Genomic DNA, 103649 nt, shown 5'->3' with positions numbered 1-103649 from the left:
GATGCATAAGGATGATCAGCACGAATCCACTTTCCCTGCTTTCCTCTTGACTCCCTGTGGCGTGAAGGGAAAATTCCTCTCCATCTCCACCCAGAGGGAATTCCTCCCTCTTCCTGAGCAACAAGGGACCTTGTTTGCAAAGACAGTCTCCTCTTCCCCACGGAATGACTCCCTCCCGGTGAGGAGCAAAGGGGCCTGTCGGGAAGGGTTTATATACAGAACATCCCTAACCTCCCAATCATTGCGCCTCTGAGGAATTGAGAAAAAGACAGCAGAAAACAAGCATGCCCCCATCCCAAGGAGCCGTTTCTTAACTCTTTTTGACAAGCTTCTGATTAAATATGGGATATTGCACATAAAAAAGCAGACTGGGCAGTCGAAGAAAACGAAGTTATTTTATGTTAACTGTCGTCTTCCCTTGCGCTGTTAAAGCCAGGGGCTTGCTCTTGCAATTGCCTCTTGCTAAACGCCAACATTACAAGGACTAGGCTGGTTACTGTGGTGGGTTACCTCGTAGTTTGTTCTTATTCCCTTTTCTTCCAAATCCTGGGGGCATCATCAGAGAGAATGTAAAGTGCCACTGAAAGGCATAGCAACTCTCTGCTTTAAGGCTGAATCAGCTTTCTGAAAAGCAAACAAATTGGGGGGGGGGGGGGAGGGTTTCAGAAAGGAAGTGGCCATGCCTGTCCAAGTGGAGGCAGGCGTGGATTAAGGACGGGAAAGGAAGTTGCTGGGGCTTTGGATACAAGATTTGCCTTCCAAAATCATAATGTAATGGAAAAGGTATTCTAGTCAGTATGTCTGCATGTCAAAGGAGAATCAGTCACTGAAATCAGACTTGTTTTACTGCAAATAGAGTAAAGAGAAATGTACAGTCAAACAGGAATCTCTGCCAGTTTGGCAAATCTGACGATATAGAGTAGGACTAAGGGCATGATAGATCCCATTTGAATGCACAAGAAAAGGCAGGGACCTGCAGCACTGTAAAGAAATTTCTAATATTTTATTTAAAAATGGTTAATTTAACAGAGGTTAAAATCGGTAAGTTGAGGAAGGGAGGGGGGAAACTTGCTCTGCAAATCACTTTGAAAATGTCTGGCTTTTCTCGTAAACTGCATTTCCTGTGCTTTAACCTATTTTGCAGCAGGAGATCCAATCTGAGGAAGTAGCAGCAAAATTTCACCTCCCACCAAGAGATGCACCATGGGGACATAAACAGTGACAGGGATCTCTAAAAACTATTTTGAAAGTTCTTTTCTAAAAAGAGACTTCTGTAGTACTTATGTTTCTCAAGGCATCCACATTATTGGAACTAATGACCACAGTTTAGTGACACTTGGAGTTAATATTCAGTTATATAAGTAAACTTCATTTGAAAAGTTAAAATCAGCAAGAGAGAATTGTATCAATAAGCAGGCCAACTCCAGCAGGATCCAATAACCTCTCTATAAAGCTATTTAGTTATACCAGCAGCCTTGAGTCATGTAGTGGGATGGATGTGGTCACTTCAGTATGGTTTTGCTCGTTCCTTTGATGAAATTTAGGATATTGCTCTTCTTCCACGTGCTGCTTTTCCTCAGTTGTGGAGCCTCTTAGGGTTCAGTGTCTTCATATTGCTTGTTCAACATGTGGAGCCCCTGGGGGAAGAGTGAGGGATGCGACAAGCTGCACTTTCATTCTATACTAAGAGTACTTAGCTCTATGGGTGTGATCCACAAAGGTACTTAGTTCCATTAGGCACCACTGTGATCCACAAAACTCCTGCTTGGCTGTTGTCCTAAACCTGTAGGCGCCTCAACTCACTCAGCCCCTAAGTTTTTGCAGTAAAAGGAACCTAGGCGCTCATGTTTCTGGCTCTGGGCATGTGCACTCCTGCTTCATGCTAGTTGCCCAGACGGCTATCTCCTGCTTAAGCCCCAGTGCAATTCACAAAGCAGGGAAGATAGGCATTTTGCCATCTAAGTCATATGCAGGGACCCAATGTGGTAGGTGTGCCCAGAAGCTACCTCAGGTGAGCTCACACAAAACAAGAGGAAGGAGCTCCTTTCTAACCTTTAGCCTAGTGTACTCACCTTGTAGGTGGGAGACCCCTGGTTCAAGTCCTCGCTCCTCCTGAGAGGGAGAAGGAATTTGAACAGTCTGCAGACCCTCTCAGGTGAGTGCTCCAACTGCTACACTGTAGAGTCATTCTAACTATTTCTCAGCCCCAATTAATATTTAATTATTCAATTTTTCATTAAACGGGAACAATTTCAATAGGAGGAGGGATTGAGGAAGCCTCACATCAGCATATCTCATTGCCTGGCAGTTAGGGCATTCATCTGAGAAGTGTCAAAGCCCCGTTCAATTTCCTTCTCCACCTCAAAAGAAAGGGGGGTACCCTAGCCACAGGCTAAGGGTTATAAGGCAAGGACTCCCTCCTAGTTTTGTATCTACCTCATGGCTTAGCACATCCCCTTCTGGTCAGCATCTCCCATTGGCTAGCTTAGGTATCTCCCTGTATAACATGCTGGCTTGTGGCTCACAGTCTAAGGGTATGTCTACACTACAAAATTAGGTCAATCTTGCAGAAGTCAATTTTTAGAAATCTATTTTATACAGTCAATTGCATATGTCCACACTAAGTGCATTAAGTCAGCACAGTGTGTCCATAGTACTGTGGCTACCGTCGACTTTTGGAGCGTTGCACTGTGGGTAGCTATCCCACAGTTACACTGCAGTCTCTGCTGCCCATTTGAATTCTGGGTAGAAATCCCAATGCCTGATGGAGCAAAAACATTGTCGCGGGTGGTTTTGGGTACATGTTGTCAGTTGCCCCTCCCTCCGTGAAAGCAACGGCAAACAATCGTTTCGCACCTTTTTTCTATGCAGATGCCATACTGCTGTCAGCAGAGAGTGCAGTAGGACTGCTAACCGTCGTCATCATTCACCGCTTCCGCTGCAACTCTGCTCTGCTGCTCGTCTCAATAGCGAATTTCTCCATGTTTTCTGTCATGTGTTCCCGGGTACTTGTGTTCTTCCTCAGGAAATGTGCGCGGTGCTAACCATTGTCCTCCACCGCTTCTGCTGCAACTCTGCTCTCCTGGTGCCATGAATCCACCTCACAGGTCCTCTCGTTGTTCTATATAAATATCTATTCTCGTGGCATCCATCGTCATCTACCGCTTCCACTGCAACTCTGCTCTCCTGCAAATGCCATACCACGGCAAGCGTGTAGCCCGCTCAGCTCACTGCTGCTGTTGTGAGCACTGCAAACACCTCACACATTATCTTGCAGTATGTGCAGAACCTGCAAAAGCAGGCAAGGAGGTGACGACAGTGCGATCACGATACTGATGAGGACATGGACACAGACTTCTCTCAAAGCATGGACCCTGGCAATTTGGACATCATAGTGGTAATTGGGCAGGTTCATGCCGTGGAACGCCGATTCTGGGCCTGGGAAACAAGCACAGACTGGTGGGACCACATAGTGTTGCAGGTCTGGGATGATTCCCAGTGGCTGCAAAACTTTCACATGTGTAAGGGCACTTTCATGGAACTTTGTGACTTGCTTTCCCCTGCCCTGAAGCACGAGAATACCAAGATGACAGCAGCCCTCACAGTTGATAAGCGAGTGGCGATAGCCCTCTGGAAGCTTGCAACGCCAGACAGCTACCAGTCAGTCGGGAATCAATTTGGAATGGGCAAATCTACTGTGGGGGCTGCTGTGATCTAAGTAGCCAACGCAATCACTGAGCTGCTGCTATCAAGGGTAGTGACTCTGGGAAATGTGCAGGTCATAGTGGATGGCTTTGCTTCAATGGAGTTCCCTAACTGTGGTGGGGCAATAGACGGAATGCATATCCCTCTCCTGGGACCAGACCACCTTGGCAGCCAGTACGTAAAGTGCAAGGGGTACTTTTCAATGGTGCTGCAAGCACTGGTGGATCACAAGGGACGTTTCACCGACATCAACGTGGGATGGCCGGGAAAGGTGCATGACGCTCACATCTTCAGGAACTCTGGTCTGTTTGAACAGCTGCAGGGAGGGACTTACTTCCCAGACCAGAAAATTACCATTGGGGATGTTGAAAAGCCTATAGTTATCCTTGGGGACCCAGCCTACCCCTTCATGCCATGGCTCATGAAGCTATACACAGGTACCCTGGACAGTAGTAAGGAGAAGTTCAACTATAGGCTGAGCAAGTGCAGAATGGTGGTAGAATGTGCATTTGGACGTTTAAAAGCTCGCTTGCACAGTTTACTGACCAGGTTAGACCTCAGTGAAACCAATATTCCCATTGTTATTGCTGCTTGCTGTGCACTCCACAATATCTGTGAGAGTAAGGGGGAGATGTTTATGGTGGGGTGGGAGGTTGAGGCAAATTGCCTGGCGGCCGATTACGCACAGCCAGACACCAGGGCAATTAGAAGAGCACAGCTGGGTGCCCTCCGCATCAGAGAACCTTTGAAAACCAGTTTCATGACAGGCCAGGCTACGGTATGACAGTTCTCTTTGTTTCTCCTTGATGAAAACCCGCCCCCTTGGTTGACTCTACTTCCCTGTAAGCCAACCGACCTCTCCCCTTTGATCACCACTTTCAGAGGCAATAATGTCATTATTGTTTCAAAATCATGCATTCTTTATTAATTCATCACACAAATAGGGGGAAAACTCGCAAGGTAACCCGGGAGAGATGGGAGAGGAGGGAAGCACCGGAGGGAAGTGGGGTGGTGGATGAGGGGAGGAGGGAAGGACAAGGTCACACTACAGTTCAAAACTTACTGAATGCCAGCCTTCTGCTGCTTGGGCAATCCTCTGGGGTGGAGTGGCGGGGTGGCCCTAGCCTCCCCGCCCCGTGTTGTCGGTTGTCTGGGTGAGGAGGACATGGAACTTAGGGAGGAGGGCAGGCAGTTATACAGGGGCTGCAGCGGCAGTCTGTACTCTTGCTGCCTTTTCTGCAGCTCCACCAGATGACTGAGCATGTCAGTTTGCTCCCCCATTAGACTCAGCATTGCATCCGCTTTGCAGATCTGGGCCCAACTCTCTGTTTCATGGAGGCCAGCAACTGCCCTGCTCTTCTAGCAGGGTTCAGAACCAGCTTACCAAGGAACGTGGTCCATACTCCATCCGTTGGATTCTTTAAACCCAGTCTGGATATTTTTCTAAAAGATTATGCTGTAGATCAACCACAAGTTACTGGGCTCAGAGCAGGCACCGAGTGAAATTCTGTGGCCTGTGTTATGCACAAGGCCAGACAAGATGAATAGGTGGTGAGCTGTGATTACCACCCAATTGACTAAGAATTGCACACATCCTATTCTTGTGATTGTATGTCCCCACACTCCCTATCCCCACTTACCTGTTCATCTCATCTGCTAATGTCTTGTCTGTTAGACTGGAGCAAGATGAAACTCTTTGGGAAAAGGGATTGTCCTTTTCTGTGTGTTTGTACAGCACCTGGCACAATTGGGCCACAACCATCCTTTCCTGGCCACAAGATTTCATCTTTTCCTTCTCTGATGCAGATGAAACCATGGCTATCCATGTCTTCGCCAACTCCAGACTAGTCCATAGCAGCACACTCTAGTTGGGGGCTTCTCTTGCAGGACACACAGAAGCTTTAGCTAGTGCAGAATGAAAAGGAGTACTTGTGGCACCTTAGAGACTAAAATTTAAAATTGGTTAGTCTCTAAGGTGCCACAAGTACTCCTTTTCTTTTTGCGAATACAGACTAACACGGCTGCTACTCTGAAACTAGTGCAGAATAAGGCATGACACATTTTAGATAGGGTGGATGGATAAATGCATACGACACCCATGGTTCTTGCTCTGCACTGACTCCGAAACACTTACAAGTGTAATTCAGGCTGTTGATTACTATCTGTAAAACCCTCAGTGCTCTGACACTAAGGAATTTTACATCAGAATTCCCACCCATACAGCTGAAGTAGGTAGCTCAGATGGGAATTTTTTGAATACAATTATCTAATGTGGACACAGCCTACATCTCAGTTATATCAGACACCCTCTCTCTACACTTCATCACAGCACTTGCCTTCAGTATAATGCTTCATCAGTGCTACTCATCCCAGTGGTCATTTGCTTGTATGTGATAACCCCACCCTCCATCCTTGCTCTGTTTAGGTGTTAGAGTTTCTGCCTTAGAAAGCTTACAACTTCACTCTGTATCTTAGTACATCACTCTGCCCACCCATCCTGTTTGGGCCTTTCAGGTGCTACTGTAAAATAAACATTTAATAAGACTGTGGGTCCTAGGGTAAGACCTTGTGGTAGCAGGTGCCTGAACATTCTCACTGATGGGCAATCCGCAATGGCATTTGCTGCTGCTGGAAAACTGCCAGCTCTGGACTGAGCGTAGAGCTGGTGGGGAATTTTTTAACAAAACTTTTTTTTTTTTTTTTTTTTTTTTTAAATCAGAAATCCAATTAATCAACACCAAACTTTTTTTGGGGAAAGGGCTGGTTTCAACAGATTTCTTAAACTAAAAATTTTATTTTGGAAAAATCTGTCAAAATTGTTGCCTTTTGACTTTTTTAAATGAAAATTTTCAGTTTTCTGGTTCTAAAGGACTTTTTGTTTAGAATTAAGCTAAAATTAGTAGAAAGTAAAAAAAAATGGTAAAAACGGTTGAAATCGAAATGAAATGTTTCAAAATGATCAAAACAAAAATATTCTGATGGACCCAAACTGATTTTTTTTTCCAGATTTTCAGCTGGCAACAAGTTTTGAGATTTCAGCTTTTCATCTGGATTTGGGATGGGAAAATGTTTTGAGATCTCAAACGGTTTTACAGGACAGGAAAACTGTTTCCCATCCAGCTCCTAACTGCATGTGAGGCAAAACTCAACTTTTTGTTTTTAACGAACTGTAGAGGTTGGCTAGTCCCCCAGTTCTGGTCTTTATAAAGAAGCTGGTTTTGATGGTTTGGGGGAAGGTGGACAAGAACTGAGTTGTGAGAGAGAGACAGAATATATACTCCTTAATTTGGATAAATGTATTTTCTTGATGATGTAAAGGCTGGATAGTATAGCAATAGGAAATTTATCAATGTGTGTAATAACTACATGTCCTCACTCAAGAGGGTAAGTAAACCCTTCTACACCATCTTTTTCTCTGCCAGAATCCTCTCTTTTGCAGCATCCATCTCTCCAGATGATCTCTTCCAAATATTGCTCTTGCCTCCTTTTGATCTTCCCCAATGGCAATCACTGTATTCTTCGATGAGCCTTCTGTGACATCAGTACTATTCTTTATATATGGCACTTGTTACATGTTTCAGAAGAACCGTCCATCTGTCTGCTCGCTTTGATGGTCCATCCTTCAGAGCCATATCCCTCTCCTTGAGTTTGGCTTAGTAGGCACTCATGGAGTCCTCCCCAAATACTTTTCCATTCATGCATTTTGAACATGAAGCAATAGGATTAGCCATAGGGTAGATTTCAGAGTAGCAGCCGTGTTAGTCTGTGTCTGCAAAAAGAACAGGAGTACTTGTGGCACCTTAGAGACTAACAAATTTATTTGAGCATAAGCTTTCATGGGCTACAGCCCACTTCATCCGATGCATGCAGTGGAAAATACAGTCGGATGATTTTATATACACAGGGAACATGAAACAATGGGTGTTACCATACACACTGTAACGAGAGTGATCAGGTAAGGTGAGCTATTACCAAAAAGGAGAGGAAAAAAAAACCTTTTGTAGTGATAATCAAGGTGGGCCATTTCCAGCAGTTGACAAGAACGTGTGAGGAACAGTAGGGGGGAAAAATAAACATGGGGAAATAGTTTTACTTTGTGTAATGACACATCCACTCCCAGTCTTTATTCAAGCCTAATTTAATGACGTCCGGTTTGCAAATTAATTCCAATTCAGCAGTCTCTCGTTGGAGACTTTTTACCTCAAGGTCACAGCTTTGAATCCAACCTAGGTTAATGGCAACCAAAATTTGTTAAAACGTGATGGCTGTGCGGAGGTCCATGTGAAATGCGTTTGTTGGCTCACATCATACTGCCAACTGAAAGTGGTCAAAAATCATGAGTCAGGCTGTCAGAAATCATGAGATTAAATAATAAAATAATAATAATACATTTTGAATTCTTTTTCTTCTGTTTATGAGCTTTTCAGAGGCACTCACTTCATTTTTTTCAATCCTTTCTCCACAACCATGAGGTCTAGAAACTTACTTTTTTAACAAAAAACACAGATTTTTCCAGTAATAATATGATTCCAGCAGCTGGGCTTTTGAGTATTGCAAAACTCATGATTAAATTGTGAGATTTGGCAACACTGCTCTCAGTGTAGAGCCTAGTGGGAAAATGGCCAAATCACAAAAAAACAAAGAAAAAATCCCAGTACCACAATTGGCACTAAGTAGCACTCTTTCAGGGTGTCTCAGGAGACTAGATAGGTTACAGAAACTAAATTCACCTGACTCCCCTACGAGGGATTCCCCAGTTCAGAACCAAGGCCCATCAGTGGGACAGTGTAGGAGACATTTTTATGCTGCTACCCATATTATGCCTGGCCTGTGGATAAAGAGAAGACTTCTGCCTCTGGACTATGAGTCCAGCACATGATTCACAAAAAAATAATATGCCACCACCTGACTTCCTCCAGAGGCCACTGAGAGAGCGTCTACCCTCATACACAATGGAGATTCTTAATTATGTTGTTCCCTCCCCTTCACCTGTTTACACAGACACGGACATACAGCTCCAGTTACCCAATGTACAGTCACTAAACTTTTCTCTGATCCAAGCAAGCACTTGTTCTACCAGGATGGCAGAGACAAGGGATATGAACATAACATGGTGACTGCATCTTCTTTCCATTTACTCATCTGCACAGACATTTAAAGTGATCTAATTGCCCTTTATGTGAAAGAAAGCCTCTCATTCAATATTAGGTTCCCAGACCACCCAAGAGGATATTATTCTCTCCAGAGCCAGTGTGTGACCTTGGGCAAATCACTTAACATCTCTGTGCCTAAATTCCCTCATCTGTGAAACGGGTATAATACCCTACTACGTTACAGGGTGTGGGAAGGCTAAAATAAACAAACTGCTTTTTATGTTCTTAGACCTTTGGGCAGAAGCTACTGTGTATGTGGGAAGTTAAATCATCATATTGTAAAGCTGGGGTTCCTGCATGTGTGGGTGGATGTGTTTATAAAGACTTATTTAGGTAGCAAAGAAGTCAAGTACTCAAAAGCTAGGAATTACCAGATCTACAGTTGCCCATGCAACCTTAATCTACCCCTTTGTGCATCCATCCTATGCACTGAATGAGGCAGGGGTTCTGTGGAAAAATAGCAAGTGATCATGTAATTAAAGACTGTATCATGATGCACACACCCATGTGCTGCCCCTCGAGAGAGAGGGAGAGAGAGAGAGAGGGGCCTGGCTGCTGTTGTCTTGTGCTGGATCCATGGGCTGTTGGGAGAGTCTGGCCCAGTTCTTTCTCCCTCTGTCCAAGAATTGGGGGAGTTCCAGCCCCATATGATGCCCCTGGGGGCAGGTTAAAGGGCCAATGGGGCCTTGTGGTGGATCTGGACATTTACAGGGGGAAGCCTGCCTCCTCCCCCTTTTCCACTACAGCTGCTCCAACAGCTCCCTGGTGTTCCCCATGCAGCCTGTGCTGCTACTTCAGTGGAGGCATGAGCCCAGACTCGGAATGCTCCATGATTTTGGTAGGCTGCCAGAGTTTTCCAAAGGCCCACAAGTGAGAGACTGGAAATGATGGTTTTGAACATTTTAGATCTTGGCCAAAGCTGAGGTGGAATTTCATGGGCCAAAGAAAAGGCATGCCCATGGCTTAAGGGCACCTCCTACTGAATATCAAAGACCTGCTGTGGGATCCCTTCTCAAAGAAAAGGTTGCAAGAATCCGTTGTAGTGGAAAGTTAAGCAGCCTAAATATAGGGAAGTCACTACCAGCTCCCCTCTCCCCCGGTACTGGATGAAATCAGAACTGCTCAGTTGTATGGCACATGCCCTATATTGATATTAGTTAGCGGAGATTCTCCTTTAGGTTATGTAGTAGTGGAGCTCTGGGTTTGGAGCAGGCGGATGTGAGTTTTTTCTCTCCTTTTCACCAGGGTGGGTGTAATATGCACCATAGTGAGTCTTGCTGTTCCAAGCAGATGTGTTGGAATAGGCCTTCATTTCCAGGCAATGGTAGCACTCTCTGCAATCAGGACGTCTTTTCAACCACACCCACTTTGAGTTGGTCCATTTGTTGTCAAGGACCAGTAAGCGTCACCTATTAGTTTTGCAGACTATAAAACGTCATTGAAATGATACATTCAATTTTACAATGTAGCTTCTGGGGTGGAGGTAAAAGGGGAAGACAGGCATGGGCTACGTGGCCCAGTACACTGAGTTTCTCTCCATCTCTCCAACCAAGGGGCTTCAGAACCAACATGTTTAGAATGTTTTTAAGCTAACATGATGCTGCTAACCACCTACCCAACCTAGCTTTTAATTCCCTAAGACAGTGGTTCTCAACCAGGGGCCTGGGGCCCCCTGGGGGGCCACGGGCAGGTTTCAGGTGGTCCGCCAAGCAGGGCCAGTGTTAGACTCACTGGGGCTCAGGGCAGAAAGCTGAAGCCCCACCACATGGGGCTGAAGCCCAGGTCCCTGGGCCCTGCCACCCGCGGCTCAAGCCGAAGCCTGAGCAATTTAGCTTCATGGGGGCCCCTGTGCTGTGGGGCCCCAGGCAACTGCCCTGCTTGCTACCCCTTAACACCAGCCCTGGCTTTTATATGCAGAAAACCAGTTGTTGTGGCACAGATGGGCCGTGGAATTTTTATAGCATGTGTGTGTGTGTGGGGGGGGGGGGGGGGGCTCAGAAAGAGAAAGGTTGAGAATCCCTGCTCTAAGACATTAGTGACAGTAAGTTTAATGATCTTATCTCTATACATCATAAAACCATCATGGAATTCAGTCTGATCAGCGTTCTCTGCTCTGTAGGGCCTGGACTGGAACAGCCTAAGAACTACACACAATAACCTGTTTCAGAGTAACAGCCGTGTTAGTCTGTATTCGCAAAAAGAAAAGGAGGACTTGTGGCACCTTAGAGACTAACCAATTTATTAGAGCATAAGCTTTCGTGAGCTACAGCTCACTTCCTCAGATGCATATCGTGGAAACTGCAGCAGGCTTTATATATACACAGAGAATATGAAACAATACCTATTCCCACCCCACTGTCCTGCTGGTAATAGCTTATCTAAAGTGATTTCCAGCACAAATCCAGGTTTTCTCACCCTCCACCCCCCCACACAAATTCACTCTCCTGCTGGTGATAGCCCATCCAAAGTGACAACTCTTTACACAATGTGCATGACAATCAAGCTGGGCTATTTCCTGCATAAATCCAGGTTCTCACATCCCCCTCACCCCCATACACACACAAACTCACTCTCCTTTTTGGGTCAGGACCCCTACGATTACAACTCTGTGAAATCTCAGATTTAAATAGCTGAAATCATGAAATTTACTATTCTAAAAATCCTATGACCATGAAATTGACCAAAACAGACTGTGAATTTGGTAGGGCCCTATCCATTGGTCTGTAGTAGACCTGGTTCAAATAAAGGCCATTAAGCCTGTTGCTTTCAAGAACATGACAGCCGCCATACTGGGTCAGACCAAACATCCATCTAGCCCAATATCCTGTCTTCTGACAGTGGCCAATTGCCAAGTGCCCCAGAGGGAACGAACGGAACAGGTAATCATCAAGTGATCCATCCCATCACTCATTCCCAGCTTCTGGCAAACAGAGGCTAGGGACATCATCCCTGCCCATCCTGGCTAATAGCCATTGATGGACCAATAACATCTAAAACAAAATCATGTTTAACCAGTACTTTTTTATTCCAAGTTCCTGTTTAAATGCTAAAACAGAACAAACAAGATTAAAAAAAATACAGCTACATTCATGGCTGCATGCTTACATGGTTGCAAGTTTTTGCATGAAGCTTGAGTTAAAACCAGACAGATGTGGTAAGAGCCTTTTAGCTAGTAGAATAATCATAAGAAACTTCATTTTATATCTTTTAAAAGAGTGTGAACTGTTTTTATGGGATCCATCAGCTTTAAATGAATAATTTATAACGAAAGAAATAGCCTTCCTTATGTTACAACAAACCCTTGGGTGATTAATAAGGAATTTTTCTAATTACTTTAATTTCCCCCAATTATACTGTTTGTTTACTTCAGTAAATAACTCTCCTTCAAGGGAGATAAAACTATCCCTAGACGAACAGCTCCCTCTGGGGATTGGGGGGAAGGGACTGCAGGAAACTGGCTCAGGTGCCAGTAGGCTCTGGAAAGGTGACATTTAAGCAAAGGCAGGGTTGGTTAGACGAGAGGCAGAGGGATGTCATGCTGGAGAATTACAGGATTCTTCTTTCCTAAACCTAACTTGATCTCCTGGATGAGATGAGGGAAAGAGACAAGCATCACCAGGACTCAGAGGAAAAGGAGCTCCTGTGAGCAATGATGCAATTGTTACCTTAAAAGCAGACATTTATACTTCCAGTCTCAGTTGCAAGCAGACACTTTTGTCTAGGTATTGTCCATTCCCCTGTAAGCTCCTCAGGGCAGAGACCTGTCTTATTCAATGACTGTAAAGCACTAACTCTATAAATATTAAAACCTCTTCCAAGTCCAGTAGCCAATTTTTTTTAAAGGCTAATACTGAGGAAATACTGAGAGATTGAAGTGTTCTCCTACCTATATGCCATCATGTGTCAGCAATGCCCCTCTGCCATGTACATTGGCCAAACCGGAGAGTCTCTACATAAAAGAATAAAAGGGACACAAATCTGACATCAGGAATCATAACATTCCAAAACTGGTAAGAGAACACTTCAACCTCTCTGGCCACTCAGTAAAAGATTTAAGGGTGGCAATTCTGCAACAGAAAAGCTTCAAAAACAGACTCCAAGGAGAAACTTCTGAGCTTGAATTAATATGCAAACTAGATACCATTAACTTGGGTTTGAAGAGAGACTGGGAGTGGCTGGGTCATTACACATATTGAATCTATTTCCTTAAGTATCCTCACACCTTCTTGTCAACTGTCTAAATGGGCCACCTTGATTATCACTACAAAAGTTTTTTTCTCCTGCTGATCATAGCTCATCTTAACTAATCAGCCTCTCACAGTTTGTATGGTAACTTCCAACTTATCTGTATGTGTATATATATCTTACTATATGTTCCATTCTATGCATCCGATGAAGTGGGCTGTAGCCTATGAAAGCTTATGCTTTAATAAATTTGTTAGTCTCTAAGGTGCCACAAGTACTCCTGTTCTTTTTGCTGATACAGACTAACATGGCTTCTACTCTGAAACACTGAGGAGTTCTCTCGGGGCTATAGCTTAGCAATGCGGCCATCCCATGGCAAGGGGCAATCCCTCCGCTTTAAAGGGGATCTGTAAAGGAAAGGGACAATTGGATTTGTGCTTTTTTCTGCTACTTAGAACATCTGTAGGCTTGGAAGGATTAGATCTTTATCAGTAAACACTGGCAAATGATTTCACTGTACACACACACAGACAAAAAAATATTTCCATCAATAATAACTGAAATTTAGAGATAGACAAAGAAAAATGCTGCTTGAGAACTTAAGAGTTTGACTTAAGGGTTTTTACTTGGTATATTTTGATATGCGAGGTGGACAATTTGTGTTTTAACAGTTATAAAGCTTTAGCTTTTTGAATCTCAACACCTGTGGTCATTAAATTGCTATAGTCTTACCCCCTATAGTTTCCCACAACTGTGAAAACTGATAAAAATGCATAAAATTCAATATCAATATCCATCTAAATCATAAACTTTCAAAATTGAATTCTGCCAAGCCTAAATATCTGTGAAGGAAAGATGCCTTCTCCATAGGTTTTTTGCCTTAGAAATAGGCATTTTTAGTCTGGTCTTCTCCTCCTCCATCCATGTGGTTTGAAAGTTCTCTCAACCCTGAACAGAAGGAGCAGGATTGTAGCACCTTTAACAAGAGATTTTCTTCCAGCTGTTCTCTCAAGCATTAACCAGGTATTTCCAAAGAACTGTTTTGGAGTCTGACTTTAAAACACAAAAATAGCATCAGCTTGCACAGCAGTCAAAGGGAGGCTCCAAGGGACTTGTTGGGTCACCTTTGCACCTGTAGTCAGCCTTGGAACACATCACCCGACGGAGTTAGGAATGACAATTGCAGAGGGACAGGCTGGCTGTGTGGTGGCAGTGTCACGAATCAACAGGGCCGGCTCCTAAACATGACGATGGTGGCAGGAGATGTCATCACGATGCCTGTAGGCTCTCCCAGCACCAGTCAAGCCAATGGACCCAGTCCTGTCTCAATGACAAAGCTCCCATTGACTTCTAAGGGACCAGGAGCAAATTCTTCTCTTTCTACTTCCTCTTTCACCCTTCCAGGCATAGGTTCTTGTTATGTCTTTGTCAGTGAGATGAAACAGCCCCTAACGAGCTGACATCTCCTTCCTGTGTAGGTACTCTTAGCCCATGATCATCTCACCATCAAAATATATGCACTGTGAGCGGAATGGCGTGTGAGGTGCACCAGATTGCATAGGCACAGCCCTGGCTCCTCTCCCCGCAGCAATGTCAGCCAAAACTAGTCATTAGGAAGGTGTCAGGCTGGATTCTCTCCAACAGAGATCCTGAGAGGGGTAGGCACTAGGGGAAGGTAGATGGAGAGGAGGAGGGTCACAAGCCAGCAGCTACTTGGAAGCATCCCAAATCCCCTCTAGTCCCTCCCCTCGCCAATGCCATTTCCCCCCCCCTCAAACCTGGTCATCTTCGTCCGATTCTGATAATTAAACATAGGCTTGATGGAATTTCCCCCACTTTCTCCACTCTATACACGTGAAAATCCACAATCAGAAATGATTGTCTGTTCTGGTCTATACTTTGACACCTATCACAGCATGCTATTTCTGCCCCGTGCTTGACTGAATTGAACCTGGATATCTTCATAGAATAGAATATCAGGGTTGGAAAGGCCCCTCAGGATGTCATCTAGTCCACCCCCGCTCAAAGCAGGATCAATCCCAAATTTTGTCCTAGATTCCTAAATGGCCCCCTCAAGGATTGAACTCACAACCCTGGGTTTAGCAAGCCAATGCTCAAACCACTGAGCTATCCCTCCCCCTGCAGATCAGCGCAGATCAGCTGCAGTACAGCACACGAGCTTGCTTGGAAAGGCTTAAGTAGTGGTGTAAACCATGGCTGGAAAAGTTTACTGTAAATCAGTTCTTTATAACTGTAACATAGGCTGTAACCTCGCACTCTATTTAAATCAGATTCCACAGAGTAAAAATAAACTAGCTCCCAAAGGCGTGGAACACAAGGACAGCTTTTGAACCCTGTGATAGGCTTCCACTAAGTTAACTACTAGACACCGTCCACCACATCGAGTCAGTTGATTACCTTACGTAGGATGGAAGGTGATCCTCTCTATGTGAGCCTGCATGAGTAGCACAGGGCTGGAATGGATCTGCACTCACTAGCCAGCCTGACTTTTAAAACTGTTAGGGCAACCCATGTGACTTTGATTTTCAACATCTAGAGCAGCGAGTGACAAAAAGGTGATGGGGCAAGAGGATCTGGGTGGATAGAGTAGATGGTTGAAATGAACCCCACTGTGCTGCAAACTGCAAAACCTGAAGATAAGGTCCAAACTCCTGTTCCTTTTCATGTAGACACTCGGAAGACAGAGAACTCGTTACTCATTTTGCTCGGGCTCAACAAGAGATAGTGAGTGTCCATTTCTTAGGTAAATTGTTAGTCACCATTAATTTAAAAAACAAAGACTAGTAACTAGATATTGTTGTGGAGTTGTCCTGAGCCTAGCTCCACCTTGCACACAAAGCATGTGAACTTACGACTAGTCTGGTCATTTCAGAAGGCGCCAGAATTCAGCATGATATGGCAGGTCTGCTCAGTGCCACATGCTTCACAGGAGGAGAGTCCCAGCAAGTCCAAATACAGCACATGTGATAGACACACCTTGCTAATGAACGCGCCCATTCTCCTTATGTCCTGCAGGGAAGGGCTTGCGGTATTTACACTGGATCCACACTCGATGCATCGTCACTTGCTTCCCTCGATTCACCTGTAGGCGCCGATCGACCAGATTCTGGACTTTTTCCAACCCAGCCGTGGTGAAAAGAGCATCCAGTTCATCTAGGAGGAATGGGGAGGAGGCGGTTAAGACAGCAGAAGCATTAATTTGATCAACGCTTGCTTGTAGGTTAAACTGCTCTAAGTGGGAGCCAAAAGATTCCTTTGAATGTTCAAGGAAGTTCTGGAAAAATCCAGTGCTTTTGATTCCACAGTCAAATGGAAGGACCATATGATAGCCGGCTTTGAATGTGTCGTGACCTCTACCTTGTCTGCCAACCCTTGTGGTCATCTCATGGCAAGAGTTAACAGCGATCTTGGGGTACATGTTCTGCTCTGCTTTACTGAGGGGGAAGAGAAGTGCTTGGATGATCGGCATCACAGAGAGCAAAGGGGAGGAGGAAGGGAAGACAGCAGCAACCCTAGAATGAAGAGGTGGGCATTGTCCATGCATGAATGCCTGAGGGGATGAACTTTCCAAGATTAGGGATAGTTGAGACAGGAATGTGTTTTTCAAGGGGCTTGATCAAGATGCTAAGCACCCTCAAATCCTGAAGTCTCTGGGAATGGAGGACACACAGTACCCTACAGGATCAGGCCTACGCTGTAAAGCTCTAGGGTTAAGCTTACAGTCCTGTATGTCTGATATATAGGATCCTACCAAATTCACGGTCCATTTTGGTCAATTTCATGGTCATAAGATTTTTTACATAGTAAATGTCATGATTTCAGCTATTTAAATCTGAAATTTTATAGTGTTGTAATTGTAGGGGTCCTGACCCAAAAAGGAGTTGTGGGAGGGTCGGAAGGTTAGTGTGTGTGTGTGGGGGGGGAGGTGGGAGGGGGGGCGTGGCGGCGGCATGTTGGTACTTCTACCCTTACTTCTGTGCTGCGGCTGGTCACAGCTGCCCTCAGAGCTGGCCAGCTGGAGAGCGCGGCTGCTGGCCGGGAGCCCAGCTCTGAAGGCAGAGTCGCCGCCAGCAGCAGCACACAAGTCAGGATGGGGTGTGGTGTTGCCACCCTTACTTCTGCGCTGCTGCCTGAAGAGCTGGGCCCGCAGTCAGCAGACACCACCACTCCCAAGCTCTGAAGGCAGCAGCGCAGACCGCAAGGTTGGCATGGTCTGGCATTGCCAACCTTACTTCTACTCTGCTGTGGGCAGGGCACTGCCTTCAGAGCTCTCTCTTCAGAGCTGCCACCGCTCTCCGGCCACCCAGTTCTGAAGGCAGTGCAGAAGTAAGGGTGGCAATACCGTGACCTCCCCACAAAATAACCTTGCGACTCCCCTGTAACTCCCTTTTGGGTCAGGACCCCTGTCTGCCCTATGAAATCAGTACAGTACAGTACAGGGTAAAAGCACCCAAAAGACCAGATTTCACAGGGAGAGACCAAATTTCATGGCCCGTGACATGTATTTCATGGCTGTGAATTTGGCAGGGCCCTACTGATATGGGTTGTGGTCATTAATCCAAAAACATCCCAGAAAAGCCACATCAAGAGTGGATGATCAAGACACCACATGCCCTCCAGGTCAGAACAATGCTATAGCCAAGTAGTCCAAACACAAGCGATAGGCTGCATGATGCATTTTGTACCAGGGTGCCCCGACGCACTGGCTGCATGTAAAGCCAGAGACCTAGTCGTGCTGGGGAGAGATCCAGTGTAACTGCAGCTCTGGGAGCATGTGATTTTACAGTGTTTCTGTAGCAAAGGGCTAACAAGTCCCAGCTTGTGCTTTTTTATCCCATACCTGCCATGCTGCAACCTTTGCCAGACAGCCATTTTCTTCCTTTTGAAACATCCATTTTAGAATTATTTAGCTGTAACCGATATGCCCTGTGCAGTGAACTGAACAGCTCGTTGCAGTAGTATCACTGTCCTACATCCACTGATCATTTTAGACCTGACTAAGGATTACCAGCAGTAGGATAGAGGTGCCCGATATCACTAACTTGACTGGGGGTTTGGAGGGCAGGGGTGACTGGTGGAGAAGAGTACAAGCCCCATGATGCAGCAACGAGTTGTTCTGCTGAGGCTACCCCAGCCCAGCAGCCAGAGTAGTCTTTAGTGCCCCCACATTGGGGGAGGCAGAAGGCAAGATCTTCAGAGTGCTGGCCCCTCTGGCTCCACCCCTATGTAACCTCTCCCGTGCAACAGTATCCAGGGAACGCCCCTCCCCACACCTCCTCAAATTCTGCTCCCTGCCCCTCTTCCCCCCCACCCCTCAGTGCAGCAAGCACACTAGTTCCATTGCAAGAGGGCCCCCTGCATGTGAGGCAGCTGGGGAAGGATTCTCTGCTACATGAAGGAATGCACTAAGCCATATTTCACAATGATCTACAGGCCCAGTTCTCCATGCAACTGATAAACCTCTATCGTTTCAGCCCGGTCCAGGGAGGGTACGTCTGAGTCAGCTGTTCGCCTCTGGGGGTTTGCAGAAATTCCCCGCACAAAGGAATGAGGAAGGTGAGAAGGTCAGGAATACAATATCTAATCTTCTACCTTGCGTAAAGAAGTAAACTCTGGTCCCATCGCCCCTCACGTAGAAGTTATCGGACAGACATCGACCTGGGGGCAAGAGTTGTTCGGACAGTATTATCCACTTAACTTATTTTAAATCAGCCAATCAGCTGCACAAGAAGGCAAATGGCAATCCCCACCCCCTACTGCACACTGTGCTGAAGGGGAAGTTATCAGCCTGTCTCCTAGACATGGCAGCCTCCCCTGCAGACACTCTCACATACCTGATGTGTCAAGGGTTTGAGCACGGGAAGGAGGAAATACCTTTCTTAAATCGAAGCTGCGCCAGGTCATAACGACCATAATCTCGTAACAGAATCATTCCTCCTGGTTTCAGAAGCCGGCTCAGTCCGTTAATGACGCACTGCATCCTGGGAAAAGGGCAAATTAGGAAAATTCAACAGCCGTCAAAATTATGCTTGCTTCCTTCATCCCTCAGAACATTAGAATGAGTTGAGCTTACCAAAGAGACAGAGTTCCTTTATGTTTAGGCTTTTATTTACAAAATATGACTTGAGTGAAAAATTCTCATTCTAAACAGCTCAGTTGATTTAAGGTTTTTAAAAGGGCGGGTTTATAGTGGAGAATATGAAGATTGCTGTGGTTTTGTCAGGAGTTGTGCTGATAAACTGGATTGTGTCTATACACGTGGACTTTAGGCTATAACTTTGTTTATCTGAAAAGGTTTTTGTAAGATGGCATCACATGAGAAGAAGTGGTCACGTGGTTTAGCACAGAATCCTCAAGTGCTATCCATGGTTCTGCATGGATTCCCTGTGAGAGTTTGGGCGGGAATCCTAGACGCTAGACAAAATCAGACTAGAACATTTCTAACAGTGAGGGCAGTTAACCACTGGAACAATGGACGTAGAGATGTAGTGGATCCTCCATCACTTGAAGTCTTAAAGGTCAAGGCTGGATGACTTTCTAAAGGATATGCTAAACAGCTCAACCACATGTCATGGGCTTGATACAGCAATTATTGGGCGAGGTGCTCTGGCCGGTGTTTTACAGGAAGTCAGATAATAATGCCCCTTCTGGCCTTAGAATCTATGAACGTACCCACAAAATTTCTGTGAGTGTCTAACCTGTGGCACCTTGGGCCGAATTTTCAGAAGTGCTAGCACCTGCAGCCACCATGGACTTCAACTGACACTGTTGGTACTTAGCAGCTTTGAAACATGGGCCTAAGCGATCCCAAAACATAAGATACCCTGGTTCAGCTTTCCCAGGAACCCATTCCCAGGCTTGGCTGATCATATCTCCATATGCTCTGGCATGGGCTCAGCTCTATAAGATCTGGCCCAACAACCTCTCCAAGAGAGCCTGAACCATTCAAAGCAGCTTTGCCATGCTAGGTGTCAGCCATCCCCGAAGAATGTTATCCCATGGGTGCCCAATTACGAATGCACTCATTTTTGTTTGTTGTATTATCATGGTGTCTCGGAGCCCCTGTCACGGACCAGGACTCTGTTGTAGAAACACAGAACTCAAAGACAGTCCATGAGTGCCACAGAGCAGTGCCCACTAATCATAATGTGTTTATTAACCACAAGCAGCTTCTCTGTTACATATAGACAATGTAGCCACACAGTTGTCCTCATCTTCTTCTGTGTGGCGACAGCGAAACAGTGAAAGCAAAGGGATGACTACAGTTGGGTCTCTTATTCAGCCCAGAGCAGAGGGAGGGGGGTGGCCCTGGGAATGGCTGCAACACCTCCAGGATAAACTTGGATTGGCCAGTCATCCATGATGTTTCCGACAGTTTGCACCATACCACAGTTGCATTTCAGCAATTCCTTACTTTCCATCTATGGAATAATTATGCACATCTTCCACGTCAGGTGTGGATACGGTTTATAGCTGTCCATATGCACCGTAGGGAGGAGAAAAACGGCACTTGCACAGTTGGTTTGTCGATTAGATTTTTGTTTGGTACATCTGCAGCCACCCCGGCTTCAGACCATCGTCTGCCAGGAGGTTATGGCATGAGACTAGAAGGATTTTCTTAATTTTAGTCGGTGGCAAGGCGGGTGTTCTAGGTCAGGGTAGAGTGGTAGTGGGGTATTTGCCATGATCTTTATGTACTCTATAACTGTCGCAGCGCCTCATTGGATATTTGCTCGCTCAATGTTAGCTAGTCCCGATAGCCATGGATGTGGTGTTGATGTGAGGGTGCCACTAATTATGCGAAGAACGGCGTTAATTTCAGTGTCCACTAAAATGGTGTGTGGGATTCCGCTCCAAACTGGGGCATAGTATTCCACTGCAGAATGGACCAGGGCTAGTGTCAACATTTGGAGCATGCAGGCGTCGCTTTCCACAGATGGTCCTGCAAGCTTCTGTATGATGTGGACTCTGGCCTTCGTTTTCCTTTTGGTTTGTTCAAGGTGGCAATGGAAGCTGGGCGCGCAGTCCAGGGTTATCCCCAAGTACCATGGATGATGATTGTGCATCAATGGTAATCCACAGAAATTGATGTTTAATGTCTTCTTGGCCTGGACATGGTTCAGATGGGAAGAAGAGACCACTGTTTTTGAGGCATTTGGCATTATGACATCGCGTTGGCTACTCAGGCGTCCAGATTTGTCACCTCAGACAAGGTTCTTGAACACTAACCACACAATGAACAGTAGGTAATTATTTAAGTACATACTGGTTTGTAAATTGCATTTACCTTCACACATGTTACTATCTGGTAAGTATTCCCATTTTAAAAAGCATTACTATAATCTGTACTATGTCGTGGAGTCAGCAGTCCCTTCCATGATTGTACTTTCCAGGCCAAACTATGGGAAGCCCTGCGTGGGGACATTCAGCAGCACATGCTGTGCTAGTCACACCCATAGAAAGAAAGCCAAAAGAGTCACAGGGTTGGTATGTGACCAGAGATCAGAATAAGAAATCCTCTTTGTGCTCCTACTGTTACCAGGAGTCTCTCTGTCCTGCCATGAGATGCACTACATACAACTGATGTATTCTGAATATAGGTAAGATATCTTGCTCTCCACCTCCTGTGAGGTAGGTAAATATTATACTACACCTATTTTTATAGATGAGCAAAGTGAGCACAGAGTTAATGGGGACACTGCCCGTAAATTCTGTGGTCACTTTGCTCATCTGTAAAAATGACACTGCCCGGTGAGTTTAGGACCAAAATGCAGGCATGTAAATAAAATGAAGTTTCATGTAGCGTACTATTAATAGAAGCCATTTCAGGAGCAAAAAAAAGAAGCCCATGGGAATAGTTTACTTGGATTCAGACATTCCCTGGTAGCATTTGCAGCTCAGACTTTGGGGCACTGCTCTAAGGTGGCAAATCCATAAAGTGAAATTGACCCTACTGCTTGTTCATTGTCCAAGTGGAATGAAATGCACAAAGTATATAAAGAACACAGGGTGATGAGTACATTAGGTTAAATTTAGAGTTTCAGTAACACAGGTAAGGATTATTTCACTACAGAAGTTTTAACCTGACAATATCACTTTAATATCCCCCATGAAGGACCTTTGACTGCATTTGTCATGTGCAGCCTTTTCTCCTTTCATTACAGTGAATTGCTGGTGCTTTAGTAGAGGCTGACTTACTTCTCTGGGAGAATAGCTGATAGGACAAAGATGAGAATAATGATGTCAAGACTCTTCTCTGGCATTGGGTATGGGCTTTGGTCCTTGCACAGGTCATGAACGAAGGCAAAACAGCGGGAAGAGTCATACTCTGAATTGGTCTGCAATTAAAAGAGGAGCAACACAAGAAGATACAGACACTGTCAGACACAAATACCAATGCTACCTGGCTGCACAATCTCCATTTCACTTTCACATGGAAAAGCTGGAAGAGCCAGGGTATGTCTACACTGCAGTTGGATTAGTGCCTCCTAGCCCAGGATAGACTCACACTAGCTCTGCTCAAGGTAGAGTGCTAAAAATAGCTGTGTGGACACTGCGGCACAGGCGATGGCTCGGGGTAGCCATACATAGTCCAAGCCTGCCTGACTGGCTGGCCTGAATCATCGCCCACACCGCAATGTCCACATGTTATTTTTAAGCGCACGAGTTAGAACGGAGTCTGCGTATCCAGGCTGGGAGGTATGCCCTTTGCTGCAGTGTCGACATATCCCCAGAGGCCTTGAGTCCATTTCAGAATAACCCCTGTGTGTACAGCTATTATAATTAGAATATTCGAGGGATGTCAGAAAGGGAAGTGGAGGGGAACTATGGAAAATTATTAAGTAGATACGGCAGAGTTATAAGAGAGTTCCGGACTCACTCTATTCAGTCCTTCACTACTACCAAAAAAAGCAGTGCCAGACTGTGGGACCAGCAACAGCTTTAAGGTCAAACCTCTCACAAACGATCAAGGCCAGAAATGGGTGATTTATACCATCAAGCTGGAATTCTCCCCTTTATAGCTGCACAGAGGGTCAAGGCCTAAATCTGCTCCACTGAAATCAATGGTAAAACTTGTACTGATTTCAGTAGGATAGCACTGGGCCCTTAGGTTAAACATTTCAAACCAGGATATCTAATGCCAGGCTCTCAAAACCATATTTAGATTCCTAAGCAGAAGGGGACTGTTCTACAGAGATGTGGAGCAACCCCACTCCCAGTGACATGCAGACTCTGGTCAGTTTCACTCTGTGGCTACTTGGGAAGGTGGGGAGCACCAACAGTCAGGCTGGAGCAGCTGCCCCTTGCTGCCTTCCTTCGCCCCCTCACAATCTCTCCTATCAAACTGGCTGGTCAATTTAACACTCTAGCGAAGTTTCCCAAACTCCATTCTAAACCGATTTGTTTGTTAATACCTGCTATTCCATAGCCAAAGTCAACCCTTGCCCCAAACAACAAAGTCAACATCCACCATGACATCAAGCCAGCTGCCTGTGCAGCAGCAATTAAATGCTGCTTCCAGACCTGTGGTTACATCAATGATACAAGTGAATCAAGAATAACATTAATTGATTGAGGCTGTAAGAAATAGTTTGAAAGACGTCAAAACTTCAGCAGTTACCCCATTAAACAGCATCTGGTCTGGAAAAACGATGCTGGTAACAGGAGAAGGGAAAGCAGACTTATTCTTCCAGCACCATTGTTAAACTGCCCCCCCACCTTTTTTTAAAATTTAATCCTGTTCCCTTCCTTCCTGCAGCCTCCAATGGCCAGATCCCCTAATCTGCTTGCACTGAGAGGCAGCATCCAGTTCTAGCTAAATATCAAGCTACCAGCAGAACTGAACTAACAAAGGCAGTGCTAATTGTAGTTCTTTGCAAATGCTGCACAGGATCAGCTGCTTCCACCTAGCTGTGACTTCATCTAGAACTTGTGCAATATTTAGTTTACCTGGACAAGATCCACAGCTGTGTTGGAAAAATCACAGCAATAAACAAAGAGCCCTGGATCACTGAAATGAATGCAAAAGAAACAAGAAACAGTCACGTGCCTCATATGGTTCTCAGGGTGGATAAAAACTGAACATAAAAAAACCTGGATTGTTAATTTAAATATGTTTTTATTTTTAAAAATAAGCCTATTTAAAATTAAATTTGAAATTATGACAACCTACATTAATACCTACACTTGCTATAATCTATTAAAATCATTTAAGTAAAAAATATTCAACCAGTATATGTTTGCTGCCAAAGTTTTAAAGAAAATCAAAGCACTGAAGTGGTGGTAGTCACTGGCTAAGCACCTATAACTAAATTTTGTCGAAGTGCTAAACTATCTTTTGACAACAGCAGTTTCTTATGCAGGTGCAGAGTGAATATTTTCTTCATTTAAATTTATTCAACTATTTCAATTCAATGACTAGTTCATTCAAAGTTGAGAAATTGATTGGAAAAATAAAAAACAAAATTTTCCTGCTTTTTCAACTCCCAATCTATGAATAAAAACGAGGTGTAAGAGGATGAAAACTACTAGTTTTAAATTCCTGAAAGAAATGGTGACCAGAAACAATCAGTTCAATTCTCTACCTACACGCAATACTTCATTTGTTTAATAAATCAGTTAGTTTTAAATACTAAACATGTGTTAAGAATTTTAAGAACATAAGAATGGCCATACTGGGTCAGACCAAAAGTCCATCCAGCCCAGTATCCTGTCTATCGACAGTGGCCAATGCCAGGTGCCCCAGGGGGAGTGAACCTAGCAGGTAATCTCTCTCCTGCCATCCATCTCCACCCTCTGGCAAACAAAGGCTAGGGACACCATTCCTTACCCATCCTGGCTAATAGCCATTAATGGACTTAACCTCCATGAATTTATCTAGTTCTCTTTTAAACCCTGTTATAATCCTAGCCTTCATAACCTCCTCAGGCAAGGAGTTCCACAGGTTGACTGTGTGCTGTGTGAAGAAGAACTTCCTTTTATTTGTTTTAAACCTGCTGCCCATTAATTTAATTTGGTGGCCTCTAGTTCTTATATTATGGGAACAAGTAAATAACTTTTCTTTATTCACTTTCTCCACACCACTCGTGATTTTATATTCCACTATCATATCCCCCCCTTTAGTCTCCTCTTTTCCAAGCTGAAAAGTCCTAGCCTCTTTAATCTCTCCTCATATGGGACCCGTTCCAAACCCCTAATCATTTTAGTTGCTCTTCTCTGAACCTTTTCTAATGCCAGTATATCTTTTTTGAGATGAGGAGACCACATCTTTATGCAGTATTCAAGATGTGGGCGTACCACGGATTTATATAAGGGCAATAAGATATTCTCCGTCTTATTCTCTATCCCTTTTTTAATGATTCCTAACATCCTGTTTGCTTTTTTTGACTGCTGCTGCACATTGCGTGGATGTCTTCAGGGAACTATCCACGATGACTCCAAGATCTTTTTCCTGATTATTTGTAGCTAAATTAGCCCCCATCATATTGTATATATAGTTGGGGTTATTTTTTCCAATGTGCATTACTTTATATTTATCCACATTAAATTTCATTTGCCATTTTGTTGCCCAGTCACTGAGTTTTGTGAGATCTTTTTGAAGTTCTTCACAGTCTGTTTTGGTCTTAACTATCTTGAGTGGTTTAGTATCATCTGCAAACTTTGCCAACTCGCTGTTCACCCCTTTCTTTTTTCTTATGTATCTTATGTAATTTTGCCACCTCACTATTTACCTCTTTCTTTTTTCTTTTGTATCCACCATATATAAGGTAGTTGTATTTAAGCAATAAAAAAAAATTTTAAATGCTGGATTTGTGCATTTTAATTGAATTCCAATTCCCATCTAAATTAATCTTCATCTAGTCAAAAAGAAATTCACCATTTTCCAACACAATAAAAAAATTAAAAATTATGAATCTGAATAATGTAAATTAAGCTATATAATTTCTTAAATAAATGTGTATTGAGATAGTGTATCCTCCTGGTTAGCAACAAGCAGTACCAAATTTAGTGTAAAGGCTATATTTAGTTTAGTAAATCAACGTTTTAATGGTTACTAGCCAATGAGAAGCAATCTTTCTTTAGGAAAAGAACTAAGTAGTACAAATGCAAAACAAGATTAAAATTGTTGACTTAAATCAAGGTTTCCTGCTTGCTGATTTAAATTAGGATTAAAACTGTTGATTTAAAATCAATTCAACTTGCAGAGTAAGTTTTAGGGAAGAAGTGGGTCTAATGGTTAGAGCATGCAGCTGGGAGTTAGGAGCACTGGGCTTTATCCGCATCTCTACCAATGACTTGCTGTGTGGTCTTGGTTGAGTTACTTAGCGCCTCTGTGCTTCCGTTATCCCCATCTGTACAATGATGCTTAAAGTCTTGGGGGAAAGGAGGGAAAACAGAGATTGGGAAGCTTGTCTGTAGAGTGCTTTGAAAGCCACAGATGAGTGGATGTGCAGAATTTCATGACCACCAAACGCATCCTAAGGAGTCTCAGCAACCTTTTAACCTCAATTCAATCATTCAAACGTGTGTGGACAGAATTGACAAGTGGGTGTGTTTGTGTTTAGCCTCTTTTATATGCAATGGGTCTATGCATTTAAAAAAAAAAGGAGTGGAACACAACATTTCCAGTTACTAATTTTTTCTCTACAAGTAATAAATAATCAAAGCTGCTTACTTGTTGGTTTGCAAAATTGGGAAGACTGTATTTCCAGCACCACAGCCAACCTGCAGAAAAAGAGCAGCCAGTTACACACCTGTACTGTTTTCCTCACTGACTCCTGCTTTCTAGTCTGAACTTAGCAGCTGTTACAAAGCATCACCCTCGAGCCACAAAATGATGTTCCAGCAACCTACTGGGGACCAATCCCAAACAGCAACGAACACCTGCAACTCCCATTAATAAGAGATGAAGATGCTCAGCACCTTTCAGGATCAGGCCCTGCAGCCGAGCATCCACAGGAAGCCACCAAGCTAGCTACCTAATTCTACCAATAGTCTGACAGATTGTGTGGATCACTGATATTCTTGAAAGTTGTTATAGCTGGAATTGCAAGCATAACAACCAGTATGAGTCACTCAGGCAGTCTCAAAGGCCAGGAGTTAGTCAGTTTCATTTCCATACAGAGACAATGAGGAAGGGTGGGGGAGGAGAAGGAAATTTGCTTTGCTCTCTTTTTCTTTCTGTTATAGTTGCACCCTATTATTTCAGTCTCCCTTTCTAGATGGCTCTCCTACTATCCCTAGTTATAACTGGGCCTGCGGTGCTACTGCCCCTTGCCCCTCACCTTCATTTGAAGAGAAGAGAAGCCATACAATTTAGTTCAGCAGCTTTTGTTCCTGAATGTTTAGGGACTTCTGTGGAAGGACTGAAGTAAGCAGAATGGAATGTACTATTGGATGTTTGAAATGACGGCGGGTGCAGAACGCATACCGGTGGGATATGAGAGCAGAGATGGTATAATAGCATGGAAAGTTGCCTCTAACACGGTTTTAGGTGCTAGGATCCTGCAGAGAGCTGCAAAGCTATTTATGCTGACTCACCTCTGGGAGAACAGGGCTCCAACAGAACAGGTGGCGGGCCACTGCTGTTAACGCAACTCTTAAACTGAACCAGCCACAGATATATGATGACTGATCATCCACAGTGACAGATTGTGTGGGCAAACTCAGCACAAATATTTCAGCTTTAATAGTTTATTAGCCCGATGTTCTAGGAATGCTGTTGATACCCCTTATGCATCACCATTTTGAGACCTCACAACTACCTGAGAATTCCTTAGCTGTACTGCAAAGATTTGTTTTGTCTGCAATATAGTTTTCAGAGTTTTATATCACTCAAGTCAGACAGACTCAGGAGCAGAACCCAGAAGTCAGGGACAGAGGAAAGCTTCCTGAACACGGTTAACAAACCAGCTCTTTACACAACGAGAATTCATGCTGAGACCTCAGCCGTTACTTTAACATCAGATAGTAATAACTTGCATTTTGAATCTCAGAAGGCCTCAGTGTGGGACACAGTCAGATACGGATCCCTTTGAAAACTAGTTGGTCACAAAGACCAATCTGAACCAAAACCCAACAGGTTTAATTCAGTTCAAAGTTTTCCTCTTTGTTTTTAACACCCTCCACTGAGCTGCTCCAGTCCATCTCACATCTGTGGTCCTCTCTCTATCCTCCCACACCCCACTTGTTATGGGGGTTTTTTGCTTTCCTCTGCAGCATGTGGGTACAAATCACTTGTCAGGATTATCTGGGCATATCTCATTTAATCATTTCTCTGCCATTACAGGGGTCTTGGACAATCCTATTCTCTGCCTGTGGCACATAACAGTTTAGTCTCCTGTGGGCTGTAATACTTTGGTCTAATTTTGGTTGTTGGGTTTATTGTACAGGTGCTGGGTAATGCTAGTGGTCTGTGGAATATGGGGACGGGAATCAAATGAGATGATCTGGTGGTCCCTTCTGGCCTCAAACTCTGTGACTATGTCTATTCCTTTGCTTAGTCTCATTACTGCTGGTACAAGAGCCTTCTCCTCTGCAGCAACCTTCCTGAATCTTTCCCTCATATCAAATTTCAGCTGAAAATTAAGCTCTCTCCTTGCCTATGTTACAGCTTCTCTCCTATTATTCATTTCTGTAAAGAGCTTTGGGATAGATATGTAAGAAAGACGGTCGGTTCTGTATGTAAAGTTGTGTTGGCTGCAGGATTTGGTGAGGCTGTACACGACGACATGTTAGTTTGAAGTCTGTCACCTTCGTGAACAAAGATTCTGACGGCAAGTTTGATTCACTTGGGAAAGATGCTGTTTCTCTCACTCACTGACGTTACCTCTAGTATACGGTAAGTGGCAGAGGATCCTGGGAAGTCACCATCACTTAGTTTCAGGTCACCCAACTTCAGTATTCCTTCTCCATCTGTGTCAAGTCTGTTGATGATATTACTACTGTCTTTCATCAAGTCCAATTGATGATGCTCTTGTGTTCTGGTTTCCAATGAACAAAGACCATTTTCACAGCTCCCCCGCCCGGTGTTTCTGGGTTTTCTGGTGCAACCATCTTTGTATGCAGAAGCTTCAGGTTGACTTAGGTTCTGGTTTGGTGCCAGTTCAGGAAATTCAGTGAATAGCCAGTGTCTGTCCTTGAAGAAGCCATTTTCATGGATTTTATAGAAATCATTCCAGTATTCATTAGCATTGAGCTCATATTCATCTGTAAACAAAGACACAGAAGAAAGGTCAACAGAAGACAAGTCAAAGTTCTTAGCTTGCAATCAGTTTAATCAAACAGGGGTCACAAGCTCCATGCTGTATTTAGCAACTTATTTAAGAATTAGGCTTATTCATCAAGGAGCATCCTGATTTGAGTCTAATTGCCTTGCATGAGGAGCGATCAGCCCTCTCCCCAGCTATGACATCACACTACCTCATTAGGAATAAAAAAGGAAGGTGTTTGTGAAAGAAGTTGTTTGTCTTTCTAGCTGGATTTTCTCTGCACTGAAATAGAAAAGGCCTATTTGTCGAGAACTGATAAAGAACCTCTGGGTCCTATTCCCTGTCACTTCCACGGACTCTCTCTGGGACCTGAAGAAAGTCATTTAGGGCCTCACCCCTGAGAAGTACTAAGCACCTACTACTGCCAGTGAAATCAATGCGAGATGAAGGTGCTTAGTATATTTTGGGATCAGGCCTTTTAGCTTCCCATCTGAAAAATGGGGTAGTACTCAGCTACCTCATAGAGGTTGTGCAAGGCTTGGGTAGTATTTGTAGCATGCTTTGAAATTGTGTGAAATTACAAACATTATTATAACTTAGTCTTACGGCCAGCACAGGACTGCTCCCAGTATTTTATTTTCCAGTGTTTTGTGCAATTTAGAGCATCAGACATTTCTGAGATTACAGACAGGAAAAGAAGACTAAGGGAAATGTCTGCTCCCCCATGCAGCCAAGAAACCTTAGTGGGGAGTGTTATCACTTGCAGATTCTAATCTCTCAGACCTCCTGGATCAATTTAATAAAATGAGTAACACAATACTGAGCAAGAGCAGGAAGAACTCCTCTCTATTGCGGATGTGAAGTGGAGGTGATTGAGTTAGTTTCTAATGGGATCAGAAATGGCCTGAAAATTTCCATGACATGACTGCACAGATTTCAGATACCTAATACCGTTCTTGGAGCTGCTTCCTCTCTTGGGAAATGAACTCAGCATGAGGAACTGATTAGCATCTTCCAAATGTGGTGAGCCTCTCTCTCAAGTGAGGTTTTGGCATGAGAAGTCCTGGCCTATTGTGCTGGGAAGAGATAACTAATTTCAGTGCCCTTATGCTGCTGATCAACTTGTAAGTGTTATGGCTGAGGGCCACAGACTCCAACTGCATTTCAACAACATGCAAGCCCTTAAACAACTTTGGACAGTGACTTGTTATTTACTGAACTCAGAAAATTCACCTACGATTATGATTACTCACCCTCTTCTACAGTTCTCACTCTATTTCTCTACCACCCACCAAGGATAGAAGGCTTAAGCAGGGGCATCCATTAAAATTGGAGTTACTCTTGAGCCAGCCTGCGACACAGAAAATTAAGCTGGAATCTCCCTAACTGTATAAGAGGGGTCTGAAGGAGGATAAAGAAAAGAAGGCTGGAAATGTCTGGGGAGAAATGCAGTCTCAGTCTAAAAGAAGGCTTCGGCAATGGAAAAAAAAATTGTTTTGGCAAAGAATTGAAAAGTCAGTTCTGGGTGTATTTTTAGCAGGATTTATCTTGAAGCACAAACTACTAAATATAAAAATAATCCCTCTAACTTTATCTTAGTTATAAGGGCCTCAAAGAGCCATGTCCTCAGATCCAAGTCAAGAGAGATTTTAACATCTGACAGGTTTAACCAAAACCTCATGCTGTGATCCAATCAGATCTCAAACGAAGCAGATTCAAGCCTATTCAGTGTTAACACGGGAGACAAAGACCACTAAAGTTCCAGAGGAAGTGGTATTGTTGATTCAGTAGCTGGTGGTTTTTCCTGAGCTCCATGGAACCAATGCCTTAATGTGGAGGCAAGGAAGTACAGTGCTAGTGGTGCCATCTTTCAGATGAGAAAACATGAGGTACTGATAAAATTCCACATGTTCATACACGTAGGGGAAGATAACCTTGGTATCTTGGCAAGGTTGCAACTTGGCGATCTACATTCTAATTACCTACATCAGTGGCTCTCAACCTTTCCAGACTACTGTACCCCTTTCAGGAGTCTGATTTGTCCTGCGTATCCCCAAGCTCCACCTCACTTAAAAACTACTTGCTTACAAAATCAGCCATAAAAATACAAAAGTGTCACAGCATGCTATCACTGAAAAATTGCTGACTTTCTCATTTTTACCATATAATTATAAAATCAATTGGAATATAAATATTGTACTTACATTTCAGTATATAGTATATAGAGCCATATAAATGAGTCACTGTCTGTACGAAATTTTAGTCTGTACTGACTTCGCTGGTGCTTTTTGTGTAGCCTGTTGTAAAACTAGGCAAATATATAGATGAGTTGGTGTAACCCCTAGAAGACGTCTGAATACCCCAAGGGGTACTTGTACGCCTGGTTGAGAACCTCTCACCTAAATGCCTCCCGTGATAGCCACTGCATGAGATACTATGCATTTCCTGTCCTGAAGAATAACGCAGTAGTGCTGTGCATTACTGGACAGAGGTTATTTTCTATCCCAGAGGTGTGGTGGTCCTTCTAGCAGTCCTGTATAAAGCCTTACCTACCTCAGAGATGTTGTGGCACTTACTGTTTGTAAAACAACAAAGACCTCATATCAGTGCAGACTATTAGTAGAAGCGTAAGAACAAGAAATCAAGGACCAGCTGATAAGTATCACTCACAAAATAGATTTTACGTCCAGAAAGATCCATTATAATCATCTAATTTGACGTTTTCCCAGCATGGCCCAATGAACTTCACCCATAATTCCTGCTTCAAGATCAGGAATATTAAAAATATTCCCTTTAGTCAGAACTCTAGTATGAGACGACGTCCATGTGTGAGCTGGATTCCTGCAGATCTCTTTCCTTGGTTGGAAGTCCTGATCTCTCTGCTCTTCCTTGTGAGGACAACCCCCAAAGTCCAGCCCATACTCACCCTTTCACACGATAGGAATCGCCTGGATGAAATGTGTCCCCAAACAAAAATTAATGGCCACAGAAGATGAGGAGAGAATCAGAGACTCCATGGACACAATGAATTATTGTCTCCAAAGGGAAAGAGTGGAAGTCACACTGCTTTTTCCATGCCCCAGCTAGTTAATACCCTTTCCCAGACACCCTCCCCTCTCCTTCAAAATAAATTCTGAAGGCCCACCTTCGACAAGATACTGCAGCTGTAACGACTAATATCCAGCTTTGCATTGTACTGCTCTGTAGTGTAGCTACCCATGCTTTAGATCACAAGAGCTTCAGCAGGGATTCCATTCTGTCTAGAATACCACTACGGAGTACCATACACTGAATTATAGCAGTATATTAAGTCCCACAGAGGTGCCAGAGTTACCATCTCTCCTCTACTCTAGGAGTAAGCAAAGCTAGTGGATAGTTTTCTCGTATTCTCTAATGGCCTGATTTCCAAATGAACTCAGCATGTTGGATATCACAATTGCTGCTGCTGGGTACTGAGCACTTTTGAGAATCTAGACCCAAGCGTTTAGGAGGGTCAATCTTAGCCATAGTAAAAAGCCTGCTACTGTGAACACAATGGAATGCTACATGGAAAGGGCCTGAATAGCCCCATCCGAAATCGCATTTTTGCCTTACAGATGTAATAGACTCATGCTCCTTTAATTTTAATTAAAGAAGAAAGTCCAGCTCGATACCCAGGAGCAGCCTTCTGTAGAAATACCAACATAGACTATTCCTATTTAGCTACATCCAAGTGTGAGGTGGGATATAACAAGTAACATCAACCAAATCCCTAGTCTTGCTCTTGAGAGAAAGATATAGCAGAGGACAGCAGAGAGTAGGAGTAGGAGAGGAAAGGAGAGGAGTAGGAAAGGAAAGGTGCTGGGTGAACTTTAGAGCAGCTTTAACCAAAACATTAGCTGCAGAGCTATGCTTCTCCAGCTTGATTCAGATTTTATAACTACTGTGAGTTTAAGTGATGGATACGCCAATATCTCCTGCACCAAGGTCTGAGCAAGTGAAGGGAATTTGAAAGAACCAGCTTGGAACTTTAGTACCACACTGATTAGGCCTCAACTAGACTATTGTGTCCAGTTCGGGGTGCCACATTTCAGGAAAGATTTGGAGAAAGTCCAGAGAAGAGCAACAAAAATGATTAAAGGTCTACAAAGCATGATCTATGAGGGAAGATTGAATAAACCGGGTTTGTTTAGGCTGGAGAAGAGAAGACTGAGGGGGGACATAACAGTCTTCAAGTATGTAAAAGATTCTTACAAGGAGAAGGGAGAAAAATTGTTCTTGTTAATCTTTGAGGATAGGACAAGAGGCAATGGGCTTAAATTGAAATAAGTGCAGTTTAGATGGGACATTAGGAAAAATGTCCTAACAGGGTAATTAAGCACTGGAATAAATTGCCTAGGGAGGCTGTGGAATCTCTGTCATTAGAGATTTTTAAGAGTAGGTTGGACAGACACCTGTTAGGGATGGTCTAGATCAGAGGTGGGCAAACTACGGCCCGCAGGCCACATCCGGCCCGCAGGACCGTCCTGCCCGGTCCTTGAGCTCCTGGCTGGGGAGGCTAGTCCCCGGCCCCTCCCCTGCTGTTCCCTCTCCCCCACAGCCACACCACCACTGCTCTGGCCCAAGTGGGCAGAGGTCCCAGGGAGTGGTTGGATGGGGTGGAGGTGGGGGGCGGTCAGGGGACGGGGAACAGGGAGGGTTGGGAGTGGAGTCCTGGGGGGCCTGTCAGAGGGCAGGGATGTGGATAGGGGTTGGGGCAGTCAGGGGACAAGGAGCAGAGGGGTTGGATGGGTTCGGGGTTCTGAGGGGGGCAGTCAGGGGGTGGGAAGTGGGAGGTGGCGGATAGGAGGAGGGGCCAGGCTGTTTGGGGAGGCACAACCTTCCCTACCCGGCCCTCTGTACAGTTTCACAACCGCGATGTGGCCCTCGGTCCAAAAAGTTTGCCCACCCCTAGTCTAGATAGTGCTTGGTCCTGCCTTGAGTGCAGGGGACTGGACTAGAAGACCTCATGAGATCCCTTCCAATCCTATGATTTGATGCCAATCATTCAATGCATGATCTTGGATAAACTAACATTTTTCTTAGTCTCTGTTTCAACTATTACCATTAACTTAATGCAGATAAATATGGGTACCTCTAATACTGCCTATAGCTTAACAGGAGAAAAACTGAGTTTATTTCACAAGCAACATATCATGATGCAAGGAACTTGAAGATTAAATGTTAGAAGTCATTAAGCTGCTAGACAGATAGACAGCCATGAAGGCAGAACAGAATCAGAACAGAAGTCTAGAACAGAATCAGCCCCTTGCCCTTCTCCCAGTGGAGAAGTTTGTTTATATGATCTATGGCATTTCCTATTAATACATAAAACATCAACAAGGGAGTTCAAGGCCAAAGTGATCCTCCCAGCCAAGATCACTTAAAGTCACATCTTCTTGTCAACCGTCTAAATGGGCCATCTTGATTATCACTACAAAAGCTTTTTTCTCCTGCTGATAATAGCTCATCTTAACTAATTAGCCTCTCACAGTTTGTATAGCAACTTCCAACTTATCTGTATGTATATATCTTCTTACTATAGGTTCCTTTCTATGCATCCGATGAAGTGGGCTATAGCCCACAAAAGCTTATGCTCTAATAAATTTGTTAGTCTCTAAGGTGCCACAAGTACTCCTGTTCTTTTTGCAGATACAGACTAACACGGCTGCTACTCTGAAACCTATCATTAAAGTCTAATGGGATGAGTTATGGGAAAAGTTCTAAAGGCATCTAGTGGCACATACTAAACAGACCCTGAGTCTTTAAAATCAGCAGTTTTGAAAAATTTTGGGGGGGAATAAATGAAGATGAATCTTTGTTTTTGGCTAGAATAGTCAGCTATTGTATTGATACGTCAAGATTTGTAAGAAATAGAGTGACATCTAGAAGTACCTTGTTTGTCTTGTGGAACAAGCTGCCTGCTGTTCTCTTGAACTTTGTTCCTTGCACTGGCTTCCTGCTCTTCAGACCATTCTACATTATCCCTGTTAGGAAAAATAAAATAAGCTACTTAGCTAGGAAGGTATCAGAAGAGTAGCCGTGTTAGTCTGGATCTGTAAAAGCGGCAAAGAGTCTTGTGGCACCTTATAGACTAACAGACATTATTGCCACAGGACTCTTTGCCGCTTTAGCTAGGAAGGTTAAGATGGCGGGGGAGAGGGGAGCTGCTGGCAGTGCAACAGCATTTCAATATCTGGTAAATTAAGAACCAAAACCACTCTTAATAAGCAAACAAAGGGAGGGAATTAGACGGCTCACTGAACTGGTAATAATAGGATTTTCATCTGTAGGTCTCCAATTCAACTCTGGGCCAGTTAGGTAGTGATCTAAAGCTGATCACATAACATGTGATGGCTGTTCAGAGGTGTATGTGAATGGTTTTGGATGCCCATCCAGTTTCAATGGACACAAATCCACACCACAAAATCACTATCACATTTGATACAAATAGGCACCCTTTATTGACAAAGCAGACAATACTCCTGTCATGTACTAAATTGCTTTAATTCATACACAGATTTAATATTGAACAATATGCATGAATACCCTAGAGATAGCACTGGATACAGGGAAACTTTCAGATGTTAAAAACATGTTGACAGTTTCAATGTGCATACACAGCTGCGCAGGCATTAAAGTAAGTGATAATTTAAAAAGAGCGAAGCAAGATGATGCAAAGGAGACAGGACAAAGAAATGTAGGGGCCTAGCAGAATTATTCAGGACCTAAAATGGGTTATTCTTTCAATACTATTTGATAGAGACAAAAGACTTAAAGAAACAGAACAGTAGATCCCTAAGAATGCCTCATTTCTGGAAACAGGAAATTGAGGATTTACATTTATGAAGCGCTTTTGAGTCACATAATCCAAAACTGGATCACCAAGTAGGGTAATCAGACAGCAAATGTAAAAAAATTGGGACGGGGGTCGAGGGTAATAGGCGCTTATATAAGAAAAAGACCCCAAAATCAGGACTGTCCCTATAAAATCAGGACATCTGGTCACCCTACCATCAAGTGAGGAGGGAGACGGGTTGTGCAGTTGGAGAGAAGGAACAGTTCCCATCAGGGGTGCTTGGTTCCCCTGGGGCAGGATGGTCTGCACGGAAAGGCGGGTGGGGGCTTGGTTCCCCTGGGGCCGAGGGGGGAGAACTGTGCGCACGTGGAAAGGGGGGCAGTTCTCCCAGTTTCGCAGGATGCCCCTCGAGGCTGGGGGGAGGGGTCAGGCTGCGCATGGGGGGTGTCAGTGCCCACCAGGCTGGGGGAGGTTGCGTGTGTGTGGGGGGGTGTTTGTGCCGCCCCCCCGGGGCTGCGTGAGTACACAGAGGAGTGGATCATTGCCCCTCAGGGCTGGGGGTTGTCAGTGCCCCTGGGGCTGGAGATCTGGTTGCGTGTGGTGAGGGGTCGGTGCCCCCCAGGCTGGGGGAGTCTGCGCAAGTGCACAGAGGGGGGATCGGTACCCCTCGGGGCTGGGGGTCGGGCTGCACGTGGGGGGTGTCAGTGCCCACTGGGCCGGGGGAGGTTGTGCGTGGGGGGAGGCTGTGTGAGCGCACAGAGGAGTGGATCATTGTCTCTCTGGACTGGGGGTCGTTTGGTGTCTCCAGGGCTGGGGGGTGCTGTGTGCAGGGGATGTCAGTGACCCCCAAGGGCTGGGGGAGTCTGCGCAAGTGCACAGACGGGGGGAATCAGTACCCCTCGGGGCTGGGGGGGCGCTGCCGGCAGGAGGGTGTCTGCGCCCCCCGGGGCTGGGGGTCGGGCTGCGCGTGGTGGGGGGTGGGTGCCCCCCGGGCAGGGGGAAGCTGCTCGCAGAAAGGGGGGGTCTTTCCCCCCAGGGCGGCTGTCTCGGCTCGGCCCACCCCGAGGGCGGCTCTCGGGGCGGCGGGGGTCCCCTCACCAGGCGTTGTGCTGGAAGAGCCGGCTCGGGTCGGTCAGAAAGCGGCTCCCGAACGGCTGCCTCCTCCCAGGGGCCGCCGCCGCCGCCTCTTCCTCCGGCCCGCTGGGCGCCGCCATGACAGGCTCCGCGACCCGGAACCGGAACCCGCCGCCTGACCCGCGCCGTCCGACCGGAGAGAGAACTACCTTGGCCAGCAGGCGGCCTGGGAAGGGCGGGAACAGCGGGCCCCGCCCGCCCTCGCGCCAGTTCCCGCCCGCCGCCTGCGCGCGCACGTGCCGGGCCCCGGGCGGGGGCTCAGCCCCGCGAGCAGTGAGGTCACCGCCCACCCGTGTCATGTGTCCCACGTGGGGCAAGGGGTGCTAGGGGCCCGTCCCACCCAGAGCAGTGGGGTCACCCAGCCCGCGTCGCACAGCCTTTGGTTTCAGGGAGCAGGGGCCCGGCTGCTCCTTTTCCCCCCATGTGACAGCTGCACTGACAGAGCAGGCGACATACCGTTCTCCCCCAGGCGGGCAGGCACACATTTAATTAACGCTTTGTTTTTTAACGAGCACCATCAGCCTGGACACACGTGTCCTCTGGAAGGGTGGCTGAAGCATGAAGGGACATGTGAATCTTCAGTGCATCTGGAACGTAAACAGCTTGCAACCTTGGCTACAACAGTGTCATGCAAATGCCTGTGCTCGCTGTCAGGGGCCATTGTAAACAAGAAGCAAGCAGCATTGTCTCCTGCAGCTGTAACCAAACTTCTTTGTCTGAGCGATTGGCTGAACAAGAAGTAGGACTGAGTGGACTTGTACGCGCTAACGTTTTACATTGTTTTGTTTTTGAGTCCGTGTTATGTAACAAAAAAATCTACATTTGTAAGTTTCACTTTCATGATAAAGAGATTGCACTACAGTACTTGGAGGTTTCAGAGTAGCAGCCGTGTTAGTCTGTATTCGCAAAAAGAAAAGGAGGACTTGTGGCACCTTAGAGACTAACCAGTTTATTTGAGCACGAGCTTTCGTGAGCTACAGCTCACTTCATCGGATGCTCATGCTCAAATAAACTGGTTAGTCTCTAAGGTGCCACAAGTACTCCTTTTCTTTTTGCGAGTACTTGGAGGTGAACTGAAAAATACTGTTTCTTTTGTTTATCATTTTTACACTGCAAATATTAGTAATAAAAATAATAGAAAGTGAGCACTGTATGCTTTATTCTGCGTTGTAATTGAAATTGATATATTCAAAAATGTAGAAAAACTATTTAATAAATTTCAATTGGTATTCTATTAACAGTGAAATTGATTGCAATTAATTTTTTTAAATTGCAGTTAATTTTTTGAGTTAATCACGATTAATTGACAGCCCTGGTCATCAGTCATTGAATCCCCTACAGCTTCCCTCCCTCTGAGGTAGGTGTGAGCCCCACTTCAGAGATGGGAAAACCAAGGAACAGAAAGTCAGTGGCAGAGCTAGGAATAGAATAGAGGAATCTTGACACCCTACCCCCAAATCTATCCTCTTGTGTAACCCCTATAGTGATATTCCTGAATTCAGTGATTGTTACAGAGAAAGAGCTGAGACCGATAGAAGAAAAACATGTTTCTCTTTTAATTCTCATTGTATTAGCCAGTATGCAAAGGGGAAACGGTTCTCTTTCCTAACCTCGGACAGTCTGACCTATGTAAGAGCCTGAGACTGTTATAGGGGAAAAGAATGGGGTGGGGAGGATGATAGTAGTCAACAGTGATATTAAGAAAATGGAGCAGCATGGCTCTTTCTTCTCATTTCCTTTCTTTTCCTTTCCTTATCCCACCCTTTACTTCGCTGTCATCAGAGCAGGCTGAGGAATGTTCTCTGCGGTACAGTTTGTTATCGTAGAGCTGAAGTTCGTTAGGTGTCACCAGCTCCTGGTGAGTGTTCCACGACCAGGAGTAGGTGGAGAAAGTGTGGTAGAAACTGTGGTTCCCTGACTCCAGCCCAATCTGGCCACCATGCAACCTCCGCCACAGTCTTAGCATCCTGTTCCTCTCCTTGAGTGCCATCCCCTGCTTGTACATTTCAGTTACCCTCTTCACCTATGGAGAAGAGATGGAGGTTGAAATAGGCTGCAGAATAGCATGGAGCCAGATCTTTACCCAAATGGAAACCGGCTACTGCAGAAGTCTCACAGATGGGAAGTGTGAGGTTGTCAAAAAAAGATCCTGGATGCCCTTTATCAAGCACTGACGGCAATTAGATGCCAGTAAATATCACCAATTTATGTAACTGAAAGATTAACTGACTTATTTATTATTATCCCTTTGGTTTCACACTTCATGCAATTCTTTGAAATTACTAAGAAGTAATACAGATCTTTAGTTAAAATCCTTTCACCAGAAAGTTAATTGTATGGGTTACACCTTGTAACTACACTGGAACTTCAGTGTAACTACAGTCACTGTATTATAAAGGGTTGTGCATATACCCCAGTTCTTACAATATTTCTAAGGTCCCCATCCCCTTGCTTCTGTATCTAAGTGGTAATATCCAAATGTAGTTGTACTTGCTGCTCCTAACTCTTGCATATGCCTCTGGGAGAGGAGGAATTGTTGCCAGGAGACAATCAGGGTGGAACAGGGGTATGGAGAACCAGCAACCCAGTAATTTGTACTATCTGAGTTACTGACAATCATTCATTTCTGTAGCACCTTTTGTCTCAAAGGGCTTCAAAGCACCACTGAAATGCAGCCACCTTTGTGGGTAGAGGGCAGCAATCAGTCTGATAAGTTGCGAACAATTTGAGGGGAGGGAAGTCAAATAGACTGAGTCAGCTCCTCTAACTGTTACAGAAAATAGCAGATGGAATCTTTAATGTCCATGCAGAGCAGTGAGGACCTCAGGGCCAGAGTTTCCAATCTGAGTACTTAAAATTAAGTCCCTATAAAAGTGGTCTGATTTTCAGAGATGCTGAGCACCTCGCATGTCCAGCAATTTCAGTGGCAGAGGATTTGCTTACATCAGGTCTGAATTTGTTCCATATACTAAGCAGCTTTATATTTCAACAAGCAAAACTCCAGAGAGACATTGCTTATTCTCTGTCTGGAAGGAGTCAGATTGACGGCACTGGGAGCTGAAGTCCTTTCTCTATAGCTTGGGCAGTATGGCAATGCAAACATCCGTATGCTGCCCCTCACTCGTGTCTCAGCCCTACCTTGACGGGATGGCTGCTAGGTGAAAGGGTAGTATTAGGTGGCCACAGCCATCTCCTTTGACCTCCGAAAAGGAGAACAATGAGGCCAGCTGGGATGGATGCTGGTTCATGTGATGTGGCCCCACTTCACCAGCACTGAACTCTTTTTATAAAGGCCACAAAATAGCCATCTTTTCATCGCTAGCAACCCAGTCGGCATCCAAACTAGTGCCCTGGTGATGAAAGGGACCCCATAGGCCCTTCCTAATGCCTTGTGTTTGATTGGCGAGGATCTGATGGAGTGTAAAACTGGTTATCTCCTAAAATACCAGAGACAAAGGAGGGAGGAATTCTTTGGAAGGGGTGGTAGACTTCATACTCACATCTAGTCGTATCTCACGCAGGTCTTCTATAGTCAAACGGTGTTGCCTCTCCATCAAGTGAGGGCTGAGACTAAGGGCATTTTTCCGGTCTCTGAAGGAAGCAGGAAGTTTGAACGCAGTTCCCTGATTGAAAAAGACAGAAAGAGAGGCTTTACCAATGGTCCATCAAGACAGGCCTCTTGCTTCAGGCAGTGGCTGTGACCTACTGCTTTCAGGGACAACAAAACCCTCTCTACTGCACCTGGCCAATTGTTTAGTGTATCACATTTGGGGAAATCCCTTCCTGCAGCAGCCAGGCTGAAGTATGAGATCTGATTAGCTCTAGCTCAGCAATGCAAGGGTACCAGAGCATATGTACAAGGCAAAATTCTCCTCTCAGTTACACTGGTATAAATCCAGACTAAATCCATTGACGTCAATGGGGTTACTAGTCTAGATTTACACTGCAATATACAAGAGCAGGGTTTGGCCCTATCTACTTCCAGTACTGCTATGCTCCAGTACTGTCCCCAAGAGGAGGGAGCACAGCCTGCTGCTTGGAAAAGATCTTTCAGTGTTGTCATGCACAGCCATGATTTCCCATCAGCTGTCCACATGTCTCAGGGTGTGTGTTGCAGAGGATAACAGAGAAAGTAGACATCCTCAGTAAGTGTCTTGTGTGGTCTGGGTCACTTGATCATATCTTGAGATTGGGAAGTGAGAAACCAAGGCTGTTTTGTGGGACGGACAGCCGGCTGTTCTCTTCTGCATTCGTGGCAGGGTTCATTCCTTTAATCATCCCATCAAGACAACCCATCAGGTTATCATGTTATCATATATTCTTTATATCTGTGGCAGATGGGAACATGGGGGAATTCAGACAGACTCTCCTGCCTCAAATCTTTTAGGACAGGAATCGAACCCACACCCTTTTCAGCCAGCCTAATATGTTTAAGAGAAATCAAGGGTATTTGCTTCCCTGTAAAAGTGTATCCTGTCTTACCTGGAATAGTCACCCAGAGGTATCAGGCTTTCTGGGCTGCAAAGGGGAGAGCTATTCTATCCATTATATCTCTGGTGCCAGATATACAATGCCAGATTTACAAACCACCAGAATTCCCCACTTTATCTAATCTCGAACATATATATAGCCACAGTATGCCAGCTGCACCAACTGCAGGGTAAACTACACAGTACTCATAGATTAATTTCAAGAACATTTCTGGGAACAATTTTCTGTTGGCCGTATTCAGTGATGACTCTAAAAAGGTCTAAAAGGAAGTTAAGTTTGTGTAATTTACACTTCCTTCCGTCACCCTCAATGTGTATATTACATCACCTTAGACAACTCCAGGCTTACGCAGAGTCATGCCCCATTGACATCATTGAATTTGACCCACTTAGTCCAAGGGAATGTAAGTGTTGAAAGGATGTGTGCTAACCCCACACATTTCAATGGGGAAGAGTCTACAGCACAACAACTCAGACTTGACTTGCCCTTGTGCGTCATCTGTTATTACATAGATTAACTGCTTCCTTATCTTACCTCGCGCAGCCAGTTTCTTTTACGGAAAAAGTGGTTTTCAAACGATGATATAGGCTCTTTCCTTCTCTGCATCTCCAGCTTCTGTAAGTCTTTTTTTGGCTTCGGTACTGTCATTCCATCCCGGTTGGGAAGCAATGGGAAGATGGGTACCTGAGCATAAGGACTGTCGGAGGGGACAGTGCTTGCTAGCAAAGGGGCAAAGAAAACAACGGATATCACTTATTGGACACAGTACCCACCATCTGTTTTCTAGCCTTTGGCTCTTCCCATTCTATGACCAATCCAACCAAGGTAGGACTACACACATTCTGAGATCTCCCCTATTCACTTTTTCTCCTTTTTTTGTACCTTACTTTCCGTAAAACACATTGAAAATATGAGTCAGTAGCCTCTGATTTTGGGTGCCCAACTTTACAGATCTAGTACCTAATTTTCAGAAATGTTGAGCCCCCACTATTCCAGCTGTAGGCAAAGAGTTGTGGGTGCTCAGGACCTCTGAATAATCAACCCACAAGCATCTAAAGTTGGGAAACCATAAATGGAGACATCCAAATTAGAGGCCACCTCTGAAAGTCTTAGCCATAGGTCCTAAGAACTGGAGATGGACTCCTTGGTAGCCCATGAGCTATTATACACTGAGCAGCCACCAAGAAGAACTAAGCAGTTATTTAAGGTTCCTTTGGGCTAAGTGGTGTGTTGGAATTATTGTTTACGCAGGATATTATCATGAATTCCTTTATTAAATCCAGAGGCTGAAAGGTATTTATACAACTGCTCTAAACATGCCTACAAAGCCTGAATAATAAGCAATTTACTACATCCAAACAGTAACAAAACATTTATAAGCATTTGATCAAGATACTTACAAATGGGCTAAACACCCAAGGGTGCTTAGATGCATATTGGTTCGCTCCGATGTGGGCAGGTAGTATTAGCAACGAACCCTTGAAGAGTTTACTTTTTTGTACCCTTTAACAAACGAGTGATGTCATTGCCAATTACTGACTTCAGGTAAAAGCCAACTGGAGACAGTTCACCCTTATTTCCAGTCTTAATCCAGACAAGATTACAACCTCCTTTCTCCCCAAGGCCTTTCCTCCTTATCTCTTCCCCTCCTTCTTGCTGACACACAGGTTTTCCTTTGTATCTGGGTTAACATAGGCCCTGTTTTTTGAGATAACACTGGTGTGTGCGGTGGGAAGGGCCATGTTGGCTCTTTTTGAAACAGATTCTCTTTGTCTTATTAAAACCAGTCACCCGTACTGGTCAGAAGCCTTTTTAGAGACTTCCCCTTATCTCATTAGTTATCCTTTGAACCAGACGGCCTCCCTACTTCATTCCTACGGGCCTTATAACTCTTTACTTTCAAGACCTTTCTTTACAACCCCTATTTCTTTAACCAAACTTAAGCTAACTTTAATTCTCCCATTTTATGTTTATTCTACATGGTGACCATTCTGATAATGCATGTGTCAACGATTTCATTCCTCATGTAAGAAAGGAGATCTACACAATTTATTGTGAGTGACTTCCCATTTTGGTGCCATCAATGGGTGGCATCTGGGAGAGACTATTTTTTTTTTTAATCAATCAAGAAAGAAGCAAATCTAAAGAGCGCAGAGGCATACTCAAGCCCCACTGAAGGGGGAACTACGTTCAAGGTGCCCTGTGCAGCTCAGAGAACAGATGATCGTATTTTGATCATTTGAAAGGTGTCAGTCTGGTGATTCACAGGGGTGGAGCTTATTTTGTAGGTGGAGCCTGGAAGAGTTCCCCCCCCCATTTGATTTCTCATCGAATAAGTGATCTGGAACTGGCAAATCTGGGTTCTAGTCCTGGCTTGGAGGCATCCCAAATCAGTGGCCACTTCTATAAATCTGAAGTGATTTGCCCAAGATCACCCAATGAGTCTGTGGCACAGCTGGGAAGAGAACCCAGGAGTCCTGCACTTTCACTACAAGATTATGCTTCCTCCTGTCACTCATGTCTTTGTGCAGTCCCCAGAGGAGTCCAAGCAGTGTCTATTTTGCGTGGGTGCAGGTAGCAAAAAAATGTTTGCTAACCTAGGCCCTGATCCAAAGCCCAAAAGTCCAGTAGGGAGAGGGGACTTAGGATGCTGCAGTGAATAGCAGTGACGCCCAAATGGGCCTTCTGCCTCTTTGGGAATTTCAGTGGAGGTGCCACTCAGACACACAAACACAAGTGGCTGAGCCACGTGCAGTCCTTACCCCTGAGGGTTTCCACATAGGCTTCCAGCTCTTTGTCATTCATCACTGAGATGCGGGCAGCACCTGCAAAGGCAGACATAGGAGTGACTTTGCCTCTCTGAGGAGTCGGGGCTTTTTTGAGCGTGTGGAGTCCCTTCCCATGATCCATTAAGTTGCCAGCATCTATCCAGGCCCGCTTGCCAGTGGACGCCAGGAACTTCTGCCGGTAGTAACTAGAAGACAAAAGATGGCGCAGTGTCACCAAACACTCTGCACACAGGACAGCTATAACCAGTGAACAGCCCTTTTCGCCTTCTTTACAGGGGGCTAGCAAAGGGGAATGGAGCTTGTGTCCTTTTCCTGCTTTATGTTGCATAGAGGAGGCTGGGGAGGATTTGAAACTTTTTTTTTCCTATTTTTAATTTTTTTTAACTTTAGCATAAATTCAGCTCTTACGTCTCCTTGGAGACTCTGTGGACAGCTGGAGAACTGGTCGGATTATGGTACCTGCAATATCTAGAAACAGAATCCTGATTCACCATGAGAAGGAAGGGATTTCTACTCAGATAGATTAACGCTCTTTGGATCCCATTGGGATACCCTGGTGCAGGCTGAATAGCACTGTACCCTGCTGATTTCTGTTAAGACTGCTCATGGCGGAAGAGACGGTTCATTGAGAGGACGAGTAACCGAGTCTAGCGCCCTTGTTTTTCCAAAGCATCTTAAAACACTTGGGAGAAGGGCTCTCTGTCTTAAGGATTCAGCTCCCCGCCCTGCTAATAAGGGCAGAGAAAGCTCTGAGATCATACCTCCAAGTCCTCCAACCAGACCCGCACAGGCAAGACTTGAAAACCGTACTCCTAAAGGGTGAAAAAATCCTTTCTAGGCCTTCTCTACCCATCATAAGGAAGCAAACCACAGCACCTCTTTTTCTTTGCAGGTCACCTTTAAAGATAGGTTGCCGATCCTGATTTAGCCTGGAGGTCGGCCCCCGCTACCCACAGCTTTCCTTCACACAGCCTGCAGCCATCCTCATCTTTCATACCCTGGAAAGGTGTAGCTTGCCAAGGAGAATCCGGCAGACAACGCTCCAGCTTGATGCAAGCAGCCAGACTGGGAGGCTTAGGCACTGTTCTGGAGGTAAGGTCATAAGGGCTACGTAGAGAAGAGGGATATGCTTTTTGGTGTGTGCCATATGGCAGATAGAACAGGTGTGTTTTTGTTCTCCAGGGGGCAGCGGGGGGGAGGTATGAAATATATCTACAGGGCCCTGTTTTGTCCTCATTTATATGGCTGCCCTGGCCTACACAGGTACACTGCTCACTTATGTGCCTAAAGAACTGGGGCCAGATTTACAAAGGTATTTAGGTACGGAAAGATGCAGATAACCACTACTGTAAATTCCACTAGGTGCCTAAGTGAGTTAGAGGCCTAATTCCCATTGACTTCCAATCAAGTTAGGGACCTAACTCACCTAGGTGCTTTTGTTAACCCCATTAGGTGCCTAGCTGCATTTTTAGGTGCCTAAATACTTTTGTAAGTCTGGCCCTGGGCCCGCTGTTTGAGTCTGCCGAGCCTATGAAATGGAGATCTCCTTTCCCCTCTTTGGAGACCTTGCTAGAGCTTTTAGCACTCACCTGACTATTTCAAGCATGGCCTTCCTTGGCAGAGCCGACATTTCCACCAGCTTTGACAGGACCTCAAAGAACAGGATTCCTGAGGCGTCGACGGAATCAAGGTCCTCCATGCTGCCTTTCTCGGGGGCTGGGGAGGAGATGCATGTCAATCAGAGCGCCCACCCCACCAACCCATCTCCTTCAGAGACCCCAGTCAGCACCAGGAACCTCCAACAACATTTTGTCTGAGCAAGTATGGTGTATGCGTGTGTGGGAGCATGTCTCCTGCCTGGTGCACTGGGGCAAGTGCTAGCAAGGGGTACTTCTCACGGCCCTCTCCCATCGCCCAAGGAAGCACAGTATCTCCAGACAATGCTGCTCCCCTACGCTTTGGAAGAGGCAGATTTGGTCCTGGTATTCCAGCCAGAGAGACTCAGATTGAGTATGTGGAGCACAGCCTGGCTATCTGAACCCTGCTTATAGGCCCCAGGGTCCCTGGGCTCCCCGTCATCACTCCCCTTTCCTGGTGATTCCTCCTCATGAGCCAGGCTACCTTGGGGAGTTCTGCCAGTGCCTGCACCCTTCTCTGTGCCCACAGGCCCCTCAGCATGGAGCTCAGCAGCTGCCTCCTCCCCTGAGCTGGATGGTCAAGGCTTTGTACAGCTGTTTCGAATGGGGGCCTGCTGTGCGCGAGCTCGTTCTTTGTGGGACCCCAGATGCTGATGTCCGAGTCCACATCACGTGAACTCCCAATTGCCCCAAGGTTCAGGAAACACCAATGCCTCTATGCAAGTGGGATTTTCTGGCCACACACTAACATCGCCGGGGGGACCGTGGCCAATCCCATTGGCTGGGCCCGGTTCACCGCACTCACCTATAGCCTGGATGAAGCGCTTGTTGTCGCTGATAATGGTCAGAAAATCAGAGAAGTTCACCTTCCCATCTCCTGCAAGGTAAACAGCATTTCCCACTGATCAAGCACCTTTCACCCCAGGGACAGGGTAGTGATGGGCCTACTCCAGGCCAGGTTGGCTACAACCACCTTCCCCTGAGTGCTGGTGGAGAAGGGGCTCTGTTGCTAAGATCCACGCTAGACAAGTGCATAATAATACCTCCCTCACTCGGTTGGTTGTCATCAGCATGGGTCTGTCTAAGTTCTGAGGCCATGCTGCTCAAGAGAGCCTGTGTCAGAGAGTGATAGCTAGGTCCCTACCAAATTTACAACCATGAAAAACATGTCGCGGACCATGAAATCCGGTCTCCCCCCCATGAAATCTGACTTCTGCACTGCTGCTGGCAGCGGATCTGCCTTCAGAGCTGGGCTCCCGGCCAGCAGCCGCCGCTCTGCAGCTGGCCGGCTCTGAGGGCAGCGCTGCAGCCAGCAGCAGCGCAGAGGTAAGTGTAGCAGTACTGCAACCCCCCCCCCACAATAATCTTGTGAAACCCACCCACCCACAACCCCTTTTGGGGGCAGGATCCCTATAATTACAACACTGTGAAATTTCAGATTTAAATAGCTGAAATTATGAAATTTACTATTTTTAAAATCCTATGACCGTGAAATTGACCAAAATGGACCGTGAATTTGGTAGGGCCCATAATGATAGCTGTATGGCTGGCCTGCTTCTGACCTGTGTGCATGGGAGGGGGGAGGGCTGTGGGGGGGGAGGACTACAAGAGAAGAAAACCTTACTTAGTGAATCCCAGTTTGAAACCAAAGGGGCCAATACATTTTGGGCCCAAATGTGGCTTTAAGCCACTGGCTGCATTGGAAAGGGCTGAGTAGGGTATGAGGGTATGTATGAGTCTGTGTTGTCACAGAGAGGACACAAGGGGACTTGCTTTGGATGCTTGCTGAGGGAGGTGTCCTTTAGCTTGGCTGGCAGAGGGGCAGTTCTGGGAGCAGAAAGACTGGGGTTCTAGTCTGGGCTCCTTGTGTGTGTGTGAGTGATGTGTGCTAATGTCAGGGCAGCCCAAGGAAGAATTCTTGTGGACTCAGCCAGGATTCCTCTTGAGGGAGCAGCCACAGCTGCAGGGCAAACTCCCATCACCCATTCACATGGTGCCCTTCACAGAGCTGCCTAATGAAGAGGCGGGCATAGTCCCATCCTCCCTTGGCCCCTACCCCTTTGAATCAGCATGTTGTCAGTCTCGTGCACTCCCTGCCCATCCTGGAGCTAGCCCTGTGCACAGCTGCCCCCACCTGCCCACCACTTTGCCCATTTCCCCTGCAAGAGCCCTGCTTTCACACTGAGTTGGTCTCTCACTTTGTAACAGACCGGGCCCTCCACTGCTCCAGCTGGAGTTAGCAAAAACCTCTGCCAGACAGCAAGCGATGGACCCCCTCATCCCAATGCCCAGGGCCCAGAGGTCAGGATGTTGTGGCACCTTTAACTCTCTCAGCTCCTGGTTTTCGAGGCTTTGAGATCTCACCCTTGATGTAGCCTTAATGTGCTTTCTTTGTACTCCCTACAGGAGTCACGTTCTGTAACCAGGTGCAGGAGATGATGAGTTAAAGGCACGCGGAAGAGCTGGTGCAAGTTCCCAGCTTGTCACAGACTCGCTGGGTTGCCTCTGGCAAATCACCAAATGCCGACCTAATCCTTCCTTCCTCTTACCCTCTATCTTGCCTATTTAGACTGCAAACTCCCCAGGGCAGGGACTGCTTCATGTGACATGTAGGAAGAGTGTCTAGCACCACACCCTGCTCTCCCCCAGTGCCAGGAGTTTCAAGGGAGCACAACACCACACACTCACAAACACAGACCCTTGGAATGTACCACTGTGGGCTAAACCAGGGATGATTGTGTACACTCACCATCCATATCAGCATATGACAGCTCATCGTAGGCCTCTTGTTCGGTTAAACTAATCCCCAGCTTCTTTGCAGTCGTCTCCAAGCCTTCTAGGTCAATACTGCCATCTACGTCCCTACTGAAGAAACTATAGGCCTGGTGGAAAGCTGTGGGCATGTAGGGAAAGTACCACCAGTTACGTCAGGTGGGATGTACGAACTTCATGTACTATGCTCTTTGGAAACCAAGGGACATAATGCCTAGGGTTGTTTTTTTTTATGCCAACACAAAGATTCTACCCAGGTCAATGAAACAATATGGTAAGAGAATCATGAAACCAGAGGAAAGGCAGGAGGATCTTGTGGTTATGGGACTCATGTGACCTGGGTTCAGCTCCTGGCTCTGCCACAGGTTTCCTGTGTGAATTCAGGCAAGTCACTTATTCCCCCTGTGCCTTAGTCCCCTATCTGCAAAAGAGGGAGTGACACTTCCTTTTAGGGCTGTCGATTAATCGCAGTTAACTCACACAATTAATTCAAAAAATTAAAATTAAAATTAAAAAAATTAATCACGGTTAATTGCAGTTTTAATCACTCTGTTAAACAATAGAATGCCAATTGAAATTTATTAAATAGTTTTAGATGTTTTTCTACGTTTTCAAATATATTGATTTCAATTACAACACAGAATACAAAGTATATAGTGTTCACTTTATATTTTTTTATTACAAATATTTGCTCTGGGAAAATGACAAACAAAAGAAATAATATTTTTAAATTCACCTCATACAAGTACTGTAGTGCAATCTCTGCAACTTACAAATGCAGATTTTTTTGTTACATAACTGCATTAAAACCCAAAACAATATAAAACTTTAGAGCCTACAAGTCCACTCAGTCCTACTTCTTGTTCAGCCAACTGCTAAGACAAACAAGTTTGTTTTACATTTATGGGAGATAATGCTGCCCGCTTCTAATTTACAATGTCACCTGAAACTGAGAACAGGCATTCACGTGGCACTTTTGTAGCTGGAATTGCAAAGTATTTACTTGCCAGATATGCTAAACATTTGTATGCCCCTTCATGCTTAGGCCACCATTCCAGAGGACATGCTTCCATGGTGATGACGCTCATTAAAAAAATAATGCATTAATTAAATTGGTGACTGAACTCCGTGGGGGAGAATTGTATGTCTCCTGCTCTGTTTTACCCACATTCTGCCATATATTTCACGTTATAGCAGTCTCAGATGATGTTCATTTTAAGAATACTTTCACTGCAGATTTGACAAAACTTAAAGAAAGCACCAATGTGAGATTTCTAAAGATAGCTACAGCACTCGACCCAATGTTTAAGAATCTGAAGTACCTTCCAAAATCTGAGAGGGACGAGGTGTGGAGCATGCTTTCAAAAGTCTTAAAAGAGCAACACTCTGATGCTGAAACTACAGATCCTGAACCACTAAAAAAGAAAATCAACCTTCTGCTGGTGGCATCGGACTCAGATGATGAAAATGAACATGCGTCGGTGCGCACTGCTTTGGATCATTATCGAGCAGAACCCATCATCAGCATGGACACATGTCCTCTGGAATGGTGGTTGAAGCATGAAGGGACATATGAATCTTTAGCGCATCTGGCATGTAAAAATCTTGCGATGCTGGCTACAACAGTGCCATGCGAATGCTTGTTCTCACTTTCAGGTGACACTGTAAATAAGAAGGGGGCAGCATTATGTCCTGAAAGTGTAAACAAACTTGTTTGTCTGAATGATTGACTGAACAAGAAGTAGGACTGAGTAGATCTGTAGGCTCTAAAGTTTTACATTGCATTAAAAAATAAAACCATTTTTTGTACATAATTCTACATTTCTAAGTTGCACTTTCACGATAAAGAGATTGCACTACAGAATTTGTATGAGGTGAATTGAAAAATATTGTTTCTTTTGTTTTTTTTACAGTGCAAGTGAGCACTGTACACTTTGTATTCTGTGTTGTCATTGAAATCAATATATTTGAAAATGTAGAAAACACCCAAAAATATTTAAATAAATGGTATTCTATTATTGTTTAACAGTGCGATTAATCATGCAATTCATCACAATTACTTTTTTAAATTGCACGAATAATCACAATGAATTTTTTTAATCGCTTGACAGCCCTATTTCCTTTGTCTGTCTGGTCAGCTGAGATTGTAAGGTGTTTGGGCCAGGGATTGGGTATGTACAATGTCCAGAGGGACCTAGACAAATTGGAGGATTGGGCCAAAAGAAATCTGATGAGGTTCAATAAGGATAAATGCAGAGTCCTGCACTTAGGACGGAAGAACCCAATGCACAGCTACAGACTAGGGACTGAATGGCTCGGCAGCAGTTCTGCGGAAAAGGACGTAGGGGTGACAGTGGACGAGAAGCTGGATATGAGTCAGCAGTGTGCCCTTGTTGCCAAGAAGGCCAATGGCATTTTGGGATGTATAAGTAGGGGCACAGCGAGCAGATCAAGGGATGTGATCGTTCCCCTCTATTCGACATTGGTGAGGCCTCATCTGGAGTACTGTGTCCAGTTTTGGGCCCCACACTACAAGAAGGATGTGGATTGGAGAGATTCCAGCGAAGGGCAACAAAAATGATTAGGGGTCTGGAACACATGACTTATGAGGAGAGGCGGAGGGAACTGGGATTGTTTAGTCTGCAGAAGAGAAGAATGAGAGGGGATTTGATAGCTGCTTTCAACTACCTGAGAGGTGGTTCCAGAGAGGATGGTTCTAGACTATTCTCAGTGGTAGAAGAGGACAGGACAAGGAGTAATGGTCTCAAGTTTCAGTGGGGGAGGTTTAGGTTGGATATTAGGAAAACCTTCTTCATTAGGAGGGTGGTGAAACACTGGAATGCATTATCTAGGGAGGTGGTAGAATCTCCTTCCTTAGAAGTTTTTAAGGTCAGGCTTGACAAAGCCCTGGCTGGATGATTTAATTGGGGATTGGTCCTGCTTTGAGCAGGGGGTTGGACTAGATGACCTCCTGAGGTCCCTTCCAACCTTGATATTCTATGATTCTATGATTCCAGCACAAGGGGGCCCTGACCTCAGGTGGGGGCTGTCCCCACAGTTGCTACTGTAGTAGAAAAAATAAAGATCTAACAAGCTAAAAAATAAACCTTGAACAGTCTTTTTGTCAACCTGCCTTTCAAAGTGAAAGACAGATAACTGGGGCATTGTTACCTTCTAGCTGGTCCATGGTCAGATTCTTTGCTGCTTTGCACTTATTCCTGCCTAGGAGGATGCCAGATAACTCCCTGCCATACAACATTCAAGAAGAAAGAAGGACAATTAAAAGATGCAAACCAACATTCCTCTGCAGATATGCAGCTCCTGTTGATGGAAGAGCAGCTGAGCGCATGGATTCAGGGCAGGATATGATGCAGGAGGCCACATGTGTCTTTCAGCTACACTGGTGCAACCACACTGACTTCAGAGGGATTGCATTCATGGAACAGAGAAGAGTTCATTATCTGATTCTGCTCTCACATCAGTTGTACACAGATGTGAATACCACTAAGATGCTGTAGGGTCACTCTGGAGACTCTGCTAGGGTCTGATTCTGCCCTCTTATGCAATCCCTTTAACTTCCTCAGGGCTGCATAAAGACTTTGGCATTTACGGGCTGAGATCCCCAAAGGACTGAGTTCCCCACAGTTCCCACTGACTTCCACAGGAGATGTGGGTGCTCAGCACCTGGGAAAAACCAAGCCATTCATCTTTAACTCTGCCACTGCTGGGCACCCACCCAGTGAGCCTGCTCCCTCTCCTCCCCTGGAAAGCAGTGGGGAGAAAGCACCAGTAGTGAGGTAGCTGATCTGGGGGGTCCCAGCTTTTGCCAAGTTACAGCATTAGAAAGAATGAAATCCCAGGATCACATGATACCTGTGAGGAAGATGGCTGCCTAGTCCCGGACCTCCGCATGTCAATTCATCTCTAATCATTACTTTCCTAGCAAACTGGCAATAAGTTTCTGTCATAAAAGGTTAAATTAAACCCCTGGATAAACTTCAAGCTGCTGAAGACGGATCCCAATGAATAAATGAGGAGCAGTTAAAGACCTCAGCCTGCATCACCCAAACAGCTGAAGGGGGATTAGAAGGCCATAGCAGAACCTAGCCCAGGATATTGTGACACTGAAAGAATTCCTCACAGGCCGCCTGGATTCAATCTCCAAAGATATCCGAGGGCTCTCTAAAGATGTGTGTGATGCAAAATCCCAAAATGGCTCACTTGGAAAATTAGCTGCCAAAGGCTGCCCTTGAACCAGTGAAATTAAAGAAGAAATGGCCTCCTTCTTAAAGCTTGGACTAGACAAACTGGAAGAAACCCAGGATGACTTAGAAAAGAGAACTTGAAGAAACAAACTTCGCCTGTTGGTCATTGCTGAGGGTCTGGAGAAGGCGGATATTATCAGATTTCTTCAGAAACTGCTCCCTGACCTATTTAAAATCCACCCTCAGCTTCCCCCATTAGACGTTGAAAGGGCTCATCGAATGCCTGGTATTAGATGGTGGGAATCTGACAAGCCCAAGCCCAAGCCCATCGTCTTCAAGCCGCTGAAGTTCAATGGTAAACAACCATTAATGAATGCTGCTAGAAAAGCTGAAACCCTTATGTACAAAGGCCACAAAATCTCTTTTCCCTGACTTCTCAGCTGAGCTTAACAAAAAGAGGGCTGCATTCCATAAAGAAAATCCTGAGGGGGACCAACGTCAGATACAGGATCAAGTACCCATTCACCTTCCCCATGGATTCAGCATGCACCGCCAGATTTTGCCAAACCCCTTCTGAAGCTTGGCAGACACTTCAAAGACTGAGATCAGATTTGACCAACAAATAGCAGAATGGGGTTTTTTTTAAACCAATACAAAGCAAACCTCAACAAGTTTAAAAATAAGTTTGTTTTTCTAGGTATCCCTGTAGACATGTTAATAGTCACTTACACAAACTTCCAATTCCTAGCAAATAACCAGGTAGGCTGAACTCTTCAGTTGATCTCCTTTAAGACTGAGCAATAACAAATGAATTTGTGTGGGGGAGTGGAGGGTGAGAAAACCTGGATTTGTGCTGGAAATGGCCCACCTGATGATCACTTTAGATAAGCTATTACCAGCAGGACAGTGGGGTGGGAGGAGGTATTGGTTCATATTCTCTGTGTATATATAAAGTCTGCTGCAGTTTCCACGATATGCATCTGATGAAGTGAGCTGTAGCTCACGAAAGCTCATGCTCTAATAAATTGGTTAGTCTCTAAGGTGCCACAAGTACTCCTTTTCGTTTTAACACTGTGAACACTAAGCGGGGGGATATAGCACCATCTACTGGCTGAAGTATTATCTGCACTAATCATCACAGCTTGCACTGCTGGACAGAATCTCTTCACTAGCTTTTCCTCTGATGGGTTGTGTTAGGGTAACCACAAGTCCCTTGTGGAACAGTCAGTATTCACGACATGTAAAACAGACTATAACCTAACCTTAAATAGCACTAGTTATTCAATTTGCGCAGGGCATTTGACATACTATGAATATGAAACTTTTTTTATGTTGTATTTTTCGTATTTAGATTTTGTACTAATTTGTATTTGATTTACCAAACCAATTGTAAATTTCTTGTGATGAGTCTGCATATACATATGCATACATAACTATACATCAAAACTTCTGTAGGTAGGAATACATTATACATGTTCTTAGACTACCCAATGGTATTTACAGGGTAAGATTTGACTTAAAATATGCATTTAGAGATGTTTAGGATATTATTAGATAATATAGGGAGGGGAGGAGAGATAGAACTGAAGCCATCAGGATCTGAACTTGCCCATTCTGGCTTGTTTTAAGTCTTACTTTTTTTTGTTTTCTGTTCCAAAGTATATTTGTAAGGCACATGATATTTAACTACAGATCTTTTTGTACCCATCTTAATTCATAAAAGTATTAACTTTTCAATGTATACAGTCTTGGTTTGATTCTGAAGGAAGAAACATTCTTCCTGAAGATGTTTCAACTCAAAAAAGTTAATTCTAGGAAGTATTTACAATCCAAGTGGAGATAATTCTGAATTTTTCAAAGACATTGCAGACATTCTTTTTAATAAAAAAGACACTCCTGTAATACTGGGAGGCAATTGGAATACTATGCTAGACATGTCTGGACAAATCCAAATACATGAGACCGAGCACTCAAAGCACAATAGAACAACCCTCGTTACCAACGAATGAACTTGATTTAAAAGGTGTTTGGAGACTAAGACACTCCACGGAGCGTGAATATACGTATTTCTCTGCAGTACATTCTTTTTACTCCAGAACTGAATTCTTCTTGTGTCTTCAGAACTGATTCCAGCATGCCTGGAAGCACTATTGATAATTTCAGATCAGGCTCCAATTATACTTACCATAGATGCTGGTTACACCTCATTAAAGTCTTCGCTGGAAGCTGAACACACTGCTACTAAAAGATGCAAAATTTAATTGCACAGTTGATTCTGTCATCTCTCACTTCATACAAGAAAATAAGCACTCGGTTACCTCAGTTACATCTTTTGGGAAGCTCTACAAGCTACTGTAAGAGGTGAGTGCATAAGATAGGCCTCCCAAAAGAAGAGAGAACGACTCAAGTTACTAGACTTTTCAGCCACGGAAATAGATGAGTTGGAGAAAACACACAAGATGGACCCAAATAATGAAAACCTCCTACATTATCAATGCCAAATATAAATATAATGAATGCTTATCCAGCCAAGTTCAATTTACACTCAACAGGGTCAAACAAAGATATTCTGAATGGGAAGATAACGCAGGTAAGCCACTTGCCAGAAGATTTAAGATGGAACTAGCCAACAACAATATTTCTTCCTTATTACAAGAAGACAGGAGGGCCATCCTGGAACCAACAGATGTAAATAATCAATGTACGCAATTCTATCAAGCTTTCTAGAAATCAGACAACCAATCTGACTCTAATCAATTGGATCATTTAATTGAAGACCTGCCTTTTAATACCCTAACTTCAGAACAAGCGTTGTTTACAGACAAAGCTTTCTCAACACAAGAAATTGAACAGGCTACAAAAAACAAACTCCAGCAAGGCTCCCCGGCTTTCTGGCAGATTTCTACAAAACATTCTGTAATCAGCTTTCTTCTATTCTTTCAGAGGTCTTCACTGAAACATTCCAAAAGAGAACCATGTTTCACAACATGAGAACTGCTTTGATTACTTTAATATTAAAGAAGAACAAGGATGGTAGCAACAGTGTCAACTTCTGTCCCATATCTCTATTCAACACAGATTGAAAACTAATTGCAAAAATTTTAGCAGCCGCATCCCATCAATTACACACTCAGATCAGTGTAGTTTCATGAAAGGAAGCCTGGCTGCTGAGAATATGAGAAAAATCGCTCAATTGATCCAGCAAGTTCTGCTGTCAGATGTTCCCTCCATAGTCCTATCTCTAGATGCAGAGAAGGCCGTTGATAGGGTTGAATAGCCTTATGTAATGGATGTCCTAAGAAAACAAAACAAAAATTGGATTTGCATCAATATCCTGAATTGTCTGAGTGTATTATACAACTCTCCCCTCGCTGCACTATCAACTAATAGAATTATTTCTCCCATATTTCAACTAGAAAGAGGGACACAACAAGGCTGTCCCCTCTTGCCTCTCCCTTTTAATCTCTCTCTTGAACCAGTGGCAATGTACACACTGAAGGTGTGACTATAAACAGGAAAGAATACAAAATCAGTTTATATGCAGATGACAGTTTTGTACTATTGAAGAATCCATCCTCATTAATCTCATCGTTATAGAGTATAGCTTACATTTCTGGAGAGCTCTGGTTTTTGCATTAACTGGAATAAATCACAAGCAACGAATGTATCCAAAAGACCAGATCCTTCTCAGACTCAGCATTTTCCATTTCCAATATGCAAGGAAATAACTTACTTAGGTGTTTTGTCCTAATCTTTCCAAAATTGTTTCTATAAATATGGACTACATATAAAAACAACTGTCCAAGGATGTAGAAAGGTGGTGTCTCCTCCCTGTATCCTTACTGGGGAAAATAGAAATAGCCAGAATGAATATCTGCCCAAGATTGATTTTATATCATTAGCCTGTTGCCTTTCAAGGTCTTTCCCTCCCTCACTCTTTGCTCAAATCAATAGGCTAATCATGCAATTTATATGAGATAAAAACCAGCCTCACTTGTCACACAAGACCCTTAAAAATACTGGACAACGGGAGGTCGGGGGTTGCTAGATCTGTGTCTGTATTATCTAGCATTCCAAATGCGTCCTATTTTAAGGTGGTTCCCCTCCAGTTGCTCTGCATACACACCGGCCTGGTTTGAGATAGAAAAAAGCTTAGCTATATCATTTGGTTCCCTCTCTTCTTTTATATCCCTTAAGAGGCTACCCACACCCTTAAGGAAAAGTCCAATCTTTGCATCTACATGGGGCACCCTGCAATGCACTAAGATGATTACAGCATCCGATCTTACTAATTCTCTTCTCGTACCACTACAGGATAACACATGCATCAGGATCAAGGCCAACTCCATGCTTATTGGATATCAGGAAAAACTTTTTCACTAGGAGGGTGGTGAACCACTGGAATGCGTTACCTATGGAGGTGGTGGAATCTCCTTCCTTAGAGGTTTTTAAGACCAGGCTTGACAAAGCCCTGGCTGGGATGATTTAGTTGGGGTTGGTCCTGCTTTGAGCAGGGGGTTGGACTAGGTGACCTCCTGAGGTCCCTTCCAACCCTGATATTCTATGATTCTATGATTAAGACAATTTGGATAGAAAAAGAATTAACAGAAATTAAAGATGTAATACAAGATGATAGACTGGCCTCCTTCAATTCTACATGTAACAAATATCCTCTATTACTGCCTCACACGTCCTTCTTTCAGCAGCTATTTTCAAGGATTCATGCAGGAAGAGGGGACAATTGGTCCATTTCAACTCTTTCACCTCTAGAAGAGGATGATAACAAATATGGAAACAAAAGTCATTTTGTAGGAATTACTTAGATGGCATAATGCTTTACAGTACCCTCTCAATCTCAGTCTCAAAGGAAAATGGGAAAAAGAACATATCCTCCCAGGTTTCCGTTGTGAGAATAAAGGCTATCTGGGTTAATGTGCAAGATACTTCAAGTTCTTTATCCTTGTGATTCTTCCAGAACAAGACATTAAACAGGCGCAACTGGACTCCAGAACATGTGTTTAAGGCAATGCACAGCAAATACTGGATATGCAAACAGCCACGTGCCAACCTTTTGCATATTTTCTAGACCTGTCCAGAAATGCACATGTTCTGGAACACCATATTCAGTACTCTCTCAAAAACTTTGTGTGTGCTCTCTTTCCTTCTCCAAGCCTATGTGTTTGAGGGGTGATGAATGAGTTTGTGTTACCAGTAAGAAGTGGATTGCAGTCACTATTTTAGTGGCCAAAAGACTTATTTTGAGAATTCCTCCTTCATTTACAGACTGGCTTAGTGACCTCCCTACTACTGCATTGATGGGAAAAGTGACTCTGCCTAATAGAAACACTTGGAAAAGGTATGAGGCTGTGGTCACACATGAAACAATTGCATACGTTTGCAGCTGAGTATATATTAGTTCCTGTTACTCAGAGGTTATGGTATCATTTATCTAATTAGTCACTTTACTAACTGATGCCCTCCATGACCTGTATGGGGTCAGCTTCCCCGCCCCCCCCGGTTTTGCAAATAATGAAGGTTGAATTTTGTTACTGAGAGGTTATTTCTATCTGGTGCATGTCATTCTATACGTTTCATTTAGTTATGTGTTTATATTTTCTATACAAACAAGAAGAAAAAAAGGAAAGACAGAAACTCAGTTACACACACACAGTATTACAGCCACAGGGGGGCATGGGAGAGTCCAGCAGAGCCAGCTCCTTCAGCTGGAAAAAAGGGTAATTAATGCTGATTACTGCACCAAGCATGCTGGGTGTTTTACTGGCAGGAGTGAAGGCAGGGATCCTGCTCAGAGGACCTGACAATCCATGGTGATGGCAGCCCAGACACCTCCACACTCACCCGCTGGTCTTTTTTGGCAGGGGTTTCAACATCATCTTCTTCGGCAGGGACTTCAGTGTCATATTGGTTTCAGAGACCAGGCCAAAGGTCGTCTGAGGTTTCTCTGGGGTGTAACACAAACAGGTAGAGAGGGTCAGAGGCTCCCTCCCACTTTAAACCTCCTTTGATCCCAGAGCTTGGGACCGGAGACAGCTTTAAGGAGGAGGGTAGCAAGAGGAAGGCCACTATACAGACTCAGGAAGGAACCCCTGAGTGATGTGCTGCTATGCAAGCACTTAGCTGCTTTGTGCCTCCATTTCCCCATCTGTACAATGGGGATAATGGCACTCTCCTCCCTCCCGAGGGGGGTCATGAGGGAAAATATATTAATGCCTGGGAGGCACTCAGATTCTACGGGCAATGGGGCTAGATAAGGGGTAGGGGAACTAAGAGCTAGTTTCCCTGTTCTTTCCTGGCTATCTCACCTCATGGATCGGGGCCGTCAGCTCTGTGACTTGCATCCAGAATCATGACACTCCTCCAAGTTTAAGCAGCCCTGGGCTTGAGGTATTCCGAGCTCTCCAGAGCCTTGACTTACCCCCCATGAGATACCGATCTCACTGGGGCTTCTGCCAAGCAGCTAAACCTGCCATGACACACCTGAAATTGTGGCCTCAGTACTGCCCCACCCTGACTGTCTAGTGTCCTAAGTCCCCATTGTTGTGCAAGAGGTAGTGTAAAAAAGGTTAAACGATGGTTAACAAAGCACAATCGACTTTGGGATGCCCAGGACGTGGCAATTGCCACAAGCTTCATTCAACTCACCGGCTCCCAACCCAGCTCAGCGATGGGCATTAGACCTTGTGATTATGACCTCACCATGCTATGTGCCCAGACAATCCGTAACCCCCAGCAACATTTGTGACCCAGAGAGGCTTTTTGCCTGTTTTACGGCATGCCTGAGAGACAGACAGCAGAAGCCATTCAAGAGACACCAACCTCTACCCACACGTTACCATCTCTAAGTACGTCACCATGGGGAACTGCCAGAGAGCAAAGGAACAGTGACCAGGGTGCTTAGCAGCAGACAGAACCAGAAGGGTACCCAGAAGTCACCTACTACAGGACAGGCCCAACAAAGGAAGTAACAGAATGCCACTAGCCGTCACCTACAGCCCCCAACTAAAACCTCTCCAGCGCATCATCAAGGATCTACAACCTATCCTGAAGGACGATCCCTCACTCTCACAGACCTTGGGAGACAGGCCAGTTCTCGCTTACAGACAGCCCCCCAACCTGAAGCAAATACTCACCAGCAACTACACACCACACAACAGAAACACTAACCCAGGAACCTATCAGTGGAACAAACTGCGTTACCAACTTTATCCGCATATCTATTCAAGGGACACCACCCTAGGATCTAACCACATCAGTCACATCATCAGGGGCTCGTTCACCTGCACATCTACAATGTGATATATGCCATCATGTGCCAGCAATGCCCCTCTGCCATGTACATTGGACAAACCGGACAGTCTCTACTCAAAAGAATAAATGGACACAAATCAGACATCAAGAATTGTAACATTCGAAAACCAGTAGGAGAGCACTTCAATCTCTCTGGACACTCAATAACAGACTTAAAAGTGACCATTCTTCTACAAAAAAACTTGAAAAACAGACTTCAATGAGCAAGTGCAGAACTAGAATTAATTTGCAAACTGGACACCATCAAATTCGGCCTGAATAAAGACTGGGAGTGGCTTGGTCACTACAAAAAATAATTTTCCCTCTGTTGATAGTCACACCTTCTTGTCAACTGTTGTGAATGGGACACATCCATCATGATTGAATTGGCCTTGTTAGCACTACAAAAAGTAATTTCCCCTCTGTTGATATTCACCCCTTCTTGTCTACTGTTGGAAATGGGCCATATCCATCCTAATTGAATTGGCCTCATTAGCACTGACCCCCCCACTCAGTAAGGCAACTCCCATTTTTCATGCGTTGTGTATTTGTACCTGTCTACTGTATTTTCGACTCCATGCATCTGATGAAGTGGGGTTTAGCCCGTGAAAGCTTATGCCCAAATAAATTTGTTAGTTTCGAAGGTAACACAAGGATTCCTCGTTGTTTTTCCTGATACAGACTAACGCGGCTACCCCTCTGAGACTCTTTAATAAAGCTCTTGCTCACCGGGTCCTTGGGTCATTGGCTGGGCAGCACTCACTCCTCGCATGAATTGGCTCAAATTCACCTTCCCATCGGCTGTAAGGGAAAATCTGGCTCAGGCATTCGCCCAGTTTTCTGGCACCGATGCGAACGCTACCACGCAGCACAGGGAGACCTGAAAGACTCACCATCCACCGTCATGAATTTCAGCGCCTCCTGCAGTTCCTCATTGGTTAAGTAGATCCCCATGTGGACCAGGATGGAGTCCAGGTGACTAGGATCAACTCTGTCCCCTTTAAGTAGATAGAAGGATTAGGGGTTTTACTGTTTGCTTTCTTGTAGCTATGACAACCACTCCGAATTCTTACCAGGTGCACTTTCCCCGCTCCCTCCCGGGAAGCCCATAATTTGAAATAGCAGAGTCCCCTTAGACCTTTTGGCATCACCTCTTTGAGATGTAAAAAACCTCAATTAAGGCCACTGGGGCCAAATCCTCCTCTCACAGACACTGTTGCAAATCAGAAGTCTCTCCACTGGGGCCAGATCCCGTCGATCAGTATAGCTCCATCGACTTCAATGGATCTGGCCCAGCAGAGTTAAAATGGTGTAACGCCAGTGTAACTGCACCCCAGCACCCAACCCACGCATCTTGGGCCAAATTCTGCTCTCAGTTACACCAGTGTGGATGTAGACACTGACAGCAGAATTCACACCCATGTGAGTTGATGGTTTGCTACGTTTGAATAATGAAGTGCGATATATTAAGTGAAGGATCCTTTTGGCTTTTGCTGATGGTGCTGAAGGCACTGGTGAAATTCCCCCAGGCAGAGAAGAGAGCCAGCACAAGGGCTAAGTGCCATTTCAGTCCCATGAAAGACCTCCAGCTAGGGCTTATATGGCGCAAGCCCTCTGCTCAGGGGTGAGCTTGACCCTTTGGGTAGATCAGGAAGTGAGGTTCTTGTTCAGGTGTGTTGATCTAAAGTGATTATTGGAGCACCTCACCATCTTTACTGTATTCAGCCTCACAACATTAAAGAGACAGGGCAGTGCTATTCTCTTCATTTTACAGATGGGGAAACTGAGGCAGGATTTTTTTTTTAAAGGGCCAGATTTTTAAAAGGCATTTAGGGGCCTACAGATGCACACCGGGGCTTAGTGGGATTTGCAATTTTTTTAAAAAACTGTTACTAGGCACCTATCTACTTCTTTAGATGACTAACTACCTTTAAAAATCTGGCCCTAAGTGCCTTGTCCAAGACCACACTGGGAGTCTAGGGCAGAGTAGGGAATTGACCCCAGGTCTTCGGAGTTCCAGGCTAGCACCCTGAGCGCTGGGCCATCCTACCTCTCCTGTATGACTATAAAACTGTTAATGCCACTGGGAATCAAAGCCCTGCCAGGCTCGGCTGGTTCTCGTGTTTTAATAAGAACTTTGAAATCGCCAGCACCTCAGTGGGAACTGCCTGCTCATGTTTAGTGGCAGACTCTGCCTCTTCAAAACTGCTGGTGATAACAAATGTTGAGCTCAGTCCTGCAGTCTCTACTCACATGAGTAGCCTCACTGAATTCTGGAGGCCTTACTCTTGCGAGTCGGATTTGCTGGATCATTCCCTTAAACCCCGTAACCCCGGTGCTTGCTGCTTTTTTCCAGGATCCTGTTCCCTGTGTTCTCAATGGGACGGTTTAAGATGTGATATCAACATCTTTTCCACCAAGGGTAAGTCAAGTTCTTTTGGAAATGTATGACTCCAAGCATGCTGGAGCTGCATGAAAGCTGGTGGTCTGGGGATCCTATAAGCCTGACTGACATGAGGCGCTCACCCTCCCATGTAGAGTCAGGGGGCCACCCCCCTGGACTCCATTCATTCGATAGGAATGCGGAGGGTTTTCCTAAGTGCAAGATCATTAAAAACTGGGGCCAGTATTTTCACAAGGGGGGGCCTGCAGTTATGTGCCCAAAGGTCCAGATCCTCAAAGGTAAAGTGTAGGTGTCTAACTCCCATTGATTTCAATGGGAGTTCTGGGCATACGTAGCTTTGAGGAGTTGGGCCTAAGTCCATATGGAGGAACGTAAATCAGCACCATCTTCTCCTGTTCAATTCCAGGGACGTGGGTGAGTGCTGAGCGCTTCTCGAAATTCAGCCACTTCCTTTAGAGGCTCCGACAGGAGCAGGGCTCACTGGAAATCACAGCTCACTTGTGGGTACTGAGCACTCTTGAAAATCTGGGCCCAGCTGCCTACCTTTGGGCAGCCAGTTTTGAAAATCTTGGCCTGACCTTGGAGGGTGGGGTTGTGAAAAGCAAAGTGCTCAGCAATGGCCTGACTTGGTGCCCAGGGAAGCCAATGGGAGCCGAGTCACATTCAACACCGAAGGCTTTTAAAGTGCACTCTAGGTGACTGAGGACAGGTCTACATTTAAAACGCTGTGTCGGCCGCGCCTCGCTGCTGGAGCACTTTAATGAAGACGCTTTAAGTCACTGGGAGAGAGCTCTCCTGTCAGCAGAGTGACTCCACTTCCCCGAGAGGTGGCAGCTCTGTCGGTGGGAGAAGCAGTCTACAAGGGGGTGTGAGGTCAGTATAACTACGTTTAATTTTTCACACCCCTGCGTGATATAGTTATACCGCTAGAGGTCTGTAGTGTAGACCTGGCCTTGGAAGCACCGACAGACAATGGGATTTGTGCTGATATTTCCAAAGGAGCAGAAGGAAGGGAGGTGCCTAAATCCTGCTGAAATTCAGTGGGAGTCGGCCACTTAACGACTTTTGCTTCCTTTGAAATCCCAGCCTGTGGTCCTAAGTCACTTAGGCCAGATCTAAACCGCGACCGCTGTGTGCGTGCAGCGCTGTACGTGAAGACAAGCCCTTTGGCTACAGTGAGGAGAGAAATCCTCTCAGAGGGAACGAGAAGAAGGGTGGGATAGACGGCAGCCAGCAGAGTGGGGAGCATGGGCTGGATTCAGTGTGAACAACAGTAACTCCACTGAAGTCAGTGGGGTCGCACCCACTCTCACTAGATCAGAAGATGGGTCTGTAACTCTGGCCATGAGATCAAAGCCTCTGAAGTATTTAAAGGCCAGTTCTGGAAAGAAGCTCCCCAAGGAGAACAGACAGGCCTGAACAAGCAGCTGCAGGAGAAGCCGCGTCCTCAGAAAAAAAAAAACATGGAGAGCGACTATACGCTGCTCTCTGACAGTCCAGGTAAGGCCACATCAGCAACGGATGCGAAGAGCACGTCTGTTCTTGCTTACTTTCGGCCTGGGAGGGTCTCCGCATACCCATCATGCTCTTCATAAATGCACTCAGGCTGACTGTCCCGTCTCCTGCGAAGGAAAGCACCACTCAGAGACAAGGGCCAGACACGGCCATGCGCAGGGAAGCAGCTGAGCGAATGGGGGCTTGGATTCTGGGCTCTGTTCCTCCTGCTTTACAGCACAAGAGCAGCTTCCAGCTCCTTGGCAATCCCTGCAGGCAGAGGGAATTGCCACATGGGGTAATGACTCTATGCCACCCCACATAGCCCCCTAGATAGAGGGCATAGTGTGGAATAGCTGGAGGGGAACTGTTGTGGCTAGGGAATCTGAGAGCTTCAGTTGTTCCCCGCTGCCCCCTTGAAGCCATCAGAGCTGGGTGTAAGTGAGAGCAGCCTTTGGGTCTAAGGGGGAAGGTTGGCTGAGGTGCGGGGGGGATGGGGTTCGCACCTTTGGCATGCTGAGACAGTAGCAGGAGGGAGCAGACTCTAACCACCACCACATTGGCAGCAGGAGGCCTTGCCCCACACAACAGGCTCTGACAACACAAACGGGCCAGAGTGGGAGTGGACGTGCTCACTGTCAACGGGGCTGTGCTTCAGCACCTCCTGCAGCTCCTCCTGGGTTAAATGGATCCCCATGCCGGCCAGGACGGCGTCCAGGTGCCCCACATCCACTTTGTCCTCTGGGAACGGAGAGGAGAAGATTGGACTCTGCATAGGCTCATTAGTCCTACATTAAAGAATCATCCTGAAGAACGAAACCAGGCTTTCTTCCCTTACATGCAGCCAGGCTGGGGAGTGACACTTGGTAATATAAGGATAACATTAATAATAAAAACAATAACCCTTTGTTTTTTTCTCTATCTTACACACAGAAGAGTGAAATGAAACTTGTACCCATTCTGGACAGAAGGGAAGTATCATCATTTATACAAGAGGGGAAACCGAGGCACAGCAATTACATTTTTATTCAAGGTCAGATATAATTAGGTGATTTGCCCACGCGTTTGCAGCACAGGAAGAAAAAGACCCCAGGTGTCTTGGCCTCTAGACCTATTCATATGTGCAAAACAGTCCTTCCCCTCTCTGCACGACCTGCTAAGGAATACCGAAACCTTAAAAATATTATTGTCGTGCCTAGGAACCCAGTCACGAAAGAGGACCCCACGTTGCTAAGCACTGTAGATACACAGGAAAGAAAAGGTCACTGCTTTAAAGAGCTTACATTCTATGGCCTAGTAGCATAATTCCCGCAAAGTATAAGAGACTTACAGCAGCGATGAATTTAGCCCTAGGTGTTGGTTATTTATTATGTTTGAAAACTTTGTTAAGTATCTTAGACACAAACCCCTTATCCTCTTTGATAAAAGAGGTGAAAACGGGTTGGGCTCGCATTTAGACTCATTTGATTTGTCCCCTATTGGGATGGACTCACCATGTAATTTGAATGCCCGAGATCCATCTACGAAAACAGGTCTTATATTCTGAATTAAGCTAAAGCAACTGTAAGCGTGGAGGGCAGATGAAATGCTTCAAAGACACCCTGAAACAAAACCTGCCCCAAGCGAACATTTTTGACTCAACCTTTGAGCAACAGGCAATGGATCGTTTTGCAAATGCATCTTTGCAAATACCCAGGAAACATGAAATACATTATTCAGCTAGAAGGGGAAAGAACCCGCTTCTAATAAGTTTTTCACAATACTTAACTGAGGGCTTGTCTATACAGACGGTTAGTGCACAGTAAGCTGGTATGTAAATCTACAGCTTTCTAGCCTGCCATGCACTAATTGGCGGAGTGGACCCTGTTACCATTCACTAAAAGCTCTGTAGCTGCACTTTGATCTACTCCCATTTCAAGAGGGAGGTAGGAAATGTCTGAATTAAGGTCCACGACATAACCTTAACTCTGCCCCCTTGTGTGGATTCATTAGGAGACCATCTTTAATTACATGGTCACATAGTATTTTCTCCTGCCTCATTCAGTGTACTCTCCTTTTCCAAACATAAGTGTTATTATGTTCTCACTCACCTTCCCCTGGGGGCAATTTCTGGACAGCCCTCACCTCCTTCATAAATTCACCCAAATTCACCTTCCCGTCCGCTGCAAGGTAAAGCACAGCTCAAAGTCAATGGAAATGACAAACAGACACTAAAGAAAAGAGGCAGAAGGGAATGGACATCATTGCTAAGTTCTGGTCAGACAAGAGACTTTATTCCTTGTAAAAGAAAACTGGAGGAATCCTTGAGAGGAGGAGGCATGGAGTTAGAATCAGAAAAGGGAGGGTATGAAGGATGGAGGATAGGTTCAACAATGGCTATTAGCCAAGATGGTCGGGGTGCAACCCAGCTCTGGGTGTCCCTAGTCTCTGATTGCCAGAGGCTGGGAGAGGATGACTGGGGATGGATCACTTGATGATTGCCTGTTCTGTTCACTCCCTCTGAAGAATCTGGCACTGGCCACTGTCAGAAGACAGGATACTGGGCTAGATGCACCATTGGTCTGACCCCATCTGGCCATTCTTATGAAATTCAAGTGGCCATATCCTGAGCCCACTTGCACTGGTGTGAATACAGATGAACCCCGTTGGACCCGATTCTTATTTACACAATGATCACTTTACACTGTTCTAGATGTGGTGCAAAAATATAAATGTGTCCTACCTTAAGGCCACTTTACATTGCCAGGATAAGGTAAAGTGGCCTTAGTGTAAATGAGAACCAGTCAATCAATCCATTGGTGATGGTGGCATTACCTAGATTTACACCAGTGTAAGTGGGAGCAGAATCTGGGCCTTGGATCAACTGTCCCTTGTCCCTGTTGTGTACACATCACGTTACTTCTTTTTACATGCACAAATCACGCATGCAGCAGGGTTTCCAATGCTCTCCATCCATTTGTGCTGATTTCACGCCCCCTGCTGGAGAACACAGAGGAAGATTTGCAATACAAACCATCAACAGTCACGTGTTTCAATGCTTCTTGGAGCTCCTCATTGGTTAAATGGGCTCCCATTCTGTCCAGGATGGAGTCCAGGTTCTGGAGATCAACCTTATCCCCTGGGATACATGGGAAAGAGGTCTAATTTAGTCAATGGGGAGCTTTGCCTGAGTAAGGAAAGAGTAATAACATATAGTGGGTCGACAGAGAAAGAGAGAGAGTGTAAGGAAGATACAGATGAGAGCTGTCAGAGGCCATGTCTACACTGCCATTTAAAGTCAGGCTCAAGCCTAACCCCCCTTCTGTCTACACACAAATGGTGCTAACCCAGGGCTTGGACCCAGCAGCCCATCGTGGTGGATGGTCAGAGCCTGAGCCAAGCTGGGATCCAGGGTTCAAGCACTATAGCTTTGCAGTATAGATGCAGCCCCACTGGATGTGTGCTCTGGGAATTTGCCAAAAATATCCCACAATCCCCCAGGCAGACTTACTTTGTTCTCAGGACAGTTAAGTTTACCCACCCTGCACCATGAACAAAGGGCTAAAGCAGCCATGTTTTTGGAGAGTGCTAGGAAGTCTGGGATATGGGTGGGTTGGACTCAGGCCCACATAATGCAGTGTAGACGCTGGAACCCAGGGTTCAACAGTTCCTAACCTGGAGACTCCTAGGCTAACAAAGCCAGGAGCTGCTAACGTGTGTTCTACTAACCCGGGGCATACAATGCAGTGCAGACAGACCCTGGGAACACAGGAGAGAAAGGCACAGTGGCAGAGAGTTCCCCGAGGAAAGAGCTGCAGGAGGCCTGAAGGAGAGCAGTAACGGGGAGCTGTTGGTGATGCGTTCTGAGGAAACCTGTTGGGAGGGCTGGCGAGAGCTGGGGATCCCCGGCAAAGTGCAGGAAGGCTCATGCAGAGGCCCTGAAGAATGAGGGGAAGAACCAGCTTGGTCAGGCCATACTGGGCCCAGGAGGGGTTGACTCTGGAGAAAGATCCCCAGGAGCAGGGATTAGACTCACAGGGCAGGCGGCCAGGGAGTGGAACATTGCAGGGAGGCCTCTAGGGGGAGACCTGACTTTGGGCTACTGGAGAAGACTCGTGGGAGAGAGGGGGTGTTGGGATTCTCAGGTGGATGGCCTGGAGAGTGGGGGCCTGGAAGAGGCCAAAGGAACTGAGACCGACTGGCTAATAACCGTCAGGTGAGGGACCAGAGAATGGGATTGAAGAGCTGCTGTGTTCCTTTGTTTTACTTCAGAGTTTTCAGAATAACTGATTTTACAATGATAAGGGATCTGCATGTGCTGCTGAGGTCAGACGCAGGAGGGCACCCGCACCAGGCTTTCCCCAGAACAGAGCACACCAGGGATGGATGTGGGGAAAGAGCAGTTGTTCTCACTTACTTTCAGCCTGGGACGGTCTCCGTGTACTCATCACGCTCTTCATAAACGCACGCAGGCCGACTTTGCCGTCTCCTGCAAGGGAAAGCACCACTCAGAGACAAGGGCCGGACATGGCCATGGGCAGGGAAGCAGCTGTGCAAGCTGGGCCTCAGATTCTGGGCTTTGTTCCTCCTGCTTTACACCGCTTCAGTGTGACAAAGGCAGCCTCCAGCCATCAGGGAACCCTTGTCCACAGAGGAAATGGCCACGTGGGGCAATGGCTTTATGTCACTGCCTCACTGCAGCCTCCTGTACAGAGGGCTTATACAGTGGAGGGAAAGGGTCATGACCAGGGACCCTCAATGCTGTGGTTGTTCCCAGCTGCCCCCTTGAGGCCATAAAAGCTGGGTGTAAGTGAGAGCAGCCTGAGGGTCTAAGGAGGAAGATGGCCGAGGTGAGGCATGGGTGGGGTTAACTCCTTTGACAAGCTGATGGAGCAGCCTCCCCCACCACCTCTGCCCACCACCACATTGGCAGCAGGAGGCCTCGACCCACACAACAGGGCTCTGACAACACAAATGGAGCCAGAGTGGGGACATGCTCACTGTCAACTGGGCTGTGCTTCAGCACCTCCTGCAGCTCCTCCTGGGTTAAATGGATCCCCATGTTGGCCAGCACAGAGTCCAGGTTTCCCACATCCACTTTGTCCTCTGGCGATGGAGACCGCACTTGGTCTTTAAAGAAACATTTCGAACAACTGAACTAGGCATTATTCTGCTATGTGCAGCTAGGATGGGGATGGAGAGTCGACAATATAACAACAATAATAAAAAAAACATTCCTTCCATCTGACTATCTAAAACCACTTCACACAGATTAGTGAAATACATCTTACACTTGCCCTGGGAAACAGGGAAGAATTATCTCCATTTTACAGGAGGGGAAACCGAGGCACAGACAGACTAAATGATTAGTTCCTGACACAAAGAGTTTTGCTCAAGTGTTTGCAGCAGCGATTGGAAGAGAACCCAAGTTCCTTGGCCTCATGACCTATCCATATGGGCAAAACAATTCTTTCACTCTGTACACGACTTGCTAAATGACACTGAAACCTATCTCACTATTATGAGATAGTGGTGTAATGCCCCAGAAGCCAAGGGGAGTAATAGCAGGGCTGAATTTAGCCCTACACATCCCTTATTTACTATGTTAGAAAAATTCTGCAACGTATTTAATCACAAACCTCTTATCCTCTTTGACATCCTTTACGATGGCATTTAAAGCATCCTGGATATCAGCAAATACCCAGAATGTATTGTAAGTTATGCAGCTTGTGCACCTAATAAAGCAAGAACTCCTAACATCATTAAGAAAATGCATGAAGTGGAAAGAATCCAATCCATTAAGAATCTTGCCCTTCTAATTAATTTTTCATGATAGTTAACTGAATCCTTTGTTTCAAGCCAAAATAGCGTAGATAAGTAGTTGTCCGTTAGAGCAGTTTCTCTTAGCTTTGTATCCTTGAGAGCTTAGTCACGCATTGCCAGTATTAGTATTATGTATGAAAACCTCTGGTAAAAGAACGCCAATAGGGCCCCAATCCCACAATCACTAATGGATGGTACCCGTGGGACTTCAATGAGACTTAATGTGAGAAGTCCAGTCTATGCCCATTTGCAGGATCAAGGCCTAAGGTTACGAAGTCATGTACTCAAGAGTTAAAACGGCCATAATTAAGGTAGCTGATGTAACCTTAACTCTGCCCCCTTGTGTGGCTTCATTAGGAAATGTCTTTAATCACACAATCACATAACACTTTTTTCCCCAAAGGGCTCCTGCATCATTAAGACTACGTTCATCTACCACCCATCTCTATTATTAGACTCTCACTCACCTCCTTCCAGGGACAATTTCTGGACATTTTTCACCTCCTTCATACATTTACCCATATTCACCTTTCCGTCAGCTGTAAGGTAAAGCACAGCTCAGGGTCAAAGGAAATGACAAACACACACAGAAGGACAAAGAGGCAGAGCAGCACTGAGTTCACTGCTATAGTTCAGGTAAGGTAGCACTGGAAGACACACTTTCACGTAAGTTGCTTTGAACTATCTTCATTTGAAACAGAAACTGGATGGAATCCTGGCAAAGGGTCACAGTGCTGGGACTGGGAATGGGTGGACACGACATTCAAAGGGCAAGATCCTGCTCCTGTATCCAGTGACGTAAATCCAGATTAACTCCATTGGAGCAGAGTCTCATTTACGCAATGGTCATTTCACATTACTTTAGTCAGTGCACACATATCATTCAATCTGACTTTAAGGCCCCTTCACACTGCGAGCGTGGGGGAAATTGGCCTTTGTGTAAATGGCCATCAGTCAATCAGTTCACTGACATCAGTGAGGTTACGCCAGATTTACACCGGCGTAAGTGGGAGAAGAAGCTGAGGCTAGGACTGATTGTCCCTTGTCTGTATTGTGCACACATCTCACCACTGTCTTCTGACAAGCACACAGCACGAACACACAGCAGGATTTCCAAGGTTCCCCATCAATTCTGCTGACTTCAAGCCCGACCAAAAAACAGTGTGGTTTGCAATACCCACCATCAACGGTCAAATGTTTCAGCAGCTCCTGCCGCTCCTCATTGGTTAAATGGACCCCCATGCTGTCCAGGATGTAGTCCAGGTTCTGGATATAAACGTTGTCTCCTAAGTTACATGGGAAAGTCCTATAATTTAGTCTATGGGTTAGCTTTGCCTGAGTGAGGAGAGAGTAATAATGGAGTCAGGACCTCAGGGTTTGGCTTGTGCAAAGAATGGGCAAGGTCCCCCCACTTTAACTCTCATCTATACCTGTCTCCTACTGTCTGGGCAGGGGCACACCAATAATGAATGTGCAGAGAGAGCGTCTGTACTCACTTACTCTGGGCCTGGGAGGGTCTCCGTGTACTCATCATGCTCTGCATAAAAGCACTCAGGCTGACTTTGCCATCTGCTGTAAGTAAGGGAAGGCAACACTCAGAGACAAAGGCCACAAAAGGACATGGGCAGCTGAGCGAGTGGGGCCTGGGGTTCTGGGTTCAGTTCCTCCTGTTTTATAGCTCCCTCGTGGCACAAAGGCAGCTTCCAGCTACCTGGGAATCCCTGCGCACCGAGGCAATGGCCACACAGGGCTCTGGCTGTATGGCCCTGCCCCACTGCAGCCTCCTGTAGAGAGGGGTAGGGGGGAATAGCTGGAGGGGAAGGGGCATGGCCTGGGAATCTTCACACTCTAGCTGTTCCCAGCTGCCCCCTTGAGGACAAAAAAGCTGGATGTAAGGGAGAGCAGCATTTAGATCTAAAGAGGAAGAGCAGCTGAGGTGAGGTGAGGGTGGGGTTAGCACCTTTGACAAGCCCAGGCAGCACTAGGAGGGAGCAGACTCCCACAGTGCTTCTGCCCACCACCACGTTGGCAGCAGGAGGCCTCGCCCTACACAACGGGGCTCTGACAACAGCTCCGGCTGCACAAACAGAGCCAGAGTGGGTGTGGTCATGCTCACTGTCAACATGGCTGTGCTTCAGCATCTCCTGCAGCTCCTCCTGGGTTAAATGGATCCCCATGCCGGCCAGGATGGAGTCCAGGTGCCCCACATCCACTTTGTCCTCTGCGAACAGAGAGAAAATATTGGAATCTGCCCTGGTTCAGTACTTGAATGTTTAACAATCATCCCAGACAACTAAACTATGCATTACTCCCCTACATGCAGCCAGGATGAGAGAGAGATTTGGCAATATATGAATCATAACATAATAATAATAGTAATCTGTCCTAGATGAGGAGTTATTGGTAAGCACAATCCCTCTGTGCTTTGTATCCTTGACAGTTCACTAGCATATCACAAGTATTATTTTAAAAAAAGGAGTACTAGTGGCACCTTAGAGACTAACCAATTTATTTGAGCATGAGCTTTCGTGAGCTACAGCTCACTTCATCGGATGCATTCCTCACGAAAGCTTATGCTCAAATAAATTGGTTAGTCTCTAAGGTGCCACTAGTACTCCTTTTCTTTTTGCAGATACAGACTAACACGGCTGCTACTCTGAAACAAGAATTATTATTACTCTATACAAAGTCCTCTGGTAAATGAATGCTATTACAACCCCCTACACTACAAACAGTCCTGAATGTGCTTAACTTTACTTCAAGGAGACTTCACATGAGAAAAGCAAAACCAGTGCATGTTTGCAGGATCAGGGCCTAAGGTTACAAAGTCAGGCACTCAAGAGTGAGGAAGGGCCAGAATTAAGGGCTCTGGTGTAACCTTAACTCTGCCCCTTGTGCAGATTCATTAAAAGGTGATTTTTAACTACATGATGACACCCTATTTTTTCCAGAGAACACCAGCCTCATTCAGGTCACTCTCTTCTAACCTCTCTCTGGATTATTAGATGGTCACTCACCTTCCCCTGGGGGCAATTTCTGGACAGTCCTCACCGCCTCCATAAATTCGCCCAAATTCACCTTCCCATCAGCTGCAAGGTAAAGCACAGCTCAGAGTCACAGGAAATGACAGACACTAAAGAACACAGAAGCTGAGGGGCAGGTTGATCAGCTAAAATTCAGGTTGATTAGCACAGAAAGGAGATAAATTGCCATCATTTACTTAGAACTTCCTTCATCCTACATGGAAAAACTGAGGAATGCAGGGTTTCCAAAGCTCACCATCATTTCTGCTGATTTCAAGCCCCCCAGTAGAGAACGCAGAGCAAGATTTGAAATACCAACCATCAACAGTCACATGTTTCAGAGCCTCTTGCAGCTCCTCACTGGCTAAATGGACCCCCATGCTACGCAGGATGTCATCCAGGTTCTGGAGATCCACTTTATCCCCTAGGACACATGGGAAAGAGGTACAGTTTAGCCCATGGGGCAGCTTGACTGAGTCAGGAGAGTGCGATAATGGAGTGAGGACCTCAGGGTTGGTTTGGGCAGAGAATATGCAAGTCCCTCCGCATACTACTTTAACCGCATCGACACCTCTCTCCAAGTGTCAGGGTGAGGACACATCAGCCTTGCGTCTGTTCTCACTTACTCTCCGCCTGGGAGGGTCTCCGCGTATTCATCACGCTCTTCATAAACGCACTCAGGAAGACTTTGCCGTCTCCTGCAAGGGAAAGCACCACTCAGAGACAAGGGCCGGACCTGGCCATGGGCAGGGAAGCAGCTGAGCGAGTGAGGCCTGGGATTCCAGGTTCTGTTCCTTCTGCATTATAGCACCCCTGAGTCACAAAGGCAGCTTCCAGCTACTCAGGAACCTCTGGGGACACAGGAAATGGCCACATGGGGTTCTGGCTCTATGGTCCTGCCCCACTGCAGCCTCCTGCACAGAAGGCATATGGGGGGAATAACTGGAGGGGAAGGGCCATGGCCTGGGAACCTCAATGCTCTGGTAGTTCCCAGTTACCCAGCTGAGGCCATAAGAGCTGGCTGCAAGAGAGAGCAGCCTGAGGGTGTAAGGGGGAAGACGGGTGAGGCGAGGGTGGAGTTAGCACCTTTGACATGCCCAGGTAGTTCTAGGAAGGAGCAGCCACCCCCACCACCATGTTGGCAGCAGGAGGCCTCGACCCACACAAGGGGCTCTGACAACACAAACGGGCCAGAGTGGGAGTGGACATGCTCACTGTCAACGGGGCTGTGCTTCAGCACCTCCTGCAGCTCCTCCTGGGTTAAATGGATCCCCATGCCAGCCAGGACGGCGTCCAGGTGCCCCACATCCACTTTGTCCTCTGGGAACGGAGAGGAAATAACACTGGAATCCGTACTGGTTCACGACTTGTACATTTAACAGTCATCCCGCACAACTAAGCTAGGCCCTATTCCCCTTTGGGCAGCCAGGACGCGCAAGAGATTTGATGATATAGAAATAATATCAATAATCCTTTGTCTTTCTCTAGCACCTTCTATGTGAGGGTCTCAAAGCCCTTTCCACACATTTGTCAAATAAATCTCACTCTCCCCCTGGGAAGGGAAACTGAGGCACAGCACATTTAAGTGGTTTGTTCAAGGTCACACATCATTAGACGATTGGCTCAAAGTTTGCAGCAGAGGTGGGGAATGCAGGCCTGGTGTTTTGGCTTCCAGATCTATCCTTTAGCCACCAAGCCATCCTTCCTGTCTGTGCTACGCGGTGAGTGATACTGAAACCTTAAAAGTCTATGAGCGGGTGGTGCAATTCCACTGAAGTCTAAGGGAGTTGCTGCAGGGAATCTGCTTTCGTGAGCTACAGCTCACTTCATCGGATGCATGCCGTGGAAAATACAGCGGGGAGATTTATATACACAGAGAACATGAAACAGTGGGTGTTACCATACACACTGTAAGGAGAGTGATCACTTAAGATGAGCTAATACCAGCAGGAGACGCGGGGGGGGGGGAGGGGGGAAGGGGGAAGAAAACCTTTTGTAGTGATCATCAAGGTGGGCCATTTCCAGCAGTTGACAAGAACCTCTGAGGAGCTCCTGCTGGTATTAGCTCATCTTAAGTGATCACTCTCCTTACAGTGTGTATGGTAACACCCATTGTTTCATGTTCTCTGTGTATATAAATCTCCCCACTGTATTTTCCACGGAATGCATCCGATGAAGTGAGCTGTAGCTCACGAAAGCTCATGCTCAAATAAATTGGTTAGTCTCTAAGGTGCCACAAGTCCTCCTTTTCTTTTTGCGAATACAGACTAACACGGCTGCTACTCTGAAACCTGCACGGAATTTGGCTCTCGGTGCTGGTTATTCATTATGTTTGACAACATGGTAGTGTTTCTCTGGTGTCCTTAGACTGGCATTGAAATCGTTCGGCCTCTTTGCAAATCTACAGAGAACTTATCATATGCTATTCAAGTTGGGCACTGAATAAATCAAGAACTCTCAACATGATCAAGAAAAAACCTGAAGTGGAAAGAATCCATCCATCCATTAAAAATCCTGCCCTTCTGGCTAATTATTCCAAGATAGTTAACTGACTCCGTTGTTTCACACGGCACAGCCCCTACATTTTAGATAAGTAGTTATCTGCGAGCACAGTTTCTCTTAGGTTTGTATCCTGGAGAGCTCACTAATGTATCACACGGATTATTATTGCTACATTCAAAAACTTCAGTTAAAGGTACACTATTAAGCCCCCAATCCCACAAACACTAAAGCTTCTGCTTAACTTCACCCCGTGACTTCACTGAGACTTCATGCGAGTGAGTCGGACCTGTGCATATTTACAAGATCAAAGCCTAAGGTTACTAAGTCAGATACTCTAGAGTGAGGAAAGCAGCAACTAAGGTTGCTTAAGTAATCTTAACTCTGCCCCCTTATGTGGATTCATTAGGAGATAGCCTTTAATTACCTGATCACATAGCACTTCCCCCCACCATGTGTCTCCTGCCTCATTCAGTGCAGTTCCATCTATCCATCTGTATTTTTAGCTTCTCACTTACCCGCACCTGGGGACAATTTCTGGATAGTCTTCACTCCCTTCATAAATTCACACAAATTCACCTTCCCATTGGCTGCAAGACAAAACACAGCTCAGAGTCAAAGGAAGCAACACACACGGAAGAACATAGAGACAGATAGGAATTGACCCGATTGCTGTAGTTCAGGTCGGTTAGCACTGGACAGAGACACTTTGACATAAGTGACTAAGAACTTCTTTCTAAAAGAAAAATGGCTGGCATTCTTGAAAGGGTCAGAGTTCTAAGATCGGAAAAGGGAGGGTATGACATTTAAAAGGTCAGATCATGATCCCCTTTCCAGGCATGTCAATCCAGATGAACCCCCCTAAGTCAAATTCTCATTTACACTGTGGTCACTTTAAACTCTTCTAATTGTGGGTGCAGATATAAATTTAATCCAACTTTAAGGTTCCTTTAAACTGCCAAGGTGGGGTAAAGCTGCCTTAATGTAAATGGGAATCGGTCAGTCGGTCCACTGGTGGCAGTGGCATGACTTAGATTTACCCCTTCGTAAGTGGGAGCAGAATCTGGGCCCAGGATTTATTTTAAACAGATTGATCGTCCCTGTTGCCTATTGTGCACACATCACACCACTGGGTTTTGACAAGCACAACGCACAAGCAGGATTTCAAACCCTCCCTGTCAATTCTGCTGATTTCAGGGTCCCCCCCTTCTGCAAAGAACACAGAGTGAGTTTTGAAAGACCAACCATCAAGAGTAACATGTTTCAGCAGCTCCTGCAGCTCCCCATTGGTTAAATGGACCCCCATGCTGTCCAGGATGGAGTCCAGGTTCTGGAGATCCACTGTATCCCCTAGGATAGGTGGGGAAGATTTAATCATTGGGGAGGTTTGCCAGAGTAAGAAGAAAGTAATAATGGTGTACGGACCTCAGGGGCTGGGGCTCAGCTTTAAATGACTCTTCCCAAAGATGAAACCATGCAGGGGCACTGGTTCTGGGCTGTCTTCAGACCACATCCTGCAAAGTGCTGAATGTCCCCAGCTCCCAACAAGTGCCCAGAGGGTAATGGCATCTCAGGGGAGGCTGCCATTTGGGCCTGGATTTTCAAATGTGCCCCAGGGCGTTAGATGCCAATGCCCATCGACTCCCAGGTCGAACCCTAACTCCTTGAGGTCCCTTTGAAAATCCCAGCATGTGTGAATCTTTGTGCCATCAGCCACATGGGTCTCAGTACTAAGGCAACATTTCCGGCCAATCATAAAGCAGGAATCCAGTGCCACCCACATGCGTGGAATGTCATGCTGACAGGTGTAGTGACTGTTCCATTGACACGCAGCTTTGTCCACCCGCCCGTCCTTAGCCACTTGGGTTGCAGTAGCCCTGACTTACTTTCACACCAGGAAGGCCGCTGGGTGCCCATCATGCTCTCCATAAAGTGTTTCAAATCCACCTTTCCGTCCGCTGCAAGACGAAATGCAGATCAGAGACAGACGGCAAGGTAGAGGCTACGTCTGCACCTGAGAGATTCCTGGCTGGAGCAGACAGACTCATGCCAGCGCTGACTGAGCTAGCGTGCTAAGAACTGGGTGTGACCACGGCGGCACAACCAGCAGGAGAGGCTAGCCCCCTGAGTATGTACCTGTCTGAGACCCCAGGCCAGTACTCCGGGTCACTAGCTCCTCCCACCCCTTGTGCTACCACGGCTACACTCTATTTTTAGCATGAGTAAGAGTATTTCTCTCACATTCCATGAGAGCTATTGTGAGTATTTCTCTTCCAGCCAGGAATCAAACCCCCAGCTCCAAGGGCAGACATGCCCAAAGGCTGTGGCCTATTTACATTGCTCTGGCAGCATAAGGAAAGCTTTAAAGTGTATTTATTGTGTATTTAGTACTAAAACCCATGAAAATTTGCAAAGGGAAATCGGGATTTTCCCAGTTCATTTCACCTGACAGCGAGGTGGGGCTGGGAAAGGGGGCGAGTTCTCTGCGTCTCGACGCAGGGGGTTCAGTGATTTATTCACGCTGCTGTCCCTCCGTATTGAAAAGCAGGAAATGTGCCAACAATACATGCTAGGAGAAGAGGAAATGGGACTTATGGGAACATGGGAAAGGGACTAAAAATGAACAATCCCAGAGGGGATCATCCCCCACACAGTGGAGAGTTTGAGCTGAAATGGATCAGCTATCCCTTAGGCAGACCGACTCCAGACCTGCGTGTTCTGACACGTGTGCGTCTGCGTGTACACCCTGTACACACGCACATGCGCTTGTCAGAACACTGGTGCACATGCGCAACCCTAGAATCAGGGCCTGCAGCAGAGCCAGGTTCCGGGCAACCAAGCTCCAAAGCCCAGCAGCAGCAGCTCAACAGCATTTGCTGAGGACTGTGATAACCCCTGCTCCTGCCGTGGCCCCAGCCTGGCCTCCCTGTGCCGTAGCGTCTGTGGAGAATCCACTCTGGGGGCCGTGCTGGTCTTGGAGAGTCCGGAGTCCAGCAGCCGGCACACGTCAGTCCACTCCAGTTTCGGCTGGGTCTACAGACTGCCGTTAGCTACACTGCAGGCCGTGTTCTGCAAGCTACACTATTAAACCAGCCGTCCGGGGAATCTTACTTTAAAATGATACACTGTGTCTGTGTGATTCATTGCAGCAGCTCCTAATCTGCTGGGATACATCATCCAGGTGACCTGGTCCTGCCCCTTGGCGCCGATTCCTGACTTCTGATTCCGGCTCTGACGCTGGGCTCCGATTCCTGACAACTGACTCCTACCCAACCACTAAGGGTATGTCTTCACTACCCGCCGGATCAGCGGGCAGCGAGCAATCCAGCAGGGATCGATTTATCGTGTCTAGTTTAGATTACGTAATTTAGCTCAATCCCCCCCAGTGTAGACCAGGGCTAAGCCCGACTGCCCATGTCCCGGTCACTGACAACCTGCGTGTGCACACCCCTCCCCTCCCAGCTCCAGCAGAGACTCCACTGAAGAACAGAGAGGGACATGCCACATTACTCACCACCACGAGTAACGCTCCCCAGCGCCTTCTGAAACTCCTCATCAGTTAAATGGATCCCCATGTTGGCTAGAATGGAGTCCAGTTTATCGACATCAACTTTTTCCCCTTTGGATAGAGGGGGGAAAGAATGCATAACATGGTGTCATGTCTCTGAGGAAGACGTCATTCTGTGCACCGGTTCACGACAGTAAATGCTGGAAGCGTTATCCATCTGACACTAGGTGGGAAATCCGGGGGCTCGGAAGGCCTTTATCCAGCACAGAGTTAGCCAGGTCACTGAATGCTCCTATTCTGGCATGAGATTTTTTTTTTATGGTCGTGTAAAGTCAGGAGTAGAGGTGTGCAAAACATAACAGATCCAAGGGCTGGCATACACACAATCTGTGCACTGATGGAGCAAAGTCAGCTTCTAAACCAGGGATCTCAAACTCAAATCACCATGTGGGCCACATGAGGACTAGTACATTGGCCTGAGGGCCGCATCACTGACACCTTTTCATACAACGATGCAAAAGTATAGTCAAAAATGAAAAAAATGAAGAGTAATATAATATGCTATGAAAAGTCAATGTATTAACTTTTTAAAAACTGTAATAAAATATAAACACTCAATAATGTACCTCACTCAAACAACAAAACATGCATTTACTTTTAGAATTACTTCGGTTAAAGCTCCATCCCTGCCCCTGGCCCCACCCCCACTCCACTCCTTCCATGAGGCCCTGCCCCTGCCCCACCTCTTCCCCACCCCCATTCCAACCCCTTCCCCAAAGTCCCCCCCCAATTCTGCCCCCTCTCTGCCCCATTCCAACCCCTTCTCCAAATCCCCGCCCCAGCCCCGCCTCTTCTCCGCCTCCTCCCCTGAGCATGCCCCGCTTCTCCCCACTCCCTCACGGAAAGTCCTAAGTGCCGCCAAACAGCTGTTTGGCAGTGGGAAGCACTGGGAGGTAGGCAGAGGAGCGGGAACGCGGCATGCTTGGGGGGAGGAAACGGGGGGCGGGGGAATCGGTGCCTAGGGCAGGTCGCAGGAAATAACTCCATGGGCTGCATGTGGCCTGTGGGCCGTGTGTTTGAGACCCCTGTTCTAAACTGATGCAACTCCTGTGTGTGGACGCTTTTATTTCGGATTAAGAGAGCTATACAGAAACAGGGCACAAGTCAGTAAAAAAAAAAAAAAATACCCACTTAAGGAAACCAGTGTAAGGCTCTCAGTTGGATTTCAGAGTGTCCACTCAAGGAGGCTGTATTGATTTAACTTAATCAGTTTCCAAACCGGTTAATTCAGTGCATGAAGTGTGTGTAGACGAGACCTCAGGCCACTTTCCACCTTGCTGGTGGTGTAAAAGGGCATCCAGGTGGGTGTTCATTTTATTTACACTCATTTCAAGGCCCCTCTGCCCTACCACAGTGGTGTAAAACCACCTCAGTGTAAACAGGAATCAAGCCCAAAGGTTCCCACCAATGATGTCAACTGGAGTGGCGGGCGCTCAGCATTCCTGACTCCGACTGCTCTGGTTCTCATCCCTCTGAGGCCTCACCCTGTCCCTTGCAGGTTTTGGCCCCGAGGTGTGCCCATAGAGGTGATGGCTGAGGTTTTCAGTTCTGCCATTCACTGCAATAGGAGCTGTGCCTCTAAGTCCCTTAGGCCGCTTTGAAAATCTCAGCTAATGATCCTACGAAGCCTCCCTGGACCAGAGCTCCCTGCTCTGTGGGTAGTGATTGTACGACTGGCCCTGACATGCCCAGAGCTGACAAACTGAAATCCGGGGGGGAGGGGGAACTGCACAGCTCCAGCAGGACCTCGATTTTAGTTCTGGTCAGAAAGGCAGCACCTCCAGCAACCCTTTAACACCACGCCGGGGCTGTGGTGAAGCAGATACCACGGTGACGCGTGCAGTACAAAAGCCGAGATCCATGGGAGAGCGACACCTACTGATTCCCCAGCATCTCTTCCTAACCCTGTGCTCAGACATCCAGACAGGCCAGTCTGTGGGTGTGTCTACACTGCAATCAGTGAGGTGATAGTGGCGTGGGTAGACATACCCGTGCTAGCTTTACCTGCATTCATGGCTAAAAATAGCAGTGTAGATACAACAGCAAGGGCTTCAGCACCCTGGATGGGCTTGTACAGCCTTGGCTGAAGCCTAGGCTGCTGCTTCTACACTGCTGTTTTTAAGCCATGCTAGTTTGGGTCCATCTACCAGGGCGGCAACCACCCTTTGGCTTGCAGTGGAGACATACCCTTAAGAGGGAAGAATGCAGCCCAGTCAATCTTTGCACCATCAATCAGTCCAGTGACTCAAAACTCTTCAGCACATCGAATCATATCACAGTCTCCAGCTATGTACAGAGAAAAGACCCAGGAGATTGCATGCTGTAGAACTGTCTTACATACACCCAGAGAAAGGCAACTAAAACTGAACAGCATGTGACACCTTCCGGTCATCATCCACCATCCATCTTCGTTCGACAGTCGTCACTCACCTTCAGCTTCGGACAATCGCTGGACACTCTTCATGAATTCACTCAAATTCACCTTCCCCTCCACTGCAGGGGAGAACAGGCAGAGAGAAAGGCAGAACAGGAGAGCTGGTTGGCACAAGCGCAGGGAACAGTTTTCCCAATGGAAAAGGCACTTTTGTCAAAATCAGAACAGCTCATGGGAACATGTCAATTTCAAGGACATTTGCCATTGGAAACCATCTAAATGAATAATTCTGACTCTCATTTTGTTTCAATAATGTCAAAACATTTCAGAGCAATAAGGTAAACCCATTTGCTTCAACTTTATCATTTCATTTTGTTTAGACTTTTTATTATAGTAAATATTCATTTAATTGTATATATAATATTAAATATAATAAAATACAGTATATGTTTTGACATTATTGAAAGGGATATTTTTACCATATCAAAACCAAAACATTTTCGCATTGTCAAAACCAAGTGATTTGTCATTAGAGAAACAAAATCTTCTGATGTTTCTGAATAGAATTCATTTGGATTTTCCGTTCTGCAACAAATTTCAACTTTTCATTCCAGTTTGGAACAAACCCATGTTTCTGAAATGCTGGAATTTCTTGTCAAATGGAAAATTTTGGCCTAAATTTGTGCAAATAATGAAAGTTACTGAGCCCAATTCTCCTTTGCCCCTTGTGATGCAAAGTAAGTCATTCCAGTAGCATTTCACACCCAATTTGCACTGGCGTGAATGGCTACACATGGTGAAATGCAAGGGATGGCTGGGCCCAGTGAAATTAGCATTAGATATTTTAACTTCATGTGGTACAAAATTTTCTCCTCTCTTTCCCCTCCAACCCTGGGTGAGTGGGAGGGGAAAGGAAATGAGAGGCAGGGGAGGGAAAAGGCTCTTCTGAGCCCTGCAAGTGGCTGTAACGGATTTATCTGCATTTCCATCACCAGAAGACATTCTGGAAGATGGGCATTCTGGGACAGACTGGCACAGAGTCCTGCGGGTTAAACACGCAAAGGACAAATCCTGTGTTACTGAGAGTGCTACTATGCAGCTGCCCTATTTACTACAGCCTAGTAGGTGGCGAGAAGCCTGACAGGGGAACATGTTGCTAAGTGACGAGGACCATACACAAGCCCGTGTGTCCTCAGACACGCCCACTCCTGCCCTGGTGAGAGAAGGAGCATGCAGGAGGCTTTGAGAACCACTCAAGTGCAGAGGATACACGTGGAAAGGGAAATCTGGCTGATGATGACACAGGAATGGGGTGAGAGTGCACTGAGCAAAGAGAGGCTCCTGGTTTGCACTAGCAAGGGGAAGTAGATCCCTTTATACAGATGTACCCAACTCCCTCTTGGGACGAGCATCAGTACGAAAGCACATGCGTCTCCAGAGATGTCTGTAATGCTCACCATCTATTTCTGTGTGCTTCAGCGCCTCCTGGAGCTCCTCTTCAGTTAAAAAGATCCCCATGTTGCCCAGAATGAAGTCCAGGTGACTCGTAGCAACCCTGTCCCCTTGGATGGCGAGAGACAAAGGATTAAATGCTAAAATCCTAGCAAGGTTTCACATGGCTGGAAAACATTGACTGGACACTGGACAGAAGGGTACGCCCGCTCTGCAAGCCAAGGTGTGATCGCAGCACGTGTAGACAGACCCACACTAGCTCTCATCTAGCTAGCGTGAATAACAATAGCCGTGAAGCTGCAGCCACTTGGGCTGTACGAGCCCAGCCAGGATGCTGGGTATGTACTCGAGTGACTAGCCTGTACTGCAGCGGCTTCACTGCGATTGTTATCGGGGCGAGAAAGATGAGCGCTGTCCTTGGCTTGGTGTGTATGTGCTGCAGTCACACCTCTGACTTCAGTGTGGACAGACTGCTATTGGATCTGCTTGGTGTGTTGCTCAGTAAATTTATTAGCAATGGGCCTAATAAATAAACTCTCTTGGCTGGTTTGTCCCTGGGCTTCCCCTCAAAGCAGCAGAGGATTTGGGTGAAATTCTGCCAGGTGCAGAGGTTCTGGACACTACTTACATCCTATGTGGAGCGTTTAAGTAGGACGTATGCGTTGCTCAGACCTTGTGCTGGGCTCTGGGATAGGTTTCATATTCGGGGAACCCAGGAAAATGAAAACTCCTTTCTTGATGGCTAGATCGTCACTAGTGACAATTGAAATGTTCAATTTCAAAGCATAAATCCTCCACTACTGGAGCTGAAGGACCAGATCTGTTAGCTACCAGGCAGTAGCAGATCCTAAACCTCTGGACACGGCCCAAGTGAGCCTGGGTTACAAATGTACTATTGAACTGTGGCCCATAGGCAGGGCCTCTGTTGAGTCAGAAATGAGAATCAGGCATAGGTCTACCACATTTCATCCAACTTTATCACTAGGTCTTGACTCACTCTCAGCTTGGGAAGCCCTCCGTGTGCTGATCACACTCTTCGTAAAGTCACTCACATTTACCTTCCCGTCTCCTGCAAAGAGAAAGTGCCAGGCAGGCAGAAAGAGACAGCGGTCTATTCCGAACAGTTGTCCACTGAAAAATGTTGTTCTGTTGAAATCAAAACATTTCGTGGGAATGGGTCAATTTCGACGGAAGTTTGATGGGAAAAAGTTGTCGTGTTTTGTTTGGACAACGCTGAAACCTTTTGTTTGACTTCTAGGATATTAAAGTATGATTTTAAATATTATTTTACAGTTTTCTATATTATGGCTATGATGTTAATACCATACAGCAGTAAAAATGAAATGAACCAAAATGAGAACGTTGAGATGAAATGTTTCAATGGTCCTGAACAGAAATTGTTCTGAATTTTCATTATGTGGGAAACTTTAAAATTTCAGCTTCTTGTTCTGACTTTGAACACATTCCCCCCCCCCCCCCAAAATCTTTGATCTCATGGATTGTTTAGGTCTACAGACAACACAGCGCTATGCCAAGCTGCTCACCATCCACAATGGCATGCTTCAGTACTTCTTGGAGCTCCTCCTGTGTTAAGTGCATCCCCATTTCAGCCAGAAGAGAGTCCAGGTCTTGGATATCAACCTTTCCCCCTGGGATAGATGGAGAGAAATATATCAAATAATAGCAAAATGCCTGACTTTTCATAGCACGTTGGCTGGAAATTCACTGGTTACTGCTCTGGCTTGTACCACTCTGGGAAGGGGTTTGCTTGACATCGGCTTTAATCACCAAGAGTTTAGAAATAACGTCACCCTGCATCCACCTAATGTGGAGCCAAATCCTGCAGCCTTTCTCCAAAAACATCTCCAGTTGCCTGCAGGTGCATTGACAGATTTTGGCAACACCAGTGTCTGAAGACTTTGCAATAATAAGAGCAGAAGGCACAAAACTACATGAAGACAGCAATCAGGCCATGCAGTTAAAGGGACAAATGGAGTCACAGGGCCTGATTCTCATATACACCAGGGCTCCTTTACATTGTGTGTCTGGTTCCCCATTGCCCTGCATCTTGTGCTGTCATCTACACCCATGCAAAGGTGGGGAAATGCTACCACATCAGCCTGATAGCAGTTTCCTTCCACTTTGCACTGGTGTACATGACAGTGTAAGGTGCAGGGCAGTACAGAATCAGGCTCTGTAACTTTAATGTCCCTTTATATTGCCAAAACTGCAGATTGCCAATGGTATGGGGCATGTTTAGTGTAAGTAAAACTCAAGCCCAAAAACTTAATTTAAAACCAATTTCAGAGCCATTGAGTTTGCAAGATGTCTCAGCTTGCTGCACTAGCTGTGGATATCGAGTCCTAGAATCTGCAATGGTCTTCATTTCTTTGTGTGTCCTGGATAAAAGGTATCTTTTTTTGCCATGTCAGTTTCACCGAGATATTTATAATCTCTATCATGTCAGGGGTCCAAGCAGCAGGACTGTTCCAGTCAGATGGGCAGAGATAAGGAACCGCAATGTCACCAAAGGGTTAAGGTTTAACCGACCTCTGCAAAAATTCTTTGCTGATGCTACTTAAGCATACTCAGAAATGATTTTACAATCACGTATAACTCACCCCCACAAACCTAGCAAGGTTGATTAGTCCTCATTAAGGGCTGTTTACAGACAACATTTCAACTTCTAAACTTGCGCTGGTTTTACTATAGATTAAACTAAACCTGCTCAGTATTCATTTTAAAGAGGAAGCTCTACTTGCATTTTGCAGTCAGTCACTTTGCATTGGTATTACTTTCCATGTTCAAACATGGCTAAAAGGAGTTTGCTCAAACTTTCTAAAATATTCTCCTTGGGGGCTGAAAGTTTGAGAAAGAGATGACCAGGTGCAAACATGGGGCAAGAACTGAAAGTCCTTTGCAGCTGTACCAATCTTGCACAAAAGTTGGACAGCCCAATTCTGCTTTCATTTATAGCATGAAAGTCTACTGCAGCCAGGAAGTTGCAAGGTCTAAGGGAAAGCCGAATTCTGCTCATGGAATGAGGAATACTATATCCAGATGCAACCAGAAGGGAATTGTAGATTGTTAGAATGTAATTTAGCCAGAGCATTTGGGTAATACTTCCAATACGTGCCATTTTTTAAAATGCTGTAAATCATCAGTGTTACAAGAGCTGTCTATGGAAAATGGTATCTTTATACAGAATCATAGGACTGGAAGGGACTTTGAGAGGACATCTAGTCCAGTCCCTGCACTCAAGGCAGGACTAAGTTTTATCTAGACCATCCCTGACAGTTGTTTATCTAACCTGCTCTTAAAAAATCTCCAGTGATGGAGATTCCACAACCTCCCTAGGGAATTTATTCCAGGGTTTAACCACCCTGAAAGGAAGTTTTTCCTGATGTCCAATCTAAACCACCCTTGCTGCAATTTAAGCCGATTGCTTCTTGTCCTAGCCTCAGAAGTTAAGAAAAACTATTTTTCTTCCTCCTCCTTGTAACAACCTTTTACATACTTGAAAACTCTTATCGTGTCCCCTCTCAGTCTTCTCTTCTCCAGACTAAACAAACCCAATTTTTTCAGTCTTCCCTTATAGGTCATGTTTTCTAGACCTTTAATCATTTTTGTTGCTCTTATCTGGACTCTCTCCAATTTCTCCACATCTTTCTTGAAATGTGGTGCCCAGAACTGGACACAATACTCCAGCTGAGGACTAATCAGTGCAGAGTAGAGCGGAAGAATTACTTCTTGTGTCTCACTTACAACACTCCTGCTAATACATCCCAGAAGGATGTTTGCTTTTTTTGCAACACTGTTACACTGTTGACTCATAGTTAGCTTGTGGCGCACTACGACCCCCAGATCCCTTTCCACAGTTCTCCTTCCTAGGCAGTCATTTCCCATTCTGTATGTGTGCAACCGATTGTTCCTTCCCAAATGGAGTACCATTCTTTGCATATGTCCTTATTTAATTTCATCTTATTTACTTCAGACCATTTCTCCAGTTTGTCCAGATCATTTTGAATTTTAATCCTATCCTCCAAAGCACTTGCAACCCCTCCAAATTTGGTGTCTTCCACAAACTCTATAAGTGTACTCTCTGTGCCATTATCTAAATCATTGATGAAGATACTGAACAGAACCGGACCCAGAACTGATCCCTGCGGGACCCCACATTATGCCCTTCCAGCATGACTGTGAACCACTGATAACTACTCTCTGGGAACGGTTTTCCAACCAGTTTTGCACCCACCTTATAGTAGCTCCATCTAGGTTGTATTTCCCTGGTTTGTTTATGAGAAGGTCATTCGAGACACTATCAGAGACTTTGCTAAAGTCAAGATATACCACATCTACTGCTTCCTGCCTAGCCACCACCCTTGTTATGTCAAAGAAAGCTATCAGATTGGTTTGACACGATTTGTTCTTGAGAAATCCATGCCAACTCTTACTTATCACTAATCTCCATTTTCTTATCTTCTAGATGTTTGCAAATTGATTGCTTAATTATTTGCTCCATTATCTTTCTGGGTACAGAAGTTAAGACTGGTCTGTAATTCTCCGGGTTGTCCTTATTTCCCTTTTTATAGATTGACACTACATTTGCCCTTTTCCAGTCTTCTGGAATCTTTCCCATCTTCCATGACTTTTAAAAGATAATCGCTAATGGCTCAGATGTCTCCTCAGTCAGCTCCTTGAGTATTCTAGGATGCATTTCATCAGGCCCTGGTGACTTGAAGACCTCTAACTTGTCTAAGTAATTTTTAACTAGTTCTTTCCCTATTTTAGCCTCGATCCTACATCATTTTCATAGACATTCACTATGTTAGACATCCAATCACCACCAATCTTCTTGGTGAAAACTGAAACAAAGAAGCTATTAAGCACCTCTGCCATGTCCACATTTTCTATTATTTCCCCCCGCTCCCTCACTGAGTAATGGACTACCCTGTCATTGGTCATCTTCCTGCTTCTAATGTATTTGTAGAGTTTTGTCCCTACATACTTGTGTTATTTGTTTATATTCATCCTTTGTAATTTGACCTAGTTTCCACTTTTTGTAGGACTCTTTTTTGAGTTTCAAATCATTGAAGATCTCCTGGTTAAGCCAGGGTGGTCTCTTGCCATTATTCCGCTGTGTAGGAAAGATAGGAAGTGTTTGTTCTTGTGCCCTTAATGTCTCTGAAAAACTGCCAACTATCTTCAGTTGTTTTTCCCCTTAGACTTGTTTCCCATGAGATCTTACCTGCCAACTCCCTGAGTTTGCTAAAGTCTGCCTTCTTGAAATCCATTGTCTTTATTTTGCTGTTCTCCCTCCTACCATTCCTTAGCTTATGAACTCTACTATTCCATGATCATTTTCACCCAAGCTGCCTTCCACTTTCAAAATCTCAACCAGTTCCTCTCTATTTGTCAAAATCAAATCTAGAATATATAACAGGATGCATACAATTTGTATATATAAATATCACCATCTAGTGGCATGTAAGAAAAATAGACTCTGTTAAGTTTACAGGCTCAATAAAACTGTTAGTATGCACATCAAATAGCTGCCGGCAAGGAGTTCTAACCAATCAGGACCTTGGATTTATGTCTTCTTTCAAAGGTGGCACTTCTGGTAGCACCTGGCCCCTCCCGATCCGGCGCCACGGTAGGATATTGACTCAGAGGGTAGAGTGCCTCCGAGGGTTTGTCACCCATCCAGTTTTCACCTGGACAGTCTGGGTGTTGGCTTGCAGTGTCATTTGACAAGCCCTTAGTGTGACACCCTGGCACCCTGTTATTCACCACTGTCATGTAATTAGGATATGTTTTGCACAAAGTATGTCTTGTGAGGTATCATTCTAAAAGTCTTGATCTGCTAGATATTAATATCTCATTGGATTGTATGTACTATCGTCATATGTGAAGTTAGGAAGTTTGGCTATGTAGGTGTTACTGAAGCATGTTGTGAGGTTGAAAAGACACACAAGTAGCCTTTCAGGTACAACAGTAAAAAGGCCAAACAATGTTAACGGCTCATTGAGGAAATGCACACAAGCACCAGGATTACCCCAGGAACTGTGTGCAACAGAAACCTCTCAGAGATAGCGCCATACAGTGGGAACTGTTTGACCCAGGTCACAGCAAAAGAGCTTTCCAGTGAGTGGGAAGAAGATATAAAAGGGGGAAAATGACATTGTGATGGTACCTCACTTTCCGTACAAAAACACACCTGTAAACACCTGAGGAACAAAGACTGAACTGGGGGAAGTGATGGTGCCAGGCTAAAGGGATTTTTAGCCTGTGTATGAAAACCTGGGAAACCCAAGCTGCAAAGCAAAGGCTGCTTGTGCCTTAAAAATCTGCCAGTTTGTTTATCACTCAGGATATGAATTAGCAAATTCTCACCCTACCTATCTAGTGTGTAAAGCTCAGTTTGCGTTTTTTGTGTATTTGCTAGGTAATCTGCTTTGATCCATTTGCTATCACTTATAGTCACTTAAAATTGACCTTTTGTAGTTAATAAACTTATTTTATGTTTTAATCCAAACCAGTGAGCTTTGACTGGAGTGCTTGGGGAAAATCTCTGCTTGGTTACCACAAGTGTGCATTGTTCTCTTCACGCTGAGGGAGAGACAGACTGGGTGTTAAACCCATATACTGGCCAGATTTGACCAGGGCAGGATGGTACTGCTCTGGGGTCCAAGGCTGGGAAGCTGGTGGTTAGAGAGCCTGTGTGTAACTGCAGCTGGTGTGTCCCTTCCTGTGTGAATGCTGGTGGAAGTGCAAGCTTGGAGGGCTTTGCAGCTTGTCAGAGCAGCACAGTGTGAGGGGGAGCTCAGGCTGGTGGGTCAGAGGGCTCAGTGGTACCCCAGTTCCAGGTGGCACGCTGGGGGCTGCCCATCACACTGATATCTGGGTTTTTTGATCTGTGGAAAAGGTGGCAACCATAAATGGAAGGAAGGAGCCGCTGCTGCCTCTGAGGCCAGACTGCTTGTGTGGCTCGCAGTGGCATGCGGCTTACAGGATTGGGGCCTTGGAGGAAGAGGCGGGGCAGGGGACAGGCCTTGGGGAAAGAGGTGGGGCAGGGGCCTTTGGGGTCCAGTTATCAGCCATTAGAAAGGTGGCAAGCCTAGTGCCACCTCTATTGAATCTTTGTGCCATCATGCAACTGATCCTCAGTCCGTGGGCCTGATCCTGTGAGATGTTGAATGCCATCAGCTGCCACTGAAGTCAAGCGAAGTTAAGGGTGCCCCGCACCTTGTAGGACTGGCCAGGACTGTGAGAATTCACAATAAATATATCTGCAGCATGCTTTGTTTATCATGGTCCAGCCCTCTTTGACAGGAACTCCTCACTGCTCACCTTCACTGTGGGAGAATCTCCGGAGGGCTCTCACGCCCTGCAGAAATTTGCTCAGATACACCTTCCCGTCCACTATGCAAGAAAGAGAGTTCAGGGTTAAAAGACAGGAGATACAGGCCCTGTGGCTGGCATTTTAAAATAAGTGCTTCTAAACGGCACATGGAGAACCATTCAATTGTGCATGCAAATAAGGCATTTGCACCTGCATTTTGCCCTTGTTGCCAACAGATGGTGCTTAAGAGAGGCAGGCCCATTGCATGTGCCAATCAGAGCTCAAAGGAGAAGTGGGCAAGGCTGGGGGTGTGCCCATTGACATAATGCCTCTCATTGCATTTTGAGTATTGCTGGTCTCAGAAGGGGGGTTACAGTGAAATATAACCCGCCCTCCACTAAACTCGAACAAAGTCAGATTAAGTCACAGACATTGTAGACCCATGTCTGCAGCCCCAGCTCCTGGAGTCATGTGATTACATTAGACTCTCAGCTTCATTAAAAAAGTATGTTCCTAGCAAAAAGGTTAAGCAAAAAACCTCAAAAACGTGACCCGAGTGTAACCGATGCAGTGAAGTCTGCCTGAGTGTGTAGAGAGCCTGAAACAATGGCTCAGAGAGGTTTGAACTGCCCTAGTCATCTCTTTGATGGGGCTGTGGGGTGCAGGCCTGTAGCGTGGTGTGCCCAGAGGCCCAGATGGCCCTAAACCGGCTCTAAACCCGAGTCATGAGGCTGTGGGGGCTAGACTCAATGGTCTCAAGTTGCAGTGGGGGAGGTTTAGGTTGGATATTAGGAAAAACTTTTTCACTAGGAGGGTGGTGAAACACTGGAATGCGTTGCCTAGGGAGGTGGTGGAATCTCCTTCCTTAGAAGTTTTTAAGGTCAGGCTTGACAAAGCTCTGGCTGGGATGATTTAATTGGGGATTGGTCCTGCTTTTGAGCAGGGGGTTGGACTAGATGACCTCCTGAGGTCCCTTCCAACCCTGATATTCTATGATTCTATGACTCTTAATCCCAAGATTCAGCTTGTCAAGGAAAACTTTGTTTATTCTGGGACTCCAAACTTTTTCTCGAGAAACTTCTTGCAGGCTGAGAACTCCCCAGGGCACAGCTATGGGCCGGCAGCAGCACCTGCCCCCCCCCCACACACACACACATTCGAGCCCTGCAGCAGAAGCTCACTCCCAGTGTGCTCCCCGACTCTTAAAGGGGCAGCTCCCATTTTTCTCACATCACTTGTGTAGCTATTGACAAAAACAGCAAAAACAACAGATATTCAAAATTATTACTAACTATAAACAGGGTGGCGCTATTTCTCACCCCCCCCATTCCTGTTCCAATCAGGTGTAATCCGTCTGCCTCTTGAGCTGCAGACTAGAATGGCCTGTGAGCACCTATCCCACTGCTCCGACTGACTTGCCTAAATTTCCAGAGGACAGGCGCTGAGGACTGGAGAGGTGATTCCACCAGTTACATTTTAGGGGGTTGTTTTAAATGGATCACATATTTTCTTTCAACAATCTTGTGTATTCACCCACCCACCCACCCACCCTCACACCCTACAGGAGCCCAGGGGCATCCCCAGAATTTTCCACCCCAGTATTTACCATCAATCCCCATGGAGCCATCCTCACTGCAGCTGCTGACCCCAGGGCCTCATCTGCTCAGCCCCCACCTTCCAGCCTGGTCCCTCCAAGTGCAGTCTCTCCCCATCCCTAAGAGGGGACTCGGGCTGCTGGAAGTGGGTTAATGCCAGGCAGGCCCCTGGGTGGGAGCCCTGGTGCAGGAGCCAGGCCCATGGCCTGTAGCGAGGAGGAGCAGTACTGGGTGCCCCACAGACCACGCAGGCTTGGCCCCACCACCCCTCCATCGTGAGCGGCATTGTGACATGCTACACGGGGGCTGCCGTGCGCTCATGTTTGGCCTTGCAGCTCCTCCATCATGATGGAGGGGCCCCAGGGCAGCCAGAACTGCTCTTCTTCACTGCTGCCAAAGGCATGCACGAGGCATAATGCACATACGGTTGCGGGCTCCCCCACAGGAGTCTGCATTGCACCAAAATACACAGTGTTTCCAACGCTCACCATCAACTGTAACGTTCTTCAGGGCCTCCTGCAGCTCCTCGTTCGTCAGGTAGATCCCCATGTTGTCCAGAATGGAGTCCAGGTTCCGGACATCAACTCTGTCCTCTTGAATAGGGGAAGGAAAAACAGTTTCTGTGGCTATCATAGAACCATAGGGTCAGAAGGGACTGCAAGGATCATCTACTCTAACTCCCTGCCACAATGCAGGATTTGTCCTGAAACCTTGGCTGGAAAACAGAGTTCTTTCTTCTGAAACACCACCTCACACAGGCTGCATGGGATTGTTCTGTCCTTTTCGGTGGATTGTTCCATTTTGCATCACCCTATGAAGGTGCTGGATTTAATCCAAGGGCCCGATTATGACCTCAGGTGCACCTGGTGTAGATAGGAGTAATGCTACAGGAGTATATGCAGTGACACCGGCATAAACGAGGGGAAGAATCAGGCCCAAAACTTCTCTTCAAATAAAATCTGTTGGATATTGCTGCTGGCCCTGAAGCCATCCAACAGCCTGGCAACATGCAGAGAAGTGGCTTTGTTTGTGTAACAGGCCTGCCCCTTTAAGAGCAGGGCAGGCTGGGTATACAGCAAGAGAATTGGCAGAGGTAAATCAAATTGGGGTAGACTCTGTAGAAGGAAATACCTGCAAGCCTGGCACTTGGGGAACTGGCATGAAGAGACTGATTGGGCCAGATTTTCTTTTCCTTTGTGGCTAGTGAGCTGGGATTTGGCCTGGTAGCCCATGAGTCTGTGCAATTTTTAATGCTCTGAGCTCAGGGATCCAGATCAGCCTGCATCACACCAGTGAAGTCAAAGCAGGAGGAGAGTCAGTATTGTCCAGCAGTTGGACAATGGACTGGGACTCAGGAGACCCGAGTTCTGTTCTGTGCTCTCTCTGCACCTCTGTTTCTCCTACACTCTTTGTCTATTCAGACACTTTGCTGGCAGGGACCGTTTCTCGCTATGCGTCTGGATGGCACCCTCACTCTACAGCAGCCCTGATAATGACTGCAGCCTCCAGGTAACGCAAATAAATACGTAATCTTGAGAAAACACAGCTCCAACGCTGAGAGCACCACTTGAAATGCAGAGACGTGGCTCCGTCTATCAGCTTCCACCCTCCAGACCCTCTCTTTGGAAAACTTCTGAATATGTCAAAATTTCAATAGATGGCCTAAACAAATTCCCATCCCCCTTTTCTTGAAATTGTTCCCCCTGTTTTTCAACCAGCTCTAGCAGCTGTTCCGAAAATGTCCAAACTCTGATGAAAAACAAAAGCAAAAGCAAACCAACAAAAGCGGGGGAGGAAATTTCCCCCTGAAATGTGTTTTTCCAGCAGCTCTGTTTGCAGTAAAGTTTCTGCTGAGACTTTTGCTTTTTACACCACAACAGATTCATAGACTGGCCAGAAGGCACTAGTGTGATCATGTAGTCTGCCCCGTGTAGAACACAGGCCAGAGAACTGCCTCAGAATAAGGCCTAGAGCTCCAATACCATGAAGAAACCACAAAGGCATTGTTGGGTCTTTAATAACTGTGTTTCCTAACTGCACACAAACACACAAGACCTAGCTACACACATCCTGCTGTCCTAGCAGCATCACAGAACATGGCAAGCGCCACTAGAGGGCTCCCCATCTATTCTTCCTTATACCAGTACACTAAACTAGAGCCCTGTGCGGGTCTATTTTTTTCATCCTGCCTCTCAATACCCACTCCCACCCGCTCCTGCATCATTTCTTGCATTTGTAACCTGCTCACACCTTAGATCCCACAAATTCCGCATGAGACAGATTCCCCTGTGCTCGTTAGAAAAAAAAAGGCAGTTAACATAGTATATACATATATATAAATGGAATTCAGACACAATTTTTACCACTAAAAGAATAAAACAAATCTTGTTCAAACTACGTAAAAAAAATACTTTAACTCCTGTTAGAACAGACATCAAATCTCTTTCTATTCCTCACTTAAATTTAAGTATTAAAATCTTTATTTAATAAAAAAAGAAATACTTGCTTTGTGTTGCTGAAATTCTATTTAGGACAAACAGCCAAGAGATTTAATGTTTTCCCACAAATTCCCACAGGATTTTTTTTTATCCACCCAACAAAATATGTTTTACGTGCTTCTGCTATTATGGCAGCAGGCCCTGTGGGATCCCAGGCCCGCTGCAGGGCTCTACTGTTCACTACAGTTTCCACTTACTTTCAGCTTGGGAAAATCGCCGGGTCTTGGTCAAACCCATCATGAAATCTTTCAAATTCACCTTCCCATCTTCTGCAATGAGATGATCCATGTCAGGGAGAAGGAAAAAATGATGAACAGATACGAAGTCAAAAAGGAGGACGGGGGAAAGTTCAAAGCTGCCAAAGGGTTTTGGATGGAAAATTCCAGACAAATTGTTGAAAGTCCTAAAACTGTCATTGACCTTGACAGCATTACACCAGGGATGAGTTTAGTCCCTGAACGCTAACAGAGAGGCAGACATAGTGAATATTTAGGGCTGGATTCACCATTGCATTACGCTGGTTTTACACCAGGATAGGTCCATTGTGATCAATGGAGTTGTGCCCACATCACCTTGGAGTAACACAGTGGTGAATCAGCTCATTAGCGTTCAAACCTTCCCGGGGTTCCCCCCAGCCTGGAGCTCGGAGGGGCTGAGATATGAAAGGGCCTTTCTCCATGTCCAAAGCCCAGATTTGACCCTGAAGAAGACAAGGCCTCCTTCTGATGTGTCTGCAGGTCTGTTAAAATCCTCGAGCCAGGGACAGGACAACTGTGTCATAGACCACTAATTGCAGACTTTGTCTGACCACTAGAACGATGGGCATGAGGTCAAAGGTTAATGATCAGAGAAGGGATTTTGCTCATGACAGCACAGGAGTTGGTTTTAAACGGAATGAGTAGCCCCTACACACCCGAACCCCACCCCAGGTATCCTCACAGGTGTACAAACAGCACCTCCCCATCCCCGGAAAAAGTACAGGCCTCACCAAAGAACAGGAGGCTGTTTGAAACACTCACCCTCATAGATAACATGCTTCAGCGCCTTCTGAATCTCCTCCGGGGTTAAATGAATCCCCATGTTGCGCATGATGGATTCCAGGTGATGAACGTCCACTGTGTCCTCTTTGATCACGCCAATGGCTTTCACGGCCCCTTCCATCTCTGCAAGCATGAAGAGAAGGTGTAGTGAGGCCTCCAGTCGGCAGAGTCAGCCCACTCCTGACAGGGGGAGGAGGGGATTAGTTGGGAACGCTGCTTGGAGAAGAAGAAAATGTGACCCTAATTCTTAGCTTTGAAAGAGAACTCAATGGGAACTCTTAGCAGCACCGAAAGCTAGAGGTCTGATCCAAAGCCCAGCCAAGGCAATGGAAATACTTCCAGATGGACATTGGTTCAGGCCCTGGATGCAGACCTGTCTACTTAAGTGTAACTGGAGTTCTGTCTCCTTTAGAGACGTCCCTAATGGAGACAGCCACATCCTGCATGGAGTTTATTTATGGCCCATTTTCAGCCCTTTGTTTCCTCTCTCTGTAACCCCTGTCTGCCCTCCCTGAAGAAGGAGTGGGGTGGTGAATTGATGGGTGAACTCTGGGATGTAGGAAAGCTCAGAGTAACTCAGCTCAATGGTAATATCCTGCTTTTCTCCTTCACTAAGTCTCTCTTCTCTGGGTCCCCTTCTCATGGAGAATGGAAAGAAGAGTCACAAGGGGAAATGAGTTAAGGCCACCCTGCCTAATCAGGTTTCAGAGTAACAGCCGTGTTAGTCTGTATTCGCAAAAAGAAAAGGAGTACTTGTGGCACCTTAGAGACTAACCAATTTATTTGAGCATGAGCTTTCGTGAGCTACAGCTCACTTCATCGGATGCATAGCGTGGAAACTGCAGAAGACATTATATACACAGAGACCATGAAACAATACCTCCTCCCGCCCCACTGTCCTGCTGGTAATAGCTTATCTAAAGTGATCATCAAGTTGGGCCATTTCCTGCACAAATCCAGGTTCTCTCACTCCCTCACCCCCCTCCAAAAACCACACACGCAAACTCACTCTCCTGCTGGTAATAGCTTATCCAAAGTGACCACTCTCCCTACAATGTGCATGATAATCAAGGTGGGCCATTTCCAGCACAAATCCAGGCTCTCTCACCCCCCCGCCCCGGGGACACACACACACACACACACACACACACAAACTCACTCTCCTGCTGGCAATAGCTCATCCAAACTGACCACTCTCCAAGATTAAATCCAAGTTTAACCAGAACATTTGGGGGGGGGGTAGGAAAAAACAAGAGGAAATAGGCTACCTTGCATAATGACTTAGCCACTCCCAGTCTCTATTTAAGCCTAAATTAATAGTATCCAATTTGCAAATGAATTCCAATTCAGCAGTTTCTCGCTGGAGTCTGGATTTGAAGTTTTTTTGTTGTAAGATAGCGACCTTCATGTCTGTGATTGCGTGACCAGAGAGATTGAAGTGTTCTCCGACTAGTTTATGAATGTTATAATATTATATATATATATATTATATTATATAGAGTGGTCACTTTGGATAAGCTATTACCAGCAGGAGAGTGAGTTTGTGTGTGTGATTTTTGGAGGGGGGTGAGGGAGTAAGAGAACCTGGATTTGTGCAGGAAATGGTCCACCTTGATTATCATACACATTGTGAAGAGAGTGGTCACTTTGGATGGGCTGTTACCAGCAGGAGAGTGAGTTTGTGTGTGGGGGGGGGGGGCGGAGGGTGAGAAAATCTGGATTTGTGCTGGAAATGGCCCAACTTGATGAACACTTTAGATAAGCTATTACCAGCAGGACAGTGGGGCGGGAGGAGGTATTGTTTCATGGTCTCTGTGTGTATATAATGTCTTCTGCAGTTTCCACGCTATGCATCCGATGAAGTGAGCTGTAGCTCACGAAAGCTCATGCTCAAATAAATTGGTTAGTCTCTAAGGTGCCACAAGTACTCCTTTTCTTCCTGCCTAATCAGAACATCCTGTCGTAGGTCTGTCCTAGCTGATAAGTCTGGGTGATAATCTTCGCACGAAAAGGAGCTCCATGGAACAGCTCAGCCATGGACAGCTGGATTCATGCTGCTGGACAGAGAGCATCTCTTGGGTTAAGAAGGGCCCACCACCAAGATCTTCCTGGCATTGATTGCTGTTACAATCTGTTGATGGTAGTCAGACACTGGGTGGCTCTGTCTACATTGGATGTTTGCAACGTGCTTCTGTGGGGGAGCGGAATTCACCGTAGGACCAAATGCAAGCTATGGGAGACAAGAGCTAGACATAAAACTAGGGATGAGACAGGACGCTCTGTATTCTCCCTCCCTGGTGCTAAGACCCCGTTGGAAGATCACAGTTTGGACTATTCTAAGAGTGTGGCACTGTCAGTCAAGCGATTCTTGTGTTTCATGTCCTAAGCTCTTTGTCAGTCATGAAGCAAATACCATTTACCAGGAAGCCTCAGCTGTGTTGTGCCACCAACGGGCCATAAACCAGCTGCACTGACCACTTGTGGATCTACTGGGTACAGGAATCCGTGATTGGTCTCTCATCTGGCCCCAAATGATACAGACGATGATAGCTGGGCATGCCAAAGAGATGCCTAAAATGCCATAGAGAACTGTGGTACCCTTGCAAACACAGCCAGAATTCCATGATGCAAAGCATCTTCCATCCACCACAGCTCCTCACTCACCTAAGGTTCTGGAAAAACGTTTGGTGCTGGTCAAACCCTTCAGAAATTCTTTAAAATTCACCTTCCCATCTCCTGCAAGATAACGCACAGTTCAGATGTAGAGAGGAGGCAGAAAGGCAGAGCGCCCAGCTGTACCGTCGGTTACAGGGGTGGGAAAACAGAGGCTCAGGGAAGGGAAGGTCATTCTCTGACGCAGCGATTGACTGTGGGAGGCCGCCATCTGAGCCAAGATACCTGGGATTGAACCAGTCCGGAGACCTCCAGAGGGAAATCTCAACTACTACAGCTTGAACTAGGGAGCCATAAAGCCCTAGCTGGGGCTGTAACAGACTCAGATCCTCTGTGGATTGGCAACAGAGAAGATCCTGTAACACACCCTCACCAGCGGGTTCCACCTGGGGGGGACTCAGTTCTGAGGACCCCCCCCCCCAGAGTGCTGGGCTCGGAGGTGCCCTGAAACACCTCTGAAACACAGGCCCAAACTGTCTCAAGTCAGATGCCCGCAGCCCAAAATCACTGGCCACCTTTGAAAGAATGGGCAAGTCACATGCAGCCAAGGTCCCGTGCCCTGGAATAACAGAACAGGGCTAGAAGGCAGGTTTCCTGGCTCCGAAGCCACTAGATCACCAGCTGACCTGCAATGCCCTTCGGGCTTGGCAGACTGCCCCATGAGTGCCATGGAGTTCAGTGGGACTTGCATGCACGTTCATGGCAGCAGCAGTGGACCCTAGGAACCAGGGCACAATTCTCCACTGGGTCTGGGCACAGTGCAGGCACAGAGGGGCAGGCCATAGGTTGAGCGGGGCTCCCTGGTTCTCAGCCACCCACTGCTCCCTTTGATCCCTGGGCACATCCCCTCCCCGGTGGGCGTGAAAGTAAGTTAGAGACTCACTGGTATGCCAGAGTCCTGATTAGGGGGTTTGGCCTCAACCAGAAGAGGCAGGACCTTAAATCCCCGGGCCCTTTAAATCAAGATTTAAAGGGCCAGGACTCCAGCTGCGGTAGTGGCAGCTGGGAGCCCGGGGCCCTTTAAATCACCCCCGAGTTACCAGCTGCAGAGGCGGCTGGGAACCCCGGGGCTTGGGGGTGATTTAAAGGGCCCAGGGCTCCAGCTGCCACTACCGCAGCGGAGCCCTGGACGCTTTAAATCACTGAGGAGCCCTGGGGACTCCCGGCTGCCATTGCTACCCCGGGGCTCTGGGCGCTGGCAGAACTTTAAAGGGCCTGGGGCTCCGCTGTGGTAGCGGCTGCCGGAGCCCCAAGCCCTTTAAATCCCCGGCTGAGCCCTGCTGCCCGAGCCCTGAGGTAGCGGCGGTCGGGCTCCGTCGGGGATTTAAAGGGCCGGGGCGGTAGCAGGGCCTGGAACTCCGGGCCCTTTAAATCCTCGCCAGAGCCCCGCCGCCGCTACCCCAGGGCTTTAAATTGCTCTAACCGGTAGGCCGTACCGGGGCGTACTGGCTTACTTTCACCTCTGCTCCCCAGCCACATCTATTGCTGCAGTGAGGGCGAGTCTGGGGCAGGAAGCAGCGACGGCGCGTGTGCAGGAGGGGGCGACGCTGCCTCTGCCAGCTGCGTGCCATCACAGGGTCACCCTGCATGAGGGGATTCTCTGGCACGTCACTCCAGCTGCTTCCTGCCTTCTCCACTGACCACTGTGTCAACAGCACAAAGTCAGCGTGGCCGAGAGGAGACACTTGGCCCCAGGCCAATGCTCCAAGTCCACATGGAGGGGCCGACCCGGCCACACGTAAGCAAGCAGAGCTGTATTTGCACATGTGATGAACACCCTGCTTGGCCAGGGCCATGGCCCTTCCTCCTCAGGGTGCCTTGCACCCCAGAACACAGTGACTGCATTAGAGAGCTGAGCCATACACACAGGGGAGACTCTTTGTTCCTCTGCTCTCCCCACAGCTACAAAGGGTCCCATCAGAACATGCCCCATGTGTTTGCAGATGCTGGGCGATACCTAGACCTGAACAGTTAAATTCCCCAGCCAAAGAGAAACGGCACCAGACCACTGGACAGAGCAAGGATCTCCCTTGCTGCTGTGGAAAATGTTGCATTAAAAGGATCACCTGCATTTGCCAGCATTGATGCTTGAGTATTCACCAACCCCACGTATTGTGCCATACACATGATTAGCCACCTATAAACAAATGTGGTGATGCACCCGCCCTGCTAAGGTTGCTTACCATCCACTGTAGCGTGCTTCAGTGCTTCCTCCAGATCTCCCTTGGATAAAGTGATCCCTATGTTAGCCAGAGCCGACTCCAGGTGAGAAACAGCAATTTTGTCACCCTCAACCTTGCTGATGACATCCAAGGCCTCCTGCATGGCTGCAAATGTGCAGAGAATATAAAGCAAAGCATTAACTGGGTCATCTCTCTGCATCAGCGCAGGGTGGTGTCCTAATGTGCCAGTGAAAATGAGGGAGGATCAGAGGCTAAGATAGGGAAAGAACGAGTTAAAAATTACTTAAACAAATTAGATGTCTTCAAGTCACCAGGGCTGTCTGTAAGCAAGGACTGGCCTGTCTCCCAAGATCTGTGAGAGTGATGGGTCATCCTTCAGGATAGGTTGTAGATCCTTGATGATGCGCTGGAGAGGTTTTAGTTGGGGGCTGAAGGTGATAGCTAGTGGTGTTCTGTTACTTTCTTTGTTGGACCTGTCCTGTAGTAGGTGACTTCTGGGAACTCTTCTGGCTCTGTCAATCTGTTTCTTCACTTCAGCAGGTGGGTATTGTAGTTGTAAGAATGCTTGATAGAGATCTTGTAGGTGTTTGTCTCTGTCTGAGGGGTTGGAGCAAATGCCGTTGTATCGTAGAGCTTGGCTGTAGACAATGGATTGTGTGGTGTGGTCTGGATGAAAGCTGGAGGCATGTAGGTAAGTACGGCAGTCAGTAGGTTTCTGGGATAGGGTGGTGTTTATGTGACCCATCACTCTCACAGATCTTGGGAGGCAGGCCAGTCCTTGCTTACGGACAGCCCCCCAACCTGAAGCAAATACTCACCAGCAACCACACAACAAAAACACTAACCCAGGAACCTATCCTTGCAACAAAGCCCGTTGCCAACTGTGTCCACATATCTATTCAGGGGACACCATCATAGGGCCTAATCACATCAGCCACACTATCAGAGGCTCGTTCATCTGCACGTCTACCAATGTGATATATGCCATCATGTGCCAGCAATGCCCCTCTGCCCTGTATATTGGCCAAACCGAACAGTCTCTACACAAAAGAATAAATGGACACAAATCAGACATCAAGAATTATAACACTCAAAAACCAGTTGGAGAACACTTCAACCTCTCTGGTCACTTGATTACAGACCTAAAAGTCGCAATATTACAACAAAAAAAACTTCAAAAACGGACTCCAACAAGAGACTGCTGAATTGGAATTAATTTGCAAACTGGACACCATTAACTTAGGTTTGAATAAAGACCTGGAGTAGATGTGTCATTACACAAAGTAAAACTATTTCCCCATGTTTATTCCCCCCCCCCACTGTTCCTCACATGTTCTTGTCAACTGCTGGAAATGGCCCTCCTTGATTATCACTACAAAAGGGGTTTTTTTTGGGTTTGTTTGTTTTTTTTCCCTCTCCTGCTGATAATAGCTCACCTTTCCTGATCACTCTCGTTACAGTGTGTATGGTAACACCCATTGTTTCATGTTCTCTGTGTATATAAAATTGTCCTACTGTATTTTCCACTGTATGCATCTGATGAAGTGGGCTGTAGCCCACGAAAACTTATGTGCAAATAAATGTGTTAGTCTCTAAGGTGCCACAAGTACTCCTGTTCATAAAATTTAGGCTTCAGCATTTGGTAGCTACAAACCGTACAGAGAATTTGGTCCATGGACTTCTGCTGAGATCAACTCTACCCTGTATTGCTAACCTGTAACCTGTATTGCTAACATTCTAAACAGGAGATGAAGCTAGAGAACAAGGTGAAAAGTATCAACTTCCCATGAGATATAAAGGAAGCCGAAATGAACATCTGCTTGGATCACTGGAGCTAAATAATAAGTATATTTGGCACCAGATTCTCCTTTCATTTATATTGATATAAATCTAGACTGTGTGCGTTGAAGTCTATAGAGTTAGTCTGGATTTAAACCCAAGTCATGAGACCAGAACCTGCCCTTTTGATTTCCACAAATGTGCCTAGGGAGATCTACTTTTGAAGGATACCTGTTCTCACTCACCTGAAGTTTCTGAGAAGTGCTGGGTGTCTATCAAATTCGTCAGAACTTCTTTGAAGTTCACCTTCCCATCTTCTGCAAGGTAGAGGACACAGCAGACAGAATGGACATTGGGCAAAACACCCAGCGTGAAGACAGACCCTCTTGTTTAACTTAGAAAACGCCTTAAAGTTAACACCCAGTATGATGGATAGTCAGGACAGCAGATATGGCAGTAAATCTCCCTAGATGCAAGACTGTTGTGACTTTAAGAAAGTTTCTATAAATAAGGGATGAAAATGTGCCTAAAAATAAATACATGGGATTGTGTAAAACACGAGGTTATTGTGACGCTGACACACACAAGCAGACACGTACAATTTCTGTATCAGCCGGCAACAACGGTGCTAGATTTTGCAGGTGCATTTAGTGCACATGTAATACTGGCAGGATGCCATTGTGTCTTAAACATATCAGGCCAAATTCTGCTCTCTGCAACTCCACCGAAATTCTTTCCTCCCCCACCCAAACCTTATTAAGTTTTTAGCCCGTGGAGATTAGCATTAGCCAACAAGCGATGTTTGACCCAACCCACAAGCAAGGGACAAAGGCTCCTGGACAGGGTTGGGATACTGTTCTTTTAAGACTCTCCACCACAGATCTGCCACCACACAGACTCCACGTATTCTAACATGGACACGGCCCTTAACATGGCAACACAGACACAGGGCCAAATTCGTAGGGGAGTCTAAATGAATCAAGCAATGGCCAAGCTGGTGTAACTCACACCGTTTTCCAAGCTCCCTCTGTGTGTCAGCTCCCCAGGTGACTCATCAGGGAAGGTGGCACCCAGGGAAAACAGGCAGCTGGCGGTAATGCTCACCGTCCGGGGAAATCTTCTGCAAAGCCTCCTGCAGCTCCTCACTGGACACGCTGATCCCCAAGCTGGCCAGAATGGAACCCATGTCCTGCAGATCAACTTTGTCTTCTTTGATCCTGCTGAAGGCCTTGATGGCGTCCTGCAGCACTGCCGGTCAAGATCGGACAGCTATGGGGGGCTCAATTCTCCACAGCCTGGCATACCTTGCATAGGATCTAGCCCTAAATATCTATGCAGGTGTAAATCAGAGCAGCTCCACTCAAGCCAATGCTGATTTACACTAGCAGAGGGTCCACCTTTTCTACTGATGCAAAGTGGGTATAAAATGCTATATGCTCACTTCTCTCAGGTGTAAGGGACAGCCCCGGTGTGTGGAAGGGCAGAACAAGGAGAC

The 103649-nt window shown here is 46.0% G+C and overlaps 2 protein-coding genes and 1 long non-coding RNA gene across 4 annotated transcripts; all 3 read right to left on the bottom strand.

Annotated features, from left to right (window-relative positions):
- Positions 1–11859: 11859 nt before the first annotated feature.
- On the bottom strand, positions 11860–37344 carry METTL2A (methyltransferase 2A, tRNA N3-cytidine). 2 transcript variants are annotated; one of them, XM_084615634.1, is made up of 10 exons: positions 37191–37344; positions 35189–35280; positions 28894–29273; positions 26740–26789; positions 24015–24075; positions 22263–22402; positions 18939–19045; positions 18657–18722; positions 16041–16217; positions 11860–14708 (listed from the first exon to the last, which is right to left on the bottom strand). In XM_084615634.1, the coding sequence occupies exons 1-9, from the start codon at positions 37304–37306 to the stop codon at positions 16045–16047; spliced, it is 1185 nt and encodes a 394-aa protein (XP_084471760.1). In that variant the 5' UTR covers positions 37307–37344; the 3' UTR covers positions 11860–14708; positions 16041–16044. The 2 variants fall into 2 exon arrangements, with proteins under 2 accessions (XP_084471760.1, XP_084471761.1); XM_084615635.1 differs by having other exon boundaries at positions 11860–12807.
- Positions 37345–38806: 1462 nt separating this feature from the next.
- EFCAB3 (EF-hand calcium binding domain 3) lies at positions 38807–79218 on the bottom strand. The gene is made up of 29 exons (XM_084616010.1): positions 79165–79218; positions 77537–77608; positions 76896–77000; positions 76169–76240; positions 74367–74471; positions 73778–73849; positions 73471–73575; positions 73146–73217; positions 72245–72349; positions 71629–71700; positions 71310–71414; positions 70596–70667; positions 69307–69435; positions 68723–68794; positions 67340–67444; positions 66417–66488; positions 64963–65067; positions 64383–64454; positions 61322–61426; positions 61158–61229; positions 58980–59082; positions 52087–52160; positions 48893–49036; positions 46949–47020; positions 46096–46222; positions 44480–44691; positions 42252–42436; positions 40727–40849; positions 38807–39249 (listed from the first exon to the last, which is right to left on the bottom strand). The coding sequence occupies exons 2-29, from the start codon at positions 77577–77579 to the stop codon at positions 38956–38958; spliced, it is 2994 nt and encodes a 997-aa protein (XP_084472136.1). The 5' UTR covers positions 77580–77608; positions 79165–79218; the 3' UTR covers positions 38807–38955.
- A 15458-nt stretch (positions 79219–94676) lies between these two features.
- On the bottom strand, positions 94677–98256 carry LOC311513608. The gene is made up of 3 exons (XR_014709756.1): positions 98184–98256; positions 95499–95642; positions 94677–94748 (listed from the first exon to the last, which is right to left on the bottom strand). It is a non-coding gene; the product is annotated as an uncharacterized lncRNA (long non-coding RNA).
- Positions 98257–103649: the final 5393 nt, after the last annotated feature.

The sequence above is a fragment of the Lepidochelys olivacea genome (genome assembly GCF_965140295.1).
Source record: "Lepidochelys olivacea isolate rLepOli2 genome assembly, chromosome: 27".
In the NCBI taxonomy this organism is placed as follows: domain Eukaryota; kingdom Metazoa; phylum Chordata; order Testudines; family Cheloniidae; genus Lepidochelys; species Lepidochelys olivacea.
This window is presented reverse-complemented; position numbering and strand designations above follow the sequence as displayed.

What these genes read in the sequence shown, in the direction of transcription:
- EFCAB3 (XM_084616010.1), bottom strand. Translation starts at nt 77,579, where the DNA reads ATGGAGAGCATGATGGGCACCCAGCGGCCTTCCTGGTGTGAAA. An exon ending in GAAGCACAGCCCAGTTGACA is followed by an intron (nt 68,795 to 69,306) that starts GTGAGCATGTCC and finishes TTTCCCTTGCAG; the next exon opens with GAGACGGCAAAGTCGGCCTG. An exon ending in GCGCTTCATCCAGGCTATAG is followed by an intron (nt 46,223 to 46,948) that starts GTGAGTGCGGTG and finishes TCTCCTCCCCAG; the next exon opens with CCCCCGAGAAAGGCAGCATG.
- METTL2A (XM_084615634.1), bottom strand. Translation starts at nt 37,306, where the DNA reads ATGGCGGCGCCCAGCGGGCCGGAGGAAGAGGCGGCGGCGGCGGCCCCT. An exon ending in TCAGCTATTCTCCCAGAGAA is followed by an intron (nt 19,046 to 22,262) that starts GTAAGTCAGCCT and finishes CCCTTTTCCCAG; the next exon opens with GATGCAGTGCGTCATTAACG. An exon ending in GCAGCTTCGATTTAAGAAAG is followed by an intron (nt 18,723 to 18,938) that starts GTATTTCCTCCT and finishes TCTTGCCCCCAG; the next exon opens with GTCGATGTCTGTCCGATAAC.